The sequence below is a fragment of the Equus przewalskii genome, chromosome 17, assembly GCF_037783145.1.
Source record: "Equus przewalskii isolate Varuska chromosome 17, EquPr2, whole genome shotgun sequence".
Classification (NCBI taxonomy): domain Eukaryota; kingdom Metazoa; phylum Chordata; class Mammalia; order Perissodactyla; family Equidae; genus Equus; species Equus przewalskii.
The window spans coordinates 41,355,058-41,476,953 of record NC_091847.1 but is presented as its reverse complement, the minus strand read 5'-3'; the positions used below and the strand labels follow the sequence as shown (position 1 = coordinate 41,476,953).

Here is a 121,896-nt window from a genome sequence, read left to right as displayed (position 1 = left end):
ATTCAATGGTAAATAAACTGTGGAAGGATAAGTCCTCGTTATAGTTTCTGTTTTTCAAAGGAAGGTGCTGAGTAGTAAACCTTGCTATTATTTGGTAAAATTGTATCCAAAATTATACATTTTTAATTAAAAAACACATCAGGTTATAAAAGTACTAACCACCTTTGAAACGTTTTTAATTAGAAATAACGGTTTAGCCTTTAGTGAATTTCCAATTGAGTGAGCCTTTCAAAACAATAGAAATCTATATGATAACTGAAAAGTTCTCACAAAACATCATTGTTGATTGCAGATGGCCTTAACTGAATCTATATAACATGTATGTATATTTTATTCACTGAAGTTCAAGGATGGTAAACTTAAAAAATATATATGTGATAGCTTAATATTGTAAATATGAAGATTTAACTATGAAGAAAGTTATAATTCCACAAAGTAGCCTATCATTTGACTATACTACAAAGGGGGAGAGATGATTTTGCTAATTCATGTTTTAGATACAAAGAAAATATCTCCTAATGCAGAGGGAGAAAAAACACATCCTGGAGTCTAAAAAGAATAACCTTTTGTTGATAGAAGATGGCAAATGAGTGTTCACGGGTGCGCATATCACTATTGAAAGAAGATATTTAAAACACATACAATTCAAAACACGCATATCTGAAACGTAGTGCCTTCTATCAACTTTCAAAGGCAGCTTTACTTGTGCCCACAAATGGCAGCCCAGCAGGCAGTGACATCAGACCCAGAAACGCTGTGGCCTGTATAGTACGCAGTGAAGTGCAGTGCTCTACTTGTTTGCAATGGTTTTATTTTTCGACTAGTTTTTATCACACTTGGCATGAACAAGGGAACATGTGCTTTGCTAAATTTGAACTTTTAAGATGAAACTGAATTAACTGAGAACCAAAAAATTGCTTCTGAATTATCCTAAGATTGAAAAATGCCTTCCCTTTCATACTAGGAATGACAAAATAAAAGACAAATACATCTTGAAAGTTGAAATGTGAGCTAGGAAGATCTTGTGGTTTGAGAACAACATTGTTGACTTTTTTCTTTTCTTAGGAAACTGAAATAAGATTTTAATGAAAAGGCTTTTTTCCATACAGTACACTTTTGTTAACATGAAGAGATCTACTAAACCGAAACCTAAATAAACCTAACATAAGCACTAATCCTAATATAAGCAAGATTTGTTTTGCTATATTTTTCAACCAGAAAGTTCAATTAATCTGTCATTTCTTAAAAGTTAAAACTTACTATAACCATATGCATAAATAAAACATATATGTAACATATATACTAAGCAAGTATATATGCCCCAAAACTTATATTTAATCTTAAATTCTTTTTTCCTACTAGTGTTAGAACAAAATAACTATATTGGCTAAAATGACCAGAAGAATATCCCTAGAGATGCTCTTCCCTTCTAAATTCCCTCTTTCTCCTCATAAAAGGTATGCCAAGATACCCAAGAATAAATGTTTTGTACATAAAATGAGTGCCCTGTCATGCAGATATTTTTAAAGAGTTGAAACCCAAGATAATTTTAATACAAAATTCAAGTTATAAATCACAAGCTATGTTTATAAGGAATCTAATGATAAGTAACAGGTCAAACAACCTGAAAGAATCAGCTTGTGGTACAAGCTTCATTGCATTAATAATGTCACAGTTAGTATGTTTATTAAATTAAATATTCCCAGCAAGGGTCTTCTAAATGCCATGTTCCTAATACTAGATTACATATTTATTTCAGAGTTAGCATAGTAAGAGGGGGAGCTACCACTAGAAGGTCTATTAAGCCATGTGGGTTTTTTTCATGGCTTTAATGGAACTATTCAAATCAAATTTTTCACGCCATGCCTTGAACACTGCTGCAAACCATACTGTGGGTGTAAAATACATGCAAGGCGGATATAATCAGCTCAGATGAGACCAGCGACTTGTACACCATCAAGTTTACTTTATTGTGAAAGCAGTGGGGTTTTCTTTCAAGTGAATATATTTTTAAATATGTTGCAACCTAACTTACAGCTGAGGACAGGAACCAGGAAGACACATAAATCTCAAGGCAGCTCAATGACACCGAGTATAATGCAGGACCTAAAATCTCGCCTAGTTTGCCTCTGTCTGCCCTGAGAAATTCTTATCTTCTTGTTCTGGCAAAAGAAAATCTGACTGTCCAAAAGTAAATCTTGCACTCCAACCGTAGCTTCAACAAATCATATAGATTCAACTCGCCTAAAAAGTCTTAGGTACCTTTGAAAAGACCGATTTTACTGATATTTGGCTAAAAATTTACTCTTTCAAATATTAGAATTAGCCAAGCAATTGCCCACATACCAGAGTAAATTATTTTAAAAACTGAATGTTTACCGCTGGTCTTTCAAGTTGTTGACTTCTTCATAATTCAGTTTATCTAAAAATAATTGTTGCTGTTTCCTTTAGAGATCTACTTTGGTCTATTTGCACTCAGGATCCTAAGATCTACGTTTTTTTCCCATCCCCGTGGCTAAACTGCCTACGTGATAAAATAAATAATATACACACAAAGAAGTGCTGCACCTGAGGACAGGCCGGACATTTTACAAAATCACTTAACACAAACACGTTGCCCAAATATCGCTATCACGCGTTTTAAATTATCCGGAAATATAATTGGCCTCTGTTCAACAAGGCTTTTGTTTCTAGCCTGCACCCTAAACAGAAAGTAGAACATCCTTGAAAGCTTCAATGCTAAAAGGATAAATACTTCTCATCACAAAGCGGGGGGTGGAGGGGTCACGAAGAATTTTAGCATTAGGATTTCTAAGAAAACGACCCTGCAGGAGGTCAGAGGGTTCAAAAGTTCTCTACAGATCCTGAATTACTACGTTTTAAGAGCTCGGGTGTTGTCAGTCAGTCCTAAAACGACAGAAACAACCTGATTTGGGAAGCAAACCGTTCAGGAAGTTTCTGCTAGGCCTGAAACGCTTTCACGTCCTAAATCCTAGTCGGCTGCCCGGCCTGGCTCCCGAGGACGGCGGCGCCCCCCCACCCCCGGGCCCCCGGCCCCAGCCAAGGGCGCAGGCCCCGCTCGACCAGCCTCCGAGGGGCTGAGAGAACCGCCTGGACTCCCAGCCTACCAGCCCCGCGGCCTGGATTCCCTGCCTGGACCCCTAACCTGGACTCCGGGCCTGGCCCCGCGGCCGGGCCAGCCAGGGCGCAGCCGCCCGGCCCACGGCGAAACTAGAGAGGCTCGGCCCAGGCTCGGCGCCGGCGCCAGGCCTCCGGGACGGCCCACTCCCGGCCGAGCTCCGGCAGATGCCCGTCGCCGCCGGCCCGGGCTCGAGGGCGCCCGGACGGCCCTAGGCCCGGGCCGAGCTGTGGCCTCGCCTGCGGAGCAGGACGGACCCGCGGCCGCAGCGCGCTCCGTTCCCGCCTCTCGTCTGCCCCGACCGGCGGCCGCCTCGGAGGTGAAGGACTGGGGGCGCAGCAGCTCTCGGCGCGAGCAACGCCTCCGGCTGCCGCGCTCAACCCCACGCGGGTGGTTGGAAGTGAGTTAAGATGGCGCGGACTCCGAGGAGCTGAAAGGCATGAGCCAGAATAAAGTGTTAGCCGCACGCTCGCCTTCTTTTTCCTTTCTTTCTCTTTTTGAAAACACACTTTTGAAAACTGAGGAGATGTGCCGTTGACGGGGAGGACTCGTCCTCCACTCCTCCTCACCCTGACTCCTGCCCTCACGGAGATAAAAAGGCAACTCGAAACTTAACCCGGGCCGCGAACTTTGGTTCCCACAGTCCCTCCCAAATGCAAACTGATTTCCTTGGAACAGCAGCAGCTTCTCAGGCACACGGACAGTGTCATTTTCCCTGATCCCCAAGACTTTTGGGAAACGAGGAGATATGCTCATGCTGGAAAGGGACAGGAAAGCACGCTGCCTCCGAGAGGAGCGCGGAGCTGCAGATTTACCTCTCGCTGACTCAGTCCACACAGCAGATGGTGGCAGAGCTGCAAGGGAAACGACCTCCCAATTTTTTTAAGTACTTCCTAATAGCAGCTAAGTGCATCTTTCAGTACAAGGCACTACGTTCCTGTGAAATCTATCCTCGGCTGCTAAGAGCTGCGTTTCCGCACGTGACAGCGACTCCTTGGCTGGCGGGGACTCGGGCCCGAGGGCGCAGGGCTCCAGCGGCCCGGCCCCGGGGTGGAGAGCCGAGCGCGGCCCCGCAGCCCGCGCCCTCGGTCCTCGGCGTCCCGCGCCCTCCGGGGCGCACGTGCGCCGCCGCCTCCAGGCGCAGGGCGGCGAGGGCCAGGGGCTCAGTCCCCGTGGGTGATTACAAGAATACAATGCTCGACCTCCCTTGCTCCACAGTCACCGTGTTTTGTACTTCTAGTCCTCTTGTTTAGTTCTTAGGTGTGGGAAGGGAGAAAGAAACACAAAGGAAAATCAGCCATCGCTTTTCTACGTGGCAGACAAAACTCCGCGGAACGCCGTCTAGTGGTGAAATTGTCCAGGGAAGGCAAATCGGTTTTGTCCCCCCACGAATTTTCATTTTAATTGGAACTTTGAAGCCTTTTTGCATCTGTCAAATTGCAAAGGGGACACAGGACAATCTCTAGGTGGTGGTAAACTTAGTCCGGTAACCTGAGACTGGGCAAGACTAAGCAAGAAGGTTGGACTATTTTCCACCTCTTTCCTGGATCTCCTTTCTCTGGCGACAAAAGTACAAAAATCGCGTCTCCACGAGGTAAAGGCAGAGCTCTGCGCACTCCCTGACTAAGACGCAGCAACCCCTCGGCTGGAATGCCCACATTTCTGCATTTGTTTTCAAGGGATGGGGATCTGGCTTGGGCAGGACTGGCACAGGGATTCCACTGTAGTAGAGATGGAGTGGTACCCCATAGATACCTCCAAACAAAGTTTTAAGTTCAGTGGTTAAAAACCGACCTTTCACGAGTTGGCTCTCTGCGTCCTTGGCGCACTCCAACCCCACCCAATCTCGCCTCCCCGCCCCAAACCGTTCACTCAAGAAATGTAGGCCATTCTGCGTTTGCATTTACAGATTCGCCACGTGCCTCCAAGGCCTCTTCGACATCTGCCTAAATCTGCGGTCAACAGCCTAATTTGACATGCGTTTAAATTACATCCTACTCTTGCCCAAAGCCTCCTGCCTTAGTTTGTGAAATTTAAAGAAATCAAGTCCTTATTAAAGACCCTGCTTTTCCTGCTCGCATTATTTACAACTTCAGAGAGATCAGATAGATATGATGAGGAAGTGCATACATTTTCCTGGAAAAAAAAATGAGTGCAATAAAGTGAAACTTGACTCATAGGGAACTAAGTAACTGTAAATAAGAAGGAAAAAGTAATTACCGGTAGTGCTATAAAACAAATTTAAGAGGAAAATGGAGGTAGTTCCCATTACACAGACTGCCCCATACTGGAGTTGTAACCATAAGGGTCACATATGGAGAATAACTGTAAGGGTTATTCCTTAACCCTTAAGTAATCGCCTATAATAATTAAATTATTCTCAAACTGTAAACTGCTTTCAAACACCATAGCGTTTTACCAGATTTATTTTACTTGTTATACACAGACGATACAAACGAGCAAAAAACAAAACGTTTCTCAATGGAGTGTGTACTTGTATAAATTATTCAGTTCACAGACAAACGAAACAAATATAAAAATCACAACATTAGATTTACAGAAGAGCCAAAATATACACACGTTTAGACCCTGAATTCCTATTAGGAAAAATCCCCCCATGGACTGGAATCTAGATTGAATATTGTGTTTGATGCATATTTCACATTAATTTTAAAATACAAAAAAAAAAGTATAGGTTTGCTACACAACATTAGAAATCCTATTAATCTATTTCCAGGGGGATTAATGCTCCTTATCAAATATAACAAGACGTAGAGGGGGGAAAAATCAGTCTTACTTGCATTAATGCTAGTGTTTTCCCAAGGAAGTCAAATTTCAGCTGTTTCTAGGTGGCGGGGGGGGGGGGGGGGTGGGTGGGAAATCATTTTCAGAACTAAAATGCAGTAAAATATACAACTCACACAATTCATCTTCACTAGACTACACTATAGTTACCAACAATTCAGTCATCTATATCATTAGTAGAATATTCATTACAAAGATTTACAGCATATAAAGGTAGAGGAGGGGACTGAAAAGATATTCAGAAACAGTTTTTCAGCATATTTGGCACCTGCACAGACCAGTAATGGATTTGGCACTTTGGGGAAAAACAAATAAGGCAAAATAATATTGCTGATGTCGAACTATTCTATTTAGAAGGAAAGGGGGAAAAACATACAACTCCAGTTAACTTTGCTTTGCAGGCTTCATGCCACTTAATCGACTTGCCTATGAACAGACACCTATCCTTTACAGGTGTTTGTTTGGTCGGCTTCTCCTTAGCTATTTGTGTGCATTAGGGAAAAGAGTAACTATTTCATGCAACGGATTGAGAAGTGAGAAACCCATCATTATCTATCAAGTATTTCATGTTTCCAGAGCCTCTTAGACTATTGTTAATTATCTCACAAGAAAACTTTTTAAAGGGGAGGGAGAGTGGAGAAAAAGGAAAAGAAATGAACGAAAAGGTTCAGCATGAACTGGTTTTGTGCCTTGACGATGAGAATAAAAACTAGCCATTCGTTACAGTAAATTAACACTATATACAATCATTTCACAGGCTTTGTTCCACTAAAATTATTAACATCCCTACCATCCATCCATCCATCCATCCATCCACTCGGGGATAAGAAAGGACGCGCTGGGTGGGTCCAGGTTCTAGAGTCAACATCCTATGGTTAAGCGGGAGGCCGAGACTGGTCGGGTCGGAATCGCTGCAGCCTGACTGGACGGCCCAGGTCTCCTGAAGGTGAAGAGTTGCATTACAAGAAAGAGAAGGAGGGGGTGAGAAAAAGACGAGGGGGAGGAGGTTTGTGAAGAGTGGAACTTCACAGAGGAGAAGAAGTCGGAAAACCCAAAGGTTTACAGCAAAGTCGAAGGTCGGTGCGCTAATTGCAGAAACTGCTGTGCAAAAAAAGGTTAAAATCACACTCGGAGACCCGCACTTATTCGCTGCAGACGGTGGTCGAGGGTCAAAGGAAACGGGGGTGCGCGAGGTGGGGTGTGAGGAGGAGGAGGAGCTGGGGAGGCGCTAGGAGGGGCCGGCCGGGGGTCCGGGCCGCGGCGGGCAGGGCCGGCCTAGCTGTGCGAGTAGAAGCCGTAGTAGCCGCCTATGTCCTTGGCGCAGTTCTTCTCGCAGTCCCGCTGGGCCAGCACCTCGCTCTTGAGCGGAGACGAGCTCTCGGACACGGGCGTGTCGGCGGGCGAGATCCGCCTCCGCTTGGCCTGCTCGTAAATCCCCGAGTCGCTCGAGTCGATGGACTTGATGGAGGAGGGGGTCTCGATCCAGCTGGAGTCGGACAGGTCCTTGGGCTTGGCGTCCTCGGCGGCGCCGGGCGGCAGCGGCGAGCGCTCGGCGGCCAGGCCCTCGGCCTCCTCGCCCAGGTAGGGGTTGGCGCCGGCCATGCGCGCAGCGGCCGCGGCGCTGTTGGGCCAGCAGGGCAGCACCGAGCCCGACTTGGCGCCGCAGTACTGCGGGGGGCTGCGCGCGCCCCAGCCCGACGGGTCGGCGTAGTAGCCGAGCGGGCGGCCCGTGCAGCCGGCGGCCTGCAGCGGCAGCGCCTTCACGCCCGCCGCCGCGTACGAGAGCAGCGTGGCCGCGTTGCCCGCGAAGTCCGTGGCCGTGTCGTAGGCCGAGGCGGCGAAGTCCAGCCGGTTGTTGGCCGGCGTCACAAACCAGCGCTGCGGCGACGGCGCGCCCGGGTCCTCGGCCTGCTGCGGCGACAGCAGCCCGTTGGTGTGAGGCACGCTGCGGTCCGTGCCCGGCCCGGGGCCCGCGCCCGCGCCCGGGTGGAAACGGGCCTTGGCGTAGTTGCTCACGAACTGGTCCTGGAGGAACGAGCCGGCCATGGCGTAGCGGGCCCCGGGCACGATCTGCGAGCGCGGGGAGTCGTTGGGCGAGGGGGTCAGGCGGTCCATGTCGCAGCCGGTGTAGATCCTGCGAGGGAAGGAGAGAGAGAGAGAGAGAACCGAGGGGTGGCGCAGAGGTCCCTTGGCGGGGGGCGCGGGAGGCAGAAGGGAAGGCCACCGCTTTTCGCCCACCCCCGCACACTCTTCATCTGTAACTTGCCGTCCAGGGTGGAGACAGACAAAAGGTCACAGACCTGCATCCTCCCCAGAATCAATCGTGAAATTATAAAGGAGCCCATTTGTCTGTTCAGGGACCTAAGCAAGATCCAGATCAAGAGAAAAGCTTCCCTCTTTTGCTCTCTCTCGCCAGGTGTACACAAGGGACTGAGGAACAGGGCAAGCGATTCTCATCCCGCTTGCTTCTCCAATATACGTATGCACGTTAAGGCACATTGACCCGGGGACTAAGGTGTTCTTTGTCCACTGGGCCTTTCCTCTGCGGTGAGAATTTCTGAGCGAAATTTCTACACAAGGTACCACTCCTCCACCCTTTTAAGACCGCTTTCTTCCAGGTGACATACACGCGGGCCGTCCAGGTAGTAATCCTCAAAGAGCGGCCTTCACCAGTCTTCTGTGGCCCGAGGAAGCCTCCACAGTACTTACTGTCTATTGTTTCCCCCCCGTGAGAGCCTTTAACCCCCACCTCTACCGACACAAACAAGAACTACTACTTGGAGACAAAGTCATCAATCAATAGCATTCTTTTACAAAGAAAAAATGTTATTTACTTTGACCTTCTCTCCCCTGATTTTGATCCTTTACTGGTAAAAAAAAAAAAAACCCACAAAACTTTGGGGCAAACTCTTTCAGTACAGTTATCAACCTCCTCCAAGCAATTTCCCACTAATAGCAGCTAACCCTATACAGCTTGACTCTGTGCCAGGCCCTGTCGTCTAGGCTCTGTACAGACAGTAATATGGTTAACCATCACAATAGTCCTCTGAGTTAGGTACCATTATTTTCCCACTTTGCAGATGACAAAACTGAGGCAAGGGAAGTTAAATAACTTGCCCAATCACTGACAGTAATTATGTTACTGAGAATTACCTTAGATAAAATAATCAAAGATTAACTTTAGGCCCTGGGCCTAGAAAATCCCATTCGAATCGAGAGGGAAGCAGAGAATGGATCTAGATTGGTAGAAGTGTTTTCTCATACACATACACACATGCCTCCCTTTTTGTTATACGCATAAATGTTTTAATCTTTAATCCACAGATTGTTTTGAAAGAGAGCCTCAGTCTTGTCAGGCCTGAATCCTTTGGGGAGGAGAGTCCCCGGTGAGTGGCCAAGCCACCTTCTAGTCCCCCTGAACTCTGATTGCTCTCACTATTTCTCCAAAAGTGAGCCATACCCAAATAACCAACATAAAAAGGGAAAGGGAGAGTGTCATAAACCGCTCTGCTCTTCCCTGGCCCCTGAAATTCTAAGGTATCCATTTGTATATGTAAATAAGGTTTTTAAGAAAAATATATAGTGATTTAAGAATCAAAGGGAAGTGGCTTTTCCAACAGAAGTCAGCCAGAGCAGGGGCAGCTGAGGGTCACGCTGTGGCTGCTCAGGTCCATTCTGCTTACTGCACAAAATTTCCCTCCTGAAATTGAATTCCAGTTTCCAGTAAGAGAAGTAGAGGGAGGCAGGAAGGGAACATAACCAGCAAGGTGCAAATATCTTCTCTGTTTACCACCACAATATTTTAAAAAGAAAAAAGCAGTCTGCAAAAGATACAGTTTAGATGCCCATCCAGGTCCCAGGCCACTTGGGATTACTGAATTAATTTGTGCAAAATAAAATGCTTTGGAACAGATGTTCACAACAGAATTAAAAGCTCAGAATCTACAAGACCCCCTGGTACACAGACCAATATCTTTGGTCTCCTGGGCCACACACTTTCCGCTGTGCCGAGTCCACCTTTTTAGATTGTGAGGACTAGAGTAGCCAAGTTTTTATTCTGGGGAATCATATTGAAGAGGCTGGCTTTTTTTGAACGACTTTTGAGGGATGCACATGATGGTTACACGCAGGAATGTCAATGACTCTCTTTTCAATTTGTTATGAAAATTATCAGGAGGGAGGTTCTTATCTACCTGGAGATGGAATGGAGGCAGCCACTTGTCTCTCTGCAAATTCAAACTACAGTATTTCTCGTCAAAGACAGCTTCAACTTTGTAGCTCTATTCCAGGCATTTAATGCAAGCTGTGAAATTAAAATTTATCTACCATTCCTGTTTTATGGTCAGAAAAAAGTAGAGGGATCCCCACAATCCAGATTTAGACTGTGCCATATAACACTGTCTGAACTCTTAGGCACTATGCTTGGACTCTGAGCAAGAATGCTAGAAAAAGCCCAGAAAACATTCAGTTTACACCTACTGTTGCCCCCAGCCAACAGCATTTGGATAGACCAGAAATGGAGAAAGGTAAGAAGGTAAGGGAGGCCTGGAGAAAAGGGAACCGACACATTTAATTAAAACACAAAAGATAAGAGGAAATATTTTTCTTTTGAATATTATAAATAATACACAGCAACAGCAGCTGGGTCCTTCCCAAAGCCTGAAATGACTCTAACTGTGCCTCTGCTCATGAACTTGCCTGTGGTGGGTGCACATTTTTATTCAGTCCATAGTAAACTTGCACAGGAAAAGCTATTACACAAAACTTGGAAATGGGTAAATAAAAGTCACATATGCCAAGGAGACTGTAACAACTGCCAGAGCCACATGCACTTTCAGGCAGAATCGGGCGGTTTCAGACACAGACAATCTGAGCTGAGCATCTGCAGCGCCACATACAACTCCCGCACCCGGGAACCGGGGCAGCTTCCCCAGCCAGCCAGCCCCAGAGGCCCGCCAACAACTCCGAAAGTCATAAAGCTAAAAATAGGTGAAGGAAAGCTTTGACCAAAACCACAGAAGTACCAAGCCGGAAGGTCACCAGAGAGAAGGGGAGCCGACAAAAAGGAAAGGGAAAACCTTACAAACAACCCTGTCTTCACACATTCTAGCTTCCAAAAGCATTGTACGTAACAATCCACCTTTGACCTACAGGCCAATTCCACAACTTTCTGAGAAGGAAGATGCAAAATGACTTACGTGTCGTAATTATCCCGAAATCCTTTAGCGAAGGGGTTGTGGTCTATTTTCAGTTGTGTAATCTGGGAAAGAGAAAAGAAGATGAATATGATCTCGCCTTCTATACAGGAGGATTGGGTGTTTGATAATATGTCATCTGCCACTTCTTACAGGGGCTTAAGGCCTGCAATTTCAATAAATAGCAAGGTTTCCCCAACTGAGAAATTTGATGGAATGGGAAAGAAAAAAGAGAAGGTATCATGAAAGTTTGAGGAACATGTTTAAATTAATGATGCGTAAAACTAAAGGATTGCCTTAGATCGGCTCTCCCATGTCTTCTAAATTGGTTCAAATGCACATTTTTAAAACGTTACACACAATGCACTTAGACAAAAATCTTTGAGGGGCACTTGAATTCATCATGAAATTATGCCTATTTTAAATGTTTCATCATATTTTTAAAAGTTGGTCACTTCTGATTCACAACCTGAAGAACTCACAAGTTGATCTCAACATCAGTTTTGATTTAAAATAAATGCATGTTTTTCATTTCTGATATTTTCATTTAAGTTAAAAAAAAAAAAAACCACCATCAATCCTAGTAGTCAAATCAACAGCAGTAAAATAAGTTTTTGCAAACTTGCAAATACTGAAGAGGTTCAAGTGCTAAGAAACTCATTCCACAGCCCCCAGTAATTTGATTTATTGTAGTTTTAACATATATGGATGTGTGTATCCTTTTCATCACCCAAAAAGTGGTGTATGTTTATTTCAGCCATCAGTTCTGAGACTTTAAAAAAAAAAAATTTGTTTAGATAAAGCCAAATCTTGCCAAGAATAAAATGCAGCAGGAAATCTGCTTGTTTTCTAAAGGGAAGAAGGACTTTAAAAAAAAAAAAAAAAAGCAGATCTAAATCTGTTCTGGTTTGAGAACGAAATTAAAATTTCCAAGACAAGAGGCCCTAGAAATCCTGGACACCTCAAAGGTGGCCCGGGTGACCCGCGACGGAGACGAATAGGAGGCGTTTTCCCACCGGCTAGGTATTTAGGGGAGGTGCCCAGTAGGCCCCTAGCCCTATGCCAAAACGGCTCAGCAGAGTCAGCTGTTTTGGACGTTAGTGCCCGAGCCGGGACGGCCGGGGGGATCCCGGCGGGTGTGGGGGGAAGCCGGGGCCGCCCGCCGCGCGCCCAGCCCCCGGGCCTCCTTACATCGGTGTTCTGGTAGGCGGTGACGGCGATGAACTGAGTCTCGGGGAAAGTGAATGTCTGCACGCGGCCTGGCTGGCTGGTGTCCTCCGTGCCGTCCTCGTTCACTTCCACCACATGCAGGCGGGGCTGGTACTTGTGCAAGGACTGTAAAACCACCATCTGTCCGGCGGAGAGAAAGGGGAGCGCCGGGCGGCGCGTTAACGCGGTCGGTGTGCGCGGGGCTGCGCTCCGCGGGCGGCGCGGAGCCGGCAGGAGCCCGCCGCCCCGGCTCCCTGACCGCAGGACGCGCCTGGCTGGTGACCGGCTCGCTGGGCCACACCAGCCCTCGGTCCTCTGGGAGCAGGACTCGCGGAGCCCCGGAGGAAAACCGAACCCGACCGCCCGATCCACGGGGCCCTTCTCCTAGTCCTCCTTTAAGGAGGAACAAAGATTTTCACGGCGTACAGATCCTGTGGTGTTCTTCTCGAAATCAACCAAGTATTTGTACATGGGAAGGTCAGAAACTCGGGAATTGGGCGGGGGGCGAGGAGAACAACTTTATAGGTTATTTAGTATAATTTTGGAGAGTGGAAATAAAATTTTTTTAAAGTCCTTTTAATGAAGCAAAGAAGGATGTATGTAGTTTCTCATGCTGATTTAAACTGATGAACTGGATGTTAGGGAGGGACGAGTGTGTGTGTGTGTGTGGGTGGGTGGGTTGGTGGGTGGGTGAGAGAGAGAGAGGGAATGAGCGCTTGAGCCACTGACCTGCCCATTGTTGTTTGAAGCTCCTTTGTTGTTTGTAAGTTTTAATTTTCCAAAAGAGATTTCTTGGCGCATCCAGTGAGCCCCCGTGTTGGGGGAATCCGGATGCATATAGACTCGATTTCCTAGAGAAAGAAATCAGTTGTTTACATCTGCCCCGGGCACTGCCCAGTCCCAACTCCTCACAACGTAGGACACACACACACCCCTTATTCCACCGTGAGGCCCATTAGCTGGGGCTTTTTTAGGCCGCGCTTTCTTCTTATTAACTGGGGATGATTAAAATAGCTTTTGCATAATCCTCCCCCTTCTCGCCGCTCAGTCTGTCCCCCTATCCCCCTCGTTTCCTTTTAGAAGTCATTGGCCGATCGCTTTAAAAGTCGCTCGAGCCAGTCCACAAAGGCTTTAATTAATCATTCTCACCTAAATAAGTGTCAGGAAAACGTGTTAATTGGAAGGACTTGCCTTGCACATTGGTGTCCGCTTTGCCGCAAGGAACCCATTTGCCTCCTTGAAACCTCCAGTGATTGGGATCCGCCAAAATCACATCCACAAAAATATTGTAATGAGCCGTGGGATCGAGACCAGAAATGTTAAAACTTAAAAAAGGAAACATGCGCCTATTTAAATTAAGGGGGGGGTGGGAAACAAGGGGGAAAAAAACATAAATGTTAAAGATTAAATGCAAGAAGCGCGGCGCCAGATAGCAAAGCAAAACTTGTTCTCGCAACGTCGATGAGCGAGTGTTCGCTGGGTTAGAAAAGGGGTGGGGGGGGGGGGTAGGAAAATAAGTGGGGCTGAAGTCGGGGAGATCGGTGGGTGAACTGGAGTGGGGAGTCGGCAGGTATCACTGCCCAGGTGGAGAGCGAGGTTGACGACCCGCATCTCCACTGTCCGTGCATCCGGGCGTGGATGCGTCCCTCCCATCTGCCGGCCACCGGCCGGGGCTCTCGCTCTCTTGCGTTTCTCCGGTCACTGACTGGCTCTCTGACCACCTTTCTAGAGCGGGATTCCCGCACCCCACCCTGCCCCAACATCGCCGCGGTGGTTATACCTTCCACTTTCCCCTTTTCCAAAACCTGCCAACTCTAGGGCGCACCAGAGCGCCTTCCACTCTGCTCCCGGCCCCAAATAGTCGCTGCCACGGCGGTCACAACCCGGGTGCACTTGCTACCCCGGGCTGCGCCTGGAGCGGCGGCAGCCAAGATTGTAGCATTACCTTCCCTGTTTGGTGATGATCATCTCCGTTTGATGCCGGTGAAATTTCAGCCAAAGAGGCCTGTTGCACAGGTATACCTGCGCTTTCCCGGGCACCAGCCCGGGTTGTGTGGAGGAGAATTGGTAGAACGGGGCTCCTTGGTAGGAGTGGCCGTACTGCTGTGGGTAGGGGTAGCCGGCCGCGGGGTAGCCCTGCGGTGAGGAGTTGGACAGGAGGCTGTTGTAGGCTCCGTTGGTGATGACCGGGTGGTGGGCCATGTAGCGACTGGGGCTGCCGATGGAGAAGGCGGGGTGCGCCGGTCCGTGCTGGCCGGGGTACGGGAACATGGCACTGGGAGCAGTGGCCGCAGACTGTGGCTGGCTGGACTGAGAGAGGAGGTAGCGATCTGCAGCAGAGCCATCGAAACTGTGACGAAGCTCAGAGACCCCGTCCAAGACAGGAGAGAGTTTACTTCTCTGGACGTCCCCTGGTGAGTCCTTGGAGTCAGGAAAATTGTCTGTATCTGACTGATTCGTCATCCCCCTGGTAATTTTTTTCAAAGGTGAACTTCTCTCCAGGTTGTCAGTGGTCGAGATAATGGGATGATCGTGCAAGACAAGCTCAGATCCGCCTGAATGTGGGTAGCTGCTGCTCACATTGAGAAATTTCTTGGAGAGCATGATAGAAGGAGAAAGGCAGTGCTCCAGCTGCATAGCTCTAGAACCTGAACACTCGCCCTCCTGTCCCTGGTTTTTAAAGTCCTATTTATCATAAACTAGAAATCCACAGACCCCCTCACTAGACAGAAAGCACTTCAACCAGCAAATGCTTCTCAAAGGTTTGATTTACTTTTTTTTTTCCCTGGGAGAAGAGATTGGCCAATTGACACTATGCAGCAATCAGAAAAGGCTCACTTTTGATCTTGCTGCTTGTGCAGCCGATGAAACGGCTCCTGCCATTGGTTAACTGCTGACAGTAATTTAATTAGATAGACATTAATTAGGATAATCACCTGGCTCCCGGTCGCGACGATCATGGCAAATTGAAGGGGATGATTTTATTGTTGGTTGGGGGTGGGGGGGTGGGGAATGTGTGTTGGTTTTACGTGAGCATTGTTATGTCACCTTTAAGCTTTGTGACCACTGCTTTTGGAAGATTCAAAGATGTGCAATTTACTAAACATTTTCCTACCTTCCCCCCCACCGCCCTCCTTTCGAGCTGAGGGGCGGAGGAGGGAATTCGACGATGCTAGGAGACTTTTCGGATCTGAATGAGCCAAATATTCAGTTGAATGTAACGATTTCAAGTGCAAAGTATACAAAGCGCGAGCCGGTGGCCTCTTCTCGCCCTGTAAAAGTTCCAGAGTCTGTCTTTTCCAGTTAATACAGAAGCACACAACACCTGAGCCAGTTCTTTGTGAGCAGGTCCTGCGTGTCCCCGGCGGCCCCCCCCCCCCTCCATGCACACCTTTTAAACTGCATACATAAATAAATAAATCACTGCTGTTGAGAGCCACAGCGATGAAAGTGAGCGGGAGGGGGGAGAAGTGGGGGCGAAAAGCAGCAACTCACCCACCCATCCACCCACCTCGGGAAGGTTCGGTTTCTTGGTCGAGCACAGAAACAGTGACAATCTATGATCTCCTTTTTAAGTTTTGAAATAATCATAAGCTGTCGGGCTGAAGTGCCTTAATGTATTTGCAATGATGTTTACGAGGTCTTTACTAAATATTTTATCAGCGAGCTTGGTTGCAGATTATCTGAAGAGCATCTAACTGGGGGCAGGCGCCATGCATCCCTCGCGTCCCGCTGCACTTCCCTCTCTCTGAGGTACTGGCTTGGCGACAGGTTCAAAAGCCTCGCCAGGAAAAGAGAGGGCCGAGTCCTCGTGCAAATGGGTTCGCTAGAAGCACTGATCTGGGGAGATAGAGTGGAAGTGGTGTCAACGCAGTGATTGTTACTGAAGACTCGTGTGTGTGTGTGTGTGTGTGTGTGTGTGTGTGTGTGTGTGTTTAATGTTTATATAACCTGGAGGGGAGAAAAAGAATCCATGCCAGTAATTTTAAAATGAGGAAGAATCTGAGGAGAAATAGAGAAAAGAACCAATTTAAAAGGATGTTAGCACAAATAAATAGCACGAGGCCAAAGCGACCCCGAGGTGTAGGCAGAAATCTCCCGTTCCCAGTACTGGCTCTACAGAGGTGCCCAGCCTTCCTGGACCCGAGGGCCAACAGCAGCAGGGCTTTTATCGGCCAAAGCTGCTCCCCGCGGCCGGCACCGGCCAATCTGCCCTCCGGCGGCTTTCCCCAGACGCCGAGCGGCGCGCGATGCAAGAGGAGCGCAGCCCGGAGCTCAGCTCGCCCGGCGACCCGGCTCACAGGCGGGCCGGCTCCGCGCGGGGCACTGCTGGGGCTGGCGACGGGAGGCCACCCCGCAGCCCCGCGCCCGGCGCCCCGACCCACACCAGAGGCCCGGCTCTGGCTCATTGTCTAGGGTCCCCGAGCGACCGGAGCGTAGGCTCCCCAGTACCCTGGCGATGACGGGAGGGGGCCGCCGCCCGGGAGACTGCGGGAGCGCGGGGCGAGCCGCGTCTGGCGCAGGCCCCGGGGGCACACACCCTTCCCGTGCCGGGCCGGCCTGGGCACTTGCGCCCGGGGGAGCCTGTGCTTTGGGGAGGGCGCGTCTGCTCTCCCAGGGCCCCGGCCGCTCGGAGGGAGAGCGACGCTGGGGACATTAGGAGGGTCCCGGCATGGGCAGAGAGGGGTTAACCAGCCTCGACCTCCGCGGAGGCGGGCGCAGCTTTAGGCGCGGCCGCGGCGCGCTGAGCTGCCCGCGCAGAGCCCCGACTGCACCCCGGGGCGGCCTGGGCGCCTTGGCTGCAGAGGGCACCAGCTGTGTCCTCCAGCAGGGCGCCGCGAGCGAGGCCCGGCGCGAGCGGCGCTGGGCTGGACAGGTTGATGACCAGATGTCCCAGACTCAAGCCGAGACAGTTTTCTGGGAGAAAAATAACAGCCAGATCCATTTTTCTTTTCGGAAGCAAATCTCAGCTCCTGGCCAGGAAGCTTCACAAACAAGCAGGGCCTTAGCTGTTGAGGCATTAGGGTACCGGAAAGGGACAGCAGCTATGACACTATTTGACACTTGGGTTTTCTGCCCCTTACCTTCCACCGCCATTTCTCCTGAGAGGTTTTCACCCTATTTTGGCTACTGGTTTTCTCCTTTCTTCCATCATTAACTTCTTTGTCCCGGAGTGCGTCTCTCTCCACTGCTTCCAAGGTCACCTCCTCCTTCCTCAGTGGGACACAGAGCCTTAAGTGTGTAGCAAAAAGGGGAGACTCCACCTGGGCTTTTTTTGAGGGTTTTTCATCCCTGGCACCCTGAATTGGCTTTTTAAAAAATGAAGAATGTGGGGCTGGCTTGGTGGCACAGTGGTTAAGTTTGCACTTTTGCTTTGGTGGCCCCGGGTTCTCAGGTTCTGATACCGGGTGCAGACCTATGCTCCACTTGTCAAGCCATGCTGTGGCAGGCATCCCACATATAAAGTAGAGGAAGGTGGGCACCAACGTTAGATCAAGGCCATTCTTCCTCAGCAAAAAGAGGAGGATTGGTGGCAGATGTTAGCTCAGGGCTAATCTTCCTCAGGAAAAAAAAATGCTAAAATGAAATGTTAAAGTATAGAAAACTGATAGAGTGCAGTTTCCTCAGAATTAAGGAATTGGATTAGGAGAAAAATGTGCACTCTTAGATTATCAGTACTAAATTCAGTGATTCCTCACATATAGGCTGTGCCTTGAACCTGTATATGCTCAAGAGGGAAACTAAGCCTCGCCTCAGGATCAGCACACCTACTCCTGAGAGCAGGGCTCCTCAAACTTTAAAGTGCATACAAACCATGTCAGGATTCTTGATTCTGTTTCATGTCTGGAGTGGGGCCTGGATGCTGTATATATAATGAGCTCCCCAGAAGATGCAGGTGCCCGTGGTCCAGGCAGATCACACTGAACAGTGACGCTGGAGTTTTCAATGCTCCCATACTAGTTTAAGTGGAAGGTAGGGACACCTGTGTACTAGGAGCAAGCAAGAGTTTTGGTTCTAGTGCTGCTTTAACGCTGCTGGGTAGATGGGTAAAGATGCTCACTTAAGCGCATACACACCCCTCAAGTGGCTTGTTGAGCTTGTGATTAAGTCAGTCGCTTCAATGCCTAACTGGGCCTGGGCCATCAGACTGTTGCTAAAATAGCTGTACATTCTGAGACAAAGGCGTTCACTGAGCCTCGTTAGGACATCCTGATTGACTCCAAATCTAAAGAAAATGTAGGTTTTTTGCTAGGACGGATTTTGAAAAAGTTGTGAAACTGGCAATGTCTCCAACGTGAACTAAGTGGGAGAAAATGGTATGTGGCTGTAGGGAGTCCAGGAAGATGAGGTGATCACATGAGAAGAGCAAACTGCAGGCGTTGTGTAAGCCTCCTCAGTCACTGTACTCATTCTGGAGATATTTTCACAGGGGACTAAAGTGGAAAAAAAGAGTATTTTCATATGGAATGTTGAGAACAGGCTTCAAATTATTGAGGCCGTCTTCTGAGGGCATATTGTATGAAAAAATCTTAACTAGCTCTAACGAGTATTATCTGTGAAATAAGTCATAGAACCTTATTTATGTAAAGGGAAAAATCATGTATCCAAAAAAACAGTCTGCACATAAGTTTAAATTAGGCAAAAAGAAACTTCTACTAACTTCCACTTATATTTTAGTAAATGGTAAACTGTCGTAATCCCAACAATTAATACTCATTACATGTCCTACATAAAACATGCTCACTATAGTTAAAAGAAGATACCACAGGACAAGCAAGAAATGCTCAGAATACCTCTTATTCTACCAAAAGAGGGACTGTGAAACATAGTGGGAATTTAAGCCATTTCCACTTTTAGTTTCTGCTAACTTTTCATTGGGCAACCAGTAAGAGATTAGAATTGTTCAAACAGGAGAGTACTTTAGTCTACCACATCATTCATACCACCTCTAGTAGACGTTAAGTCTAAATTCTAAGTCCTCAAGTAAAATCCTCCTTTAATGAAGCCTTAGAAACATTCTTACCATATTTTCACAAAGGACTAAATTAAAAGACAAGAATTAAATCTTTTTTTTGTCTCCATTTGTTTTGCCACACTCTTTGGTGTACCCAGTATGGTGCTGTACCATGAATGAATATTAACAGGTGATAAACTTATGCATATCAGGTTAAAAGCAGGTTGAAGGATGAGGTAATCTATGCAAACTGACACTAGTCAAATTTTTGTCATAAGCATAAAACTGGGTACTTCTAAGTTATTTGGGAAAGGTGAGCGAAAACAGTAACAAAATTATTGCTTATGTGCTCATGTTAAACTCATATTATGGCTACTTTTCTCATTTTGCTTTGAAGATATTATATACCCTTCTATGGCCGTCTTAGCTCAAAGTCTAGCAGAGTTTGCAGCAGGCAACTCCTAGACAATCTCAACACTGTTGGTGGAATGTATACTCTTTTTAAAAAATGATAAAGTCTAAATTAAAATTGCCCCCTTTCTTCTTAAATGTACTCCTCTGAAACCCTGAATGTATAATATGTTAACAAGCTATTCAGTATACAATATTAACTTGTGACAAATACTTTCAATAAAATATGTCAACATTTTTCTGGGTTACTCACTAATGAGGTAGCCACTGATTAATGGCAATCATTTTACATTTGTGAAGTTTTGTTATCACATTGATGTTTTATGTGTCATAAGATCTCAGAATGCAAAGGGAAACATATCTTTGTGTGAGATTTCTAGAGCACTGTCAAATGTTATTCTGTCAATTCCACCCAGTAGCAAAAAGACCTCAGGAGACATAGATTGTAAATGTATTTTATTTTGTAAGCAACAATCAAAATATATTTGTGTTACTGATTTCTTCAAATATTAAATGGGATCTTAACAAAATTTGTCCACTTTGATGTATTCTTATACAACTTTGGAATCTGCAAAGACCCTGACTAAAGAAACAGAAGTAATTGTACAACTGAGACTGAAGGTGTTACAGTGCTGCAAATGATGCCAGATGTCTTACATTTAACCAAATACACCTTCAGAGGTCCCTTGATTTTGAGCATTAGGAACAACAGAGGAATATACACTGAAAGTATCACTAATAGCTTTTTGCATTGCTTTATTTAAATACGACAGTATCCAACATAGCTGCTAAACACTGGACAATATTTGAAGTCATAAGTACATCCACATGTTCCTCCAAATGACGTTTGGGGTCCTAAAAGAAAAAAATAAGGAAAGAAAAAGAAAAAAGAACTGTATTACTGGTAAACGAATTACTTAGATTTCTTCAGTAACTGATAAAACTGGTAAAGAAAGCCAAACCTAAATTTATATATATTTTACAATTTAACTTCTAAATCTGTTACAATGAAAAACTGATTTACACAATCAATGCTATGACTCTCTATCAGAGATTATAAAGAGTAACAAGGAATTCTACACAGCCTGCAATCATATGATTAAAAAAAAAAGTGTAAGCATTTATATGTGTGTATAAGCCCGAGTGCGTGTGTGTATTTTCTGCCTTTCACATATATTGAATGTCTAAGGGGATACTTTACTCAAAGCAGACATAGAAACAGGTATGAGTTCAGTGTGAATTCTCATCACTTCCTCTATTATTTTAATTTAAATTTAATCCCTGTATAATTTTAATATTTCAGGAATAGTGCTTTAAATGATTCAGGAAATATTCTTGGATCAAAAGTCACTGTTGGTAGCTTAAAAATTTAAATACAATTTGCATCAATTCTAAAATGCTAAGAGTAAATATTTCAGGCAGCTATTTTGAAAAAATATATCATAGCAAAAGAATATATAGGTACAATCTTTTAACTTAGACCTGATCAAATCTGTATTTGAAATATCTGAGTTAAAAATGAGGCTTAAAATTGCTTTGTAATAAAGGAAGTTAAATTAAAATGCTCAATTTATATTTATGTTTAAGGTTGAGCTGAATGAAGTATTTTAGCTAAATTTGAAAGCTTTCAAATAAAGGATATATATTGCACACAATAAAAAACTTCCAATAAAGCATTATTTTCTTATGAGTATTGCTAAAATACCCAAGACTCTTAACTTTAAACAAATGTTCATCACTGGAATTATTTCTTGGCTGTTCTTTTCTAAACTACAATTTCAATACGCTTGATTTCTTTAAACAACCCAGAGATACGACATGCTAACATAATAATTTGAAATTTTCTTTATTTCAGAAATATGCCTTAGGGCATTTTAGGTGAAAGAGACTGAGAAAGACTGGCAGGAGAAAAAGATATTGGTCTGATTCCATTATAGACAGTTTTGCTTTTGCCATGCAGTAGGCCAAACCAGTGAAGTAGAGTATTTTTTAAAAACGATTCTGATTAATATTGAACTTTGCCAATTATATATTTTTCATTCACTTTTATTTTAGTTTAGTCCTTTTATTTGCTGCTAACTGTTAAATGAAATCTACATCAAGAATCTATAGCTTCAGTTACTTATTCAAAAAATAGTTACTGTATTCTATGCAAGTACAAGGCTCCAAGAGATGATCTAATATTATATATTAGACTAAAATAAGTAGTAGGAAAAGAAAACACGGGTAACTATATCACACCGGATGAAGAGAAGAAGATGAACTATATTTCACTTTGTTTTTGGAGAGTTCTTGTTTTTAAATTAAAATATTCAGAATGTAGTGAGATCTGATTTCACCAATTATGATATCTAAGCCAGACCTTTGCCCCTACTGCTCTGTTGGAGTAACTGGTTTTGTAGTGAATTGGTAATACACTTCGCTCAGTTATCTACATTACTTCTTGTGGCAGCTGGGTGATTCTTAGAGATTTCCCATCCAAGAATGGTCCTGGCCCAAACCTACAGAGCTTGTGAGATGTGATGGGATCAGAGCATATGGTAGGATGGCTGAAAGCAAAGACAGCTTAGTGTCTTGCATCTGAAATATCAAGATTCTGCCAACATCAGCAATATGATAACCATGTTCCATGAAATGAAAAAAATGTAATCAACATTCTTTAAAAAACAGTCTAATTAATCTGTAGATTCATTTAATTGGTTGGTATATTCCCCCCAACCCTCAGAAAATAGGAACTAAAATATATATTTCATCTTGGAAAAGTGAAAGAACAAATACTTAAAATCCTTTCTCTTCACTCAGTATAGTCCAACAAAGCTCTAAGCTCTCTCAGGAACATTACTTACATATTGAAGCCTACATATTGATAAACTGTGTCATTATGAAATAAATCTACCATTCTATTAATGATCTTCACTGATAATATTTCAAGTAAAAATAATACTTAAAAAATTAACTCAGGACACAAGTTCATAATTTCTTTCTAGTAAATTATTTTCACTAAAGATAGTATCTCACAGGCATATTTATGATTTACTTCTCTACAGACGGCAAAGAATTTGACATCAAATAATTCAGTGACCTTTAAAATTATTATCACATTTACACGACAGAAGAAAAATATAGAGTGAACAGACAGAAAAAAAATCATATAGGCCCTAAAACAGTTTTAACTCTACAAGAGCATATTATTATTCAACTGCATAACCTATTACAGTACACCTCACCTGCTTGCCAACATTCTTTATTGCCAGCTGTTCAGGTGTCATCTTATCTTCTTCTTCTACAGCCTGTGAATGAAACACAAAGGACAGAGTTTCAAATTCTAAATTTACTTTTCCCACTGCAGAATAATCAGCAAAGACAATAGTGATTATAATTTTCATTCATAGAACCTTTTATTCAAGTAAGTTACTGAAAAAAAGCAATTTTGCTCATCTTCAGAATAACCTTCAGGGTAATGAAATCTATTACCACCATTACTTTGAAAATAGACAAGAAATACGTAAAAGACATTGAAAATATCAAACTAGATCACCAAATGGTAGCATTAACCATTTGGAAACCGTTATGAATTCTTTGAGGGAAGGCTAAACCGAAGGGTAGAAGCACCCGGGGTAGTTCATTATGACATTGTAGTACTAACTAGTCCTATTCTGTCGTCTTTTCCTTTTCTTACTTTCACTCTAGCTCCCTCCCAAGTTCTCATTTGTCTCTTTTTTTCTTGTCAACTGAACCTGTGCATACCCAGTATCTATTTAATATCAGTAACACTTAAGACCAAAGGAGCTGCTGACTTTTGATCCACTTAATAAATCATATAGTTTTCTCTCTTAATCACTTCACATATTTAAACCTCTAAAAGTAATACATGTATTCAGGAAAAAACCCTCACTACTCCACGTGAGTGATCTTTAGTAATCATGAAGAAATAGAGAATAATCTGAAGTTTTCAACATCAAAATTTACTCGAATCAAAAGCCAAATCAAATAAAAATTAAAACAACCATAACAATAATATAAGCAAATCACCTTCTACTATTTTCAGTTAGCTACAAAATCTTATGTGTAGGATCATAAATTTTCTAGCAGAGTCATTCTGAAATAATTACAGAAGATTCAGATTAGCTACCCACTGCCCTCCTCTCCCAATAATGGCACCACCACAAAGCATCTTTATTGAGAAGTCAAAGTTTAAGGAACCTCCTTCTCAACAGTTTGGGTACGTTACTGCCTGAAGCTAGCACTCTGCATCAGGTGCACTCCTGGACCATGATTTATCCATAGCATCTGATAAATGGAAAACGAATGAAATTAAGGATCACCAACTGTAAGAAATACCACCCGGGCACTTACCAGAAAGATGGTAAAGGGGGTGAGACGGTGGTGGCAGAAAGCAGGAAACCAAAACCCCAGTGAGGGTTAGATTTGGATACTCTAAACTTAATAATCTTGCAGCTGCCAAATTTCTTCATGTGTGAACAATGAACATGTAGGAAATGCAATCATCAGACATTTCCCATAAACTGGGAAGTTTGGCTGCATTTCACACCTTCTTAATAGTTTTGTAAACAGAGAACTTGAAAATGAGCAAAGATGGCAAGTGTCTAATTTTATAAATGGACAAACTATCTAGAGAATTTTCCCCAGTAGAACCTGCCTAAAGAGAAAAGATGGTGTATAACTATTGTATCTACTGATTATTAGAGGATACTTATTTACAACACATCACTAGGAAATACATTTATGACTCATAAAACAGAAAGAAAAATAAAAGTTAATAACACTCCAAATCTAGAATCCCCTAGACAGAGAATATGTTCATTTTCAGAGTCATATGTCACTCCTATTATTCTCAGCTAGTTAAAAAAAAAATTCCTAACTGGGAAACTGCTTCTCTCGGTATCTCAATGTTTTACATACAAAAATCCTGGCAACATACAAAAAGTTTGTCTTTCTAAATTACTTTTACAAATCATGACACTATACCTTACCAACATGAAAACATATTAGATGAATGGAACAATTCACATTAAGTTTGTACTCTATACTCATTCAGCGTTAGTTGTTCTATGCACATGCCAATGACAGCACTTCACAGTACTAGAAAGAGGTAAGAGTTGGAATTTGTCTCAAAATACCAATCCATGTACAAAATAGTTATTACAGAATATTTTGGAGTACTGCAAATATCAAAGATGGCAGATAGGCAAAGATGAAAGTCAAAAAGCATTTAAAGCATTGATCTTATTTGAAAGGTTAAATAGAGTCTAAAAAACTCTAACTCAATTTTTTAAATCTTTTACATCATTTAACCACTTTACCAATTAGTTTTTCCATTTCCAATAATTAAAAGAGAGAGTTCACAAACTCTTTGAGAAGTGCAGATGGTAAAAAGTACTCCCAGCCATAGATGCCATCTGGAAAATGAGGAGCAGCTGTAGATTTAGGCATACACTAAGGTTGCAAACCTCAATGACAAAAGGGTAAGCACATCTCTTACATTTTAAGATAGACCAGATCAGATCAGATCAGATCATCAAACCCCTAAATATTTTCTCCACCTACCTAAGATACCTATAACCTCATCTGCCATCTGGGCAAGACTAGTTTGTCTTCATTCATAGTTCTAATCTGGCTAGTCACCAGCAAAAATTAAGAAATGGTAGCAGCAGAAACAAATGAAATTCAGGCACAGGCAGTGTCCTCACTAGGCAAACTTCTGTGTTTATGGCAACTCTGATTTGGCATCAAATTTTGCTTTTGCATTCGTGCTCTTCGGTTTACTCAACCAACAAAAAAGCACTGAAAATGTTTGTGGCTATTCACACTAGAAACGTTTTTAACAGTTTATCAACAAAGACCCCCAGATGGCTATCCCATCATGCACGGTCTGCACAGTTCTAAGAAATTCCTGGAATTTGGTCTACATTATCATAATCCCCTCAGATGTACCCCCTATCTTAAAGAGGCTTTTACTAAACCCATTAACCTCATTCACTTTTTTCTGGTAATGGTCAAATTTCTCAAATGGAAAACTCTCTCAAATTCTACCATTTTATTTACCCTTTAAAAAACATGGATTGGATCCTTGGCACTTTATTAACACTCTTTTAAGGATCTCCACCAGGTAACTTCCAATGGGCTCAGTTTTCTTGAACTTTCTGAACACCTTTAGAAGTACTCCAATACCTGTTTCCCTTGGGCTTCTCTTTTTCCCTTTGACATGTTAATTTTGTTCACCCTTTAACATGCTATGCTGCCGTTTAAGCACATGCTTTCTAAAATCACCTATATGGTAAATTTTTTCACCGTTAAACAATCTCTGCATAGCTGCTAGTGAATGTCAGGATAATGTATTTTACTTTCTTCTTGGTTTTTATATCAAGTCAATGTACTGACTATCTAACTGAAAATCATAGTATGGGCTATGAGGGTAGAGAATAAGTTTAAAAAGTGGCTTTTATAAAACATACTTGGGAAAGTAAAATTAACAAACACGAAATAATTAGAGAACTGAGAAAGTAGAAGAGGCGTGAGTATGGAGAACAATAAAAGTGGTTTTTTCTACAACCATCAGTAATTAAACATTAACATACACATGCTTTTACAAATATTAATTTACTGAATCCTTGAAAACCCCAGTGAAGTAGTTAAACTACATTTTACATATGAAGTAATTAGGCACTATGTCCTTGGGGGAACTACAAGTTAATCCCAGCAATACTTCCACTTTAAAAAGATTTTTCTAACTCTTCTTTTGGAATAGCTTATAACACTCCAGTACATTCTATGCATGTCCTCTACAGTAGAAATTTCATCGTTTTACATATTCAGTAATCACTGTGAAGTACTCACTATGAGTAAGACAGTTCCTGCTCTTCATTGAGCTCGCATTTGGGCTTTACTTGCCTGTAAATCTCAAATTATAATGCAGTATGAAACATACAAAAAAGGAGTGTGCACAAAGAATGATGGGGTCACTACAACCATATAGCCTATAAGCAATGAAACTGTGATTTAAACACAGTCCTATCTCTCTCCAAAGACCTGGAAGTAACATTCATAGCAATTTGGGAAATCATTACTTTTTAGTGACACATCCTGAATAATAAAGCCAAAGACATGATTTATTAAGTAGCCCTGAACAGCATAAATTCTTCCTAAAAATCTTATAGGGAATTCAATTTTAAAATTTAATTACATGAAATAGAGATATAAAATAAAGACCATATGTGTACAGGCGTGAGTGTATTTGCATACAAGTGTGTGTGTGTTTAATAGAAATTGTAGTTCAGTTTGTTGAAAAAAATTTCTACGGCAGAGTCTACTTGTTGCCTATCCACTATACATCTTCCTTTTCTTCTTTTGTAATATAATCCTGATTTTATTAAAGGCAACAATGCTCCTAGGTAAAAGACTACATTATATAGCCTTTCTCAAAGCAAGGTGTGTCCACCTGACTAAGTTCTGCCAATGAGTTATAATCAGAAGTGCTGGATGGGACTTAACAGAAAGGATCCTGTAAGGGAACTGATTTAGCTGGGAAGCATCCCCTTTTTGCCCTTCCTTTTTTTTTTCCTGTTGCCTGGAACTCAGATGAGATGGCTAAAGCTCTACTAATCACCCTGAATCATGAGGAGATCTAAAGGACAGAAGCCAATACAAAGAAAGTGGAGCAAAAGGTAGAAGAAATCTGGGTCTGCAATGACTTTAAAGTTTCAAACTGGCTTTGAATTCCAAGAGACATACATTTCTATCTTGTTTAAGCCACTGTTACTTTTAAGTTAACACAATCTTAGATATAAATAACACTTGCTTAGTGCAAAAACTGAAAATAATTCAGGATTTACATAAAGTATGTAATTCTCTACCTTTCAACCTTAGAGGTAACACTGTTAACAACACAGTATTTTGAAATACATGTGAGATGGAGAGGTATCTTTGAAAAAGGGAGGGAAGGTAACACAGTAGGGACTTTTCACGTTGTTATACAGTTTAATTTTTTACACATAACAGAAGGTTGTAAACATTTCTCTAAGTTGGTACTTGTAGAATTTTATTCTTCATAACAAACCTTAAACGAAAACAGTTTGGGGGCTAGCCCTGTAGCATACTGGTTAAGTTCACGTGCTCTGCTTTGGTGGCCTGGGTCAAGGGTTCGGATCCGGGGCATAGACCTGCACCACTCATCAGCCATGCTGTGGTGGCAACCGCATACAAAATTGAGGAGGACTGACACAGATGTTAGCTTAGGGCGAATCTTCCTCAAGCAAAAAGAGGAAGACTAGCAACAGATCTTACTTAGCTCAGGGTAAATCTACCTCAACAAAATAAGAAAAAAGGTTGGTTTAAAGAGTTACATGCATTTAAAATTGAAAGATAAAATTGAAACATGGCCTCCGAAAATGTTATATCACTTTATTTTCCCACCAGCGGTGCATTTTCCCAAACCATTTTTTTAATTTGAAAAGAAAAAAAAATTTCTACTTATAACTTTTTTTCTTTGACTACTTAATAAGGTTGAGCTTTTTTCCTGTTTATACCATTTGTCTTCAGTGTGCTTTATAGCTCTTTTGTCCAATTTATTATTGTTTTCAAAAACTATTTTATAGAAATCCTTTGGATATTATGCATTTTTTGGATACTAGTGCTTTCTGTATTATAGGTACAAATATTTTCTCCCAGTCTGACTCCTAAAAAGCATTCAATAAATGTTAGTTTTAATTTTTACTCCAGATAAAGTTTACTGTCAAGTTACCAAAATTTTAAAACTCCAATGATATTCTTACTAGAATGAAAGTAATCTTTGGAAAGCTCGACGGCAGCTTTACAATATTGAGTCCTCTCATTTGGAAACAAGGGAATTTATTCACAAACTTTTTTAGTATTATTCAACTAAGTCATATACATTTATATTTCTTATGGTAATTGTTCCTAAGTATTTTATAATTTTGGATGCTACTATGAAGCGATTTGCCTATTTTATTTTTTAACTGGTTTTAGCCCATGTAACTGCATGGTTACCACCTACATAATTCTTGATTATAACAGTTTTCTAGTTTAATCTCTTGGATTTCTATGATTGCAAACACATCCTATCATAGTTAAATGGTGATAATCTGGCCTGGTTTTCTCAATATTTATACCTTATTTTGTTTTTCTTATCTTATTGCACTATCGCAAAACAAGATTTTCCTATTTAATATAGCTACCACAATAAACCAAATGTAATCATACAATTACATATTTTATACGTAATCATATACAAGATATACCCAATCTTTCTTTCAGGTTACTAAGTAGACAATATTTCTACCTGAAAAGTAAATTGTAAGATCTCAGAATTTATAGGACTATGTGTTTAAAAACAAGGCAAAACTTTGTTTCCATGCTATTCTTAAAATGCTCTTTTGCAATTCATTTTTCACTTGCACTTTCATTTACAAATATCCAATCAAATCTTATCAATATTTTAAAAAATAGATGCATCTTGGAATGAATAAATTAGGAGATCTGTAGTAACAGAGTTGTGGGTGTTGAAGTTCAGTAATTAGAGAAATCAAGGACTAATAATCAAGCAGAATCTTCGTATGGAATTCAAACTTGAAGTCCAAAAGTTGGGACAAAGGAATTTAATTATTTTCTAATCTTCTTTTACTTTAGGAGCTAACTGGCACTAACAGTAATTACCTTAGTTTAAAACATCAACCAATTAAAAAGAATACTATGAAGAACTGGTAGCATGGGCCTTTCTTTTTATATTTTAAGTGTTACTAAAAACTCCACCGCATTTTCTTTCAATCACAGAGGGAATTACATTCCCAAATTTGGACTCCTTCATATCACAGCTTACACATTGTTTTCATTTTATAACCAAATCTTACAAGTTTTTGAGTACTACAGAGATTTTTTAAAACTGTAAAATAGGAAAAACTTCTGTGGATGGGCAGCAGTAACCATAAATAGGTTATTTCCTGGCAGTGGTACCAATATGAATTTACTTAAACTTGTAATGTTACAGAGAAATGAAAGCCATTCCCTACAGTCTGCTGAATAACAACTTAAGTCATAACTTTTTAATTTATAAAAGGTTAACTCTTTTAAGTATGATAAACTAATTCTTTCTCTTTAATCTTCAAGCATGAAAACATTAAATACTAGAAAGAAATATTTTCCCTACAATCTAGAACCAATGGGGATTTCCAGCTGGAATACATATATATTAGGGCATGCTCTTCAAAGCCAAACCTAATTTTGCTGGAATTTAGTTTGTATGTTTTTTTCAAAGCTCAATTCTCTCAAGACTTGTAGCTGCACTTGGTAAATTTTATACACTGTCTCTTGGCAAATATCCATTTTGGTAAGATGTTTTTAATTTAAAAAGAGAAATATTACTTTTTGGTGTGACAACCAATATTAAGTTTAACTCTCTCCAAAATCTTCAGCTCTAGCCCCTACCGTTAATTTTTAGTCCCACATTTCTAACTGCTTGTTTAAAACAGACTTCTATCTCCTTTCCTAATCCTTCTACTTCTACCTAAACTGAAAATGTTAACGGTACCAACATACTTCTAGTCACCTAGGCAGGAAACCTTGAATTTTTCTTTGATTCCTCCCTCTTCTTTCACTTCATCTATCCAACTGGTGCCATGTTTTATTTGTCTATCGATGCATTCCTTCCCACTGCCACTAGAGTAATCCAGACACTTAGTACCTTTTGTTTCGGTAATAGCAAGCTCTTCCTAAACAGAATCTCCATTTCAAATTTCCTCTTATAGCACATTCTATACTGTTGTCAAATTATGTTTCTAAAGTTAGGTTCTGGGTAGATCATGCCCCTGATCAAAAAATAACTCTATCTTCATATTCCAAACTCTGTTATTTCAATATTTTTAAAAAACCTTATTCCTCACTATTCGTCCTCATGTATTAGTACTCTAGCTAGTTTCCTAAACATGTTTTTGACTTTTCTGTCTCCTAGTTTCTGCCCATGATGTTTATTTTGCCTAGAGTAACATTTCTCTGTATGTGCAAATCTTATTCATGCTTTAAGGTCAAGTTCAAATGTCGTTATACTCTAAGATAGCATCCTATGTCTCTTGCAGCTGAAAGCAAGGGCCTCTGAACTTCTACAGGACTGCACGTGGACTTCTCCATGGCAGTGTTCTCTAACTTCTAACTTGAATGAGTACATAAATCTCCTAGAAGTCTTCTTAAAATGTAGATTCTGATTCAGTAGGTCTGAGAGCCTGCATTTCTAACAAGATTCCAGGTGATACTAATGCAGCTGGTGTGTGGACAATTTGAATACTAAGTTGTCATGGAACTCACCAATTTTGCCTGTACTCTGATTATTTATGAACTTTTCTTACTGTCCCTGTTCTCCTATAAATGAAGGAAGGATCCATGTTTTCCACTGAAACAGGAGATATTTGATAAATATTTGCAAACATAACATTGTATAAGGTGTATATATGTTTTACAAATTGCAGGTTTTCAACTCATTAATGGGTTGCAAGCTATATATATATGTGTGTATAATATGTATATAATTGAAACAATGAAATTGAGTCAAATGAGAAAGAAAGTAGAATATATCACATGTAATAAGAGTAAATATTGTTTCATAAAACTTGTTGCAATCATATATACACATAAATATACGTTTGCATGCACCGGGTCAAAATGTAAAATCTATTCTTTATGTCGGTTTTGGCCAAAAAACTCAGAAAATACATGCTATGGGTTGAATCACATCCCCCCAAAAAGATATGTTGAAATCCTAACCCTGGTTAGAGATTAGAGTTATGCTGCCACAAGCCAAAGAATGCTGGGACCAACGGAAGCTAGAAAAGGAAAAGAAAGACCCTCCACTAGAGGCTTTAGAAAGAGCAAGGCCCTGCCAATACCTTGATGTCAAACTCCTGGCCTCCAGAATTGTGAGAGACTAAAGTTGCTGTTTTAAGACACCTAGTTTATGGCAATTTGTTATGGCAGCCCTAGGAAACTAACACAACACAGAAGATACAATTTAGTCACAGCTCAAGTTTTTTCTTAATTTCAGAATTGTAAAAGAATATAAATCTATGAACAAAAACAGTACCATGGCCATATATATTTTAGCACACAATAAACATTTTCAGGAGATTCTGCTAAATATAACTTATTTAACATCTTCATATAAAATGGTCTCTCCTAGTTACTCTTCTTTACATCATCCTTTTTATTTTCTTCATAGCACTAATCATAATGTATTATGTTGTGTTTATTTGTTTACTTTCTGTTTCCCTACCAAAAAATAAGTTCTGTGAGGACAGGTCTTGCTTCTTACCAAACACCCAGTGCCTGACACATAGTAGGTTTTCAACAAACACTTATTAAATGAAAAACAGAAAAGTTCATAAAATAAATGATACATAGCAAGTATTAAATGCTATTGTTGTTGTCTACATCCCCTTGTTCCCCTTCTCTTCTAATAAAAACTCCTCTGAATAATGAAGAGGTTACAAACGTAACACTATTTTACATGGTCTACAACAGGGGTTGGCAAAGTATATCCCACAGGCAAATCTAGCCAGCTGCCTGTTTTAGTAAACAAAGTTTTACTAGAACACAGCTTCACTCATCTTCACTCATTCCTTTACATACCGTCTGTGGCTGCTTTTACACTACAATGGCAGAGTTGAGTAGTTTCAACAGACTGAATGGCCTGCAAAGCGTAAAATATTTATTCTCTGATCTAAAAAATAGTCATTCTCTTTTCAACTATTTATATTTATACAATGCTTGACATCTAATCATACATATTCCAATGATTATAAGAAATAAATTTTGGAAATAACTTTTACCTTATTGTAATTCTTGGCTAATTCCAACATCTCTTTTACCACTGATTCATTGTGTTTACAGTGTTCACTGTAGTCCTGAAGTGTCAGACCTTCCATCCAACTCTTCTTATGCAAATTTAGCAACATCTAAAAAAGATAAAGTAATTATTTTCCTGTATTAAGGATATTTCCTTCACTTGTCTTGAGAAACAACTTCACAAAAAACTTTTGGAATTAATGAATTTAAATTTAATTTTATTAACTTAAACTCTAATAAGAATTCTCTTAAATTTATATTAATATAACCTAAGAAGTACTCCAACCCCATGGCCTTTGCATTTGCTGTCCTTCTGCCTCCAAGGCTATTTTCCTTATCTTTGCATGGATACCATCCTCACTTCCTTAGAGATAGATGCCTTCCGTCACCACACTACATAGAAAAGCCACTCACACTATCTTAAACATACTTGTTTTATTTTTACAAAATAACCTGTTTTATTTTTATAACACTATCAACACCTGAAACTTTTGTTTTCTTTGCATTTCTTTCTATTACAGAAATCAACAGGGCAAGGAGTTTGCCCAGTTTATTTCAAGATCACCAGGGTCTAGATTCTAGAACAATATCTAATCATAGCAGACACTCAATAAATATCTGTTGAATGAATGAATTAATGAAACTATCATGCTACACAGAATCTCTAATAGTTCATATAGCCCAGCTTTCAAATGCCAAGATAGGGAGGTAAATGCCCCATTTACTGAATGACTTTGTGTCAATCTTTCTAAGCCTCAGTTTACATATCTATGAATTGAGAGCTTATACTAGAGAATCTATGTTTCTTTCAAATTCTAATATTCCATTTATAATCCAAAAAATTAAAACTTTTTGACTGTCAGAATGAAAAGTCATGAAACTGGGAAGGAAATAACAGATTCATCCAGTTTGCAATCACATTGGCAAATTGGGATCAGACTCTATTAATGATCATGGAACTAAACACCTTAGTTCATTGTTTCTCAAATTGGACTCCTGGTTCTGAGTACGTATTCTTGGAAGTTCCTAAGTTTTCAAGTTTAGAGTATTGTATTAAGACGGTTTTCTTAAAGTCTTAGTCTACAAATGTTCTTCAGTTGAAGACTATCACTGAACAAGAAGAGCTTTTTAAATAAGTGATAAGATTATGCAATATGAAACAAATGGTGGCTACAGAATGACTGTTCTTTCACTCTTAGAACCAATATACTTTAAGTGAGATCCGTGAGCCATGAGGATCTGAAGACATACTCGAAAGTATATGAGTTTAGCTTAAAAAAATTACTCTACTTGTTTAGAGGTTTGCAGCTATATGCAGTACAAAGTTTTTCTTATGCTGAGGAATAAGCTGCATGTCAAAATCACCTATGAGACTTTTCAAGACATAAAACTTTCAAATTTCCCCATTCCCCTTTTAGGGCCCATGGGGGCAAGAGTAGCTTGCAAAAAAACTGGAAAAATCCTGCACAAGTACCTCCAATTTCTCTGACTGCTTCCCATCTTCTCTATTCATAGTGTTCTAGAAAATATATCCTTGAGAAATTCTGGTGCAGCTACAACCACCTATGCCATAAAGCTACCTATAATTAAGTGTTGAGAATTGGATTTTCCTACCACTTCAAAAGCAAACAAAGAAAGTTTGTGCAGAGCAGCAGGCTATCCCTACCATGCCTGGACAAGGATTCCACTGGGACCCTCAGGTAAGGCTTGGGGTTAAGTATATAGATTGGCGGAAAAAGAATAAAGGCAGTGCTTTTGGTACCAAGAAAGCACCTGAACTGAGCTACTAGGAACATAAATATAACATTAATTAATTTATGTAAGTATTTATATTGTGTGTCTTTTATGCTAAGGATGGTGACCAAGTTCATGGGGTACCAAAAAAGGGAAAAAAATAAGGGAGGGAAAAAATAAGGGAGCTAATTACATCAACATGTAATTAGCTGGATATTTCCAAATAACTGAGTGTCAGATATCAGACTGATAAAATATTTATATATCTGAGTGAATTTTTCAGTTTGTATCTGAGTGGTGCCCTTTTTCGAAGCCTATACCTATTGTATGTAAAATTAAAATAAGTGTTGAAAATGTACTTCAAGCTATCAACTATATCTACCACGGCAGATATAAACTTTGTGACACAAGCAAGCAGCTAGAAGAGAGCTTTACGGCTCTGTGTCTCCCCTCAGGCCAAGGAAGAACTGATGCCCTGCAGCTCATCACCATGCTCCAGCACCTAGAACCTTTGGGTGAATTTATCGGTGGCTTTGACCTTTCAAAAACAGTGGCTTAGCAAACTCAAAAAAACCCCAGCCTTCTTCTTTCAAAGAAAATCTTATAAAGCATCCTCCCCCCACAATAGATAAATGAGATTAAAAATGGAGGTGATCTGGTTGAAAGAGGGGATAATATGGAAAGCCCCACTTACTCTACCCCCCACTCACCATATGCACTAGAATCCCCTTCTAAGGTATCGTTGTGAGGAACTAGCAAGAAAAGTCTTATTTCCTATTGGTTACTTATCATGTTTGGACTTGAGAGTACACACAGGAACCAAAATTTACTGGCTGTCAGTGTTCTTAAAAATTTTTTTTAAGTCCTTCACAGAAAGAAATATAAGAAGCTAATTAGGAATGTGACTAATTATAATAGTAAAGAAAAAAAGCCAGTTCATATTGTAATTTAAAAAAGTAATAGGGAAACTTAAATATTTGGCATTGGTTAAGAGAAAAACTGTACTTGAAATAATCCTAAAACAAGAAAAACAAGAGAGTGCTAATCAACCAAGATGCTAGGTAATCTTAAAAGTAATCAAATTCAAAAACTTCCTGGTATAAAAAAGGATAGGAATCTAGCTCTAAATATCTGAAAACCCTAAACTGCATTTTCCTTTTGACTCACTTTTAGTTCACCCTAGGTAAACATGGTACATTTTTTTAAAGTACTACACAATTACAATCTAATTTATTTCTTTCAAATTCGGAAAGCTATTTATTTAGTAATTTAATTACAAAAGGTCCTTTTACTCGAAAAGATAAGTTAATCAGGAAAATCACAGAATTAGGAGAAAGATTTTTGTAATTTATCATAAAACCAAACTGGAATGTTCGTTTCCTATTTCCTCTCCTGCTTTAGCACCTACCTATAAGGCACAATGTCTTTCAATATGTCACATAAAATATTCCTTTATTTTATGCTGCAATTCATCAGGAATGAAAAAATATTTGAACACATCAATGAAAAAGGTCAACAATTCAAATTCAAATATACCAGGTAACAGTTTAAATGGTTTAAAAGACTCTTTCCTAAGACTCTAAGATAAAAATTCAAACTTACCTTCTGTTCCAGTTCATTTTTCCGATAGTTAATAGTAATGGAGTAATAATGTCTGTTTAGTCCATGAATTAATGCCTATATAGATAAATTAGCAAAAGGTCAAATTAATATTTTTCATCTAATAAACTGTTTGAAACTACTGACATATCCTGTAGACAATATCTTTACTGTCTTCTAAAAAAAGCTTTTTATTCTAAATAAAGATTAAAATTTTTTTTCTCAGCTACAAATTTAGAAGTGGGCTTTAGAGGTATGGGTCACACATTCTTCAAAGCATGACACAGAGCAGCAAGCATTCAACAGTTTCAGTACCCTTGCTCAGAGTCAGAGACAGGGTTTGACCTCATCATAATCCAAATTATAAATTATTCATAATTTATAAATAATACATAATTTATTAAGTCTGATTTTTTTTTTTGAGGAAGATTAGCCCTGAGCCAACATCTGCTGCAATCCTCCTCTTTTTTGCTGGGGAAGACTGGCCCTGAGCTAACATCCATGCCCATCTTCTTCTACTTATATGTGGGACGCCTCCCACAGCATGGCTTGCCAAGCAGTGTGTAGGTCCGCACCCAACATCTGAACTGATGAACCCCAGGCCGCCAAAGCAGAACGTGCAAACTTACAGGCTGCACCACCAGGCCGGCCCCTATTAAGTCTGATTTTATCATATCTAGGGGGTTCTTTGTTATTTCAAACGAAAAGCCTAAAAAGTCACAACAATACACTTATTTCCTCACCCACAACATTCATCTGGGGTTTCTCTTTTTCTTAATTCAGTTCTAACAGATTCAAATAATTGTGTCTGTGCATGTCTCCAAACTAAAAAGTGGAGTTTGTTCTTTACTCAGTTTATTTAGCTTACACTCTTATCCAGTGACAGGCAATCTCTCTAATCAGAATTTTTTCCACTGCACTTGATCTCCAAGACAAAGAGCCAAATCATAATAAAAATTTAAGCTAATGGCATGATTTATTAAGAAAGGATAACCCTGCATGTGCTGTAATCCATTCACAACTGCTCAGGGGCCAGCTCTGTGGCCGAGTGGTTAAGTTCGCGCACTCCACTGCGGGGCCCAGGGTTCGGATTCTGGGCACGGACATGGCACTGCTCGTCAGGCCATGTTGAGGTGGCGTCCCACATCCCACAACTAGAAGGACCTGCAACTAAGATATACAACTCTGTACGGGGGGGGTTTGGGGGAGATAAAGCAGAAAAAACAACAACAAAAAAGATTGGCAACAGTTGTTAGCCCAGGTGCCAACCCTTAAAAAAAAAAAGGAAGATTGGCAACAGTTGTTAGCCCAGGTGCCAATCTTTAAAAAAAAAAAACTGCTCAAATACCTAACTCTAACAACAGAGGTTCAAATGAGGTACAGAACAGTATTCTGGGGGAGCTTCTATCAGCCTAGTAAGACATGAAAGTACCGAAATAACCTTGGACATATCTTCAACAAGTATAAAAACAAAAAAGGCTTTGAGGTTAACTCTCAGGAATCTAAAGATAAAGCTAACCAAAACCACCACCATACTCTCTAATTATTGGATTTTACAGTGCAGGTCTTAGGGTGTTGAGGTAGAAGAAGGGGTGGAAAGGAAACATTTAATGAGCACCTAGCATCTGTTTACATATTAAGTCTTCTAATCTTCACAACAACTCAGTAAGGTAAGCTGGTTCCATCTGTATTTTGACAAATGAAGAAAATAAGACACAAATCTTACTTTGTCCCAGTTTACAGCTAGTAAGAGTCAAAGCTGGGAATTGAACCCAAGTTTTCTGACTCAAAAGCCCATGTTTTTTTCTATCATACAATGCTAGATTGTATCTTAGGAAATTCTTGTATTAAGTTTTGTGCTTTAAGGATAAGGATGAAAACAAAGCATAGTCCTAAAGTTTGCTAGCAAAAATCACTCTACCAAGTACTAAAACATTTTAGAAATGTACTGCAACAATCCATTCTTATATTCTTAATATATGCTATGATAAAATGGTTGGTATGCAAAATTAAAGTACTAAGAGTACCTATTAAATTCTTATCCATTTCAATAATCATCAGCAGCAGTGAATTCAATTTCAGTGCACAGAAGTGCTGTATCGTGTAGATCAAAAAGTGAAATTAATCAGGGTCTCTTTTAATCTATACTCACCTTATGCAAATTAGGAAGAGCATCCTCTGGGTGGAAAAATTAGAAAAAGGTGCCCAGTTCTCCAACCAGATACAGCCTGGCTGGAGAGCGGAGCTTAGGCTAGATTTCAGGTTTCAATTGCCCCTCATCCAAACACCTTTGTGCAATGCCCTAACTATATAATTCTACATAGTGGCCATAAAGCTACTGACAGCTATGGTCAATGAATACAGAAGTCAGCCAATGGGCCCACAGGTCCACATTTTGGAGATTAACGGTACTGCTCAAATATACAGTTTGGTATTTGAAGGCACTACCTATTTGATTTTCAATTACATTATTTAGATAAAAGTAGTAAAACTAATAACAAGCAGCATGAAAGATTAGCAAGTATAATGATACAATACATAATAGTTTAAATCAAATTATACCCTCAAGCAGTGTTCTAATTTCACTTACTCAACTGCTGTGTACCCCCAGTGCATTCATCCCAAATCATAAGTAAACTGCCCATGTGCAGTCTCCTGCCACATAAGCCCAAAAAGCACATACTCTTTTAACTCAGTGAATAATAAATTCTCTCAAATTAACCAATCTAGTTGACAGTGAATTACAAATTGTGGGAGTATACACCAAATATAAGATTAGTTTTATCAAGCAGAGACTTCATTCAAATTGCAAATTAAACATAATATGCAATTTGATGCATTAAACTTAACTTTTTAATTTACACTTAAACATATGATGGGTTTTGGAAAATTTAGGCAATTCTTCACTAAAACAAGCTATGTTCCTGATGCTCATTTGTTAACTGGCTATTTGAAACCTGCAACAATTTCTCATAGTAACATTGTTGTAAAGCATGGTTCCATTCTATAGTTTTATATACTGTGAGCTAAATAAGCTTTCCGGGGCTGACCTGGGAAGCTAGCCACGTTTTACAGCATTGTTTCTAGAACAATACATCTTGGATTTACTAACAGCACTTAAATTATTTGCTTCTTGGAAATCCTGACCCTTTTTTTCTTCGGTCAAAGCCTGCCAACCTTTCAAAGAAGGAAGTTCTGCCTACGTTGGTGCTCAGTGTCAATCTAAGATGCTATCTAATCCAAAGAATGGGTTAGAGGAGGAATTTAGACAAGGGGAGTCTGGAGATCCCAGTGATTAACTTCCAGGTTATTTCTATGCTCCTTTAGTTAATCTTTAGAGTAAATCTGTTGGTATGACAAATTCAAAAGAAGTACACAAATAATTATTACAGTGAAATAAATTTCAATCACCATTTGAATGATTTCTATTTTTGTATTCATTCATTCATGTGAATTATTAAACTTAGGTATTAGAAATGTCTTTCAGAGAATAGGCACCTAATCCCAATGAATGTTCAAGATTGGCTAAACTAGAGCATAAATAATAGTGAGAAGGAAAAGTAATAAACTTAGAACTGCAGTGATGTATGAGTAAAGGTGGTAGTGATGTGGATTAAGGCTGCCCCAGCCAGAGAAGCCCAAGGTGACCTGGCCTACATGCCAAACTATACAACCCAGTGGACTTTTTTTATGGTATGAATTAGGACCGCCCCAGGGAGAGAAGCCCAGGGCACCCTCACCTACATGCCGATCTATATGGCCAGATTCGTATCTAAAGTTGTATGACCGCACAATAACCAGACCCCATCTGCACTGAAATCATTTAATGACTTTTTACATCATCTTTTCTTTTCTCCAGTAAAAATAAGTCACATACCCATGCGTTATAAAATTAGCCCTAACCCTCAACTTGGGGCAGCAGCAGGAGCTCTGACCACCCGTGGGTCCTGTCCCCACGTACCAGCTCTGCCTGCCCATGGGTCCTGTCCCCATGCCAGCGGGGGCAGCAGCAGCTGCTCTGCCTGCCCATGGGCCCTGTCCCCATGCCAGCGGGGGCAGCAGAAGCGGCGCCAGCAGAAGCTCTGACTGCCCATGGGTCCTGTCCCCATGCTATTCCACACTATTCTCTAAATAAAAGAGCACTACTGCCAGATCTTGAGAGTCTAAGAAATCTTTCTTTTGACTCCTCGGCTCACCGACCCCGCATCAGTAGGAACTACAGAATAAAAATACAGACAGTTTATGAGAGGTGGTCAGCAACCAGGTTGGATGGAACTGTGTAGACCCATATTTTATGTAGAGGGATTGCTGAGAACAGTTCCTAAAATAAGATCCTCTACTTAAATGGCTTCCTACAGAATGACCATGTCAGATAATTAAAAGCAACTAAAACCCACCCTAATCATACTTCATTGACATTGCCCAGACTACTGAGAAGAGGTTAGAAGTTAAACCTCCATACACTCACTGCTGTGGAAAAGCAAGTAAATTATAAAACACACAGCTTATGACCTAAATAATAACCTATTTATAGGTTCTCAGTAGGTTAAAAAAAGTAAACCATGTTGGTTTAGATCTAAAGATAAATTTGTTTGCCTTAAATTATTTTACATTGATAAACTGAACATGTGGTGCTAAATAATATCCACTGAATCATATTTTAAAATGAAGCTTTCTTTATATAAATAAAATAACTCTGCAAAGAACCAAAACACACGTTTTGTCATTCCCTCTAGAGGGGAGAACTGGGTTACAGAAGGCAAAATGAGAAGAGAGAATTTTTGCTAAATGTTTTTTTTTGTACCTTTTCAATTTTGAACTGTATACATATAACATCTATGCCAGAATTAATTAATTAATTAAACTTCCAAAGCATAGTATAAAAGAATGAGGAGCCCTGGTTATGAAGACCAGTTCCTACATTAACTCACTGGGTAGCCTGGGCAAATCACCAACTTTCTGGGCTTCAGTTTCCTCACCTACCAAATGAGCAAAATGGTTCCTTCTAGTGCAAGTGTTTTATAACTGTTTAAGAACTACTGAAAACAACGTTTTTCAAATAGCTTAACTCTGTTAGACAATGCAGTTATACTCAGGGCTACACTTAGAGGCTCACAGCCCTAGCACAATGCATCTATGCAGCATCAACATTTACTAAATTTCCATGTGATTGACGACCAATCTTGACATATACTGTGGCTCTTAAGGATCTGAAATGCTGAACAGTTTTTAGTGGAATAGTTTAAGAGTTTTAGTTACTAAAATAAATGCTTGTTAACTCTCAATTCTATACATTTGATGATAATGGTTAAATGTTTTAAGCACAAAATAATAGTCATATATTAATATAAAAGTCTATACAGTATAGGCATTATACTTTTCCTTCTCTACCAGGACTATGAACAGCTTCTCTTCTTTAAAACATGAAAGTTAATATAAACTTTGTTTATTAGCTTTGTCTTGTAATATATACTTCAACATTATTAGCGCTTTAAAAATAACATTTTCCAAAAGCAGTATGTTTCACTGTAGAAAGTTTAAGAAATATGGAGAAGCAAGAACAAGAAAAAAATTCCATAATCCTACTGCCCAAAAGTATTCAATACTAACATGTTGGTGTAAATATATAGGCACAGTTTATAAAACAGATATTTGCAAAGAGGAGAACTTGTATATCCTATTTTATAATTTTTCTTACTTAGCATATTAACTTTCCTCAAATTATTAAATAGTAGTCTACAATATAATCATAATTTTTCCCACTACTTTAAGTATAATAGTAAAAAAATCAGTGTTAGAAAAGCATTAGTGACCACCAGCATGAGTGCTGATGGTTGCTGTCAGGTTTCTATCCCTATCACTTTAAAGTTGGTTTAGAAGCAAGGCCCCTCTTAACGCGGACTAATTTCCCTTCAAAATAAAAGGCATGGCCTTTCTGAAAGGCTTCTGATCCCCAAGTTAAAGATTCTCCCAACATATACTAAAATTCCATTATGGATATTACCATTCATTTCAGGTTCTTCTGGGCTGCTTTCTTTCTAGCTTGTCTTAGAAAACTAAGAAACTGTTTTAAGGTGTGGCTTTGTTCTGTCACTTTTTGGCTTGATCTCATTTGAGCGTTTTAGTATTGAAATTGTCTTAAAACTGTAAAGCACCCAGATAGATGTCATTCTGATGGGCGCTATATAAACTGTGAAATAAATATATTTACAGATTTTAATTGGAAGGGAAAACAAATTAAAATGAAAGGAAAAACAACGATGCTGTAAGCTGTTACATACACAGGTTCTTATAACTTAGGTTTGGAACCTCCTGCATAAGGTCCATCTTAAATTACAGACTACAAGGTAAGAGTGATAAATACAAACTGGTATAGCGTAGAAAGAAAAAGATTTTAATATTGATTATACTCAATTTTTAAGGTTAAAAAGCAGTGTTTAAATTTAAAAGATGAAATCTGCAACAGGTGGCTGTTGACTTATAATTAGTAAAAACTTGTCAGAAATGTACCATGCAGTGATCAAAATGATCCTGGATTGTGAGATGCTACTTAACCTTTTGCAAAAAAATAATGAAGTGGTATGATGCTAAGGGGGTTTATAAGAAGGGTCATTATCACAGACTAAACAGGTCCAATAATACATCCTCTTGGAACATGCAAGCATGGGCTTGTCTGTACCCAATCAAAAACACTGGTAGCTTATTTCATACTCATTATGCTTTGCAGTTTTCCCTGACTTGTAAAAAAATTTTTTTCAAAGGCAACACACCTCAGTCCTTTGAAACAAAACATTTCACTTTGATGAAGATTTCAGATGACTGACTGCTACAAAAGTAAGCCCTAAAAGTATAAAGTTATCAAAGTGTAACCAAGGCTTAACCATAGTTAACTGTCAAAGCCACAACTCCCAAAAGACATTCATACGCCAGAGCACGTTTCAGAAAGGGAGCAGCAATCGTTACTACAATGTCTTCGTCGTATGTGTTCTATTTAGCTAAACATGGTATTTCTGTGCTTTTAATTAATCTTCAGAGAAGCAATTAACAATATAGACACAGGTTATGGTGCATTTAAAAACACATTTAAAATAATTTTTGCAGACAATAAAGATTTGTGTAAAAACAATGAGGCATGTGAATGATACAAAGAAAACATTAATCACTCAGGAGGATATTAAGCGTCTGACTAAATATAATAATGGTGGTTGACACCACTAGAAAGAACAAGATATAAACTCTAATCAAAAGTAACATATAGATGTATTTTGTAAGATTTGTTTTAAAAGTACAGATTAAACAAAAAAAGGTAGAAAATTTTAAGTACTTTTTAGGAATTGTTTCTGGGGACCCCCATTATTTACTGCTATGAGAAATGTCTACTAAGCCATCACTGATACTTAATGAAGTCCACCTGAAACACCTATCAGTCCTTTACTTCAATGTTAACCACACAAAGCTGTAAGGTACTCTCAAGACAAGGGCTCTCCTATGCTTTCATAAAGGGTGTCCTCAAACTATCTTAGGAAAGTTTAAAGACTCCACTAAAAACTGACTCATCTATGAGCAAATCTAACTTTCCAACAATATCTCCATAGTATTCTTTTAAAGCACAAGAAAAATTAATTGCAAACAAATTAAAAAGCTAAGTATTAAATCTTAAAATGGCCCTTTATAACAGGATTTTAAAATGTAAAACAGAGTTTTAACATATTATCAAATACAGGCATTACCTGGATAGATGGCTTGTTTAAGTGACCCAGATTTGAGGTTGTTTGTCTTGGTTCATGTCCTAAGACCATCATATTAGCATTGATCAATCTGAAGGCATCAATAACAACCTGTAAAAAGAAGGTGTCAGGTCAATTCTTTTTTAAAAAGCAAGTGATGATGCCAAGCAACAGTGGACAAGGCATGATCAACTTGCATCTGTTTCTGGCCTATTTCCAGAAAATCATTTAATTATAATATTAATAAAAAGAACCTCCTGCTGACTGTGCCATCAGCACACCACCCTCTATCTTGTAATGTAAGGTGACACCAATTATTCCAATTTTCATGAAGCAGTAAAGAAAAATATTAACTCTGCATCTTTATTATTGAAATACGTCATTACTAAACTTACGCAAAACAGCCTTCATTGGTGTGCATATGTTTGTCACCTAAATTTTACCTAATCAAAATGAATGACAAAGAGAAACTAAAACTGAAAGTGAGCACAAGCTATGGGACCACATCTAGAGCCCAGCCCTGTCACATCAATTATACTACCACAGTACTTGAAATGACAACAAAATTACAACCAGCAAGGCACTTGCTCCACGTATTCTCTTCTAGTCAGATACCTTTTACTTCTTGTGACTAGAAAAGACTTTATACCTTGTCTGATGGCCTTAAATGGCCAAGCCACTGTCGAGTATAGGAGGGACAACACAAGAAAACCAAGGTCATCTGTGCTTTAAGCCAAGAACATGGTATAGAATAATATGGCCCTAAGCTCATAGTAAAGAAATACCAATAGGCATCCTCTTTTTGCTGAGTGTATTCAGTATTTCTGTACAGAAAGACCTCAAATTCTTACATGATACAGTATCATCTGTTAGCTCTTATATATTGAGAGATTTAACAAGAATTACATACATTGTGAAGTTTTATGTAAAGCACAGGGACTTTGAGACAGATGTCTCTTTCAGGGAATTTATATCAATTACCTATAGAATAAACTCAATACATTCATTCCATAAAAAAATCTTAAAGCAGTATAATATAGTATTTCTAGATTTGCCTTTAAAAGTGCTAAACAGCTGAGATTTACCAATGTTTTTAAAGTTATTGTCAACTACACTGTCTCTTATTTGTATAATTATTGTTTGAGGATACTAACAGATTAAAAACTAAAATTTATTTTCAACTTAAGCCAAGTGAAATCTAATCAAGTCTGAAAAATCTGTTTGGGGTAAAGTATTACTACATGCTGTATGCTAAAGAGGAAGATTTAAAGAAAGAAAAAGAAACAATCACCCTTTCTAAAAGGCTGCCAAGAAGGCTCAAGAGTACCAAAGAATGCAAACTTAGACCAAAGCATTATGACAAGTGAATCAGTCTAAGGGCTCTGTCCACTTTGGTAAGCCAAAAAAAAATCAATGTGAATTTTGCTTTTATTTCTAACAGTATGAATTTTCCCAAAAGACTCCGCTTGCTTCAAAATAAAACCAAGTATCCCCAGAACATGCATGATTTAATAGTTTGTGAAAACTCTTTTTTCTTTTTATACAGTAACTGTAATCCAGATTTAACTTTCACATTTATGTATAAATAAATATGGCCTAGGGTTTTTACCTCTGGCTTAAATTTTTTTCTTATATTTTTTTCATAAAGTGATGATAAAAATAGGTACTAATATGAGGCATGATTTAATCAGATAATATAAATAATTTCAAACTATCATTTAAAAAAATAGAGAAGTAACTTTTCTAACATTTTCTACTAAAAAGCACATAAAATAAAATTAAAATACAGGTGAAAGAGGGGAAAAGTGACCATTCTGTTAGATAGATGTACAACTTAAATAAATATAGAATTAAGAATTGCCACCCTACCTATTAGTGGTAAATATTTAAGAGCAAAGCATCATTTTGGTCCAATTGTTCAAAATGCTTTCATTCCATTTTATAATTTCAGTAAAATCACTTGCAGAAAAAATCCACTTCTACAAAACTATGAGAATTCCATTATATACCAGAACAAAATGCCTATATACTTTTTCATACTCAACACTTTCAAACTAAAATGGCAGAAAGCTATTTTACATGCAAAAATCTCTGTAATATTTCTCTGGAATATTATAAGCAGGTGTGAAACATCATAAAAAGGAAATGAAAACACCAGCTAAGTAGATATCATGATCAGTTAGAAACAAATCTGAAATAAAAAATTTTAAATTCTATTAAAAAATTAAGAGAAAAATTCAAGAACTTAATATACTGTTCAACTAATAAATGATGGTCTGTGTAAAATGACATGCTTAGATTGACAATTCCTGAGTAGCAATATGATAGCCAATAGAAAATGAATATTTTAACTACACCAAGATTCAAGGAATTTGCTGCCATCACTATAGCAACTGTCTTAAGGAAACTAACATGTTCAACAACCTGCAGACCAAAATTAGATTTAGTACGCAATAAAAATATAAATATGGCAATATAGTCTACATTTTAATTTCTGAACAATTTTATAATTGCTTTTTTTGTGCTATGAGAATAAGTGGGTTTCTCCTTTAGAGCAACCTATCAAAATAGACTCATTAATGTCCAGTGCACTAATGAGCACTAGGTGAAGGAGGTGTTAATTATGCCACAGTGAGATTCAAGAAAAAGCCCTAGTGAGCACTTGGAGGTGTGTATAAGCTGAAGGCGTTTCTCTATGTTTGTGTATTTACAGCGTGATGCAACAGAACGACAGCAAAGTGGTCACTCCATGGTTAAGAATGGAAATCTCAGATACATACTGAACAAAGAACCCCCAAGGATTAATTAAGGTGTTGGGGGAGGGGGTAAAGGGAAAATAATCCATTTTCTGGAGCTATATGAATTTTCTAAACAGTTTGTTTTAAAGTATATATACATTAAATTAGTTCAGTTAATGTCTTATAAATCCAAATAGTAATTCAGCTAAAAACTTTGCCCCAAACTACCTCCTTAATATGTAGTAACAAAAACTTCCAAGCTAAAGTATGAGGAATATTTTCAGCAATATGATGCTAGACTTTTATAATTCCTTTCCATGCTGAAGTCCTACACACACCACATTGAATCTCTATTCACCAGCCTGACCATTTAATTTTTTTCTGGTACAAGTGCCTTGAGACTTTTCAGAGGTCACTGCAACAGTAGACAGCTTATAACAAAACCATTAGCAGTTCGGCTAGCTTAGGGAAACCTCTTACTTTCCTTTTTTGTTTATTATCACTGCATGAATCTGCAGCATATGATAGTTTATAATTTCTCAGGCTTGTTAAATTCATGTTAAAGGTCTGTTTTCTTGTTGAATAAATTTTGTTCATATAATGCTGCCTATTTCATACACTCAGTCTTTAATAGCACCTTTGGTCTATGCGCAACTCACAGATCAAAACAGAGGACTAAAATAGGGGTTGATGATGCTATTTACATGTGTGATTCCTGCTGTCTTCTTGTTAGTAGCTTTAATATAATAGAAGACCTTGTCTGTTTTGTAATTAACACATCTTTACTGGAGAGATATTTGGAAGTGATTGCTGTGAATATACTGGTTAGTAAAATAAACACAATCACACACCACTTTCTGTTATCAGACAAATTTGTGAATTGTACACATTATACTCCAGATCAACAAACTGTGATATAACAGCCAAGTAGAAGACACATATTTATATAACCCTTTATTTTTCTGAAAATATGTATTCACTCTGACCTTGCAAATATAATTAGCTTGTGGGATGTGCAGATTTCAGTACCATGGTTGCTTTACTAATTGCAACTCTTGGAAATAGATACTAAATATTTGGAAGCTGCCAATACAAAATAAAAACTGCATCTTTTTTGTACATCTGTCTTAGCTTATAAAAGCAAAATAGTTTTAAAAACAATACTGTGTTCCATATTTATTCCAAGCACACCCAGGGGTCAAGCACCTATCATTTCATTTTAATAACGAACCTGGTTTAGGACTCAAAACTATAATTATTTTGAAATTCAGTTCAATTGATAATTTGTTGGCTTCTTTCACGAGTATAGTAGTTTATCCAATACACTATTTATTTTTAAATTCATGTTTTCATATCAACTGCTAGGTCACTGAAAGGCTAGACTAAATTTTTAAAGCATCAATCTATAGTTCCCAATTTTTACATTCAGAAGACGCTGTTTTTTTTAAGTAAGCTCTTAAAATTAGTTTAATATAAAGACATTTGAAAGAAAAACACATAAGCACTTCTGGCAGTAGTTACTGTAATTCATAAAATCTCTCTTTTTTAACAGTAGCTGCCTTTGGCATTTCCAATTGCGCTTACATTGAAGTCAATGACTATGGAAAGTGTTTAGATATAAAATGAACTGAAAAAAAAAAGCTTGAAAGAAAAATTTTAAGACTCAAAATCAATCTTAAACATCAAAATAGCAAGGAGAATTACAATTCAGTTACCAGTTAGGTTACATATTTAAAAACATATAAACCCACCACCATATAAAATAAGTCTCTAAATGACTATAGAAACACTAAGTGTGGAAAGAAAAGCAACACCCCATATCAAATACCCTTTATCACCTAGAAATGACCTGTTATCAACTGCTTAGGTTGTTTCTAGATTCTTTAAAAATTAAGAGTGCATGTGACCTGGGAAGTACTGCTGGGGTTTGTGACCATTTCGTTACTTCTGCTGCCATGCACTGCCAGACGTCTATAAGAGAAAAACATCTTATGTCTCTTGTAAGCCCACAGCATAAAAAATTCAAAGAAACCTTACTTTTTATGCCATTTCCAATGAAAAGCACTAAGAACTAAAACTGACTCATGCCAAATGCATATCACTGAATTGCTGTGATTTCTTAGTCTCAAGTTTGCAACACGGAAATTATTTATAAAATGTCAATTTTAGCTCTGGAAAAGAAATTCCTATGTGAGTGTACATTTTCTTTCTTCATCCTTGGAGAATTGCTTACTGTAGCTAGAGATCTGTAGCACAACTTCAATATATTGGGAGAAAGGGGGATGGGGTGTAACTAGCATAAACTACTTTTTTTGACAAGTGAAGACATACATCAAAATTCAAAGTTAAGCCACAAGTTTTGAACATATATGCCATAATGAAAACAAATTGATCTTTAGAAACTAGCACAGCAAAGGTAACTAGACATTTTTAGATTCATGAAACTTTGTAAAAAGAATATAGTCGAGTAATAAACTAAAGTTTAGCAGAACTTTACAGTGTGTACATGTAGTCAGTACGGTACAGGTGTTTAAATGCTTGAGATACTCTGGAGTCAGAATCCTGCCGAAGTTAGAATTCTGGCTTTATCACTTGCTAGCTAAGAGATCTAGGATAAGTTTTTTAACCTCTCAGTGTCTCCATTTGCTCATGAATGACACCTCACAGAGTTGGTGGTAAGATTAAATAAAATAATACGTGTGTACCTGTCACTATAGTTCTTAGTGTTATTAACTGTGGTGGTCATGGAGTTGCCCAGCTCAGATCTCCTTCCAACAGAACCTGCTGTGGAGAGCATAGCAGACTCACAACCTCCAGATGCTACACCTTTGGATCCTCTGGGGGTTCACCCCAGGTCCCGCTTCCCTTGGGCTGCTCTCAGTCAATGACTGAACACAGTTGCGGTACTAGAACCTAGCCTTCCAGCCAAGTAAGGGATTCTCCTAAAGGGCAACTTTGTCTCAAGGACTCCCCATCAGCCTAGCTGAAACTTTCTCAGAAATATGCTGCAGCCTGACGCTCCTCCTATCCAATCCTGCTTTCCCTTTCTCCTTCCACAGGGTCAGACCTGTACCGCTGTCTGAAGAGTCTCCCTTTTATCCATCATAGGTGTTTTCCTTAATAAATCTCTTGCACATCTAATCTCACTTTGGCATCTGCTCCTTGGAGCACCCAAACTGACTCAGTACACATAGCAGAGTACTGCTGCTGTAACACAGTGTAAAGTTAGAAAAAAGCTACCCCCAAAATCAAAATTTTAAATGTGGCAACCATAGACACTTGACATACGAAAACATTAATAGGAAATTAGGGAAGGACATTTAAAAACATATATTTCCTTAGAAAAATTCCTAATTAAAATAAAGAAAAAAGCATACAATTATACTGAATATTATTAGCTCTTTAAAGAAAACATGAAAAAAGAAAGAAAAAATGGCAATATTCCTAGAATCTTGATACTACTGCATGATAGTATTTCTAGACTTACTTGTGACAAACTGTGAACTTAAAAACTGAACTCCTCAGGGGACTATTATATGAGCTACAAGAGACTACCATCTCTGGGTCACTGGTCTCATACCAACTCAGAGTACCAATTCCATCTGGTGGCTACACAGTCAGCCTACATAAAATGAGCAAGTGTCTTCAGATTTCTTTCTAGTAGACAAACTAAAGCAACATAATTGATATGCTTATTGACAGTTCTACACAAAGTAAAGGAATAAAAGGATCTAGAGACTAAAGGCTAGTGCTCAACCATATTAGCAACACGGTAGGGCAGTGAATAAGGGAAATTAAAACACACATACACTTCTTATGCTTTAACATAAACTTCAAAGCAAAATGCAAATATATCCTTCAAACTGCCATTTCTCAATAGGCAAGGTTATTTTTGTAGGAAAAATACATAACGGTCAATTACTTTGTGATGTATCACTTTCATGTACTTTTATTTGGCTTATTAATTACTGTAGAGAAATTATCTGGTCTAATCCTCTCAACATCCAAGAGGTAGGTATTAATATTCTCAATTTATGGATGACAAAACTGAGGCTCTGAGGACATGAATAAATTAAATGAGATGGCACAACCAGTGATACCACTATGATTTGTACACACACATCATTCCACAGTCAGTACTCTTCATCTCCAAGTTATTTAATGTAACAGTTATCCTAACACAAAACCAAGAAAGACTACTATTAGATTCAGTTATTTGATGGCAAGGTCTGTGTCTTAGTCACCACTCAATCTCCATTCCCCAGCACAGCACCTGGCACACATAAAACGGTGCAGAATAAATAGCTATTGAAATGAAAAGCTCCAAGAAGGCATCTTTAGTTACTTCTTCATATAAAGTTTTACCATTCATGCTTATTTTTCCTTCAAAAAAAAAAAAAAAAGACATTCATTATAGGTAAAAAATCTAATCACCAGCTTCCCATTTTCTTATCGTTGCTTAGCTCTGAATTCATGAAACGCTCTTCCATGGCATGCTGAACTGAAAAACTCAAAGATCACATAGCACTCTTTACTTTTGAATAAAAACTGCACACAGTAAACCTATTTGGAATGTAAAAAGTGGCAGTGGGCATCTATTCATCAGCTTAGTAGGAGTCTAAGAATAACCATTGGAGAGTAAACATGACTTAGAAGAAAATTTACCACCATGATCAATTCTAGCCTCTGCATGAAATTACAATAATAACAACATATTAAACATGCCAAAACTAAGTCCCAGGTCCAGAAACATCCTCACAATTAACATAGGCTAACATCAAGTCATTTGACGATGACTTTAAACAAGTAATATATATGGGCTATGAAAAGGCCTCTTCTGCAAAGCCATAGTTTCCATTTGCTGGTACAACACTGGCATTAAGGACAGGGAGTAGACTTTAATTCTTCTCTATGTCTCCAGTGTGTATGCCTGGCACACAGTAGTGATCAATCAGTGTCTGCTGAATGAACAACCAGGGATCATTAGATTGGGGAAATAAAAGCACTCAAGAAGCAAAAGAGTCAATAAATAACATTCTTAAAGATGAGACATTGTTTTAAAGGTTTTCCTGGGTGCCCCGTGGCCGAGTGGTTAAGTTCACATGCTCCACTTTGGCAGCCCAGGGTTTCACCGGTTCAGATCCTGGGCGCAGACCTAGCACTGTTCACCAAGCCATGCGGAGGCAGCGTCCCACAGAGCAGAGCCAGAAGGACCTACAATTAGAACATACAACTATGTACTGGGGGGCTTCAGGGAGAAGAAGGAAAAAAATAAAAAGGAAGATTGGCAACAGATGTTAGCTCAGGTGCCAATGCTTTTTTTTTTTTTTTTAAAGGTTTTCCTGCATCTTTACTGAAACAGCTGGATTCAAACTAATTTGAAGCAGATTTATATTATTCAAAATGCACAGCAAGTACTAAACAATAAAGTAGCTCAGAGATTAGATTATTAATATAGAAGCTCTAAATTAAAAGAACTACACTAAGAACTGTGAGTTCTACATAAGATTTAAGCTTCTTAGAATTTTAAACATAAAATTGCTTTAACATTCTTAGCTGACAATTTCTGATTATATCAACTAAATAAATGTTATAAACTATCAAGTTTGTCTATCAGGAATAGTATAGGTACATCAGCACCTATAATATTTTCTTAGATATACTCACAGATTAAACCGGAGAGTGTTATAAAACTTAAAATGGATGATAAGAATGAAACATAGGAAGCAAACAAAATACAGTCACTAAACTCATTACAAGAGTTGGATGGGTATGCTCACAGAGCTACATTAGGAGTGGAAATAGAATTTTTATTATGTCCTATTTTCTATTTTTCTCTTTCAATCTGGAAAACTGGATGAAGAAAATGTAGGTATGTATGTATAATTTGAGACCAGCCCTAACTACTCTTATGGGATAGTGACCCAAAGAAAATCACATGAATAACAGCTATTCTAAATATCTTTCACTACCTTTAGAAGACAACTGATGTGTTAAACTTAAACTCTAGCTCTAATTAGGATCAAATTCATCAAGGCTAATGTCTATGTACAAACTGGCTAATTGACATTGTCAATCTCATGTTTCACTCACTTAATAGATGACTGTGACTGCTAACATATACAACTGATTTACAAAACCTCACAAAATTAACTGCAGTTTTTTTATATGCTAAAAGCCAAAACTGGTAACAGCTGACCACTGACACATTCATTCCTTGATTTTATTTTATAAACATTTATAAAGACACTGCCAGACACTATATAAACTCTGAAATTTGAAAACATTTCTCCCCTAAAAGAGGACTGAATCTTGTGGGAGAGACAACACAGAAAGATGACTGACATACAAAAATGGTTTTAAATGCAATACATTAATCACTTCAAAGGCCAAGATTTGAACATAATGCATTTATTCTCCTCTTCATCAGCATGCCCCAGAGAAATACGGAAGAAAACAATAAGTGCTCAATAAAAATTAGCTGAATCAGAAGAGTATTCCTAAATTAGGACGTACAAAATACAAGAAGAGAACGTTCTCATGTCTTTTGTAGTTATTACCTTCATCTTCCTAAAGTGAGCAAGTTAGTAATTATAGACTTGTTCTTAATAAAATTTTTAGAAATATTCTAATTCTATTTTTTAAAATATACTAGTTGTTAATCCTTTCAAGTGTCAATTATTTTAATCTTCCGAATGATAAAGTGCCATTTATTGCACACCTCCTACATGGCAAGTGCACGCTAACCATTACATATATCACTTCATAATATCATAATACTATGAAATAGTTATTAAATCTCTGTTTTATAGATGAGAAAACTGAAGCTCAAGAAGATTAGGTAACTTGCTCAAGGTCACACTACAAAGATGAGATTAAAAATGGGATTCTAATGGAGGCTTGATCCCAAAGCCTGTGCTCTTCAGGGCTCTACGCCCTGCCTTTACAATTTCTTTTTTTAAATAAAAGAAAAAGCTAAAACAAAACTATTATTTGAATAGTTTAAAATCTCCACCATCTTAAAACTCTCTAATACAAAATTTCTTACAAAAGTAAAATACTTCCCCACTTATGCTGAAAAAGACAAAACCTTTCTAGATATCTGAAAAAAAAAAAAAGATAAGCTCCTATAACATTCATTCCCTAATTTTTTCCTCTTATATCTGTATTTTCTCTTCAGCATTCCATCATTTTTGTAAAACGCTGATTAAAAATACAACAATAGCAACAAAAACTACTCACTTTACATTCTAATATATCTATGAAAGAAGAATCAATAGAAGCAAGTACCACCTGGAATGGTATTGTTTCTACATCCTTCTTCACAAGGTACAAGCTCCTCTTTTCTGAGTGACGTCCTGCCCGCCCCTCAAAGCGCAGCTTCACCTACTTTGTGCAGTCTATACCAATTTCTCCCTTCTTCTAATTTAATTTGTATTTACTATGTTTGCTATACAAGTATGATTTCATTGCATATTGATATACACAAGGTTCTGAGTAATATTTGTTGAATTATTTCTGTCTCTAGCAACCACTTTAATACAAAGTTTCAGAAACAAAGGACTATCAGTATAATTTGTATTGTATCAGTATGCAATGTAGGATTATCACTATATAATTGGCAGAATGTTATCTGGCTCACTAGTGATAGTGAATGTATATGACTTATTTTCTCAAAGAGACAGAGAACTTTTTCTTTTTTTTGGAGGAGGTGAGGAAGATTGGCCCTGAGCCAACATCTGTTGCCAGGCTTCCTCTTTTTGCTTGAGGAAGATTGTTGCTGCGCTAACATCTGTGCCAATCTTCTATTTTGTATGTGGGATGCCACCACAGCATGGCTTAATAAGCGGTGTGTAGGTCCATGCCAGGGATCCAAACCCACAAATCCCAGGCCACTGAAGCAGAGCATGAGAACTTAACTGCTATGCCACAGGGCTGGCCCCCAAGAACACTTTTCATTTGTTCTGTATCCCAGAACCACTAGCATATAGGCACATCAGATGTACTAAAGAAATATCTGCTGATGAGTTGATAAACATCCTATTTTTAAAAGTCCACTGAATATTTCTCATCAGATTAAATAAAAATTTTTCAAGAAAACCCAACCAGTGTGAAGATTTATTTGGATTAAAGGGTTATTAGTGTGTTTTTTTGTGTTTTCAAAATAGAGAACAGACAAAAAGATGGTTAGGAGTTAGCAGGTGACAAGTGAACTTTTTTTTGGGGGGGGAAGATTAGCCTGGAGCTAACATCTACTGCCAATCCCTCTTTTTTTTTTTTTTTTTTTTTGGTGAGGAAGACTGGCCCTGAGCTAACATCCATGCCCATGTTCCTCTACTTTATATGTGAGATGCCTGCCACAGCATGGCTTGATAAGCAGTGCATACGTCCAAACCTGGGATCCGAACCAGCGAACCCTGGCCCACCTAAGCACAACAAGTGTGAATTCAACTACGGCGCCACTGGGTGAGCCCTACATTTGAACATTTTGCTGACAAGAATCCTGATAAGAAAATGAGTCCTCAAAAGTTGTAATAGTTGTTTGCTAGTTTTATGACTTTGCACAAAGTGATCATTGTTTTTGCCCTAAGGAAGAAGTATAGTTATATTACAAGTTGAATTAACTTGTAAATTTGCTGCTGGATCAAGTCCAGCTGTGGGCTAAATATATAACATAACAAAACATTAAGCAAGAGGCTGCCACTTTGCCACTTGAGAACTGAAGTTTAAAATATCTGAATATGTGTATTTTACAAATAAACTAAAACAGGATCTTAAAAACTATTTTGCTGATAAGTTTAGAGCAGAGCTCACTGGTCATTTCTATGGACTTACTCTACATTTAAATTATGAATGTTGGGGCAGGGCCTGTGGCTGAGTGGTTAAGTTCACGCGCTCCGCTTCAGCAGTCTGTGGTTTCACCAGTTCGGATCCTGAGTGCAGACATGGCACCACTCATCAAGCCACGCTGAGGTGGCATCCCAAATGCCACACTAGAAGGACCCACAACTAAAAATACATAACTATGAACCGGGGGGCTTTGGGGAGAAAAAGGAAAAATAAAATCTTTAAATTATGAATGTTATTATCACTGATTTTCACCTATATCATTTTTAAACATTTACAGGATTATATAATATACAGAATGATATGGATTCTTTATCATATAGTGTACTTTATTATTTATGTTGGTCTCAATGTTTGGTCCTAGGGATACCACAAAAGTTGAGAGGGATGAGTCTGTCTAAATTGTTTTTTAAAATTAATATAACAAACACTACATGAGAAAAATCAATTAACATGTAATCTCCACTATAAATAGTACAGAGAACTATTGAGAACTTAGAGAACATGTGTAGTTCCTTCCCCTGACTTATGCGAACGGAGTGACACCTATCCATGTAAGTTAAGAAAAGGCCCTATGATGACTTCTGGTACTCATTTTCCATACCTGAGTTACTCTAACTATATCATTCATAATTGTCAAATATTAAAGAGCCAGTAAAACAGCTTGAGCTCTTAAATTTTATAGACCTAGATTTGTATCCTTGCTCTGCTGCTTAATAATGGTATGATTTGGGACAGAGTAATCTTTCTGGCCCTAATTTTTTTACCCTTTCATTGATAAAATGGAATAATAGTGCCTATCTCCAGAATTACTGAAAAGAATAAATGAGACAAGTTGAAATGGTTATCACCACAATATCTGGCACACAGCAGTAATTCCATAAAGATACAGTCAAGTCACTACAAAAGAAAATCAAACATTACGAATTGAGATTACAAAGAAAGAATCCATGCTTATCTAATCACTCAAAAACAGAGAGATGATATTGGGATTTATTAAAATGGAAATATAAAAATATACAGAAAAGAGGTATTAAGTGAACAGAGACCCAACTTAAATCATTTGCATACAGATTGGCATTTTAACTCTTGATCTGAATATTTTGGCAGCTTTGATAAATTACATACAGGGAAGACGGAGAGTCCTATGTTATTCCTCATTTTTTATAAGTTTATATTCTTAAGTTTAATGATCTAACTAGAAATCTGACCACAGATTTACTACCATTTAATTTGGTTCATAGTTTTGAGAGGTCTTGACACTGACAGAATCATAGATTATAACCAAACTCAGACACCTTACAGATGAAGTTACATTATTGACAAAGACCTGGATCCTTGTTTCAGGTGATATAACTGTATGAATCTATATGTTAGGTACAACAAGTGATATGACTCATCAATCGTCAATGATAGATATTTATACTAAATTTTTTCAAAAGTATTTTTTCATGATGTATAAAACCAGACAGTGATACATGTGATTTCATAAAGTAATTTTAGATATATAATTTTTTATAGATACTACATTTTACCACATGACAAAGTCATGTGACACAAGTGTATTTTTAATGCTGTGCACTCTTCTAATACGAATTATGATTAATTAGAAATAAACAATGCAAATTCCAATGTCATATAATACTTAAACTAGGTTTGGAAACTAAAACTGCCACTTAAAATACTATAAACAAGATAACCAAAAATAAAATACATACTCATTTATTTACATTCTATTTTGAGAATGCTTTCTTTCATTGTATTTAAGTTCATATTTTCCTCTTCAAAGCGGCCACTATCACGAGTCAAGTATCAAAAAAAGTCAGTCACACTAATACTACAAAATAGAACTCTGATTATGTTTAAAATCAAGCTTCGATTATTATTTGTAAATACTGGAGTTAGATAATTCCATTATATTTCTAAAATAATAGTTATTACTTAAATGAGTTACTTACGAGTTACTAAAAAGGTATCTTAATTATCAGAGAATTAAACTTAAGAAGTATTATATTATACTTTTAATTTGTAAAACTAACAACAGTGAAGGATTTTCAACTCTTTTTATCTATATCAATTAAGTAACAATACACTTAGCAAAAGGAAAGTAAATAAATTGAAATATAGGTACATAGCAAGCATCAGAAGTTATCCATTCTGAATTGCCTAGTATATCAGTTTCTATTATTATTGTTTTTGTAGCTAGTTTCCGCCTCTGAAAAGTTAACTCACATGTAATAGGATGATGATTTAGAGAAGACCTCAATTTTTATTCATCATAATAATATGATGTCAGAAAGAGTACAACTTCAAATTCATGACAGATAAAAACTCCATGTTTTAACAGCCATATTTAGTTGGTAATCTGCAATACTATCAAACTCCAGGTCTGGTAGATAGCAAGCCAATATTTATTTTTAAGTGCTCTAAAAATTACTTGTAAAAGCTGCATAAAAAGGATTCCATAAATGTATTGTGATTTTATTTTAACAATTATTCTACACTACAATGGAAGTACATGCTCAAACAAGACACCTCAGCAGTATTTTAAAGCAGTAACCACCTAGCCAATTTCTGTATGTTCTGTAGTTTTTCTAATCCATTCTCCCTGTGGTTGAGCAAAATCGAATTGCCTCTCACATTTGCAGACAGCTCTGTGAAGGTGATAATAGAGCTGCTCCCTGCTGTCATGAGGCAGGAAATAGGAAAATGGCATATGGGGCTAGAAAGAAAGAAATAAAAAAAAGAAAAAGAGAAAGAACGAATGAATGAAAAAAAAAGAACTAAACAAGAACAAAAGATTTCAACAAAGAACAACTATAACCCGATATGCTTTGCAAGTTAATCTCTTTTCAGAATCATTTAGCATATTTAATTATTCATCTGTGTCCTCACTCCAAAAACACAAATGTCTGATACCAAGTCTTTGGGGCAAGTTTTCATTATCTAAAATATTTGGAACATACAACTCCAAAACATGTCCTGCACAATGCCTACAAAGCAGAGCTCTTTAACTAGGTTTTAAAAATGTTGTGTCAATCTCAAATTCACCATTTTAAAATAAAAGAAGATAGAACAATTTCATAAACATATTAATATAACATGTATAGCAAGCTTTTAGTAAGGTTTAACATTCCTAAATCTATGAAATAAAAAAATTAAAGATAAACATTTATGATTAGACAATAGGTGCAAGAGTAGAATCAAATCTCTAAATAGTTAAATCGCTAATACCACCAAGACACATTTATCAACTTGTACAGAGTTGTTTGTTTGTTTAAGTAAACAGACAGGGTTTTTTGTGTAATTAAGAATACTGCTTTAAACAAAATAGATTTTCACTTAATATATCTGTAAACAGAATGTGGCAGTAGATGCTAAAAAGACAGAATCTACTCTACCTTTCCTTTTACACTCTGAATGGGATCCACAACCACTGCCACAGCTCTCTCCGACAAGGCTTCAAAGCTCTGCTGAGTGTTGATATCCACACCAGAAAGCCAACAACCAAAGCCGGGGTGACTGTGATACCAACCAACAACCATCTCAGGCCTGAAACAAAGAGGGCATTCAGCCGTTCAGAACAGAACAAGTAACACACTTATGATATGAAAAGAAACAACACATTAACAGGGTATAAATTAAGAAGAGATGAAAAACACACAGGTGTGAAAAAGCACCATTAGAAACACTGAAATCATATACCATATTACCCAGAAAACATGGAAATGAATAAGTGTGACAAAGGAGTGCTATCATTAAGAGATGCACATTAGCAGTGGTGGATAAGGCTTTCAGTTTTTCACCTTGTTACCACACTTTCTCAGAGCCAGTTTTTACCCTTTCAGCATTCAAGTAAATATCTACTCTTTAACTCCTTAGCTCTGGGAGTTGGATTTTCCAGGCAGAGTACATTTTTAACAATGGACACCAGGATCCACTGTTGTGAAAGGATTAAATATCAATTAAACCAGCAGTAGAACTAGGAACTCAGTCAAAAACCAATTTGCACTGTTCTGCTCAGCTGCTGAGCCTTTTGCTAACATTAATTTTGAAGTTTTTTTCCACAGTAGAAGAATTTGAGCAAGAGAATGACAACCATTGAGAAATTTAATCTGGAGGGGAAAAACTGAGTAATATTTGGATTCTACTTTCCCTGTCTTTAACACTCTTATGCCTACAAATATAATTAAATATTCAGAATCTTATTCAGTTGCAACTCTCAAATACATGGAACATACAAGCTCTTTCACTTACAAGTGACTAGAGAGTAATTCCATATGCTAAACAGAGGAAAGCTACAGCCCAAGCTTACTATGTGACAGTTGAGAATTTTAACAGGAGGCAGTTTTCTGATTGGCAAGTTTCTTTGATTCTAGGGGGAAGAGATACCAGATAGGTGGTGTACGGCACTATACAAAAGTATAGTAATACTTTTATACTAACTCCGTGGCTTTTTTTCCTAGGAATATTTGTAAACTATTCAAATAATATTCAAAACCAAAATTATGAGAAACATTTCTGAAAATATTTCCCATTAACCCTTTATATGATCATTTAAAATACCTTCCTGTCTGCTTCAACATATCCAACATTTTGGCTTGGAACACTGGATCAACTGCCTCCACACTGACACCCTGGTTGACAAAGAAAGAAAAATGATCAGCTTTTATAACTATGAAAAAAACCCTTTGTATTTGCAACATAAATGAGCAAAAACCTACCAAAAAACCCATATGTTATTTGGGGATACCAAAATAATTTTATAGGTTTTGATACTCATATCTGATACCCACTCATGTCATTCAATTATAAACCATACGTCAATAAATACTAGGCTTCTAGGGGGCTGGCCCTGTGGCCGAGTGGTTAAGTTCGCGCGCTCCGCTGCAGGCGGCCCAGTGTTTCGTTAGTTCGAATCCTGGGCGCGGACATGGCACTGCTCATCAGACCACGCTGAGGCAGCGTCCCACATGCCACAACTAGAAGAACCCACAACGAAGAATACACAACTATGTACCGGGGGGCTTTGGGGAGAAAAAGGAAAAAATAAAATCTTTAAAAAAAAAAAATAAATAAATACTTAGGCTTCTAAAATTGCCAAGTACTAAACCACTGTTAGCTAATGAGTCAAGACAATTTTCAGGATCCTTTAAGAGATGGCCTTGGCTATGTATACACCAGAAATACCAAATAGCTGAACCAACTATTTTTTGCTTAGACTTATCTAGGCAAGCATACTTCCTAATGCCATCCTCTGATAACTGATAAGCACTGTGTATCTCTTCCATCTCATTTGAAGTTCTACAACTACACAGCTATTATAATAATCAACAGCCTCAAGTCTTTTCTAAGTAAGGTAAACAAAGTAAACACTTTGAAGAAGGAAAATAATTTATTAGTTTCCCAGAGTTGTTTTTGTTCCTTTTTTGGATGGGTGGCTTAGGAGGTGAAGTAGTTCAGTGCTTCAGTTAGCACTGCTTGGTAGACTTGGTTTTTGGAGGGAAATACACTTTTGAATATTAACTCAAATATAAAAGCATTCACAAAAAATTCCCCCTAGAGACAATCTATAACCCAGTCTTTTATGTGTTGCATTATTTTCCTAGTTCAACCAAGAGAAGATTTTAGAACATGGAAGAATTAAGCGCATTCCTATCATCTCTCTGGTGATAAATAACTGCCATTACATTCCCACAAGGCTCTCTTCTAACATCAGGAATTTAAGTCTAATCTACTTAAACAAACCAGTTAACATAAGCACTTCTTTCCTACCAAAACAAACAGTATTTTGAATTCTAATTGAGAATGCATCCTCAAGAACAGGGGTATGCAATCTGCTGCCTACAGGCTAAGAATGGTTTTTTACATTTTTAAAGGGTTGTTAAAAAAAAAAACCAAGAATATGAGACAGAGACATATGTCTTTACAGAAAAAGTTTGCTAACTCTTGGGCCAGAAGAAAAACTTTCTAATTCTACTACATGGAATGAACATGGGAATCAAAACCTTCTATTTTACATTGTCAAACAAGCATTTAAAAGGAAATAAAGATATTAAAGTTTAAGAACCCTTTATTATAGATGGATATCCACATAAGGACCACATGTAACAGAAATAAGTTAATTTTAATGTTTTATATATTCTGACATGAAAAGATAGATGCAAGTAAAAACAGTCTATGATTTAAATCTAAATCTTTAATTAATATGTAGCATATTTCTCTATGTCCAAACGGCCAAAATACATATCCAGGTGGGCAAAATCGGCAGATCCAAATTAGTTTACCTCAACAAACTGGTCTATTTAAAGAAAAATTTGTGTATTTTTCTATATTTTGCATTATTTACAAATACATTGCATTCTGTAGCAACTACTCAATTTAAAATGCTTACTACACACACACACACACATATTGCATTATTTAAAATTACAATTTGCTTTTCTCTAGTATCTACCTTATCAAAGTATATTTAAAGAGCCTCAAAGAGAACAGCTTTATGACAATTTCTTTAATCCAGATATCTTACAAGGCTTGATAAATGTTGCATATTAGAGAAAACATGTCCATCAGAAAAACATACATATCATATTTTTCTAGGCAAACAGATGAGGCTATGTGTGGGTCTTTTTGGTTTTTCTTTTTAAAGATTTCATTTTTCCTTTTTCTCCCCAAAGCCCCCCAGCACATAGTTGTATAACTTTTTTTTAGTTGTGGGTCCTTCTAGTTGTGGCATGTGGGATGCCACCTCAGCATGGCTTGATGAGCAGTGCCATGTCCACGCCCAGGATCCGAACTAGCAAAACCCTGGGCTGCCGAAGGGGAGCATGCGAACTTAACCACTCGGCCACAGGGCCAGCCCCATATGTGTGTTATTTTATGTTTTGCTTTGTTTTGAGGAAGATTAGCCCAGAGCTAACATCTGCCGCCAATCCTCCTCTTTTTGCTTAGGAAGATTGGCCCTGAGCTAACATCTGTACCCATCTTCCTCTATTTTATATGTGGGATGCCCACCACAGCATGGCTTGATAAGCAGTGTGTAGGTCTGTGTCCGGGATCCGAACTAGCAAACCCCTGGCGGCCGAAGTAGAGTGTGCGAACTTAAGTGCTACACCACTGGGCCAGCCCTATGTGTGTTTTTTTTTGGAAGACAGATAGAATGGTTATTATTTTTGTGGCCATCTTCTTTAAATCTAAATGCATACCTATCTACACAAGTTCAATGCATTAAACAAAACAGCAAAACAAAAAAAAACTTCCAGAAAGAATAATGTATTCTAACCAGGTAGAGTAGATGACTTTCAAAATCTGTGTGGAGTATGCTTCTTCTATAAACAAACTATCATGCCTGGGCAAAAAGAACTAAAGTTCACCGTGTTCTTTTTGTTTTTTTAAACTCAACATTTGAATAGGAAAAGCCTACGAGTCATCTATCACTACATATAGAACATTTAAAAATGGTCAAATTTCAAAACAATGAGAACAAAACATGAGGACTAGATAACGTATGTGAATTAAAAGTCTAACTGAGAGAATCTCTGAAGTCTTTTGAACCAGGTGTTCAAACTAATACCCTACTATTTTAGGGTAACTAATTTATAAATCCAGCATACTAACCTAGTTAAAGCTGGAGGTATGAGTAACCGGATTTCATGGTCGCATCACTCAGTTTGTAGATCTATAGGGAATTCATGATGCATTTAAAAGATGAATGATTTGGGGCCAGCCCGGTGGCATAGCGGTTAAGTTCACGCACTCTGCCTTGGTGGCCCAGGGTTCACCTGTTCAGATCCCAAATGCAGAACTATGCACTGTTTATCAAGCCATGCTGTAGCAGGTGTCCCACATATAAAGTAGAGGAAGATGGGCATGGATGTTAGTTCAGACCCAATGTTCCTCAGCAAAAAGAGGAGAATTGGCAGCAGGATGTTAGCTCAGGGCTGATCTTTCTCAAAAAAAAAAAAAGGAAAGAAAGAAAAAAAAGATGAATGACTTAATTCAATACAGTCTAGAAATTTCCATCATTAATCTTATGATGAATTTTTCCTATCAGGAAGAGACAATATAATATAGTGAAAGTTATTTTGCATAGGAAAAGAAAAAAGAAACATTTACTTGCAGCAGGCAACCATAAAAGTACTCACTGTTCCTGACTGTGGCATAGCAAACACATCAATCACTCTGACGGTGTAATCATCAACAAATTCTCCAAGCATCAGACCCATAACTTCCATTGGAACTCCAGCACGACCATGTTTTAACATCTGTAAAGAGGAAGATATGTGGACACAAAGCTTTGAGATCTTTGGTCTTTCTTTCTTTAATTAATAACCTAATTTTGTTTCAGTGGAAATAAAACACTCTTATGGATGCAGCTAAAACAAAAGCTTGTCTGAGAGCATTAAGGGGACAAATTTTCCGAAGTAAAAGATATAGTGAAAGCAACAGAGCTCTCAAAAGCAAGTAACTCCATTCAATACTTACTTTTAACAGCGCCAGGGAAGAGATATAGACTTGTTCTGCTGTGTCCACTGCAGGAGCATCTGTAGGTGGCCCCTAGAAACAAGTAAATCAATTATTATAAACATACAGAGTTTATGAGTTTAAAATTAAAATTATATGTTATATAAACAATTGTTTTAAAAGAGTTTTGGGAAAATATGTCAAGTATCCATTTATTCAAGTACAACACAAATCAAAACAAGTTTGCAAATATCAAACTTATAGAACCATAGTACTCAGGCAAGTGTCCAACGGACATAAATTGAAATCTCAGCAATGCTAATCTATCTCTGCTACAAAATAAATACAATGCACAATTAGCCATGTTTCTTACCACAAAGTTAATATAAAATGTTATATGAGGAACTGAAAGATCAACACAATCAGCCTGCCTTCCAGCTAAAGACAGCATGTAGATTAGGGCTATGGGATCTCTTTGCAGAGAGGTAGGTAACGCGGGGGGAGTGGGGCTGAAGACTTCTAATCCCTGGGTAAAACAGCTGTGAACAACACACTCTGCACTTCACCTGATGAAGCTGTTCCCTCCTCCTTTACAACAACAGATTTAACACAATTGCCCCAGGTGAGAACAAACTGGTTGAGACTGGTATAGCTAACATAAAAATACTTCCAAATCCTGACCCCTACCTTCAAAACAAATATTACTATTAATCTTACAACAGCCTAGGGAAGATACTACATTTCTCCCAAAGGATTCTTATCTTCTTTATCAAAAGCAACAAAACTTTTTTGACTATAATATTCTGCTGCACAAAGTAATTTACATCAGTCCTTACCCTCAAGATGACTACAATCTTATAAATGTAATTCTGCCCCAATGAGTGCACATAGAAAACTTCTTCCTTTTTAATACTGAGAAGTCCGGGAAATTAAAATGAGATGTGATTTATAATTGCCAGGTCCTGTTTTGTGTAAAGTTTCCCTTCCTTGACAATATTCTATTATAAATTACCAAATGAATATGTTAGCTATCAAAATTGTAAGTCAATATTCTATCTCACTTTTATGGGTTTACTTACTAAAATTAAACAATTGCTTTACTCATTACATTTCACACTTATAGGTCTATGTGTACTTTGTGCTTCTTCTTGTCTATTTATACACTAAATTCTGTGATTTTTTTGTTTTAAAAGCTCATAATATTTACTGAAAGCATTAAGTATGAAAGGTTCTAAAATAAGTTTTCTCTAAATATCACATACAAAAATTATGTTTCCTTATGTAAAAAATGGTGAGAAAAATTAAATCCCTCAAGTTTTATTTTTAATAATAATGCCAAGTAATAAATTTAAAAACCAACCAAATTCTTCATCTATTAACACCTGATGCAGCTTTACTGCTTGTCTTTCAAATAGATATGAATCTCTTTCAGGATGAAAATTCTAAGGTAAACTAAAGTGCTATCATGCCACAATATTTGAGGTCATCATATAAAACATCATATAAAACAATTTTGTTGATATGATAGTTTTATTCATCTAACTAAGAAAGTTTAAGAAAAAAGGCAAGGACAGCAGTAAGTTAGTTGTGACGAGAGGTTTTGGGGAAGCAATACTTTAAGGTCAGGAAAATGAACACTCTGTTCATTAAAATTATCTCCTGGATCCAGAGCAACTTAAAAAATACATATGGAGAAAGAATTTAAATTCTTAAGTATCTAGACTATAGTTATTAACACAGCCTCTCAACTTGCCAGAAAGTACTTTTTAAGAAAAAAAAGAATAGGAAAGTAAAACATCACACCATCACCAAAATGTATTGCTGACAAAGTCCAGAAATAACTTTTGCCATCAATGAAAGAAGCAGCACTCTGTTTTGTTCAACATTATATATAACCAGTACCTAGTAAAGTGCCTGGCACATGGTAAGAACTCAATAAGTACTTGTTGAAAATAATGAATGAATAAATTGAAGTACTGCAAGCCAATGGAACAGAAATCAAAACCATCCATCAGTTATCCTGTGAGAGAGAGCAAGCCATATGCAAGTAGATACAGAGATCCTTAGCAGCTCTCACTATTTTCTTCTGGTTCGGAAACATACTAACAGAAAATCATGTACGAAGAGAAAACCATGCAGTTGTTTCTCTATTGGGTGAGTGCTGTTTTTTGAGAGAGAAGCCAGTGATATTTCCTGTTGGCCCTTTCACTCCATCACTACTCTGTTTCTTGATCTAAGCAGAGACTAAATTTCCCAGAAAACAACTTGGCAAGAAGTAGAGAAGGGTTTGCAGCGGTGAACTGCACCCTAAATAAAAGAGTAACCCACATAAAACATTGTCTATGGGACAGATGTTAAGCAGTGAATGTCTGAGGTTATTATTTTTGTACATGCTCACCTGTTCAGAAGAGCACACAACCAGGCAATGATAGAGAAGAAAATCTCATTTAAGACCTTGGAAACAGAGCTATGAGAGACATCTAAGAACCCATACAGCTGTAGATCAAGAATGACCTGAGCTGAGCAAAATGTGGGGCTATGGACAATTTATATACATTGTCTTTTGGCAAACACACCTGGGAACTACCATTCTGATCACTCAAAGAGAGGAAAGTCATCTAAAACTAGGAATCAGAAACAAAATTTTAGAAAACTTTTGGTATCAGTGAAATACAAGAAAGTTTCCTATCTTTAAAATAGTAAGTTAGAGGACAGATCAAGATGAAAAATAATTAAGAATTAAAATCACATTGGAGGAAACAAGGGTAAAAATAACATGACAAGTTTAATTCAGTGATACAGAATACAAACTTCAGAAGATGTCTCAGAATGTAGAGTAAAAAGTTAGAGATGAAAACTGTTAGAAATATACTGATATCAGAGGACAGAAAGGAGCTGTAAGCTAAGAAACAGAACTGTTCCTAAGATAAAATAAGAAATGGAAAGAATCAATAAGTAAACACAAAGCTGAAGAAAACTTTCTTGAATTAAAAAAAAAATCAACTTTAGATCACTAAATGTCAGACAATAATCTATGAATAAAGTATTAAATCTTGAAAAATCTTACGTAAATCTTAATTACATAGATAAAGCCATACAAGTAGGAAAACTAAATAATATGAAGAAAACAATGCAACTGCAGTTGACTTCGGATTTCTGTGCAACGTTAAATGCAACATTAAATAGCAGAAAACAATGAAACAAAGTTTTAGAGTTTTAAGACAGAAATCTTGTGAGTTAAAAATTTTATACTCAATTAAATAAAATGTCTGAAGGCCCCCCCAACATATTACTAAATATACAAGGGCTCAGAAAATATGACTCTATGCATCCTCCTTCAAAGAACTTCTTGAATAAATGATCCAGCTGAGCCCTCACAAATCAAAATTAGAACCTTAAAAATGGAAAAGCCATTATATAAAAAATTCTGTTAAGACCATTGAAAGCATTTAAAAATAGAGATAGAGCTAAATAACATAAATAACAAGGATCCAAAACCACAGATATTATCCAAGTAACTATATAGGGCAGTGAAGAGAAATGAAGTATACAAAATTCTTTATTTTACATACGGGGGGGAGAAAAAAAGATATCTGTTGAAGTGTTGACTTTGACTATTACAGAAATATACATTAAAGAGTCTTTTTGAACAATTTTAAAATAACCACAATAAACCTTACAACTGAATGTACACCTTACCAAATCACTGGAGAAGAAAAAACAAACACAACACTGACAATAAAGAAATAATAGGAACCAAGAAGGGAGTAAAACAAAAATAGCAAACAACACAAGGTAAGATCAAAAATATTGATAATGAAAAATAAAAATGAATTAAAGTCCCTTATTAAAAGCCTCTCATAATGGCTTTTAAATTGCAATTCATGTATATGCTGCTTACAACTAACAATTAAAACAAAACAAAAAGATTGGCAAGATTTGTTAGTCAGTGACATATTTCTTTCTGCAAAAGAAGTCACAATGGCTAGTATGTTTCATTCGCCTTGCGTTTCTTCAGTGATGCATTACATTAATAGATTTCCCAGTATTAAATTACCTTTGCACTTCTGGGATAAATTGTTCAAGTTTGATTTACGTTTTTACTTTTATTTAGGGTTCTTGTTTCCCTGCTTGTAAGTGAGGCTGGTCTGGCATTTTCTTTTTTCTGTTAAATTTATCAGGTTTTGCTATCTTTATGCTAGATTTATAAAATAAATTGGAAAGTTTTACAATTTCTCATTTTCTATGTTCTAGTAATATTTACATATAAACTAAATTATCCATACCTTAAAAATTTGGAAGAGTTCATTAGTAAAACATTTGGCTCAGAAACTGATTTTGGAGCTAACTGTTCTAACTTTTTCTTTTCTTTCTTTTTTTTTTTAAAGATTTTATTTTTCCTTTTTCTCCCCAAAGCCCCCCCGGTACATAGTTGTATATTTTTAGTTGTGGGTCCTTCTAGTTGTGGCATGTGGGATGCCACCTCAGTATGGTCTGATGAGCAGTGCCATGTCCGCACCCAGGATCCAAACTGGCTGCCGAAGGGGAGTGTGCGAACTTAACCACTTGGCCACAGGGCCAGCCCCTGTTATAACTTTTTCAATGCTATTAATCAATTCAGGTTACCTATGTCTTGAGACTAGATGAACTACTATATTGTTCCAGAAAGTTTCATTTCATTTAGATTTCAAAGTTATCACCATAGAATTAAACATATTCTATTTTAATTTTTCATTTTAATTGGTTAATACTGAAACATTTAATTTTTTCTCCATATCACATTATATCACCACCCAGATAGATTAATGATTTACACTTAAAAAAATCAAATCATAACAAAAACTATGCTAAAAATATTGGTGAAGTAAACACTTCCTAATTCATTCTATGAGGCCAGTATTACCCTGATACCAAAGTCAGACAAAGACCCTACTAGATAAGAAAACTAGAGACCAACAGCTCTAATGAATTGGTGCAAAAATCCTCAACAAAATACTAGCAAACAGAACTCAGCATATTAAAAGGATTATACACATGACCAAATGGGATTTATGCCTGCAATGCAAGGATGGTTCAAGATGTGAAAACTGACGAACCAACTTATTACACCACATCAACAGAATGAAAGGAGTTAAAAAGAAAAGAAAAGCATGATCATCTCAACTGATGCAGAAAAAGCATTTGACAAAATTCAACACCCTTTCATGATAAAAACACTCAACAAACTGGCAATATAAGGAAATTATCTCAACATAATGAAAACCATATATGAAAAGTCCACAGTAAATATAACACTCCATGGTGAAAGACTGAAAATGTTTCCTCTAAGATAAGGAACAAGGGCAAGGATGCCTACTTTCACCACTTCTATTCAATATCATACTGAAAGTTCTAGCCAAAGCAATTAGGCAAAAAAGAAAGATATAAAAAGCATCCAAATTGGAAAGGAAGAAGTAACATTATCTCTGTCTGCAGATGATGATCTTACATGCAGAAAACTGAAGATTTCACATACAAAAAAAACCTGTTAAGAGTAAATGAACCCAGCAAAATAGCAAGCTACAAAGTCAATACACAAAACTCAGTTGCATTTTTATACACAAACAACAAACAACCTGAAAAGGAAATTACAAAACCAATTTCATTTACATTAGCATCAAAAAGAATAAATTAGGAATTAACCAAGGAGACAAAAGACTTGCACAATGAAAACTACAACATATTGCTGCAAGAAGTTAACAAAGACAGAAATAAATGGAAACACATCCCATGTTCATGGATTGGAAGACTTAATACTGTTAAACTGTCAAGACTACCCAAAGCATGCAGATCTAGAGATTCGATGCAATCTCTATCAAAATCCCAATGACAATTTTTGCAGTATTAGAAAATCCAGCCTAAAATTCATACAGAATCTCAAGGGACCCTGAATAACCAAAACAATCTTGAAGAAGAACAGAACTGAAAGATTCACACTTCTTGATTTCAAAACTTACTACAAAGCTACAGCAATCAAAACAGTACGATATTGGCATAAAGACAGACATATAGATCAATGGAAGAGAACAGAGAGTCCAGAAATAAACCCCTGCATATATGGTCAAATGATTTTTAATAAGGATATCAAAACAATTCAATGAGGGAAAAGACAATCTTTCAACAAATGGTGCTGGGAAAACTGGATATCCACATGCAAAAGAATGAAGCTGGAACCTTACCTAACACCACACAAAAATTAACTCAAAATGGACCAAAGACCTAAATGTAAAACCTAAAACAAGAAAAAAAGGAAACATAGGACAAAAACTTCATAACACTGATTTGGTATGATTTCCTGGATAAGACACCAAAGATACAAGTAACAAAAGAAAAAATAGACACACTAGACTTCATGAAAATTTAAAAAAAAAATTGTGCATCAAAAGACACTATCAACAGAGTAAAAAGGCAACCCACAGGGGCTAGCCCTATGGTGTAGTGGTTAAGTTTGGTGCACTCTGCTTCAGCAGCCTGGGTTCAGCTTCCCAGCATGGACTTACACCACTCGCCAGTGGCCATGCTGTGGGAGCAACCCACGTACAAAACAGAGGAAGACTGGCACAGATGTTAGCTCAGGGTGAATCTTCTCCAAGCAAAAAGAGGAAGATTGGTGACAAATGTCAGCTCACAGCGAACCTTCCCTGAAAAGCAAAAAAAAAAAAAAGGCAACCCATAGAGTGGGAGAAAATACTTGCAAATTATACATCTGACAAGGGATTAATATCCAGAAAATGTAGAAAACTCCTAAAACTCAACAACAACAAAAAACCTGATTCAAAAATGGGCAAAGGATGTGAAAAGACTTTTCTCCAAAGAAGATCTATGAATGGCCTTAAGCACATAAAAACATGCTCAACCTCACTAATCATTAGGTAAATGCAAATCACAACTACAATGCACTACTACCTTACACACATTAGGATGGCTACTATCAAAAAAACAGAAAACAACAAGGATGTGGAAAAACTGGAACCCTTGTGCACTGTTGGAGAGAATATAAAGTGTAAAACGACTGTGGAAAACAGTATGGCAAGTTCTCAAAAAATTAAAAATAGAATACCGTAAGATCCAGCAAGTCAACTTCTGCGTTTATACCCAAAAAAGAACTGAATTAGATCTTAGAGATATTTGTACACAAATGTTCATAGCAACATTACTCATGATAGCTAAAATGTGGGAGCAACCCAAGAGTCCACTGATAGATGAACAGATAAGCCAAATGTGGTATATACATACAATGGAATATTATTCAGCTTTAAAAAGGAAGGCAATTCTGCAATACACTCCAACATGGATGAACCTTCAGGACATTATGCTAAATGAAATAGCCAATCACAAAAAGACAAAATATTGTATGATTCTATTTATATGATGAGCTACTTAGAGCAGTTAAAACCATAGGACAGAAAGTATAATGGTGGTTGCTAGGCGCTGGAGAGAGAGGAGTATGGAGAGTTATTGTTTAGTGATGAGTATAGAGTTTCACTTAAAAAAATACACACATACATATGTATGAATGTCTATCTGATCTGGGCGAGGAAACACATTCTAGGTACAAAACCAACTGATCAAATAAAACAATATAAAACTGATAACACAACCTAAAATTTCTGAATACTAAAAAAATTAAAAAGGAAAAAACTCAAAAAATAGTTGCCCCATTTATGATAAAAAGTCAATACACAAATTAACAAAATACTAAAAGCTTAATGGAAACATGGGCAAAGAATATAAAGCTACTAATTACATAAGAAATACATGATGAAATAAGTAAGAAAAATGTTTAACCTCACTAGTTGACCTTCTTTAATTAAGAAATGCCAATTAACACTTTAAGACGTTGTTGTTGTTTTTCTATCAAAGAAGCTTTACAATGCCCAATTTTGGAGAGGGTATAATAAAAGAGACACTCTCAGCACTGCTGGTAGGAAAGTGAATTGGTATAATCTATCAGAAAAACAACTGAACAATGTATATCAAGAGCCTTACAACTGCACAAACTTTTTGACCTACTTTTGCACTCCAAGATATTATTAAGCAAATAAGCAGAGATGTTTGCATGAACCAGAACGTTCATGATAGTTCTTTTATTAATGCAAATAAACCTAGAAACAAAATATCTACTAATTAAAAAACATTGTTGAGGGGCCGGCCCCGTGGTATAGTGCTTAACTTCAGCGCACTACGCTTCGGCAGTCAGGGTCTGCAGTTTGGATCCTGGGCGCGGACCTACACCACTCAGCAGCCATGCTGTGGCAGCAACCCAAATAGAAAGTGAAGAAACGCTGGCAGAGATGTCAGCTCAGGGCTAATTTTCCTCAAGCAAAAAAAAAAAGAGGAAGATTGGCAATAGATGTTAGCTCAGGGATAATCTTCCTCAGCAAAAAAAAAAAAAAAATATATATATATATATATATATATATATATATTGTTGAAAGCCCCCTTCTCTGAGATCTCTGATGGCTCAAGTCATCTTAATCAGCAACATTGCCTTAAGCCAAAAGTACCCTAGCCTTCTGTTATACTCAATATTTTTAATTTACAATCTTGAAGGAATCCTCCCCTAATTTAAAAAGAAAGCTAAGAGAAAGAAGTATGTCTGCTAAGTACATTCACATAGAGGCAGATTTTTCTTTCTTGGAGGCTAGATAACAAAGGGAGGTAAATTAAGAACCCACAGGACAACCACATAGGCTTCAATGCTTACCAGCAGAAAATATTTTCAAGCACTTAAGGATGCAGCCTTTTTTTTGCCAGCTCTTGACTGTACGTAAGGGATTCCACTTTAGAAAGTTCTTTATTCTCAAAATCTGAGCTACCCGTATAGGAAAGAGACTTAGAATTATGATATATAGGAAATGTTCAAAGGAACTTGATGAAGCTTGGAAAAGATTCAAGGTACAACAGCTATCTTCAAATATATTTAAAAAGTTGTCACACAAAGTTCAGACTAATAGTTCTCAAAGTGCAGTCCTTGAACCAGACGTGCCAGCATCACCTGGGCATTTGTTAGAACTCACATTCTTACGGACTCAGAAAGTCTCCTGGCAGAACTCAGAAATCTGAGCTTTTTACAAAGCCCTCCAGGTGACTACAATGCTCGCTAAGAGAACCACTGAATTAAAATATATAGTTCGTAAACTATGGGCTAACAGGATGAAGCAATGGGGAGATTAAATTTGAGTTCAATATAAAATATATTGGTCCAAGGTATCTAAAGAAGAACTGAAGTTGAGTTCCCTGTAATTGGAGTTATTCAAACATAAGTGTTCAAATTGGTGAAAATGTTACAGAAGGGTTCAGACATTTGGTGACTGATTAAATCAGGTATTTTTAGGGTCCCTCCTAAATTACTAACAGTACCAATCATCATATTGTCCCCCAAGGGAGACATCTCTAATTCAAAGTCCTCAAAACTCAAACCATGTTTCTCTACAAACTAATCTTCCCAACTTATAACTCTAATTATCTTCAGTCTCAAACTAGAAACCTAGGCAAAATCTTTGTTGACTTTCCTTCGGTTCTTATATTCAATATATCACCAAGTTTTATCAATTCTTTGTTATTCTGCAGTGTGACAGATTTTTAAAATATTCATTTTTGGGAAAGGAGTTTCAAGAAAATATCATCCACAGAGTTTACTCCTAGTCAAGTAAGTTTGGAATACGTTGCATATCCACCCTATCCCCCCCAGATTTATGTTGTATGTTAGAATATTAAAGCCTCTAAGAAAAATCCTGGAGTGGAAAAAATCTGTTTATCTTTGTTTAACCTAAAGTTTTCGGAATCATTGCATGGGCCACATGGTCCTCTGAGAGAAAATCTGGAGTTTCTTTTTCAGGCTCTGAAAAAATTGATCATTTTTTCAAATATGAGGTAGAGATCAATCCCAAGCTCCAAATAATATTTAAGTATTTACCATGTGCCTAGCACTTTAGCTGCATGGTTAAAACGAAGGCTTCAAAAGCTCATGATGTAGTTAGAAAGGCAGAAAAAACACACATTGGCATACATCCCCAGGACTAAAATGCAATTACTGACTTCTGGCAACACGCTCTTTCCACTACAGCATACCATCCCATTAACAGATGACCAAATCTACTTTTATTCTGGAAGCTTAGTTCCTTTCCATTGTTTACAACTTTAGAATCCTCTGCCACCTGGAGCCATTTCCTATTAAAGAAAATGGAAATAAGACTTGAGAGGTTCTTCTATCCAAAAGCAGTCAGTATGCCCGCTGAGAACAGGGAACACTTCAGAGCCTCCCTATATTTTCTGAAATCTAGATGGACACAGTGGGCCTATGCAAAGCAAAACGCACCACTGGATTTACTTATACAGTACTACATACGCTACTATGAAAACAAAAATATGCCTTTTTATTAAAATACACTGTAGGATATTTAAGTCACAAAAAACATTTGGCGTTGTTTTGTTTTTTTTAATCACAGCATACAAATGATAGAAAATAACAGTTCTCAAACATATCACCTTGTTCAAACAATTAAATCATGGTTGTATATATGTAAGCATACAACATTATTTGAGTATTACTTTAATGTATTTTAAAGAACAGAGTAAATGTACGCAACAAAAATAGGACACTAATTCATAACAGAAGTAGAGGTCTCAAGTAAGAATTTTCAAGATAATTCAGGTGCTAGATGGCTATAGTAGGCAAATAAATACAGACATACAGCTCTACTTTAAATGTTAAATAACTCAAGAAAAAAAAATATGAGGCAGTGGATTCAAGGAGAGGAAATCTAGTATTCCAATGTATATATAAAACCTTATCTTTACCCATTCATCCATTGATGGGCACTTAGGTTGTTTGCAAGTCTTAGCTATTGTGGATAATGCTGCAATGAACATGGGGATGCACACATCTTTTCAAATTAGTGTTTTTTCGTGTTCTTTGGATAAATACCCAGAAGAGGAATAGCTGCATCATATGGTAGTTCTGTTTTTAATTTTTTGAGGAATCTCCATACTGTTTTCCATAGTGGCTGCACCAGTTTACATTCCCACCAAGAGTGTACATGGGTTCCCTTTTCTCCATATCTTCTCCAACACTTGTTACTTCTTGTCGTTTTAATAATAGCCACATCTCATTGTAGTTTTGATTTGCATTTCCCTAATAATTAGTGATGCTGAACATCTTGTCATGTGCTTGTTGGCCATCTGTATATCTTCTTTGGAAAAATGTCTATTCAGACCCTTCTACGGTATATGAACTATATTTCAATAAAACTGTTCAAAAAAAAAAAAAGAGGGGAAATGTATAGAGTAGGAGCAGTCAGGGTAATGAAGTGATAATGGGCACAGAGATGGAGTCCCAGGATTGGGAAGTGTTACCCAGCAAAACAAACATAATGATGGTTTTATCCCTCACCCACAGAAAGTTTCCAAGTCCCTTTAACTACCCCTGCCCTCATGTCTCATATTTACAATCCTATGACTTTAATGAAAAACAAAAGATTTCACAGGTAGAAACTGATTCTGTTTTCTTAAATTAGACTTAAGTTAACTATTGTTAGGCTATGTTTACATTCAACTAAAATGGACACATGGTGATCCCATATAACAACAAATTATACATGTCCCATTCACAGGATGAAGAAAATCTCAATAAATGTACAGAATTTGAATTACTTCCGTCACCTTTCATATACTGAGAACTTATTATGTTTAAGAAACTAAGCTAAATGCTGGGTAAACTAAGGTAAGAACTGTATAATTATATAAATAAAATGAAAACTTGGGCACAAATATTTTTTGAATTTCTTAAATTGGCTTAGGCTGTTACTTTTATAAAAAATAAGTAATGGAGAAAATGTTTTCTTTCTGATGCTTAATAGCACAGCTCTAAATTTATCAGCTTACATAGTGTGTGAACTATTCAAGTTAACTCTGCTAACCTTATAACAACTATTTTAGCAGCATAATAGAGAAGTAAAGAAAGTCATTATTTTCGAGACTGGACATATAACTTAAATTTCAAGGTCCTTTAATAACAACTATTAGCATAACTGAAGGCACTGATATAACTAAAGTGGTATTAAGCAAAAGAAAAAATAAAATAAAAAACTGAAGAAACCTGGTCTTATTTCACACATTGCCACTACAAAACAAAAACACATCACTGACAACAGGTAAGTAAAATAAGACACTTCTGAATGTTCTGCAACTTTAATGTCTACTGTTAAAACTTAAATGAGCGTTACAATTTGAAAATTGGAATATGATCTAGTTACATATTGCTGTAAAAATATGGAACTAAAATGCACACAATACCCCCATATAAACAAGATAAGTACTTTTGCTATACAAATCCTTAATACTCAATACCAATAGGCAACTTTGAAATTACTTAAATAAATCTGACACTTTAAAATAAGTTTGTTTTAAAAGAAGGAAAATCCATACCTTTAAACTTACTAAGAGTATAAGTCAACAATCTAACAGAACTATAGGCTAAGTAGGTGAGCATATGGACAAGCAGTATAACCAACCTTTATACATACATGAAAATCTATGATATAATATCTATTATATAAGTATATATAACATACCTATTATGATATAGCACCTATTATGGACTCCACAAAGGCATCAAACTTACCTCTCTCTACAATGAGTTTTGATCTGCCATGTTTAGTAAAATAGAAATTATCATCCAGGTCCACAAATTTTAAATGTGGTTAAATTAAATGAGACACGGATTGTTTTTTTCCATTTAGAAGGTTAAAATCTGATCCAGCATAAAAAACTGTGAGTTTTACTTGGGCAGCCCTTGTTGACTAAGTGTTAAAAGAAAAAAGGCATTTGCCATTATAACAGGATAAAAACTAACGACTCAAAGTGTTACCTACTCAGGCCTTTTAACAAATTTGTTAACACTATTAGTTACATTACTCCACCTTTCTCTTAGTGTGAACTGGTATCAATTATTTAGCCAATTTTATTATGTTATTAAAATACCTGCTGATTAAACATGAACCAAAGTGTCACTTAAAAGAAATGTAAAATACATAGTATCACTGAACTGCAATATTCCAAAAATATCTAAAAATATAAAGTTATCTTGGGAAATGACAAAAAACATTTCAAAATTTGTAAAACAGTTGTTCTGGGATTAAAATTACACAGGACTTATTTTTATAATGGTTGTTTAAAAGTATATATTTGGTCCTGAATTATAGAATTATTTTTAAAGGTCTCTTAAAATATGTATTTTTCAACAAAGAGAAAATATACTTTACTAACAAATGAAGGTAATTACATTTTTAAAAACAAAATAAAACCTACTCATATATAATATTGAATAGTTGACAGAAAATAATTCTTAATTTATGGTATCCAATATAACCCTGAACAGAATTTGTCAAAAAATTTAAAAATCTGATGAAACCACCACCTTCAGTTTTCTCAACTAAAACTCCCAAAAAAAAAAACAAAAAACACAAAATAAGCAAATTCAAACACAGACAAATAACTACCACTGTATTGTTTATCTCTTACCCAGCAAGATAAGAAACAACCTTTTAATACTAATTTTGTGAGTATTAAACAACTAGTGTGAAAAACAAGCTGCATGTAAACTATTTCTACTGCCTGAGCTTCAATGACTAGCTGAGGCAACCTGTTATAGGAGGTGTTAATTGGCAATAGGAGTACAAGTCAGAAGCATGTTCCCCATCGTCCTAACCCAGCAAGGCTAGGTCATTAAAGTGGAAATGAATTCTTTCATGTCGACTTAACCCTTTCAATGCATGATTTCAGCTGTTTTCTCTCAATTAATTTTAAAAACTTGTTACTTTTTAGAGTTAAAAAAAATGTTCCCCCAAAAAAGGTCCTTTGGCTGACAGTTCCAATGACTATATTATTCAGAAGGGAAGAACAGAGCAAGTTAATTACAATGTACTATTGCAACTCTCTCCTCTGAAAAAACATATAAACTAATTGTATTTGCTTATTTTAACACTGAAAAGAAGATATAGGATATAGTGTTTAAAAATAGGTCGGAACCATTTAGTCATATAGGGTTTACATTTGATTTACGTTTCTATTTATGGATCCAACGACTGACCCATGATGATATAACTTAATCACCTTAACCTTGGGATAGAGTGGTATTAATTTTTTTATTCCCATAATGCCCATACAAGAATCCCCAAAATAAAAATATTTTCAAACATATATAAGTTAAACACCTTTCTAATTATGTTTCATTACTCTGATAAGGTGCACAGTCACAGCATATCCTGATGACTGGTTGCCAAAAGCCCAAAATTCCTTATATGGCATGATCTCAGAGGTTTCCAGATGGCACATTAATTCTTTAAAAAAAAAAAAAAAAGACAAAAAGAAGGAAAGAAAAATAAGAATGGAAATGTCAAAATAATGATGCATTGCTTTTGAAATGCCATATTTATAAATACTAATATTCCTATAAATTTTTAAGCATCGTAGGCATTTAAAATAAAACTATACAAATATTCTAAATATTACGATTAAAAAATTAATATACATATGCTGCATCTTTCATCTGAGTAATCTTAAAAGTATTTCCTTTAATAAAAATAACAGAGTAAGAATTAAACATCAGAAAACCTTTAATACCCAACACTATGTCCCTTGTGATAAATAAGTAAAAAATTACCAACATGACAATGGGGACATAATTTCATCCACTGTTATAATATAGCTGGGCTCTTGAGTAACTATAACCAACAAAATATTTATTAGAAAGTTGATCAGCAAGGGCTTAGATAATAATGGGCAATACAACAGTTCAAGGAGGTCAAAAAATGGGAATTAAACTATATTCATATACTCTACACTATACTCCTTTCCCTAACTCACTCATCTCCTCCTTTCAAGTCTTCCAGTTCCTGCCTCTCTGAGAAGTGACTGTCTTTCCCTAGGCCTACTGAGCTCCTCCAATATAGCAAACCTAAGTGGCTGTTCTGGAGCCAATATTTTGAGAATATAAAAATTTCAGCGGGACACAGGTAGAGGAGTGAGGCAATGAATTAGTAGAGGAATGGGGGAGATGACACCATTACCTGGTCATAAAGACACCTGATCAAAGTCACATAAGAAGCTGGTAGCCTAGTGCACAATGCCAACTGTGACATTTCTTTCTCTTTAAGACCACCCTTGATATTCACTTTGAAGCAATTTTCACCTACTTAAAAATGTGTGTATATGTGTGTGTGTGAAATATGCCATAAGCACTAATCACTTTAGACATCTATGAAATCTGTCTCACCAGAATAGGGGCCAACTGTCCCCCATTTTGGGTGACTTTCACTTTGTCCCATAGCAATGAGGAAGGAGCAAGCATGATGATTGACTACCTTTGTTATAAAGAAGCATCACCTTACAGAGAATCAGTTAAACTTCAGAAACCACAAGTCAACTACAAATGTTTAGGAGTGGCTAAAACAGCTATCTTTTTAAATTGGAAATAGCATCCCAGAATCAAGCAGAACCTGGAATGTCCTACAACAAACTGAACATTAAGGTATCAGAACTGTTCCACCACAGACTCTACAACTGGCTTTAGAGTTCTTATAGTCATAGGTGGCCTTTTTTTCTTTAACACTGTTCAACTACAGTACTATTTATTTATGTATTTAAATTACAAAACATGTAAATAAAGTCAGTCACAAATCAAATGGTTATTTTGGAAAGCATTCATAATTCATTAATTAGCCCATCTTCTAAATCATACCATGTAAAGCCATGTATAGAATGTTAGACATTTCATACACAAAGAATACATTTTTTTTTTATTCACTCAACAACCACAGACTTGCCATGTACTTGCCATGTACTGGCCATGTACTGGCTATACAAAGGTAGACAGGCTCTCCTCTTAAAAGACTTACAAACTAGAAGGCAGGCAAGAAAGAGAAAAATCATAAATACAACAGAGTAGATTAAGTGCAAAAACAGAAGCACCTACACGGGGCATAGAAGTCAGAGCAATCTATCTGATAAAAGCTTTCCTTATGCTAAGAATTGAAGAATAGGTAGAACTGTTACAAGCAAAAAAAGGGAGAGGGTAGTGGTGGGGAAAGGCATTCCAAGAAAAGAAATGACACATTGAAAGGCACAGAGACATAAAACAGCAATCACCTTGCACATTACCATTCAAAGTTTTTTAAACAATAAAATGGGTTGACTAAAGCACGAATTCTTAAGAAGTCAAACATGAGTTAACATTGCTTAAATTTCAATAGATATTTTCTGAAGATGTGACATCTTTAAAGAAATGCTTTTTCGTATCCACGCTTTTGACTTTATGAAAAATATTCAGCAATTTAGAATATGAATCAAACAGTTTGGAGTTCTCTGACATGCTTAAAAGAAATATATAGTTACAAGACACTAAAGGAGAAGATGATGTTTTTTTCCATATAAAATCTTGTCTTATTAGTAATATGTAGTGTCTCTTTGGTTTATAGAATTTGTACAAATATTATATGACTCACAGTCTTGAGGCCAGGGGCTATTTCTCTTTAACATATAGTTCTCAGAACAAAATATTCTTTCAACAAATAATACTATAAAAAGCTGATTATCTGACATCCAAGCAATGGGTACCACTGGAAGAGAAGACAGAGTTCAAGGCAGGGATTAGCTGGATCACTGATCAAAGAAGCTGAAGGTTAAGTGGATGTGATTGTGATCAGCTGTCAGAGCCACTAAGCAGCCATAAAAGCCAGGCCCTAGAGGTGTTAATATAGAATACTAACAACTTTGCCTGTTTGGATGTATCTTACTTTATATTTTTCCAATACATTATACTTGCATCTTGCTTTGTATTTTTCAAGTATGATATTTATCTCACCTAATGAAAGAAGAGCGAGACCAAGGAACAATATATAAGAAGAAGAGAGCGCCATATAGAGGAGACAGAAGGTAAAAAAAGGAAAAGAAAAAAAGGTAAATGTGGGGATGGCTAGGAGGAAAAAAGATAAAAGACTTGGGAAAGCTGGTGTGCCACACACTATGACATGCACTAGGTATATGATGAACCAATTAGATGTGGTGCTAGTCCTTAAAAATTAGTATGTAGGAGTCAGATAACACGCAAGTAAATATAAAAATGAATATATAATTGTAACTGGGGTTTGGCACCAAAATAGTAGTAATAGCCTTGGGGATATAATAAAGACAAGGTCTTATTTTCAAAGAATCTCCCTAGAAAGCAAATAAGCAATGAACACGTAAACCAGTGGTTCTTAACCTGTTTATTCCTCAGAATCACATGGAAAACTTAAAAAATTCTGACACCTGGGCCCACCCTCTGATTTAAATTGCTCTGGGGTGAGGCTCAGGAATTTTTTTTAATTTTTAGCGCCCCAAGTGATTCTCAAGTACAGCCAAGGTTGAGAACCACTGATGTAAACTTATAGAGCAAAGGACTCATTATTGTGAGGTTAATAAAACGACTGGAGTGAGTTTGCCCAGCTAGCCGGCTAGGAATTTCAGAGGTCTATAGCCAACTGCCAAGCATATCACATTCCCTATTAATATAGGGTTTTATTATAATTTCAATTCAACGAAATACAGAGGTTTTACAAAGTGTCATAGAAGTATGAAGTAAGGAGAGATTAATCAGCTTTGGAGATATCATATGTGATAATAACCTCTATCCATCAAGTATTTCTGGTTCTTCTCTCCAGCACATAATAGGACTGTACTTCCTAGACCTCTTAAAGTTAGACGTGAACATGTGACTTGCTTTAGCCAATGAAATGTAAGCAGAGGTGACCTGTCATTTCCAGTCAAAGCTTTTTAAGAACCAGTACTCAATGGTAGTGTTCTGTCAACTCGAGCCCCAGAGTAAGGATAACACCACAGAACTAGCACTCAGCTGACCAGTGAGAGACAGAAAGCATGAGTGAAGAAGAAAGCTTTGTAGTTTTAAGCCATTGAGATTTAGGGGTTAGTTCCTGAAGCATAAGCCAGCCTTCCTGACACACCACAAAACACTTTCAGGGGAAGCGGATTATTCAAGCAGTCTGGAAGGAAAGTAAGTAGTAATTCACTAGACAAACAATGGAGGCAGAGGGCATTCGTTTAGAGAGAATATCTTATACAAAGTCATGAATGAATGAGCAGAATGACATGGGACAAGAAGAATTACAAATAGGATAACACGGCAAGTTTAGAATATGACAAAGTTGGAGCAGGAGATGACGCTAGAAAAAGACAAATCATGAAGGACGAAAAATCTAGATAGGCAATCAACTCATAAAAAGGTGAAAGGGGTCATTCCACAAAGCAGTTCAAATACTAGTCCTTAATCTTCTTTCTGCCCTAGTATATCTAAGTGATAAGACCTACTCTCACCAGTAACAACGGCAGACTACAACACACACCATTTTAGAAAACTCCCAGTTGATTCTGATCACATCTTTTCAGGAGAGATGGCCTGCCTTTCCTATCCCCTCAAGAATCACTACACTTTGGCCTAAGGACTGTAATTTTTATCCTACAGCGAAGATGATTAAGGCCTTATGAAGGATGTTGGAACAAATGAATAAAATAATGGGTTCTGCATTTTAAAAAGCACTCTGGCATTTCTGGTGGTAGGAAGATTTACTAAAGGAGACTGGTGACAAGGAGGGTACAGACAAAGATTATGTAAAGGCCTGAATTAAGCAGAGGCAATAACAGAAGAGAAGAAATACATTCGAAAGAATTCTAGGAAGCAGACTCCATAGTAAGTACTTGGGAACTAAGCATGAAGGAAACAGAGAACTACACTGTGGCTGCATGTTTTGCCTGGGGCAGCTGGGTAAATATCAATACCATTAACTAAGATAGGAAATATCATCAGGCCATACCCAAAATCTCCAGAATCTGAGTGCTTCTTACCACCTGCATTATACCACTCTAGTGATAACTATAAACATTACATAGACATGAAATCCATTTATATCTCATCTTAACTAATTTTGGTTTTACTCCTATTAGAAATGATCTGAGATCTCCTTGCCTTCCTATTACCTTGATTCATCAAGACCTGGCACTACAAAGTTCTAATTTAAGCCAATGCAGCTGAAATAACACTATAGCTAGTCTATCTGCAAATGGCAGGTTAGGCCCCGTCCAAAGATGAACAATTTAACACTATCAAAAACCATTAAAGCAATCATTTTTTCACTCAAAATTAAACATACTAACATCTAGTCTTAGTGGGACTAGCTTTCTTCCTTCTCAGTATAAATCACTTAAGTTCTTCATCCCCAAGTAGGATTGCCAGATAAAAATAAGTGATACTTGGTTAAATTTGAATTTCAGATAAATGAATATTTTTTAATACATACATCCCATGTAGTATTTGAGACATACTTACTTTTAAAAAATATCTGTTGTTTATCTGAAATTCAAATTTAACTGGGCATCCAGAATTTTTATTTGCTAATCTTACAATTCTATTCCCAAGTAACTACAAGTACTTTCTATTCTGTCTGTCTCCCATTTTATCTTTCTGCCTAGCTTAAGCCAGAGGCAACTTTATATTACTGCACATACTAACAACTTCTTCGAAACCTATCACTACTTCTTTGTCTTTAAATAAATAATACTTTTAAGACTAAAGCACCCTTGCCAAATGGTGACTCAGTTCCCTCTTACAAAAAGAGCACAAACAAAATTTACATCTTAATGATATACACATTGTATTTTTATTCTTGTTGGAAATCAGCCTCTACTTCAAAATTACCTTCTCTTTCCAAATGCTAAAGTAATTATTCATTAACTGACAAATATGTCTTTTCCTTTAGGCAAGAAAACATTCATAGTTCTGAGCACACTGTGCATATGGCCCGGCTGGTCTCTCCAACCTCTGCCCCTAGACTAGCTGCCAGTGGACTCTCCTTGTTCTGAGCAGTGCTCTTTCAGCTGCACTAGATTTTCTCTGTACACACTTCTCCTCATCGTGTCATTAAGTCTCCATTAAGTAAAACACTCTGTAAGGGCTTGGTATTCCCTTGTTTGTAACTTCACACAGCATCTGCCAGTGCCCTGCATACTAGTATTGCTCTCTGATAGAATATCTTAATAGAAAAACAAAAAGTTAAGAGAAGGCTACTGACATAACTGAAAGAATTCCACCCTAGAGAAAGATTATCCAACACACACACACACACACACACACACACACACAAATGCCCAATAAATAACTCTTCAATCTCTTTATAAATAAATGCAGTTTTAACTTTTAGTTTTTATCTCTATCTCACCCACAAACATGCCAAGAAGGCATTCTGATGCCTCTGTGAGCCAAGCAGACATGAAAAGGCCAAAGGCAATCATTTGCTTGTGTGGTCTCCATTAAGAACTTTAGATCCCTTCTCCCAGAAGGAAAAGTATTTCGAAAAGGCAGAATAAATGAGAGGCTAGAGAAAAGAAAACTGATATGCTTGAAGCATACTTCTAGAGAACAAGAGACTAGATAGTAAACAAATTAGGCAGCAGACTGGGCACAGGGGTTATTCATTCAGTGGGCTGATCTGTCTTAGGCCTAAGAGTAGAAAGCTGCATTCCTGGGAGTGAGAGGCCGATGGGGCAGGTATGTGAGCAGCTGAGAGGAAGAGAGAGCCAACTGATAACTATGCAGAGAGTGAACAACTAATGTTTTTTCTAACTAACCACTGTTGGTTCGTTTCTTTTAAAACTTATTATAAAACATTTAAGAGATACAAAAAGATCTAATAAATAATACAACACACTCACTACCCAGCTTATGAAATAAAACATCACTGAAATAGTTGGGCTGAAGCTCCTGTGTCATCCTACCTGATTGACTGATTCCTCTCCATACCCCCACGTGTAGCCACTATTCTAATTTTGGTGATTATCATGCATTTCTTTATACTTTCACTACATAAGTGAACATAGGTAATTTATAGTATTAGTGTATTTGCACATTTTTAAATTGTATATAAAAACTTCATATACAATGTGTTATTCCTCCACTTGCTTTTTTCCCTTCATTATGTTAGTATGGATTAATCATGTTGTGATACGTGGAGATCATGCATTCATTTTCACCACTTTAGAAAATTTCACTGTTAAGCAAAATTATGTACACATTCTCCTACTAATGGACAATTAGGCTGTTTTCAATTTTTTCATATTATAAACTAGAGATCAGCAAACTATGGCCTCTGGGTGAGCCAGCAGTTTCTGAAAATGAAGTTTTACTGGAACACAGCCAGGCCCATTCCTTTTTGTATTACATATGGCTGCTTTTCCACTACAATGGCAGAGTGGAACTGAGCAGCTACAACAAAGGCCATTTGGTCTACAAGCCCAAAATATTTACTATCTGGCCCTTTAAGAAAAGAGTACTGACCCCTGTTATAAACAATGCTGTTATGAATGTCCTTGTATCCATGTGGGAGACTTTCTCTAGGGAACATAATTAGGAAAAGATCTGCTAGGTTGTAGAGTAGGCAAATCTTTATCATTACTAGATTTTACCAAAATGTTTCCAAGATTGTTGTACACTAACACTAGCTTATACATGTTTATAGACCATTTGCGTTTCTTCTATTTGTATCTTTTGCCCATTTAAAGATGGATGCCTTTTTCTTACTGATTTGTAGAAACTACATATATATATATATATATATAGATAAGTGGTGCTTTGTCCATTATATGTTAGATATATCTTTCCAATCTGTGGCTCACCGTGTTGCTTTTTACATTTCTTCATGCCTCAGTTGCATATGAAAAATGAGGATTACAACAATAACCCAACTTCACACAGTTATTGTAAAGATTACATGGGTTAACATATTTAAAGTACTTAGAACAGTGCCTGGCACATGTAAGTGTTCCACAAATGTTAACTACTTATCTTATAATGGTGTTTTTAAAGGAAGATGAATTTTAAATTTCAATGTAAACTAATTTATCAATTTATCCCTTTAGTATTTGTGCCTTCTTGTTTAGAAATCCTGCCCTAAATATTCAATTTTACATGTCCATAAAGCAACATAGGCCTCAACTTTTCTTGTTTATTTACTCTCTCTGAATGCTAAGAAAGAATAGCACTTTCTGCTAATTTGGTTTCAATTAATTATTCAATTTCAGCATATTTTCTTAAAATCCAAGTACAATTTCAATACTGATCTCTCTAAAGTTCAAGTAGAAAAGAGACCTCCATCTAGAATATCCAGTTCAACACAAATTTTTTACCATTAAAAAGCAAGAAACATCTGCTTATGTCCAAGAGAGAGCAAAAGAGACTAAATTTACTTTTCCACCTGAGACAAATAAAAAACAGATAAAACTACATAGAACAACAGTTTGTAAGACTGTTGATCAAGTAACAAAGAACAGTGATCTCTGAGAAGTGGGAGGCAAAGGAGGTGAGCCCTGTGACTACCCCAGCTTATTGCCTTGAGACAGTTTCCAGGCTATACATGGGGAGGGAAACCAGGCAGAGTCTAGTGGACTCTCTGAACTGAGGTGACGGAGCCGAGATTACTGGGAGACCAAAGCAGCTAGAGTTATCAGAACAGAGTCCCAAACAGAAAATAGTTACACAGAGAGAAAACCCTGGAGATCTTCTGAGGGTCCTCCTTCAGCATTCAGCTGAGTATTGAACAGTGCACTTGTGAGGAAACTACCCGAGGCTGGGGAAAGAACCAACCAAAAGGCTGAGAGAGAAGAGTACCTACCTCTCACACAGCACTAAGACACCAAAAGGCTGAGAGAGAAGAGTACCTACCTCTCACACAGCACTAAGACACCAAAAGGCTGAGAGAGAAGAGTACCTACCTCTCACACAGCACTAAGACACAACAATCCTTAACGTGTATACGTCTGATAACAGAGCATTACACTAGATAAGGCAAAAATGGACAGAACTGCGAGGAAAAACAGATAAATCCACTGTTATAGTTGGAGACTTCAACATCCCTCTCTCACTGGAAAGAGTGCCTGTTCCCATCAGCCAAACTGAAAAAACTGAAAAACGCACAAGGCACTATTAGACAGAAGGGTCTTGCCTGAACAGTGGAGAATGATGAGCCCTAGATTAAGCACTGTTCCAGTCTCACCAACCAAAGGTGACAAGCAAAACCAGAAAGAATGAAGTAACTTAACGGCATCCCATAACAAATATCCAGAATATTTATAAGAATAAAAAATAGCCAGCATACAACAAGGTAAAATTCACAATGTCAGGCACTAGTAAAAAACTACCAGGCATGCAAAGAAATAAGAAAATATGACCTACAATGAGGAGGTAAATCAATCAACTGAAACCAATCCAGAACTGACACAGATGTTAAAATTAGCAGACAAGGACATTAAAATGTTATTATAATTGTCAAAAAATGGAGACATGGAAGACATAAAAACAACCCAAATCAAACTTCTTGAGATGAAAACTATAATACATCAATCACAACAGGATAAAGTAGGGGGAATTTAGAGAGGCTGGGTGGAACTTTATCTTGGGTGTCCAAAAGGTGAAAACACACTGTGAGATGAAAAATAAATTGAATAGGATTAATAGAAGACTAAATCTTGCTCAAGAAAAAAATGTATGAACTTAATGACAAAGCAATAGAAAATGAAAAACAGAGACCAAAAAGATTGGAAAAAAATTAATAGAGCCATCAGTGAACAACAGGACAAATTCACTAAGAAAAATATACATCTTTGGGATCCCTGAGAGGGTGGAAGAGTGATAGGAGAATAGAAGAAATATTTAAAGAAATAACATCAAAATTTGCTGAAACTTGATGAAAATAATAAACCTACAGATGTAGGAAGTTCAACAAACCAAAAGCACAAGAAACTTGAAGAAAACTACATCAATGCACATCGTAACTAAAAACTAGTGATAAAGAGAAAAAGCTTAAAAATACTACAGAATAAGGACAGACATAGAGATCAATGAAACAGAACTGAAAGTTCAGAAATAAATCCTAACATTTATGGTCAATATATCTTTAACAAAGGGGTCAAGACAATTCAATGCGGAAAGAGTCTACAACAAATGGTGCTGGGACAACTGGATAGCTACACACAAAAGTATGATGCCCACCATGCACAAAGTGGGATCACAGAACTAAATGTAAGAGCTAAAATCACAAAACTCTTAGAAGAAAACAGAGGACTAAATCTTTATGAACTTTGGTTAGACAATGATTTCTTAGTATGACATCAAAAGTGCAAGTCATAAAAGAGAAGACCGATGCACTGGACTTAAATAAAAAATTAAAAAATTTTGTGTTTCAAAGGTCACCATCAAGAAAGTGAAAAGATAGCCCACAGATTGGAAGAAAATATTTGTAAATCGTATTATGTACGTCCACAATAATATATAAAGAACTTTTATAGCTCAATACAAAAAGAAAAATAGCCCAATTGTTTAAATGGGCAGCAGACCTACATTACAAAAATGTTATGTCCTTCAGGGAGAAGGAAAATGATACCAGATAGAAATAGAGATCTACATAAAGGAAAAAAGAACACAAGAAATGATAAGCACACAGGTAAATATATGATTTTTTTCTTATTATTTAAATATTTTTAATAGACAATAGACTGCTATGTAAAACAGTACAGGAGTTCTTTAAAAACTTAAAAATAGAATTACCATATGATCCAGCAATTTCACTTCTGGGTACAGACAGTCCTCAACTTATGATGGTTCGACTTATGATTTTTTGATGTTATGATGGTGTAAAAGTGATAAGCATTCAGTAAAAATGGTACTTCAGACTGAATTTTAATCTTTCCCCAGCCTAGCAACATGCAATACAATACTCTCATGATGCTAGGCAGCAGCAGCCAGCCGCAGCTCCCAGTCAGCCATGCGATCACAAGGATGAACAACCAATACACTTACAACCATTCGGTAACCATACAACCATTCTGTTTTTGACTTTCAATAGAGTATTCAACAAATTACATGAGATATTCAACATTTTATTATAAAATAGGCTTCGTGTTAGATGACTTTGCCCAATGGTAGGCTAACGTAAATGTTCTAAGCATGTTTAAGGTAGGATAGGCTAAACTATGATGTCTAGTAGGGTTAGGGGTATTAAACGCACTTTTGACTTAGGATATTTTCAACTTACAGTAGGTTTATCAGGACATAACCCCATTTTAAGTCAAGGAAGTTCTGTATATAACCAAAAGAATTGAACACAGAGATTAGAACAGATATTTGTGCAGCAATGTGCACAGCAGCATTATTCCTAATAGCAAAAAGGCAGAAACAACCCAAATGTCTGCCAATAGATGAATAAACAAAATGTGGTATATACATACTATGGAATATTATTCAGTCTTAAAAAGGAAGGAAATTCTGACACATGGTAAAACATGGATAAACCTTGAAGACATTATGCTAAGTGAAATAAGCCAGTCACAAAGGCAGAAATACTGTATGATTCCATTCATAAGAGGTACTAGAGTAGTCAGACACAGAGAGAGAGAAAGTAGAATGGAGTTTCCAGGGGCTGGGGGCAGATGGGAATGAGGAATCAATGTTTAATAGGTATAGAGTTTCTGTTTGAGAAGATGAAAAAGTTCTGGAGGTGGATGGTGGTGATGGTTGAACCACAACATGAATGTACCTAATACCATTTAAAAATTATTAAAATGGTAAATTTTATGTTATGTATATTTTGCCACAACAAAAAAAATAGACCACTTAGACAAAAATAATAAAAATATAGTGTGGAATTTTAACTAAAATGCATGACAATAACACAAAGATCCAAAGGGAAGATACAAAGTATACTATTTTAACATTCATATACCATAAGTGAAGTAGTATAATATCACCTGAGAGTAAATTGATAACTCAAAGATATATACTCTAACCTTACAGCAAACAATAAACTAGACGGAAATTCAACAAAGGTGATATAATGGAATTATTAAAAAGTTCAATTATTCTAAAGGAGGCAGAAAAAAGCAACAAAAGAACAAACCAGAAAAATAGTAAATAAACAGCAATATGACAGATTTGAACTTATTCACAGCAATAACTGTATTAAATGCAAATGACCTAAATATCTCAATTAAAAAGCCAAGATTATCACACTCAATTAAAAACAAACAGACCTACCCGGTATGCTGCCTCCAAGGAAAGTACTTCAAATAGGTCAAATAAAGACTCAAATAGGTTAAGAGAAAAAGATATAGCAAATTAAAACTAATCAAAAGAAAGCTGGAATGCCTATATTAATATCAAACAATTTCGGAGCAAAGAATATTATAAGGGGTATATAATAGTAAAGGCTCGACACGATCATCTCAATAGATGCAGAAAAAGGATTTGACAAAATCTAACATCCATTCCTGATGAAAACTCTGAACAAAGTAGAAATACTAGGGACTTCTGTAATCTGATAAAGAACATCTATTAAAAAACATACAGCTAAGATGATGCTTGACAGTGAAAGAATGAATGCTTTCCCACTAAGATCAGGAACAAGACAGGAATGTCCACTTTTAACGCTTCTATTCAACATTTTACTGAAGGTTCCAGTCAGTTCGATAAGGCAAGAATAAAAGGAGTCTAGATTGGAAAAGAAGAAGTAAAACTGTCTGTTTCACAGACACATAACCAACGAAATAAAAATATCACTTATAATGGCATCAAAAATATTAAATACTTAGACATAAATATGACAGGATATGAAGATTCTGTACACTGAAAACTACAGAAAACTGCTGAGAAAAATTAAACAAGACCTAAATAAATGGAGAGATATACTGTGTTCACGGGTTGGAAGATTCGATATTGTTAAAATGTCAATTCTCCCCAAATTGATGTGTAGATCTGGTACACTGTCAATCAAAACCCCAGGAGGTTTTTGTTCATAGAAATTGACATACTTGATTTTAAAATGTATATGAAGATGTAACGGACCTAGAATGGCCAAAACAATGCTGTTAAAAAGAACAATTGGAGGACTAACACAACCTGATTTCAACACTTATTACGGAGCTACAGTATTCAAGACAGTGTAAGTACTGGCTTAAAAAAGATACAAAAATAGATAAGGGAACAATAGAGATTCCAGAAATAAAGCCATACACATAGGTACAACTGATTTTCAACAAAGGTGCAAATGCAAAAGTAGAGAAATAAGACGGTATTATGTTAAAAGAAATAAGGCAGACTGAGAAAGACAAACACCATACAACTTCACTCACATGTGGAAGATAAACACAGGGACAAAGAGAACAGCTCAGTAGTTACCAGGGGAAGGGCGGTAGGGAGTGGGCACAGGGGGAGAAGGGGAGCACTTATATGGGGACAGACAAGAAATAATGTACAGCTAAAACTTCACAATGATGTAAACTATTATGAATGCAACAATTTTAAAAACATGAATTAAAAAAGTAGAGAAAAAATAATCTTTTCAACAAGATGTGATGCAACAATTGGATAATCACATACAAAAAGTGTTTTAAAAACTGAGCATGATCCATATCTTGCATCATATATAAAAATTAATTCAAAATGGATCACAGACCTAAATGTAAAACTTAAAACAATAAAACTTCTACAAGACATAAGAGTATCTTTGTGTCCTTGAGTTGGCATAGATTTCTTAGATATCATACCAAAGCATAATTTATAACAGAAAATTTTTGTAAATTAGACTTCAAAATTAAGAATTCTGCTCCTCAAGAAATACTAACAGAGTAAAAAAAATCAGCCATAAAAGTTTACTACTTCAATATAATTCTAAGGGTTTTATTTCAAATAAGCAACATAATTGAAAATACTAAAGAAAAAAATGATATCCAAACTCATAATACATAATCCATATAATTTTAGGACCTATGGCTACTTCTAAACAGTATCAGCATTTTTATTTTCCTGTTTTCTATCAATATTGCAATATACCATAAAATACTGAAACACAAGCAATGTTGTATTAAGACTGTGACCATGCTGATATTCAACCACTGGCTGACAGGCAAGGCACCACATAAGAGCTTGATATGTACAGTTTTGCCAGGTGATATATAAAAGTTCTAAATTAGCATACGAAAAGTAATCTACAGATGGCTATGTACAATTCAGAGAAGTCAAGTGAATAAAAGGTGCAAACTGCCTGTACTCATAATCCTAAAATGAGCTAAGCAAAGCTTTCTGAATGTTCTGCCACAATTCAATATTAAACATAGGCCTGTGGGCTTGTTATGGTCTCATTATTAAAATAATAAATAACAGTAAGGCTATAATTATCTACTGCTCCTATTTTGAGCTCCTAGCACCATTCTAGAGGTCCATTACATACATTACTTCTAATCATCACAGAATCCTGCGAAGTGGAGGCTATTGTGTCCACTGTATAAATAAGTAGTTAACCAATGTGTCCAAGGTGATCAAGGTAAGTGGTAAAGCCTAAATTCAAAGCTCCCAGTGTTGTAGTAAATATCCTTTTGAAAACACTAAGACAAGAAACAACCTAAATGGGTAATGATAGAGGTACTGGTTAAATAAATCATGATTCATTCTTAAAATGGAATATCAATCATTTAAAGAAAATGAGGCACCTTTATATCTATGGATGGGACAATCTCTAGGATATACCACTAAGTATGTATACAGCACTGTCCACTACAGTGGTCACTGGCAACATGCAGCTATTTAAACAAATTACTCCTGACCACTACCCTAACTTCGTTAAGCATTCATACATCCACAATACTACTTGGGATACCATGCAAAAGATTACAGTTGCTATTTCTGAGGAATTAAAGAAACAGAGACAGAAAAAACATCAGAAGAAAAATGCTTACAAAACATGAAAGGGTAGCTGTGGTCAAAAAGCACAGGGGCCAGATCTATTCTTTTGGGAAGGAAGGTACTGGTCACACTGTCACATCTATTTCTCTTCTTATACTTTCATTTCATGCTCTACAGAGGAGCACTTATTAAAAGCAATACAGTCTTTCAGTTCTGCTCTGAAGTCATTTTTTTTTCAAATGTCATACACTGAACAAGTTACTTAAAAAGGCATAATTGCTATATGCCTCAATTTCCTCAAATGTAAAACCAAGACGTTGTTTAATCAATGTTATTTACTAACTACTGCATGTTTTTGACTAGGAGAGGGAAAACAGCCAAACCTTTGAGATGAAAAAGGCACAGTGGTCAGTACTCCAAAATAACAAACAACAAAACATTTGAATCGATACTTTTCTCTCACTGGGAGACGGTCAACTCTGGGAGGGTGAAGGGCCTCGGGATGATGCTAATATATGAAAATCTACCCTGGAAGAAAAATGAATAGGAATTAAGATCCCAAACCGTCCACTTTCCTTCACACTGACACTGCATTCTCATTCTCTCTTCCTCTTCCATGGATCTCAGCCACCAATTAGATCTGGTCTAGCTCCAGAGCATGGCCTTTCATCATTGCCCAATACATAGTGAGTTTGCACAGGTCAAAGATCTGTGCCAGTGCAGACAGAAGGCCAAGCTGGTGTCCACAAAGTGACATGGGCATGAATTTGTCCCCACACAGACTGGTGACCAGGAAGCCTGCCCAAATTTCAGGAATCTGGGTTTGTGGAAAAAGAAAAGCATGGTACAGTCCTATCAGATAGTAATGTCATTCAGAGACGCCAATATCTAACCATATCCACAATCATTCAAGAAAGTCAGCTTACTAAAGAAAACATCCTACAAAATATAAGACCAAGCAAAGAAGATGTGGCATAGCGAGGAAGGACACATAACAATTATTTCTAGAAATTTGTATTTCCAAGTTACTATTAAACAAATTTTTAAATGTAATAATTACCAATAACTAATTTAAATCCTTAAAAAATTTATAGGACAGATGTTAAATTTAATTCACACAATTTTCACATGTAGAAATCTCAACACCTATGTGACCTTAGACTACTACACACTCATTTAAGGGAGTGAGGCATTTGAAAATGAGTTTATATTAACGGGAAAGTGCAAAGAAACTTGCCAATGCATGCCAGCTCCATGGCCCACAGGCAACAAGCATCGCCTGCCTGTGCCAGTCAGATCACCAACCAACATTATTGTGAAGGCCATGAAAGAAACTGTTAACACTCTGGTTTAATCTCAGCACAGGCCAGAGCAGCAGATTAAGCAGAACTTTACATCAGTGGCAGGTCTCCCAAGTTCTCTTGATGCCACAGAATTCATAAGTGGGATCAGTATGTTCTAAAAAAACATGGTACTGCAAAAGGAAAAAAAGGTTCCACATCATCAAACAGTGTAATACTTGAAACCTCACCATCAAAGTGACAGTTTTCAAGTGCCATTTATGATGCCCTAGTCTGGAAACATCCCAGCTAACCCATCTGATCAACAATTTCACAGATGGAAGCACTTGATGGCTAATTGGCAAGTCTATTATTCAAATAAAACAGCTCTCTGTACCTCTTCTTTCATTATTACAAGTCAAGGTACAACAAGACTGGTCATTCAAATTAGCTTAATAAGAGAAGCCTCTCTCCCAAAATAATTTCTTTTAACAAAACAACATATTTTGGCAATTAGCTTAGACCACTAATCAGTTTCTAAATAGTAAGGAAAATGTTTTATAAACTAAAAGGAATTAAGAAATGTAAACCTTCTTTAAAATGTCTACTATTTGTATCCTCTACCTTTATCAATATATCAAGATATACATTATCATAGGGAATAAAACAAATGAAATATTCACTCATTCCTTAAATATTCTTAAAACATAGCCCAAGTATTATGTGTCAGAATAAAGAAAAACCATCTCAGATATTTTAGGTCTCCTAAAAATTTAAAAAGCAAGTGTCTTACTCTTCACCTACATTTTGAAATAAAGATTTCCAGACTATTTAAGGTTCAATTTATGAAGCTTGTAGCCAGTGACAACAGTATAGATATTATCCGAGGAAATGTTGATGTAGAATACGGTTTGGCATCAGAAAGACTTGTATTCCTATTCTAGCTCCACTTCTTAAGTTCCGTGACTTGACCCAATAATAAGGAGATAATGATCCCTACACATATAGGATTGTTGTGAAGATTAAAGGAGGAGATTAGATACATAGAACAACTCACATCAAAACATGAGAGGCACCCAGCATTAGTCCATTTGGCTCTCAGCCTTCTCCCACCCCACTTCTATAAATTCTACAGGGGAATCCTGATACAACTGTCAAAATATACGGGTTCTCACAGGCTGGCCCGGTGGCACAGCCATTAACTTCGCACATTCTGCTTCAGTGGCCCGAGGTTCTCGGGTTCAGATCTGGGTGTGGACCTACGCATTGTTTGTCAAGCCATGCTGTGGCAGGCATCCCACATAAAATAGAGGAAGATGGGCATGGATGTTAGCTCAGGGCCAGTCTTCCTAGTAAAAAGAGGAGGATTGGCGGCAGATGTTGGCTCCGAGCTAATCATCCTCAAAAAACAAAAAAAAAGAAAAAAAAATGTGGGTGCTTTTACAGATCCATACATTTGCTCTAGATCCCACTGATAATTACGTTCCCTATTCAGAGTATCTGGCTATCTCCTTATACTGCTATAATTTTCACAGTCCCAAAGGAAACCCCCAAGGAAAAGCCTTGTAGAAAGACTGAGCTATAAATATTCAAAGTCTCATTTAGTCTATAAAATAGAAATTATAGGGGCTGGCCCCGTGGCCGAGTGGTTAAGTTCGCGCGCTCTGCTGCAGGCGGCCCAGTGTTTCGTCGGTTCGAATCCTGGGCGCGGACATGGCACTGCTCGTCAGACCACGCTGAGGCAGCGTCCCACATGCCACAACTAGAGGAACCCACAACGAAGAATACACAACTATGTACCGGGGGGCTTTGGGGAGAAAAAGGAAAAAATAAAATCTTAAAAAAAAAAAAAAAATAGAAATTATGAAATGTGTGTAGTAACCAGAAACTGCAAATAGGAAGGAAGTATCCAGAAACTGTGGAACCAGGTGCACCAACTACAGTAAAATCAAAATTGGATGATAACATCCCATACATTTGGAATATTAAGATTATATTGTAATATCTTAGTTTCCTATATTGGACAGAAGTATCTTGTTTCTCATCCCATATACCCTTTCTACCAAAAACGGCATCAGATGTCATAGATCCATCATATCCTTGACTTCAAATCTAAAATCTTAACATTTCATTTTTCCTCATAATTCTGATTTTCTATTTCATCAGAATGTGATTAATTTTGGAAGACAATTTCACCGTAATGGAAAAGACATCATTTTATGTTCTTTGTTCTAAAGAACTCAAACAAAATCATTTGTGGTAATTTCATATCAAAATAGAAATGTAACATTCACAAGTGTCAAAGACCTTTCCCCTTGAAAGAACAGTCACAATTAGAATGTTCAAATAAAATGACACAAATTAACCATACTGCACCCACCAGGAATTTATTTCCCTTTTACTTATTTGAGAAATCTGAAGAGTAGATTTGAGAACTCTCAGAAGCACAACATTTTTCATGGGGTTTAACATCTATTCAGAAGAATCACACTACAATGACAACTAGAAAGAGTGTGCTCTAATTAGCATGCTTTTGACCTGACCTCTTTCCTAATTTTCTACAGTAGAAACATCAGCTCAAGTACATGAACAGAATAATTAGGAACTATACTTTTAAAAATAATAAAATTATTACATGACAAGAATAGCAAGTGAAAAAAAATTAAAGGCATCTTATAGTTTTGCTTTGTTTCTAAAGCAAAATCACTATTTATTTGTAGTTAAGCAAAGAAATAAAACAATTAAAATTTCTTGACCCTTCCCTACTTCTTAATAGGAAGAAAAATGGCCAAATTAATCTACCAACGTTTATAAAGGCTCTTTGTAAATGTTCAGAGGATCACATCAGGACACGTTCAAAGAATAAAAGGGAGGAAAAAGGTAACCAGAAACATCCATCGGTATATAAAAATGGTCAATACACACAGGCTAAAGAGCTCAAGGAACAGAAACAGAACTCAAAAAGCCTTTTGTAAACATCTGCTCATTTTCATGCTACTGCACTAGTAGTAAATAAAGGTTTCATTTCAAATGTGACAGGTATGAAGATTAACTGTACATATTAATCTATGCTGGCTCAAGCTACACAAGAATTTCTCTAGCAGATACACAATAAAAATAAAACATCATAATCTGTCATTTATTTTAAAATGGTATTGTAGTAGCTTCTTGTCTCTGCTTTCATTCTTGCCTTATGTCTCAACTCCAGAGTTTCCAGGTTCTTCAAAAATATAAGTCTGATGAGCAAAACTCCTTTGCTCAAAAATCTCTGACTTCTCAACTCACTCAGAAGAGAATTTTCTACAAGACCCTACATGATCTAGTCTCTGACCACCTCACTAGTGTTATCCTCTTCAACTCCAAGACTGGGGGAGAATACGGAATGCTTAAGACATGAAAAAAAGTCTTGAGAAATAAATTAAAAACAAATTTCTGATTTTGTTTTACTTGGTGGCTTTTTTAAAAAGTACTAAAGAAAAATGTTATTTAATGTTATTCATTGACTTGTTCTTTTGCTTTAGTTTTTTTTCTTTATTGAAAAAAGAGAACATTAGGGGCCAGCCCACTGGTGCAGTGCTTAAGTTCGCACATTCCACTTTGGTGGATCGGGTTTGCCAGTTCACATCCCAGGTGCACACCTACGCACTGCTTGTCAAGCCATGCTGTGGCAGGTGTCCCACATAAAACAGAGAAAGATGGGCACGATGTTAGCTCAGGGCCAGTCTTCGTCAGCAAAAAGAAGAGGCTTGGTGGCAGATGTTAGCTCAGGGTTAATCTTCCTCAAAAAAAAAAAGAGAGAACATTATATATGAAGTGGAAGTTCCTTTTGCCTCCCTCCCTTCTCTGAATTTGGTGTGGATTATCTAACTCTGTGATGTACAATATGGCAGTCACTAGCTACATGTGACTATTTAAATTTAAATAAAATTAAAAATTTAGTTCTTCTGTCACACTAGGCATAGCTCATGGATTCAAATAACTACACGAGGCTATTAAGTTTAAATTAATTAAAATTAAATAAAATTTAAAATTCAGCTCTTCAGTTGCTCCAGTAACATTTCAAAGTCTTCATTAGTAACCACATGTGGCCACTGGCTATGGTATTAGACAGTGCAGATACAGAATATTTCCATCCTTGCCTAAAGTTCTGTTGGACAGTGCTGCTGTAGAACTTGTAATACTTTTACTCAAAAGTTATACAGCCTTAAGAAAAAGCATTTTGTTTTTTAAATTAATGTTAATGCTTTCATATTGTATATACCTCTCTACAACTAGAATTTTTCTCTTAATATGTTTATAACATCATAATGCATATTGATATATAGAATCTAGTTCATTTTAACTGCTGCATAATATTCCATCATAACACATTTTGCCACAGATAGACATTTAAGTATTTTGCAGTTTCTCAATAATACAATGTCATAATGAATACCCTTAAACATTATCTCCTGATACACATGTGTAAGAGTTTCTCTGAAGTGAATAAACAGAATTTCTGAGTCACAGAAGTTACGGCATTTTCAACTTTACTAGATAGTGTCAAACTACTTTCCAAAGTGACTTTAACCATTTATACTCCATAGACAGCGTGTTCATTCAACAGACATTTATAGTCTTCTAGTTGCCAGGCAGTGTTCTAAGCACTGAGATACAATCTTCAACCAGCTCCCACATCCACACCTGCCTTAAGAAAAAACCTTCTATGAGAATTTCTGCTTCCCAAAATCTTTATTAACACTTAATATAACAGTTTATTAAAAAAAACAACTAACATTTGTTTTAATTTACATTTCCCTGATATACAGTGAGGTTGAGTCTTTTCATATGCTTATTGGCAATTCTCGTTCTACAAATTACCATTTCATGTTCTTTTCTCTATGAGCTTTTTTTTTGTCTTCCTGATTTATAGTTCTGCCAAAAGTGTTGCAGATGAATGTTGCAAATATCTTCCCTCCCTTTACTGCTTGTCTTTTAAGTTTGTTTCTAATGTCTCCGTTTGGACAAGAGTTAGTAATGCATTGAGGTAGGAGAATTACCAATCTTTTCATTTGAGTAATGCTTTTCTATTTTGAGGTCATAAAGACAAAGTTTTCTTCCAAAAACATATTTTTTGGGGCTATCTATTGTGTGTCTAACATGTTCACATGTTAGTTTATGTAATCCTTATAAGAATCATCTAAAGTAAATATTATTAATCTCATTTTAAAGACAAGGTAATCGAATTTTTTATTGTGGTAAAATATACATAAGAAAATTTTCCATTTTTAACCATTTTTAAGTGTACAGTTCTGTGGCATTAATTACATTCACAGTCATGCAACCATCACCACTATCCATCTCCAGATCTTTTTCACCTTCCAAAACTGAAACTCTGTACCCATTAAACACTCAGTCCCCACTCCACTATACCACCCCAACCCCTGGCAACCACCATTTTTTCCCCTCTTTTTGTCTCTATGAATCTGACTACTCTAGTACCTCATGTAAGTGGAATCATACAATATTTGACCCTTTGTGACTGGCTTATTCCTCTTAGCATGATGTATTCAAGGTTTATCCATGTTGTACCATGTGTCAGAATTTCCTTCCTTTTTAAGGCTGAATAATATTCCATGGTATGTATATACCACGTATTGTTTATCCATTCATCCATCCATAGACACAAGTTGCTTCCACCTTTTGGCTATTGTGAATAATATCTATTCAAGTCCCTGCTTTCAATTCTTTGAGGTTTATAGCCAAATGGAATTGCTGGATCATATGGTAATTCCATGTTTAATTTTTTGAGGACCCACCAAACTATTTTCCACAGAGGTCACACAATTTTACATTCCTACCCAGTAATGCACAAGGGTTCCAATTTCTTGACATCCTCACCACCAGTTGTTATTTTCCAGTTTTTCTGGATAACAGCCATCCTAATGGGTGTGTCTTCCAAAATTATAGTTTGATTTTCACAGTTAGGTCTTCAATCCATATGGTGTACATTTTTGTGTATAGAATAAGGTAGGAATCTAATATTAGTTTTCTCCCCATGCAGAAAGCCACTTTCTTCAGCAGCATTTAATAGCAGGCTTCTCGTCCCACACTAATTTTTAACACCCTCTCTATCACAAATCAAGTTCCCAGACATGCATGAGTCTATTTCTGGGCTTTCTATTCGATTAAACTGATCTACCTGACTATCTCTATACCAATACAACACTAATTGAGTCACAGGGCATTAAAATATATTTTGATATTTGGTAGAACAAGTTCCTTTTTCCTTTCTAATAACTTTTTGGCTATTTCTGGATTGTTTTCTCCTATATGAATCTTAGAATCAGTTCCTAATCTCATGAAAATTCTAGTTCGTATTTTTATTGGAATTGCATTGAATTTATGATTAATCAGAGAACAGGCATGTGATATTAAGATCCCTCATGTATGAAAACAGTATTATTTCTTCATTTATTCCAATCATTTTTCCCAGTGCTATAAATTAATCCTTTCTATAAAATATTAGACCAAAAACCTAAAAGACAAATAATTGAAAGAACATTTCTACTCCAAGACCCATAATAGGAAACTAGAAAAATGGTTATTATTTATATATACAAAATCCATATACTGTGTGGATTTGAGAGGTATAACAAATAAAATAGATCATATCCAATTCATGAAGTTACTCTTTAAAATTTAGCCACCTGAAATAATCCTTCAAAATGCAGCTTACATCTCACCACTTTCAGAAAGCCTTCTCTGATCACTCACCTACACTATTTTCCCTTATTTTTGCATCTGGAAATTACTGAGCTCTGTATCAGAGAGACACAAAATGATTACTTATAAGTAACATAGGCCTGCATATGTCTATACCATGTTTCTTAAAACAAAAACTGGAGACAAAAGAAATTAGGGCATTTCACACAAAAATCATAAGATTTATGACTCGCAGGTTATATGGCATTCTCTCTCAGGGACCCAGCTAAGAGAGGTTCCATCTCCATGCTTCCTTGATTACCAGGGCAGGCAAATCACACACTCACTTTTAGAGTTTCCATCTAAAAGCAACCTGCTCCTGGGGCCGGCCCGGTGGCACAGCAGTTAAGTGCGCACGTTCCACTTTGGCAGCCCGGGGTTCGCTGATTCGGATCCCGGGTGTGGACATGGCACTGCTTGGCACGCCATGCTGTGGTAGGCATCCCACATATAAAGTGGAGGAGGATGGGCACGGATGTTAGCTCAGGGCCAGTCTTCCTCAGAAAAAAGAGGAGGATTGGCAGCAGTTAGCTCAGGACTAATGTTCCTCAAAAAAAAGAAAAGAAAAGAAAGGAAAAATAGATAAATAAATAAAAGTAACCTGCTCATTTCCAACTCACATTCCACTCATTGGTCAAAGCAAAATCATGGTTGGGGTAACTTCAAAAATGATGGAAAAGTATAATCCTACTATGTGCCTGGAAGGTTAAAAGTCAAAAATATTTTACATAATTGATGACTTTGCCTAAAATCTCTTCCCTTCTGCCTATTCTCCAAACTACCACTAGAATTAATTTTCAAAAACGCAGACTGAATTATCTTACAATTCTGCTACAAAAAACTTCATGAAACTACAAGACCTATGGGAAAAAAAGTAAAAATCACTAAGAACGACATTTAACACCTTTCATAAACTACTCCAAATTCCTTTACCAGCTTCTTTTCCCATTATTTCTCCTCACATTGCCTATTCTCCAGCCTTTCTGGATATGTCTTGGCATATATTCCAAAATTTATCTCAAACATTGTTTCCTCAATTCAGTCTTTCTCTTTTTGTGGAAAAAATCAAACCCTACATCCACTATACTTACAAATCATATTATTTATAATGAGCACTAGTATTTTACTCATTCACCAACTCAAAGTAGTTAATACGTGCCAGGCACTTAATATATAATTGCTGTGTGTCTACAAGAATGTAAAGCCTCTAGCTTAAATAACAATGTTCTTGTTTACCTTGGTATTCCCTATAGCATAACACTCATGACAGAAACTTAAAATATTGGCCTAATTGGGGCCAACCCAGCAGCATAGTGGTTAAGTGCATGTGCTCTGTTTCAGCAGCCCAGGGTTCACAGGTTTGAATCTGGGTGCAAACCTACAAACCACTCATCAAGCCATGCTGTGGCGGCGTCCCACCACATACAAAAAAATAGAGGAAGACTGGCACAGATGTTAGCTCAGCAACAATCTTCCTCAAGCAAAAAGAGGAAGATTGGCAACAGATGTTAGCTGAGGTCCAATCTTCTTGACCAAAAGAAAACAAAATACTGGCCTAACAAATTCAAATAGAAGACAAGACAACAAATGCTACTGACATTTTACATAAGTTTCATTTACTTTTAAGCTTACTGTGTTTCTAAAGCTAAAACAGACTCAGAGAATTAAACCGTAACTTTCAGAGACTGAAGACTATGCTTTGGCTATGCCCATCTCTTGGGTTTTGTCGTCACTTCTTTTGGAAATAGTTTAGTTGCAAAGACCTAAATTAGTATAGTTATAAAGACAAGCAACTAGCCAAGTTACAGCAGTAAATGCTTTTAATACAATCATCTCACATCTTTTAGTAATTTCAAGTTCATAAGCACTTTAGCAAGGTAAATAAAAAACACATTTGAAATGAGGCTATTAGTTTAAAATTTTTAACAGTTCTAATAAAACATGTTTATTTCTGTTTCAAACTACTGACAAGTTATATTACAGTAGGGGATTGTGGACAGATTTAATGATTTTAACCCACCACTGTTCAAGTATTAACATTTAAAAATGTAATATTAAAAAAAAAACCTTCAAGTTTTTTTGTAGTATGGACACGATAGTGAAGAGCTAGGAAAAAGTACCATGATAAGGCTAATAGAAGAGAGTTTTAAGAAGGACATTGTGAAGTTTAGTTAAAAGAGAACTAAAAGTAGGCCAAGAGACTTGGTGATTTGAACAATTCCAGGACAGTAATGGAGGAGGAGGCCAGAATATACTCTCCTGGGAATCTATGGAGGTAAGGAAATAAAATATGTGAGTATAAGCTATTATTTCAGGAATTCTAGAAATAAATGGAAGAAAAGGTTCAATGGCAAGATGTAGTGAAAGTTTGTTGTTTCTTGGATACAGGAGACAAACATCTTTGTAGGCAGAGAAAGGGGCGAGTGGGATGAGCAAGGTTTCAAGAGAGGATGGGATCAGAGAACAAGTAGAAGGATTAGCCATGGAAAAGAGAAAGGTCACCTCTACTCAGAGAAAGTTGAGTCATTAGAACGGATGGAGAACGCTGTTCTGCTCCTATTCTCTTATTTTAAATAAGGGCGATTTGCAAACTTACCAGCAAGTACATTGCCCCTATTTAGGAGGAAATTCTGCCTTTTCCATTAAATAGTAACATTTAAGTAACATTTCCCACCGATTTTTGGAGGAACAAAGCAACTTATGTTTCCTTTTCTACTTTTACTGGCTGCTATGCATTATCTAATGGAAAGAGTAGCTATTATCAATCCAAAGATCTTAGACAACTTCTTAAAAATAAAGCAATACACCTAACGCTTTATTCCTGTTTATTAAAAAAAAAAATACCTAACATTTCATGTTACAGAAAGAACATAAGTATTTATCAAATTAGTCTAGATCAAGAGTAAAATAAAAATTTTAGGGAAAAAATTAATCATTGAACATCTAGTATTTGATAAAAGAGATATCACAGAAATAACAATCCCACAAATTATTCCCTTAAGAGTTTATCATCTAGTCAGCAAGATGAAACACACATATAAAATGACAGATTCTCAAGCAACATATTTTTAAGTTCAAATAAGAATACAAACTGAGGGCACAAGGGCTGACTAAATTATCAGACTCTGAGGAGAGGTTATTGAACCAACATTTAGTGTCCCACTTATTGCAAAGGTTTGTAATAGTCATTGAGACATGATGTAGCTCAATTTGTGGTCAGTAAAATCATTATTTCATGTCCACCAATTTCCCAGCACAGATCTCCAAGATGGATATATAATTTATTGCATCTAATATTTAAGGAAAGTTTATTGGTATTTAAATTTGATCCAACTTCCCTTAAGAATTCTACTAAGGCAACATCTTCACCTATAATTTGCAGGTATCTGTAGTACCTACATACCACCTCAGCTCACTTCTGATACTTTCATATGCCTCAATATTGTTATTGCTAATTTTAGAATCAGGGAAATTCTATAATGTTCACAAAAGCATGGAAGCAGCTTTGGAAGGGTCAAATTCAGAGAGGCTTAGGCCTCTTAAGAGAATGGATTACAAAGATTTTACAAAAATGAAGAATCATGAAGAAATAGGCTGACAATAAAGGAACATAAGAAATACTCAAAACCAACAAAAGTAAACGAAAAGTAACTTAAGTCTACGCAAGAATGCAACATAGAATCATAAAATGATTTCAACTTTCCAAAAGCAAAAGGTTTATTAGTCATGAACTATGATAGACCTAATCAAAGAATTCTTGTAAAAATGACTCCAAAACACTGAAAACTTCATGAAATCTCAAACAAAACTGTTTCTCATACAACATATAGACTGCTTTGAACGAAGGACAAAGCAATTGATAGTGATATGGAAATAAGGGAAAACTGGTAACTAAAAGGGTTCTAAAAGTGGGTTATAAAAATATTCCACAAATTTGGTCACAAAACAATTCATTACATAAAAGTCTAAAGAAAAGACTAGCACATAGTCATCTCTTTTGTGAATGGAGGACTGGAAAAATAATCAATGTAGAACTCAAAAGAGGCAGAAATTTCTTCTTTAGCTAAAAGCAGATAGAATATCCTGAGAGAAATCTAGAAATCTATCTAGAAATCTATCCATTTGCCTTTGGAACAAGAGAATTGATAATATTAAAACAACTGAAAGTTCACTTAATTTTAATAAGAATGTAAAAGAAACTATATATACCAAATTTAAAGAAAAAAGGAAGACATTACTTACTTATTAATTCATCCATGTATCATAATTACCAGAAGTAATTTATCAGTGTTAAGACTATACATACAAATATTCTATGGGTCAGTTTTCTGGATCTTGCCAAGAGTACGCCATGTTTACTTTTCATGTGTTACTTCTAAAGTCTACATTGTAAACCCAGAAATAAGCTATTTTGAATCCTTTTTTTTTTTACTAAAAGCCAAGTTTGATAATCTCACATAACCCAAAATTTTAAATCAAAGCAAATAGAGAAAATTCTTATTCCTAGGAGAAAATTAAATTAATAGAAAATGCTCTCCACATGATATTTCGTGTTGCAATACAGCAACCAGCAATAAGGTGAGCTTCTTACCATAAGATTATGTGTGAGGCAATTTTCTTGGGAGTGATTTCTTTTCTCTTTGGATAAGTAGAGAAAGGCTTGTAGTTTACACACAAAGAAATATTGAGAGTCTATATACTAACCTGGCCCAGTCCAGGCATACCTCCTCCAAGTCTAAGAAGTCTGTCCATATTTCTAGAAAACAGAAACAAAGGAAAACGTTCCTAAGCACAAAAGTGTTTACTCAATTGCTATCTATATAATTCACCTTCAGTCACTCAGTATGTCAAAAATATTGGTGGTAATTACAACACAACATCAGACTTCCTGTTAATTAACACCACATATTAATTCAAGAAGCTGTCTTCCATGCTAATTAACAGACCTTATTTTACTGCTTTGGTTTTGGGTTATCCCCAGTTTTAAAGACAAGCAATCTTAGCATACTTTCAAAACTTTGCTATCATTAAGTTAATTATATTTTCTTATTGTTATCTAATAAAGTACCTGAATGAGGAAAAAGTGCCTGAAATGCTTATCATATGTATGATTGAATTTCCTTCAATTTGTCCAGAGTGTACAAATAAAAAACCTCACTTTTAAATTAAATTTTAACATCCTCATTAGTAAGTTCTGTGCTAATTAACTTACAGCTTGTCAGTTATCATCAAAACTACATGTGAAAGACATTGTGAGCAGATTATGGATCTCTGAATTAGCATCAAAGGCTTTTTAAAAGTGAACTCATTATACTAAAAGAAATATTATAAAGTAAACATTAAATGCATTAAGATAGTGTTCTAGAACCCATACAGATATTTTGTTTTATTTCAGATGTTGTGGAGACACACACCTTTTTCATCAAGCAAATTTTAGAGTTAATCAATACAAAGAGGATTAACTTTGAAATATCAATCTGATTTGTTTTTTACGTCTGTAATAACTACAGAAGACACTCTTATAAGCTTGAAAAACAGAAGAAATCAAAGAAAAGAAATAGCAAGGGCACTAATATGGCCTCAAATACACAAAAATGAGTAATCAAATTACAAAAAATTAGTATCAGCACAACTAAATACTTTAAACATGTCAAAGAAGCGTATTTTTCAACTTGAAAATTGCTAATGCCTTAAAATTCCTCTCCTTCCTAAGTGCATGCTTTAGAAAATGGTATTAGTCCAAATTATATTCTAAATTAAATGCTAATATATTAGTTCAGTTATTTGTCCTTGTTGTCTTACTAGTTAGAACTATTACACAAACTAAAACTCAATATTGTACTCATGTCACTACATTACTATCTAATCATGTTTGTTGAATCCTTCTAACAATTTAACCCTGTGAACATTTAACAACATTAATATTACAAACTTTGTTCAAGTCCACATATAGAAAAGTACACAAACGATACAGCCATGGAATCTTCACAAAGTGAACACACCCCCATAATCACCACCTAGATAAAGAAACAGAACCTTATCAGCACCCAAGAACACCTTTCAGGCCCCGTTCCCGGTCTCTGCTACCCTGCAAAGGTAGAATTCCAACTTCCAACAGCAGAGATTAGTTCTGCTGGATTTGAATTTTATATAAACAAAACCATATACTTTTTGCGTCTGCCTTGTTTCACTGAACAAGTTTGTGAGATTCACAATGCATAAACTCATTTTAAAAAATGAAAAGGCACATAAGAAAACTTGATGGTTCAGACAAAATTTCCACTTTACAACCTTAACTCATCCTCCTAACAGCAACATTTACAAATAAAATCTCCATCAAATTCTCATTAAAATTCCTTAATTCAAATATGCCATTCAATACATAGCACTTTTTACAGGCTGTAGACAGAGGGGAAAAAAAAATTGTATATTTTAAAATATTAAACACATTTCTCTAGAATACGTTACTGAAGGAAAAAAATTTTCTCTTGGATCATTTCAAGCTCACAAACTTAAAAGAACAAATGGAAAAAAATCAAACAACATACAGTATACTTTAGACATTATATATATTCAAGGCCAAAGTCGATTCCCAGCTGTGTTCAGTTTATCTATTCCCCCCGTGTTGTTTCTGATGACTTTACACAGACTCCAGATGCTGTGAATATACACGAGCAATGTGGGGAGCAGAGGGAAAGAAAATCTGGCAGGTCAAATTTGTGTTTTTAGCAAAATCAGATGTCTCAGCAAACAGGAAAAAATATTTAACAAACTAAAACATTTAAGATAATCGGGTTTAATAAAAATAGTAACATTTGGAATGGAAGTATATTAATAAATGTTCTAAATCACACTTTTTTTTAAAGTTTATAGAAAGCAAATAAGAACAAAAATGTTACTTATCTAAATGACCTTCATGAGTCCTTACATCTGGTTATCTATCACACATTTATAATTTGATGTCTCTTAAAAATGATACATTTTCAAATATCTTTATAACATATCCTGAAAGAATATGCAGAAGTAAAAGACATTCTTAATTCTCACCTGGTCAGTAACTACAACTCTTGTGGTGGTAAGCTTCAATTTGTTGAATTTGACAAATTTCTTCTGAAGGTAAGCTCTTGCTAATACTGGCAGGTATAATTTTTTGAAGTATTTTTTTTCTCTCTCTCCTAAAAAAAAATAAATAAAATAAGATATAATTAATTTGAGAACTAAGGAGAAAAATATGCCGAGAGCTTTGAAAGATGCAAAATTCCTACAAGCAAAATAGAAATCAAAATGGAATGAAATACCATCCCAGGGAGCAATCCAGCATAGTGATTAACCCTGTATCCAAATTTTGTTTGTAAGTTTCTTTTTTGAGCAGTCCTAATTATAAGTAAGGACTGACATTTCATGACTTTTAATCTTTCTAGGGTATTTCAAAGAACAAAGAGAAAATTTACTCATTTTTTAACAGAATATTGTGCATTTACCACATAAGTCCAATGTACATTATTACTAATCTACGAAATATTATGGAATCTTAGTGATGTTATTTTTCCTCTATCTTGAAAGTCTGTCATTTCATTATTCTAGGAATTATTTCATCATTTCTTAATCAATTATTCCCAACTATGCCAAAAAAGACTAAAAAAACAAGAAAATGAAGAATGATAAGAATAGTCCAAAATGATGCAATAGTGAAATACATTATAGCTATTGCATCATCCTTCAGTTTTTATTGTGCTGCCCAAAGCATTGCTTCATCTTTCAAAAAGATATAAAAAACTAGAGACATCATCTTTGTAGTCTTCCTAATAGCTTTCATTGAACATGGTCGAGAATTCAGATTTTTTCATATTCTACCCATAATGACAAAGAGAGAACTGATAGAGAAAAAAAGTTTCACAATTACTAGACAATCATAAGGTGAATGTAAAGAACCAAGTAACAGCACTCATCTCTAATAATGACAATAAAATTGATGATATAAGCGAGAGTTTCTTCAGCACTACTGATGTTCAGAATCAAACAACTTATTTTTTTTTTTGAGGAAGGTTAGCCCTGAGCTAACATCTGCTGCCAACCCTCCTCTTTTTGCTGAGGAAGACTGGCCCTGAGCTAACATCCGTGCCCATCTTCCTCTACTTTATATGTGGGCCGCCTGCCACAGCATGGATTGCCAAGCAGTGCCATGTCCACACCTGGGATCCGAACCGGCAAACCCTGGGCTGCCAAAGTGGAACGTGCGAACTTAACTGCTGCGCCACCAGGCCGGCCCAAACAATTTTTTGTTGTAGGAAGGTGTCCTGTGCATTACAGGATGTTTAGCAGCATACCTCTACCCACGAGATGCCAGCAGTACCAAACCAGCTGTGATGATCAACAATGTCTCCAGACACTGCCAAATGTCTCCTGGAAGGGCAAAATCTCTCCTAGTTGAGAACCACCAATATAAACAAAAACTCAGACTATGCATATTCAGGTGACAAAATCCTAGACTAATTTTCTTGAACTTAAGAATCAATGACAGCTCGAAGCAGTTTGGAAGCTCTTCAAAAAGTTCAACATCGAATTACCATATGACCCAGCAATTCCACTCCTAGGTATATATGCTTTTTTTGTGTGTGAGGAAGATTACCCCTGAGCTAACTGCTGCCAATCCTCCTCTTTTTGCCGAGGAAGACTGGCCCTGAGCTAACATCCGTGCCCATCATCCTCTACTTTATACATGGGATGCCTACCACAGCTTGGCTTGCCAAGCGGTGCCATGTCCGCATCCAGGATCCAAACCAGCAAACCCCAGGCCACCGAAGCGGAACATGTGCACTTAACAGCTGCGCCACCAGGCCAGCCCCAGGTATACAGCCAAAAGAACTGAAAACAGATATTCAAAACAAGCACGTGTGCACACATTTTTATAACATCACTATTCATAATAGCCAAATGATGGAAACAGCCCAAATATCCATCAAGGGATGAAAGGATAAACAAACTCTAGTATATACACACAATGGAATGTATGGTATATTATTCAGCTATAAAAAGGAATGAAGTACTGATACGTTACAACATGGATAAACCTCAAAACATTATACTATGTGAAAGAAGCTACGCACAAAAGGTCGCATAGTGTATGATTCCATTTATATGAAATATCAAAAATATATAAATCCATAGAGACAGAATGCAGACTGGTGACTGCCACGGGCTGGGAAGGGGGAATAAAAGAGAGAAACTGCCTAATAGATAAGAGATTTTACTCTAGAATGATGGAAATGTTTTGGAACTAGATAGAGGTGGTAGTTGCACAACACCGTGAATGTGCTAAATGACACTAAACTGTTCAATTTAAAATGATTAATTTTATATTATGTGAATTTCACCTCAAAAAATTATTTTGTAAAAGGATCAATGAGTGGACAATATATTTCTGAGACCAAAGAGAAATACGACATTCTCACCCAGTTAGGCATTCAACAAGAAGTACTTTATCACACACTATTTTACAACAAGAACCTGTTTTGCTAAAGAGATGCATGATTCATTCTCTTATCTTTTACGACGTTGATATAGTTCATATGTGGACAAATGCTGAAGTATATATACACAAAGGTGAGTAAAAGGAAACAGATAATGCAGAAATTTTAAAAAATCATTGAATTAACTCTAATCTAAAAATAGAAATGTTTTGCGAGCAAAGATGATGACCACCCTCTCTTCAGCAAAATTATGAGCTGTCAATGTTTTCAAAAGTACTGGAATTGGGAAGATAAAAAAGTTCTGGAGATGGATGCTGGTGATGGCTGCACCACAATATGAATGTACTTAATGCCAATGAACTGTATACCTAATAATGGTTAAGTGGTAAATTTTATGATACATATATTTTAACACACATATAAAGTACTGTAAGTGTAAAAAGAAGTAGAAGAAATCAGACACTAGGGTTTATTAGAGACATATTTAAAATGTGGAGCTGATTTTTACAAGATGGTTATATTCCAGGTTCACGCCTGATGGATGATGAGCACTTAATTACACTCAACGAGTTGTCCATTTCAGGTACATATACCTTCAAAACAAGGAAAATACAGAAGAAAAATTTTATCTGTTACATTTAAACTTTACTAACATTTCTAATATAGTTGTTTTTTACTATCCGTTTATTTTCACAACTGTAAATAATTTGTAAAATGACTTAAAGGTGTAAAAAATTCCAAAAGGTCTTGTGGACCCAGATGGCAATGGTGATGACTATTTTTCTCGGTATATGAGGGTAAAGAGCCACGACTCTACAGTCCAAGTGCCAGGATTCAAATCCTGGCTCTAACACTTATTAGTGTGTTGTTGGGTCAGTTACCTCTCTCAGCCTCAGTTTCCTCATCTGCAAAATGGAGATAATGATAGCATCCACCTCACAGAGTTGTTTAGAAGACTAAAGAAAACAACAGACATAAAAAACATTGAACACGATGCTCGGCATACAGTAAGTACACAATGAATGCTCGCTGCTGTCATCAGCACCACCATCCTATGAACACAGCTACAGTTCATCCAACACAGATCCTTCTTCCCACATAGTCTGCCACTTAATGAAGTTTCAAAACACCAGGCATATTTCACAGTACTAAATGAATCACACTGGAGAGGACTGACTTGCATTTTGCAGAATTTAGCAAAGAGGTTCATAAAATCAAAGTGTTACACTACAAGATAAAAGAGAATACTTCCAATTCTTAGAAATAAAAGCAATACAAAAGGTCTATGGATCTAAATTAAGTTCTTACACGCACCAAAAAGCAGAGGACTCAAGAGCTCATTCATGATATGACTAACTTTACTTAAAACATTATCAGATAATATGAATAAACTGTTTAACTATACCTAATACATCACACATACAGTATTGTTTAGACTTCTAATTGGTAAAAACAGTACAAAATAAGTATCAGTACTTTCAAAGGCTTGATGATTTTCCACTTTTTCATCTCCCAACTGAGTTAATATCTGATTAGAACCCGACAGCTGGATTATGTTCATGTTGGAATTAAATCAGTTCTCAAGCATTTATAGGAAATGTATGGTACTATCAATAACCCTAAAAAATAGATTCTTCAAAATTATCTTAACCTGGATTTGGAATGTGACTTCCCTCCCCTACTTTTCAACATTTTCACAAGGGACATTGGTATCCCAATAATTCATAAAATTCAAACAAAATTATGAAGCCTTTAGCTGTTTGTGTTTATCGTTCTTTTTTTTAGTTTATTTTCATTTTTTACTCCCCAACCCACGCTGCAGCTAAATACTATTACTTCTCAGACTGATGCTAAATCTTTTTTAAACTACTCCATAATTGTGATCTCGCTGTATTCTAATTCCTCCACTCTCGGATTTGTGGAAAGTAATTAGGAACTTCTTTCTCTCACTTTCTTAAGGGCTTTCTTCAGTGCAAGAAATATAAAGAGTCAACATTAAACACTTAATTATATAAATAGGATTTTGAAAGCAAGATGTTCCCCAGTTTAGAACTGTGAGGATGGAATTATCCTAAATATCTTGTGGTGTTTCCTAATTACAACGTTCAAGTAAAATATTTATTAAATACTACCTTGTGTATAAGGTGACACAGAAATAGAGCCACGAAGGAATTTAGTGGCTTGCACTGAAAGAATTTACCATCTACCTGGGGAGGTATGCTATAAACCCATGAAAAGGACAAGAAGTGAAAGGACAGCGGTGTAGAGCCGGAAAGGCTCTGGAGCCATCAGATCTAGATTTGAATCCTGGCTTTACCACCCAACCACCTACTCATTTCATGATCTGGAACAAGTTACCTTCTTCTAGACTCCAGACCTCATCTATAAAATGGGGATGACACCTACCCTGCAAGTTTGTTGTAAGAATACATACAAAGCACCTAATGTAGTGCCTGGAACATCCACAGGCACTCAACAACTGTTGCTGCTGCTGCTGTTACTCTTAACTTAGAGCTGGAAGAGCTTACTTAATCTAATTCTCATTTTACAGACGGGGACACCAAAACATCACAAAGCAGAATATGAATGTCAAATGAGTGCCACAAACAGGGTGTACAACAAGTTCATGAGTAAGAAATCACATGAGTATTCAGGTAAGGCTTTCACAGGTGGACACTGAACTACAAAAGGAACATTGCCATAAAACTGAAAACAAATAAAAGCACAACTGCTTCTTGTTACTGACTTTCCAACATGGGTTCTGAATTTAGATAGTAAACACAAGGTTTACATGACAAGTATAAAAATAAAATGAACCCATGTCAGAGAGGTTAAAATCCAGTTTTTCAATTAGAACAGCAATGTATTATTCACCAAGCACCTCTGGGGCAAAAGAATCTCCCAAGTTCAACAAGTAAGGCTTCACTGAAAGATAACTTGAAAACTTTCTTCTGTTGGCCAGGTGTAATTTTATTCTGGGACAAATTCAAGACAATATTCAGGTTTTTCACTAAACAACACATCTTAACTGTAATTAGTTCTGAGCCACTTAATTTCATCTAACACACAATTAGTCTATCTTAATTTCGTCAAATGTACAATAACCCATACAATTTGTTTAAAACATATACAATTTACACCTCAAAAGTTGGTAGCCTTAGATCTCCACTTAAATCTCCACTAAAATTGTACTCCGTTCTTTTTTGTTATTTCAACATTATCGGTGACTATCTTGTTGCTTTATTCATAAACATTAAGTCAGCAGCACTAGAAACATACTTTTGTGAGCAGTGAAAAAAATCACTTTCACCTTAAAACTTTATTTCTATGCTAAATTTTTAAAGCTTCTTCCCCGTCTTTCCCATGAAATCTTTATCAACTTCTGGTTAGCATTTTAATTTCAACAATTTTTCATTCAGTCACTACATTTACATTCAGAGTCTTTAGAACAGTTTACATTTTTCTTTTGACAGACACAAAGTTACGTCCCCAGGAAAATTAAGTTCCCAGAAGTAACACACAGGAGCCGATTTCTACTTTACTGAAAACAAGAAATGTAATCAATCCACCAACTACTACTCAATTAAGACAAATTAAAAGTAGTGAGTTAAAAGGCACAGCAGGAATAACCACACTGTTTTGAAGATTTTCAAGGTTAAAAAACCAGGCTATCTCCGGGGTTTTTGTTTGCTTGTTCAAGGGAACTGAAAACCTAACACTAAGAGGAAAGGGGTCAAGGCTTATCGGAAGGACAAGTGAGAAAGCAAACATGCATTCAAAGGGAAAGTTAATTTTTTTTCCCTCTTCTTCGTTTCCTCTGTCTGCTCTGAAGTTTTCCAACACAGGAGTAAGTCTCAACAGAGCACACACAGAGGCCACAAACAAGGACTCTCCCGTGCAGGCAGGAGAGGTCCCCAAGATGTGGAGAATTCAGCGGAGCAGGAACGCCTGGGGGAAGGAGACCACATCCACACCTAACTCGGCCAGAGACCCGGGCAGCCGGCGGGGAGGACGAAGGAGCCCGGGCTCCTCCCTCAGGGCTCGGGCCTCCAGCGGCAACTCGGCCGGGCAACGTGACTCAGGAAAGCACGGGGCTGGCAGCGGCCTAGCGCGGCTGCCTCCGCGGCCCGCCGGGGCCTGCCTTCCCGGTCTTACCTGAAGGCGGGCGAGGACGGGAGGCCGCGGTTTGGGCGCTTGTCTTCCAGCTGCGGTGACGCGGCGGCAGCGGCTCCGGCTCAGAGTCGACCGGGCTCTGGCTGTGCGAACCGGCGATGAATCAGCCCGATTCCATTCAAAAGAGTCGCCCGGGCCTCCGCCGCGAAGCACTTCCGGGTTCACGGCTCTACTTCGGCTTCCGTTCCCCGACGGCCAATTGGAGACGACTCGGGAGTCGGGCCGGCGTCCCAGGAGGAGCGCACGGGACCGACGGCGCGGGCCGGGCCGCTTCTCCGTCGCGGCTGGGAGGGCGGGGCGGAAGTTGGCGCACGGGCCGCTCCCGCGCCTCCCGCAGCCGGCTGTCTCTGCCCCCACCTTTCTTTTCCCACCTCCGGGCGCCCGGGCTGCAGCCCAGATCCGAGACGCCGGGCTGCCGGGCCCGGGAGGTGACTGGCTAGGAAGTGGAACTGCAGGCTAGCAGAGACCGCAACCCCTTTCGTTTTGGTGTTCGCCGCGGCCTTACTCAAAAACTAAAATGTTCACTTGAACTAAACTTAACGTGGCCAACTGAGAAGCAAAAGAGAAAAGGAAGGGTGTAAAGAGGGGGAACCTGTCAGACGCTCTTTTCCATAGGGCATCTACTTACCTTCTTGTCGTTACCGTTTTGCAAGGATTAGATTACAAGGAAAACTCAACGTTTACCAAATATTAAAATCCACTATTTTAAGCTCCATTGAATTTGTAGGGCTTAAGGAATCATTTACTCAATGTTTCCCCACGTAATTAGCATCAACAGCAACGTTTTACCCATTATCTGCTCTGCACGAGGTTTTCAGAGGGCGAAACCGCCCAAGAAGTGCCTATTGACAAGTTTATATCACACTTAGTACAGGCTCTGCTCAGGGCAGCATGTTTACCAAGTCCCTCTCACTTTGTCAAACATGTTCCAAATAACAAGCATCTTTAAAGCATTCCTACATCTAGAATGGTGATAAATCTGCCGGGTGGAGGGGAAGGAGGAATTACAGTATCTGAATCCAAAGCTATTTGAGTGATACAGTATTTCCCTCAAAAATAGTCCATCTCTATCTAAGAAATACATAGATTAGTTTGATCATAGGTAATGCTAATTCTACTTGGATCCACGTCTTTATATTTCCCCCCAAATCTGTTCCTCCTCTATTTACTTTTTTTTGGTGAATGACCTCATCCTCCTACTTGTTTCCCAAATTAGAGCTGAGAGTAGACACTTCCCTCTTGTTCACCTGTTCTCACTGCCTTCCAATTAATCACCCTAGAAATCAAGTGTCTCATCTGTGAAATAGTTTTTCCAATCCACCACTCTCCTTTTTCCATTCTCTCTACTTTAAGCTTAACTCAAGCCTTTATCATTTTTCTCCTAGAATGCTGCAGTAATCTTCTTGATCTCCCTGCCTCCAGTATGTCCTCCCTCAATCCATTCTCCACTTCACTGGCAAGGATTTTTTTCTGCCATACAAATACAGTCATGTCCCTTCTTTGCTTAAAATTTCACCAGTGGCTCTCCATAACATTCAATACAACAGTAAAAAATCTCTCAGCTTTCTTTGGAGCACCCTTCCTCTAGCCATACTGAAATATTTAGCTGGGGAATGAGATGTCCATAGGGACTTTGAAAAACTCTGACATATTCCTGGGAATCTAGAAAGCAATGTGCATGCTTAGGGTTGTGTGGATGCTTGGGGCTGTGTGAATGCTCAGCAAAGACCTAAGAAGGCGTTAAGCTCTCACCTCTGGCTGACCTTGAGGCTCTACTCAAGCAAGAAATGGACTAAGGTAGAGTACTCTTTGGCTGAGTATTAAAGGCATGCCCCAACATGCATACTAAGCCCCTCAGCAAAGACTGGGAGACTTATTGTGTTTAAGGAAATCTCTGTCCAGTCATCAGATGACCACTAAGCTAACTGAGCAAAGACTTAACTAGTCACACATAACAAAGAATAAAGACTTTAAGGAATGAATTCATAAAAGTCAATAAACCAACAACTACTATAAAAAGTGGAAACAACAAGGGGCCAGCCTGGTGGTGCAGTGGTTAAGTTCGCACATTCCACTTTGGTGGCCCAGGGTGCACCGCTTCAGATCCCAGGTGCAGACATGGCACCACTCATCAAGCCATGCTATGGCAGGTGTCCCACATACAAAAAGTAGAGGAAGGTGGGCATGGATGTTAGCTCAGTGCCTGTCTTCCTCAGCAAAAAGAAGAGGATTGGCAGCAGATGTTAGCTCAGGGCTGATCTTCCTCAAAAAAAAAAAAAAATGGAGACAACAAAAATCCAGGGGAGGGGGTAAAATCTGATTTTCAGAATTGTCACATTATATTATTAAAAATATCCAGTTTTCAAATTAAAAAACGTATGATACATGCAAAGAAACAAGAACATATGGCCCATACATAGGAGAAAAAGCAATCCACAGAGTGATCCCTGAGGAAGCCCATATGTTGGACTTACTAGAGAAAGACTTTTAAATAAGATACTTTATGTTCACAAAGCTAAACTAAACCATGTCTAAAGAACTAGAAGAAAGTACGAAAAAAATGTTTCAGTAAATGGATAATATCAATAAAGAGACAAATTATTTTTTTAAAAAGACAAAAATTCTTCAGTTGAAAAGTATAATAACTGAAGTGAAAAATTCATGAGAGGGCCTCAACAACAGACTTGAGCAGGTGGAAGAAAGAACTGGCAAATTTGAATACAGGTCAGTTGAGATTATCCTGTCTGGAGAACAAATAGAAAAAGAGGATAAAGAACCATGAACAGAGCCTTAGAGGCCTGTGGGACATAATCAAATATACCAATATAGGTAGAATGGGAGTCCTAGAAGGAGAGGAGAAAGACAAGAGGGCAGAAATAATGTTTAAAGAACTAATGGTCAAAAACTACCCAAATTTGATGAAAAACATTAATCTACACATCCAAGAAGCTTAATAAACTCCAAGTAAAATAAACTTAAAGAAATCCACACCTGGACACACTATCATCAAGCTGTTGAAAGCCAAAAGCAAGGAGAGAAAGAGTCAAGAGAGAAGCCACTCATCACATAGTCTTCAATAAGATTTACAGCCAAAGCTATGGCAGTAGAAAGCAGTGGCATGACATATTCAAAATGCTGAAAGAAAAAGACTGTCAACCAGGAATTCTATATCCAGGAAAACTATCCTTCAAAAATGAAGGAGCAATTAATACAGTCCCAAAATGTATGTATAAACAAAAATAGAGAGAATCCATCACTAGGAAACTTGCCCTACAAGAAATACTAAATGGGGTCCTTCAGGATGAAGTGAAAGGATAATAGATAATAACTGAAATCTACATGAAGGAATAAAAGACCTTGTAAAGGTAACTACATAAGGAAATACAAAAGACAGTATATTTTTTGTTTGCAATTCATTTTTTCTCCTATTTGATTTAAAAGACAACTGCATAAAGCAATAATTATAAATCTGTGGTGATGGGCATATTATGTATAAAGATATAATTTGTATCACAACAGCAACACAAAGGAGGGGGGAGGGAATGAATCTATATAGCAGCAAAGTTTTTGTATACTATTGAAATTAAGTTGGTATTAATCTGAACTATATTGTTATAACTTGATAAGTGCAATGTCCAGATGAACCACTAAGAAAATACTCAAAAAATAGGTAATAAAAGAAATGACAAGGGAATTAAAATGGTACATTAGAAAATATGTACTACTAATATATGCAACAACATGGATGACTTTCAAAAACATCATGCTGAGGAAAAGAAATGAGACACAAAAATGTGCATACTGTATAATGCCATTTTAATGAAACTCTAAACACGTGAAACCAAATATTTAGTGACAAAAAGCAGATCAGTGGTTATCCTGAGGATTCAAAGTGGAGTTAGGTGGGAGGATTGACTGCGTGGACGGTGAAAGAACCTTCTGGGTTGCTGGGAATGTTCTCTATCATTATTATGGTGGTGGTTTGTGAAAACTCAAAACTGTACACTTAAAATGGGTACATTTATTGTATATAATATATACCACCATAAAGTTGGTATAAAAGAAGAAAAACACCCCTCAAATTTGTTAATCTTTTTTCCATAGTCATATCAAAGTATTTGTATTTAAATCATGTTGTTTTATGCCTCAGAATCTTCAAACCTATTGTTTCTCCTGTCTGAAATGTCCTTCCTCCCATCTCCTACCCCACACTCCACCCCCATCTTTTCAGACAGTGGTCAGTTAATACCAGTCACGTATCTTATCCTACAATCCTACTCTAAATCCTTGTTTTACTTGTCTGTGTCCCATCTAAGCTTTAAGCTTCTTGAGAGGAGAGAGCACGCCCTGGCCATAGTAGGCACCAGAAATTGTTGTTGAATATTGGAGTAATACTTGTCGAAGTACTTTGCTTGCTAAGAATACTCAAAAGGATCAGCAACGTTTTAACTCCAGATATACCCCTCTAGAAATAATCAGTTCTTTAGAAATAAACAAGCAACCAAATTTGTGGAATTTAAATAGCCATGTATCCAATATGAATATTACATGCTAATGCTTAATGCTTAAAGCATTCATTGTTTGGGTTAGTATTAGTGTGGCTTTGGAGAACACTGTAGTGCACAGAATCATGCAGTGTTCGATATGTTTCCTAAAACCATAAATTGCCAAAAGTTCACGTTATTAAATACATAATGTAAATTGTATCAGAGAGAAACATTCCTCTTCATTTGGTATCTTCTGGACCTGACAGGTTTGTTAAATGAATGAATAACTCTGGCTAGTAGCATTACTAAATACTTCTTCGAAATGCATCAACCTTATGATAAAAATTTCTTCCTATTTGTAAAGAGCATTGCATGCATATATATATATTTATAACTCCTTTCATATACAAAGTCTGATTGTGTATTTAATAAGAAGTTATAACAGTAAATTTTTAGATAGCCCAGGTTTACTGTTGCCATTTGCGTTTTTAAGAAATATTTGGAGAGAACTGAAGAACCACATTGTTTTCTCTTCAAAATTCAAAATCAGCTTTAATTGTTATACCTAAATATAGTTTTTGAATTATGCAGTTTTGAGTATTATAAATAAATATAGATCTAGCACAAGAAAATGGAAAAATAGGAAAATATTTACTTTTTAAAGTACAGTGAATTAATTTAACGTATAAGGCCAATAGAATAATTGTTACTTGTGCCAGATGGTATTTTACATTTTGATAAAAAGATATATTCTTAATCATATATGTCAAGGAAAAGCGACCATATGTTGTTAAACACTTCCAATTTGTCATTTAATTTAAAAGGCACTACTGATGTTGCCATAAATTTTTATGGTGATGTGGCCTAAGTATCCTTGGTGTCAATAAAATTTAATCTTCTCAAGTAATTTCCTTATTTCTCTTTAACTGTTTGAGGAAATAATTCAACAAACAATTTTCTTAACATCTACAAAGAAAGGACGCTATAAAAAGGATAAATCAGAATCCAGAATCTATATTCAAATTACTACTAGATAAAAAGCTTAACCTCTGTTTTCAAAAGCCTCTAAAATTTAATTCACTGTATTTTAACAAAGTAAATAAAATATACAGAGTAACTCAAATGATTCCAAATTGATGTGTCTTAAGTTTAGAAAGCTAGTATATTCTTAAGATTAAAAAAGAAGGTGATTATTTATATTACAAAACAAAAAAGGGAATTTCTTGGTCCCTATTTCTCTGCCATTCTCCATCCATTTCTCTTTTCACTCTACAGGCCTCTGTATCTACAGGTATGATTTTATTCAGGCTGAAGTTTGAATTACCATGCACATTCTGAAGACTTGCAAATTTATGTTGTCTGTGCATATCTCTTCTCCACGTTTTTCATTCTTGTATGACTGTGTCACTATTTATCCATTCTCCAGTTGATGGACATTTGAATTGTTTCCAATTTTTTGCCATTATGAACAATGCTGCTATAAATATTCTATGTGTTCCCTGGTCTATCTGACCAAGAGAGTCTCAAGAATATATACACCTAGAAGTAAAACTGATGGGTTCAAAGGCAAGTATGTCGTCGATTTTACTAGATAATACCTAATTGTATTTCAATATAATGTTCAAACTTTCTCATTGCTTTACATCATCACTAACATTTAATTTTGTTAGACTTCTTAGTTTTTGCCAATCTAATGGGAATAAAATGATATATTATTTTGCTTTAATTCACATGTTCCTAATTATTAATAAGGTTGAACATCTTTCATATTTTTGTTGCCATTGTATTTTCTCTTTTCTGAAATGCCAATTTGTGACTTTGGCACATTCTTTACTGTGAAATTATCTGTCCTTTTTTACATACTTTCAAGCTCTTCATTTTGCACTTCAATAAAATGAAACCCAGAGAGGATACATCTCACAAGAAAGGTCGTGTAGCTAGTTGGTAGCAGAGTCAAAATTCGTAGCAACCTATGATTTTTTTTGGTGGAAAAGCAACCTATGGGCCATTAATGTCATTTCCTTCTATGTTATAATTTTATTTTTCTAAAGTGGAAACAAGTATAATATTAGATTTCTATGACACTTAAGATTGCATTCTACACTTTAGATTGCATATGATCACTTCCTTTCCGAGCCGGGCTGATATATGGCCTAAGCAGTCCGCTGAGATTGGAATGCTGCTCCAGGGAGGCTACGTGCAATAGTGAACTTTGGAAAGCCGTAGGTCTGTTCATTATATTTGCAGATAAGAGAGGAAATTTCTTAACAACTATCCTGGAAACTCAAATTTTCAGGATGGAGTGAGGGAAGTGTGTAGTGCAATAAAGACCCCACAAATGAGTCTGATATGTCTACTCACTGTGATCTATCTACTCATTGCCTAAAGTGATTGAGAAGCAAAATCAAAATAGAGTGCATTTCTCATTGTTTATCATGAGTACCACAGGTGGTACACAAGATGATTTTAGATAGTCCATGGACATTTTTTACATTAATAGATATATACTTATTTTGATGTATACTAGAAAGATATATAGAGCATATCAGACCTGTGATTTAATGGCTATTATCGCTTAAAACAACACTCAATTTCTTTTAAAAGTAACTATTTAAAGAAAAATATTAAGTAAACAATAACACAAATTCTATGTGGCTGGGAAAAATTGTGAAAATGGTGTAAAAATGACCCCAATTTAGGAAACACTGAACAATGATTTTGATCATAGGTAAATCTGGGTTAATAAATTGACTACCTCACTTCCTATTTGTGTGAACTTGGGAGGTTAATTACTTTCCTTGATTGTATTTGTTAGTATATTAGTTGCTTTAGCAAACACCAAAATAGTAATGGTTTAAACAAGTTGTTACATTTCTTTCTATCTAACATGAAAGTTCAAGGTGGTGAGGGAGTCAGGGTGGCACTGCTCCATGATGTTGTCCAGAAGTCTGGGGTCCTTCTACCTAGCTGCTCCATTATCCTCTCACACTACAGCGTGTGGGAAGGGGAAAGGAGGAAGCATGGGGCAAGCAGTTTTCTATTAAGAGCATGAACTATGGACCAGCCTGGTGGCACAACGGTGAAGTTCGTACGTTCTGCTTCAGCAGCCAAGGGTTCACTGGTTCAGATCTCAGGTGCAGACCTATGCACCACTTGTCAAGCCATGCTGTGGTAGGCATCCCACATATAATGTAGAGGAAGATGGGCATGGATGTTAGTCCAGGGCCAGTCTTCCTC

At 36.9% G+C, this 121,896-nt stretch overlaps 2 protein-coding genes across 4 annotated transcripts; both read right to left on the bottom strand.

Annotated features, from left to right (window-relative positions):
- Nucleotides 1-5,547: 5,547 nt before the first annotated feature.
- TBR1 (T-box brain transcription factor 1) lies at nt 5,548-17,568 on the bottom strand. The gene is made up of 7 exons (XM_008531815.2): nt 17,433-17,568; nt 14,294-16,188; nt 13,540-13,694; nt 13,078-13,199; nt 12,331-12,489; nt 11,143-11,204; nt 5,548-8,078 (listed from the first exon to the last, which is right to left on the bottom strand). The coding sequence occupies exons 2-7, from the start codon at nt 14,983-14,985 to the stop codon at nt 7,220-7,222; spliced, it is 2,049 nt and encodes a 682-aa protein (XP_008530037.1). The 5' UTR covers nt 14,986-16,188; nt 17,433-17,568; the 3' UTR covers nt 5,548-7,219.
- A 2,585-nt stretch (nt 17,569-20,153) lies between these two features.
- On the bottom strand, nt 20,154-114,726 carry PSMD14 (proteasome 26S subunit, non-ATPase 14). Of its 3 annotated transcripts, none has more exons than XM_070581373.1 (13): nt 114,155-114,471; nt 107,577-107,704; nt 105,234-105,285; nt 92,889-93,033; nt 63,711-63,782; nt 63,371-63,490; nt 59,793-59,863; nt 58,628-58,778; nt 43,645-43,752; nt 35,918-35,992; nt 32,566-32,691; nt 22,942-23,004; nt 20,154-20,569 (listed from the first exon to the last, which is right to left on the bottom strand). In XM_070581373.1, exons 4-13 carry the CDS (start codon nt 92,943-92,945, stop codon nt 20,471-20,473), a joined length of 942 nt encoding a protein of 313 aa, XP_070437474.1. In that variant the 5' UTR covers nt 92,946-93,033; nt 105,234-105,285; nt 107,577-107,704; nt 114,155-114,471; the 3' UTR covers nt 20,154-20,470. The 3 variants fall into 3 exon arrangements, with proteins under 3 accessions (XP_070437474.1, XP_070437475.1, XP_008530039.1); XM_070581374.1 differs by lacking the exon at nt 92,889-93,033 and adding an exon at nt 77,945-78,070 and having other exon boundaries at nt 114,155-114,449; XM_008531817.2 differs by lacking the exon at nt 92,889-93,033 and having other exon boundaries at nt 114,155-114,726.
- Nucleotides 114,727-121,896: the final 7,170 nt, after the last annotated feature.

What these genes read in the sequence shown, in the direction of transcription:
- TBR1 (XM_008531815.2), bottom strand. Translation starts at nt 14,985, where the DNA reads ATGCAGCTGGAGCACTGCCTTTCTCCTTCTATCATGCTCTCCAAGAAA. An exon ending in ATCATCACCAAACAGGGAAG is followed by an intron (nt 13,695 to 14,293) that starts GTAATGCTACAA and finishes TAATTTAAATAG; the next exon opens with GCGCATGTTTCCTTTTTTAA. An exon ending in TTTCGGGATAATTACGACAC is followed by an intron (nt 8,079 to 11,142) that starts GTAAGTCATTTT and finishes CTTCCCTCGCAG; the next exon opens with GATCTACACCGGCTGCGACA.
- PSMD14 (XM_070581373.1), bottom strand. Translation starts at nt 92,945, where the DNA reads ATGTTTTGTTGTTTGTTATTTTGGAGTACTGACCACTGTGCCTTTTTC. An exon ending in CTTCCCTGGCGCTGTTAAAA is followed by an intron (nt 63,491 to 63,710) that starts GTAAGTATTGAA and finishes TCCTCTTTACAG; the next exon opens with ATGTTAAAACATGGTCGTGC. An exon ending in TAAAGAATGTTGGCAAGCAG is followed by an intron (nt 20,570 to 22,941) that starts GTGAGGTGTACT and finishes TTTTTCTTTTAG; the next exon opens with GACCCCAAACGTCATTTGGA.